The sequence below is a fragment of the Microtus pennsylvanicus genome, chromosome 9, assembly GCF_037038515.1.
Source record: "Microtus pennsylvanicus isolate mMicPen1 chromosome 9, mMicPen1.hap1, whole genome shotgun sequence".
Lineage (NCBI taxonomy): Eukaryota > Metazoa > Chordata > Mammalia > Rodentia > Cricetidae > Microtus > Microtus pennsylvanicus.
In genome coordinates, this window is record NC_134587.1 from 66,486,084 (window position 1) to 66,609,340 (window position 123,257).

At 40.6% G+C, this 123,257-nt stretch overlaps 3 protein-coding genes and 1 non-coding gene across 6 annotated transcripts in view; 1 reads left to right on the top strand and 3 right to left on the bottom strand.

The window, feature by feature from the left end:
- The window catches only part of Ap3m2 (adaptor related protein complex 3 subunit mu 2), a 16,794-nt gene extending 14,631 nt beyond the window's left edge, over positions 1-2,163 (bottom strand). The window contains exons 1-2 of one of the 3 annotated variants that reach the window (XM_075986329.1): positions 2,020-2,163; positions 137-480 (exon numbers count right to left, since the gene is read on the bottom strand). In XM_075986329.1, the coding sequence (XP_075842444.1) occupies positions 137-409 (273 nt within the window). In that variant the 5' untranslated portion in view covers positions 410-480; positions 2,020-2,163. Of the gene's footprint in view, positions 1-136; positions 481-1,261; positions 1,306-1,920 lie in introns of those variants that run through there. The other 2 variants (XM_075986330.1, XM_075986331.1) reach the window with 2 other exon arrangements.
- A 13,904-nt stretch (positions 2,164-16,067) lies between these two features.
- On the bottom strand, positions 16,068-16,171 carry LOC142858096 (U6 spliceosomal RNA). The gene has a single exon (XR_012911975.1). It is a non-coding gene; the product is annotated as a U6 spliceosomal RNA (small nuclear RNA).
- A 14,485-nt stretch (positions 16,172-30,656) lies between these two features.
- LOC142857018 (uncharacterized) lies at positions 30,657-41,570 on the bottom strand. Its single transcript, XM_075984635.1, has 3 exons — positions 41,553-41,570; positions 40,453-41,115; positions 30,657-30,808 (listed from the first exon to the last, which is right to left on the bottom strand). Exons 1-3 carry the CDS (start codon positions 41,568-41,570, stop codon positions 30,788-30,790), a joined length of 702 nt encoding a protein of 233 aa, XP_075840750.1. The 3' UTR covers positions 30,657-30,787.
- On the top strand, positions 40,424-117,772 carry Kat6a (lysine acetyltransferase 6A). The gene is made up of 17 exons (XM_075986332.1): positions 40,424-40,537; positions 42,930-43,844; positions 78,035-78,143; positions 83,535-83,650; positions 84,161-84,242; positions 86,966-87,101; positions 88,547-88,863; positions 90,968-91,086; positions 95,924-96,039; positions 100,528-100,669; positions 102,288-102,449; positions 103,399-103,492; positions 105,530-105,761; positions 106,442-106,655; positions 109,680-110,279; positions 112,479-112,791; positions 114,995-117,772. The coding sequence occupies exons 2-17, from the start codon at positions 43,245-43,247 to the stop codon at positions 117,643-117,645; spliced, it is 6,003 nt and encodes a 2,000-aa protein (XP_075842447.1). The 5' UTR covers positions 40,424-40,537; positions 42,930-43,244; the 3' UTR covers positions 117,646-117,772.
- The last annotated feature ends 5,485 nt before the right edge of the window (positions 117,773-123,257 follow it).

Below are 123,257 nucleotides of genomic sequence, written 5' to 3' on the forward strand. Positions count from 1 at the left end.
CTTAGCCTGGGCTATATATATAGCTCAGGCCAGCCTGGGCTATTATAGAATGAGAGCCTGTCAAAGGGGCTGGGGTGGAGAGGGGCTTTTTTATGGTTTATAGTTTATACACATAAACCTTCCCACATTTACAAACCTGAAACGTGTCCACTACTCGGTGAAGGAATTCAATGACAAACAGAGGCGGGACCTCTGTCTGAATCACAGCCACAAAGAAGATCTTGTGTCGGTAGACACTCAAGAGGTAGTGGTGAGGCGTGGGGATAACCGGAGGAACGTTTTCGGCCTCCGTGGCCCTCTCCTGGGCCTCAAAAAAGTAATCACAAACAGAGCGACTGACCACACTTTTCCAGTGTTTCTCCAGGAAAATGTCTCCGGAGGAGTTGATCAAGAAAAGACTGTGAATCATGGTGAAGCTTGCTGGTGGGAGAGGAACACTTTTTCCGCCCACAAACCTCTGGATCGGGCCGATTTTCAACTCTGAAAAAGAAAGAAGAGGCTCAATTCAGTTTCACTGGACTAAGAACGTTCTTACTTTCCATTGGTCCAAGACTTTACCCTTTCTTCCAGACCAGGCTCAAGTCCTCTCACAGGCTTGTCCAACCTTCTGACATCGCAATACGATGCGGTCACCCACAAAGCATATTCTCAAGAACTATACAACTGAGTTATAAAACGCAACGGGAAAATAAATCTCCTAATGTTTGAAGTAAGTTTACACGCTGGTGTCAGAATTGTGCTCACACAACATTCGTAGCTGTTCTGGGCCACATGTGGCCTGCAGACCATGGACAGGACACACCTGCCACTATATGAGCCCAAAGAGCCCTTCCCTTGAGCTCCTAACTATCTATCAGCCATCTTTCTTTTCCGTTGTATATTCTCAGTTATCTTTAGACTGCCTGAATCATCCACTAAATACACAAATTTCAGGCTTGGTAGCTCAGCAGGTGAGGCTGGCTACCAAACCCAACAACACAAATTCAGTTCCCTGAGACCTGCAAGGTAACAAAGAGAACTGGCTACATGCTCCCCACACGGACACACACAAATACACGTAATTTCTTTTTAAATACCACTTTACCCAGCATAGTAGTACAATACACGCCTGTAATATCAATGCTTTGGGGCTGAGTCAGGAGGATCCCACGTTTGAGGCCAGCCCAGGGTCATTACGTAACAAGAGCTTACATAGCAAGATCCTGTCTCAAAACAAATAAGAAAAAAAAAAAAGAAACTAAACAAATATGGCAGCCACTACCTAATTGGGCACTGAGGATGTCAAACGTGACTTGTGGAACCGGCATGCACTGTAAGAAACACAAGGGATTGTGAGGGTTTGGGTGAGAAAAAGAAAGATACAATTTTAAATATCTTACCATTAATCTAATACTGGCAATATGCTTGAGTCAAATAAAATATATCACATTTTAACTTATTGTTACCCTATCATGGTTCCTATGAGAAACGGCATACATGACATGCATTCTATTTCTACTGAGCAGAGTTGGACCCTGGAATCTTTACCACTGTGACCTTTACTCATTTACTCTAACCCTAGTCTCGGAATTATTTGTGCCCAAAGCACTTCGTTGGGTGACTTTAAAAAAAAAATCTCTGGAGACACCCCAGTTTGTCTACAGGCTCCAGGATGAGGCATCTGCGCTGCACCCCAGGGGTGGCCTTGAGGCGAAGGGACTGACAGCTAGCACAAGTGGTACCATTGCTAAAGCTTGTTTTCCCAGTGCCCCAGGGAGGGCACGGACCGCAGGTGTGCAGGCTGCCAAGGCAGGGAGCGGAGAGGTGGCAGCCAGGCAGCCTAGCATCCTGCACGCCTGGGGTATTGGAGGCCCTGTGGGCCTAGGGGCTCCAGCCTGAAAACTGTCCAGAAGCAAGGACCCTGGTCCCAGGACTGCGCACCTGTGTTGCCATGCCAACAGTGTCTGCAGCCCGAGACTCCTCCCGTACCTCTCCCCGGCGACGCCCAACCCGACCCTTCCCACCGGCTCTCAGCCCTACCAGCTTGGACCAGGTCTCAGGCTCCGCTCGGGCTCCCGCAGCGCAGTTGCGCGGTGCTCTGCCTCTTGCGCGAAGGCCCCGCCTCTTCTTCGCCGCTCGCCCGCTGATTGGCCAGCCGCTCCCCGGCCCCCGCTCCTGAGCTCTGATTGATCGCTGGTGGCTTGCTAGGTTCTAGCATCCGATTGGCCTTCGTTGAAGGTCCGGCAACCTTCAATTGGTTTAGCCCTATGGTTCCAAGCCCTGATTGGAAGATGAAGACGGTCGGCCATCCAGTCACAAGGGGCCTCCAGGAAGCTAGAAAGTGACTGGAAGGGTAGAATGATTCCCGGGTTACGATTTACCTAATTTAATGCGTCATAGACAACCAATCAGGACTACCCTCCATTACACAGGTGCACTTAAAAAGCGTCTGCGGCCGGGCGTAGTACAGATCTTTAATCCCAGCACTCAGGAGGCAAGCAGGTGTTATCTGAGAGTTCGAGGCCAGGCTGGGCTACACCGGGAGTTCCAAGCCAGCCAGAAAGGGGGGGGGGGGGAGGGGGGAATAGGGAAGGGAAGGGACGAGGAGAGACAGAAACCTACCCTTCTCCTTTCAGAATCTCAGTTCCCTGATCGACAAAGGTGTTTTACAGGTCTTTGAAATGACATTAAAGTGTTCCTGGGTGTGAAGCAGAAGCCAGAGGAAAGATGTACCTTCAGTCATACTAAAATAAGGCTTTCGGTAAGATAAGGTGTGAAAAGGGCAAGCTGTGGGGATGTCAGTGCCAATCCAGACACGACTCCAGAAGGTCTCTGGCAGTGGTAAACAAACAAAAACAACAACAAAACAAAAAAACAGACAAAAAAAATACAGAGGCCCCTTCTCGAACAAGGTTGTTTGTTGACCCCTGCAAAGGCTTCCACGCACAAATGCAAACACGTACTTCACACGTGCAAAAAAGATTTCCCCTTTTTATTTTGTTTTCTTTTTGAGATAGTTTCTGGGTAGCTGGCTAGCCTTGAACTTAAAACTGCTTCTCTCTGCCTCCCGAGTCCTGGGATTATAGGCTTGGTCTATAAAGCTTGCTGTACCCACCCTGCGGGGCTGGGAGGAGGGGGAGGGGGATTGTAAAAGCAAATTAAAAAATAATAATTTCAAAGCTAAAACATAAAAAGAGCAATTTGTGACATTGCCTCATAACTCCCGTCTGAAATTAGAGAAGAAATATTCATCAAATGAAAATTTTTCCTGAGGAAAGAAAAGAGCTTGGACAAAAAACAAAAGTTTTCAAGTAACATACTATTTTCTAAGTAGTTATTTAGATAAAGATGGCCCTCAGAAGGGAAACCCAAACCTCTGCTTTGCAAACTCTGCAGTGTGCCAGACCCGGCTGCTTCCTGTTCATCAAATGTGGTTTGTTTTTTATTTGCCAGTGAAGAGCAGAAAAGCTTCCCTCTGTCAGTCACCCGCCGGACTTCTTGTCTGTGTTTGGCTCACTCCGTATTCCCTGAGTGTTTCAGATGGCCCTTTTTATCATTTGACAGTGGTTTTCAAATTTCATTAACAATCGACGCAATGCGTTGTGATGCAGCTGCCTCACTCTTCTTCAGCGTCTTCCTGTGTGAAATACAACGTGAGCAATCTATGACCACTCCCGCGGACCTGAAAAGTGACTGCTTACAACTCATTGTATGTAGCGCTAGATTCCTCTGCACAAGCACCCCAGCCTATTTTTCTCGGCACACTGTTCTTTCTGCCTTCTCTCTCTTGATCTTTTGCTCCAAGGCTGTACTTTTTTTTTTTTAATTTCTAGGCAGATCTTGTAAATCCCATTGGTCCCCGTTTTAGAATTCCTCAGACAGCTTATAGATGCGTGGATCTAAAAGGACCCCCAGACTTCCAAATTCACACGGCAATCAAAGATTGTTTTCTGGCTCCTTAAAGTTTTAATTTAAAAAAAAAAAAGGTTCCCAATAGAAAAAGAGAACGTAAATTTTGAGGAACTCATCAAAGTTAATAGAAAATATTTGAAAGTACATAATCATTTAAAATGAGAAGCATCTGGGTAAAAAAAAAAACCAAAAAAACAGAAAACACGTCCTGATTGTTTACATAACCATCCTGTCTTTTTCAGCCAAGAAAGCTCTAGCTGCTGAAATGTTGAGCGCCACTAGAATAGTGACAATAGCCAGACCCCTATTACTTTTGCGCAGCGGCGGACTGGGCAGTGAGCTCTTCGCCACGGAAGGTGGCGCTGCGGGGCCTGAGGGAACGGACTTTTCTGGACCCAACCTGGACGGTTGAAAAGAAACTTGGGATTTCCACAGTGAATTCCCGGGGGTGACTCCTCTCCAGTCCACCACAAAGGCGGGAAATAAAGCGGGCCCCCGGGGACAAAGCGGCGCCTCCACCCACGCAGCTGCGGGGCGCCGGGCGGAGGGGAGGAGGGAGGAGGCTGGCGGAGGTCGGTTGCCATGGCGACGAACCAGCATCTGAAGCCGCTGAAAGGACTCTTTGTTTTGAAGCCAGCTGACGGGTGGTGCGGTTTCTAAGGTACTTCTCAACGCCTCGGTCCAGGGGAGGCGAGTCGAGCCGGAGTCACCTGGGATGCGCTGCGGGGACAAGCGGCTCCCACGGGCTGGCCCTCCGATGGCGCCGGACACCTGCTTCCCGTCCGCTCTGCTAGCCGCGGTTCCGCAGATTCTTGCTAAGGACTGGGCTAGCGGGCTCAGGAAAGCCACACAGAATCACGTCGCTGGAAGAAAAAGAGAAAGGGACCACCGTAGAGAGACTAGAAGTTGCGGAAGCTAGTTTCTCTACCGTAAGAGCCGGTTCCTGGGGACGAACTGAAGATGTGTATGGTATGGGGTGGTGTGTGCGAGCGCACGCGTGTGTTTGCATTTCAGGAAGTGGTTGCTTAGGCAGCTGTGAGACAAGCGGCTGGAGCAGGGGAAACGAAAACTCTCAGCTTTCAGTTTTGCCTGGTGTACTAAGCATTATCTGTAGAAGCAAAAGCAAAAGTTTAAACAGGAAACTTAAAGCTGCACCCAATACTCTCTGTCTAATGGGATTTGGAACACTTGAGGGCATCTGAACCTTTATTTACTACTTCAATATGTCTTGAAAATGTGCAGGCATAAACTAATACTATTAGCCCTCAGACCGGTAAAGGTGGTAGTCAAAGGCAAACCATACAGCAAAACCTGTCTTCTCGTCTTATAGGATGTGGAAGGAGCCCTCAATGAATTGAGGGAGCAGATTGCATAATCCAGAGACTGTAGCCTTCTTTCACCCTCTAGAGACAGTTTGTAAGCAGGGAAGGGTTGTCTCAAAGGTTTGGGTCCCCGGTCTCTTGGTTTGAGGCTTGTGGCCAAACCTATTGGGGGGTGGAGGAGCCACCGCTTTCGCTGTTTTCACTACAGTGGGAAGCAAAAACAGAGATAGGACAGGGTCTTCCTTCCAACAACACCCTTTTCAAAAACACACTCCGATGTTTTGCTTTCTTCCAGTAGGTTCCTCTTCCTGGTTCAGTCACCTTCCAACACATCATGAACTGGGAATCAAACCTTCAATACATAGGTTTTTTTGGGGGGGGAGGGGTTCTCAGATCTTTACTATAGCACCTCTATTTATTGTAATATCAAAGTAACCACAGGGACTTTAAATTAAGCAGATACAATTTTTTCCTCCTTACAAAATGGTGTGTTATCAGTAAAATACTTAACTTTTAAAGAATTTAAGAGAGAAGGAACACGAGGTTGGGTGAGTGAGGTGGTGAGGATCTGGGAGGAATTGTGAGATCCGGTCAAATAAAAAAATAAACGTAAAAATCTATCTTACTGTGTGTGTGTGCATGCACACACCTCCACAACACACGTGGAGGCCAGAGGACAGCTCTCAGGAGTCAGTTCACCCCTGCCGCCTTCTGGGATCTGGGAGGGAAACTCATGTCCTCGGGTCTGCACACGGGCACCTCCACCCATGGACCACCTCGCCAGCCCGAATAATGAACTTTTGAATGCCAGTGTCACGGATGATCTTTCTACTCAGACAAAAATAGTTTCTTAGGGTGACAAAGGTGACCAACAGGAGACAAAAGAGGTAAGCAAGGGGAGGGTGGAAGGAATAGGCTCAACATACAAATATATACATGTACAAAAGCTTCAAAAGAAGTTAAAGAATTTAAAAATAATATCCTTAGCAATTAATGCATAGTGATTTTGAGTTTCATCTACTGAACACTTGTGTCCCTCGTGGAGAACTATGTTAAGAATTTGATGAACATTATTTTATCTATGAAACTTTTCTTATTTTACAAGGGAAGAGACAGCTATATTCTCTAATGACCCTAGTTTCAGACAGCTAAGGCAGCGACCGTGTGGGTTTGAAATCATGTCTGAAAACCCAAACTGTCAGCCCTCAGACATCACATACCATAGCCGGAACTGGCTTATGAACGTGACTGCCCCTGTTTTCCTTACATTTAAAAGAATTGGGGCGAGAGTGATGGCTTAGTATTAAGAGCACTTTTCATTCTTACATAGGACCCGGTTATGATACCCGGTACCCACATGGTGACACACAACCAACCACCTTTATCTCCAGTTCTCGGGGATTGGATGCCCTCTTCTGACCCCTGTGTGCTCCTGCATGATCATAATACACCTAGGCATGCACACACACACACACACACACACACAGAGAGAGAGAGAGAGAGAGAGAGAGAGAGAGAGAGAGAGAGAAACACAGACACAGACACACACATTTTAAAGAAAGGAATTTTATTAGTGTGTTAGCCTTTACAACGCTTTACTGCCCTGGAAAGCAGAGAAAGTCTTGCAAACTTGGAGAGAACATGCACTATCCAGGCTGATAGTTGCCTGTATACCTGGAGTAAGGAAAATTGACCTTGAGAGGAAGTGCACCCCCGTTACCACCTTCTCTCAGTCTGGGTCCCTTTCCCAGGACAGAGCAGAAGCTGTTGCTCCCTTGTTGCCCAGCTGTTCTAAGTTTCTGCTGTAGCTATCATCCAAGTAAGAGTCAAAAGCTGTTGGTGTACTTAGGCAGCAAGCCAGATGACTTTGAAACTTTGTTTCTTTAAGCTGGGAAGAAGTCTCTTGGAAGCTCCTCCACCCAGCTAATAGCTGGCTTGTGTTGACTTGTTTGAAAGCATTCATGGAATTGGCCATAGTACAGAACTCTTAGGAAGCACAGAGAATTCTTCTGTGCAATTATGGTGGAACATTAACTCCATTCAATGCCACTCATAAGCTTAGGAAAATGTAACTTCTAGCTGATGAAACTGAGATCCTGATTATAGAGTTCAGGTGGGTAGTATGTGGGAACCTACATTTCTTTCACAGTTTTCGTATGTTTGAATTTTTTTCTAATCATGTTGGGAAAAAGACAGATTCTGATCCGAAGCCTCTCTTTTCTCCAATTTTATGAGAAAAAAAAGATTGAAATTTAGAGAATTGTTAGACTTTTTTGTTTAAAAACACATATAATTAAGATCACAAGAACACTATGGATGATAAAAATACAAGATGAGATTTCAGAAACTAATAATTTCAGTGGTCTTTTCTTGGGGCTTGAGACACTTGGTGGGAAGTATTTGAACACTTTCTAATAAAACAGTTCCCAGCATCATTACAGGTTATCAGTGAATGACTAAACGCTGATTGACCGTGGGAGGAGAGAGTGGAATGTTGCCCTCCTCCACTCCGTTTTCAATGCACACCCCTTCCTTATTCCTGTGCATTAAATTGCCGTCTCCGCACACGGTCGTCTGGCGGGAGGTCCTGAAGAGCTGACCACATAGATCAGTGCCTATGCAGCCCCGTGCATTCCTTAATCGTGACAAGAATGCTTTCCTCTCTGCCGTGGCTGCCAGTTCCTCACTGATTTCAATTCTGCCCACATTTCAGCACACATATAAATAGAAGATAGGATGTGACTAAGGAACATTTTGTATTAGCTGATTTTCCTGAATGGCTATTCTTAGCTTAGTAATAATTTTCATAGTAATATATTGATATAGCACCCCTAACCCTAGCTCCATACTTCACCAAACTCTCATGTTAAGGGTACACAGAGCTAAGTATTTATTCACTAAACTGGAGAAAAAGAAAAGTAGAAGAGGAGGAGATGAAACTAACAAGAGCTGAAATTAATGCAAATGAATATGAGTCATATAACCACAGTTATACAAAAGATTTGAAAATAAAACTTTTCTTTATAGGATTCTATGGAAATTAATTGAAATATCTTTTTCCAAGCATAAATTACACTTAGTGTCTCAAGAAAAAGAAAATCAGAATGGTCCATTATAACAGAAGAAATGGCAAATATAGTTAGACATCATCTATTAAAATATGGTAAAATAAACACTTGGGAGGTAAAATCAGGCAAATTTCTGTGAGTTTGAGGTCAGCCTGGTCTACAGAGCTAGTTATAGGACAGACAGGGCTGTTACAAAGAGAAACCTTGTCTCAGAAAAAAAAAGGAAGAAAGAAAGAAAGAAAGAAAAAAAGAGAAAAAGAAAAATATGGTAAAATATTACTAATGAGAACAAGATAATGTGAAAAAATAATAAGGAATAAGAAATTTTCAGAGGTTAAGCCTAGGAAGTCTGCAGATACAGGGTGGGGGTAAAAAAATTAAAAACAAACAGCAACAGCAATAGCAATCAAAATCCATTTAGAACACAGAAGACCAATGCAGAGTCTGTCTTACTACCAGGAATACAATTGGTAAGGAAAAAAAGGGTGGAAGGAATCTATAGTGAAGAGAAAGCAACCAACATCTAAATTGAAGAAATCCCTGAGTGTTCAGGTCAAGGAATGAAAACAAACCCATAGAGAAGAAAGTGTCTAAAACCGTCATAGGTTTTTGTTTGTTTGCCTGTTTTTGTTTTTGTGGGGGTGGTTGGGTTTTTTCTTTTTTTTTTTATTGTTGATGTCTTGAGACAGTGTCACACTGTGTAACTTTGGATGGCCTGGAACTTGTGATGCTAACCAGGTTTGGCTTCAAACTCAGAGAGATCCAACCACCTCTGCCTCTCAAAGGCTGGAATTAAAGGTGTGTGTCCCCATGCCCACCCTGACTGGCCTAGAACTCACTGCATAGATCAGGCTGGCCTTGAACTGACAGAGATCTGCCTGCCTCCACATTCCCTGAGTCTGGTGATCCACATGGGTTTTTGAAAGAGAGAGAGAGAGAGAGAGAGAGAGAGAGAGAGAGAGAGAGAGAGAGAAGAGAAAGGAAGAATTGACTGATACCTTGTTGTTTGACCTAATGGGAAACAGTAAAGAGAAGCCACACAGTCCTATTGGAAGGGAGAAGAAGAACGTGGGCACAAAGACAACTGAGCAAACAACAGAATTGATAGGGAACAGGAAAAACATAATATAGTACCAGGAGAAATGTCACCATCAAGCTACGCCACTCTTCATGAGCACATGTTAGCTATAATGTTTTAGTTCAACATGGGAACTTTTCTCAGCCTACTAATGAATCTCTAGAACCTGAAATAATGCTGGGGAAATGGTGTTCTCCACTAAATACTCAGTGAACAGTCAGACGGATACAGAAGAGCACTTAGCCTCCACCATGACATACAGAGACAGGGAGGAAGGATTGGGATGACTAAGAGTGTTCAGCCTTTGCTATATGTCATTGAAAACCCACCAAGTTAGGGAAGAAAGGATAAGACAAGATAGGATAAAAGGACTGGGGTTGTAGTTCAGTGGTAGACCAGTTGTCTAGCATGTACAAGAACCTGGTTCCATCACCAATATTACACACACACACTCAACAATATAAAAGCATAATTCCAGGATAGATTACTAAAATGATACAAGTGGTTGATTGCCCGGGTTGTGGTAATGTAGAGAATCAAGTTTTGCTTATTTCTGTGAAACAAAAGGAGTGGGCCTGGAGCTTGCTTCTCTCCATCTCTACACCTTCAAATCAAATGGCTGGCTGAGCCAGCCTGAGTTTGCTCAGTAGACCCAGTGGCTTCCGGTGATCCCATAAACTCAGCTGTGGAACGGCCGTTTTCTCCCCCCAGGAAGTTCCTGCTCCTCCACAATTGACGCATTTCCCATCTCTCTCCTCTTCCTCTCCTCTATAAACATGGACATGCCCAAGGCAGCTCTTCTTGTGGAACTGCTGTGTCCGGGTGAAGCGTGCTTCCAGGTGGGAAAACCCAGCTGAAGGAAGTCTACATGTGAGAGCTGACATAGACAAGAAGGCAGACACGCATGGTGTGATTTATTATGCCGAGGGTTCTATTTAATTATGCTGAGGTTCACACTCTGAATTCCTAACTTTAGTCCTAAGCCTATCTTCCCAAGGCTGCCCACCTGTGCGATGTATCTTAGCCAGAGATGGGGTCCAGTCTATCATGATAGTCTCTGGTTCAAGAGTGGGGATCTTCAGGGAGACTCTCCAGTTGCAGGGCAGAACAAGGTGGCATCTCTCCAGATGTGCAGAGCAGATCATTGCTCTTGGGCTCTGCTTAGAGACTGTCCAGTGGGTGTCACAAAGTTCTAGGACTGTGTCTGTTGTCTTGAGGGAGTGATGCCACTGGGTTCTGGTTAGCAGGTGCAGCCTTGGGTGTAGTGGGGACCCTGAGTTATTTTTTGTATGTCTAAAAGACATTTTTTACTATGTTCCTAATATCTCTCTGCTAGACAGTGCACGGATGAGCACAATCTTAAATGCTGTGCATCTATGTCATGAATGACACCACAGTGCAGGGTTTTTATTGTTACTTGCTTGCTTGCCGTTTTGTTTTGTTCTTAAGACAGGGTCTCCCTAAGCACCCCAGTCTTGCCTCGCTCACTCTGTGTGTATCAAGCTTGCTTTGAACTTGAGACCCTCCCATGTCAGCGTCCCAAGTGGTAGGGGTTACAGGCATGTGCCGCGGTGCCTCACTATTGTGCTGGTTTACTTTTTAGTGCCATGCACTGTTTGGCTTCTATGGAAAACGAATCCAGTGTGGTAGGGCACACCAGTCTTTCCAGTTCTAGAAGATTGAAGAGGTCAGCCGGGACTGCACAGTGACAGAGACCTTGTTTTAAAAGTCCCAAACAAATCAAAGTTGCTAGGGGTGTGGCTTAGTGATGCATTAGTGACTTCTCTTGTTGCTGCTACAAAACACCCAGCAAACACAGTGTAGGGAAGAAAGGACTTACTGTGAGGTGGGAAAGTTAGAGAGGCAGGAGCCTGAGGCAGCTGGTCACATGACACCCACTCTGAAACAGTGTTCCTTCATGGCCCCTTCTTCAATTCTTGCCTAAACACTAAAACTGCTATGAGTAAAGAGAAGTCTCTGCAACCTTAGATTAGGAGTCTTCCACATGACACTGTTACAATTATGTTTCGATTGATAAAGACCAGGACCAAAAGCAGTTTAGAAGGAGAGGGCCACCTGGAGGCAGGAACTGACCCAGAGGCCAAAGATGCCGAGAGAAACAGGGAGGGACTCATGTCCCCATCTTCCCTCCAAGGGCAGGGTCCCTATTGCTTAACTTCCTTCCACTATGCTTCACTGTGGTAAAGTTCCACCATCTCCAAACAGCACCAAACTAGGGATCAAACCTCCAACACGGGAGCCTCTGGGGAACGTGTGAGATCCAAACAACAGCATGAGCCAGTCAAACAAAAAACCACTTAATGTAGAAAGTCCTTCTGTATATGTGTTGCTTTTATTGGTTAATGAAAAAAGAAGCTGTTTCGGCCAGTGGCTTAGCAGAATAGAGCCAGGCTGGGAAAACTAAACTAAATGCTGGGAGAAAGAAGACCGGGTCAAGGAGAAGTCATGTAGCCCCACCAGAGACAGACACTGGACGGAACCTTGCCGGTAAGCCACCAACACGTGACAATACACAGATTAATGGAGATGGGTTAAATTAAGATGTAGGCAATAAGAGCTAGAGATAATAGGCCAAGCAGTGATTTAATTACCACAGTTTCTGTGTGGTTATTTCGGGTCTGGGAAGCTGGAAATAGACAAGCAGCTTTTTCTACTACAACCACCAACCTCTCTGAGCACGTGTTGACACCTTTGACTTAGGACATCAGAGGCAACTCCTAAGTGTGAATGAACTTTCTGGACTACTAGCCCTAACCATCCCAGACAGGAGTAATTATGGCTGTGTTTCTATCTTTCAACATTTCCTACCCTACTATGAGTGACCTACATGGGTCAATATAAGTTGTTTAACTTCCTGAAGATTTTGTTAAAAAAAAAATACTTGGACCTTGTGAACTTATTTTCTACTTTTTTGTTGGTGGTAGTGTTGTTTTTGTAGTTTCAAGACAGGCTGGCCTCAAACTTGCATCAACTCTCCTGCCTCAGGATTGCAAGTGCTAGGATATTGGTGTGCCACCACACAAAACCTTTATTTTCCATTTCTTTCTAGAATTCTTGTTGGTGGTTGCAGAAGTCCTCCTAAGGCAGAAGGACTTAATCCTGCAAGATAAAAGAGATTCCTTCCCTCTCTCTTCCCTCCTCCCTTCCTTTCTCCTCTTCCTTCTCCTTGCCATCACCATAGCCCCAAATATCCCATGGTCTCTTTAGATGACCCTGCCCTGTGTAGAAGTTTCAGATCTCCCCATTCAGGTTCAGAAGCAAACCCTGGCCATTCTCTGCAACACCCAGATGAGTGGGTTCTGTAGCTTTCACAAGCTGAGGTCATACAGTCAAGTCTACAGTTACCGGAAGGGCACCTTACATACAGGCCACCTTTTGTTTACAGGTGGCCTGCTTCTCCCCTTAGCTCAGCTGTGCTCAACTCTGGGTCGAAGCCCCTTTGGGGGTGGAAAGACCCTTTCAAAAAGGTTCCCTAAGACCACTGGGAAGCATAGATATTGATTTTATGATTTATATCCGTAGCAAAATTAGAGTTATGAAGTAGCAATGAAATAATTTTATGATTAGGGATTAAAGGGTTGCAGCTTTAGGAAAGTTGAGAACCACTGCCTTAGTGGGCCAGACCTGTTTTGGATGGCTTTGTTTTGCCCATCCACGGTTTTTCTTTGGACTGGTCGGAGAGTGGTAGCAAAGGAGAGCTGTTGAGAGCTGCTAGCTCCCGTTGCTGGAAGGCTGGAAAAGACAGTCGCTAGCTCTAAGGGGCAGTGGGGGAGCTGCTCTTCCCCTGCTGTTAAACATCTCTTCCAGGAGAATGAAGGACCCCTCAGTCCACTGGTAACCGTCCCAGGACCGTGTTCCTTTTCGGTTAGCATCTCTAATGACTCAGTAATTCCTTTTGTTTTGGAAAACCCTCACTCAAGATTTGTGGGCTAACATCATGGTTTTAAGATTTTTTTTCCAAGTTCAAGAACATCTTATTGATTTTGTACATGAACAGCAACCTGACCGGCTATAATATTGTTCACAATTTAAAGTTAGAATTTTACAAGATGACATGGTGTCATATAGCCTTTCATTTTTTTTAATTCTTTCCTGAATATTTAAAGGATTGTTTTCTTTTCCTTTACACTCAAGAACTTGTTTGAGAAATTTGTTTCAGAGGAATATTTTTAGAACCCATCTGGTACTCCAAGTTGTATTTAATTCTACAGATTTAGGGTTTATGTTTCAGGTTTAGATTTGGATTTGTAAGTACGTAAGGTATTTTTGTTAGATAGGGACTGATGGAGGTCGCGCGGAACCGAGATGGAGACAGGCATCTCCAGGCGCAGAAACGTTCCTGAACGAGAACAGTGGAAGGGTCTCCCTGAAGTGTGCACATGCGCAGAGTCGGGGTGGTGGGCTTTTGTAGGATGGAGAAAGGGGAACTTCGGGGATGGAAAATTCCACCTGCAGGTCAGTCCCCTGCAGTCTGGAAACTCCAGCAGGGTTGGTTTGTGGATCTCTTTATCAGAGGCTTCCGCAGGTATTAGCGGTTATGTCAGCGGTCCTGTCCAGAGCTTCTCCGTCCACCCGAGGCTTTTAGGTCAATAACCCTTCATTCCAGACACCAGGGACAGATAAAAGAGAAGGGGACAATGAATTCTTTTGTTGGCTACTTCCTGTGGAAGGGGGATGATAGAGAGGAGTTTGAGACTTTGTCCACAGGATCTAAGGGGACACAGGTCGGGCTGGAGGAGAGTTTAACTTGAACAGCTTCAGTGGAATCTGTGGTTGTTGTCACGTGCTCTCGGTCTCTAGGACATAGAGGAACTTTGGAAAAGTCATCATGCTGGAAACAGGTGCTTTAGAGACTGAGTGAGACCGAGAGATTGCGCAGGAAGGTGAAGGGAGGGGAACGGCGCAGTCGTTATATAAAGGTGTAGCTTGTGAGGAATACGGATCCACAGTGACTGGCTCCACCAAAGGAAGCTACCAGAAGTAACAGGGTCTGCAGCGCATTGCAGGAAGGGAAGGGGCGAAAACAGAGGGCTAATGTAAGGAATTGTGTCTGGTCTGGGTTGAATGGGCTGAAAAGTTCCTTGCAGTCGGAGGCTCCGCCACAGCCCCCAAAAGGTTTCCTTGTGGATGAATCAGGACCTCATCGAGCTGTTCTAGAGTGAGGGCCACTGGCAGAGCGTATGTGGATCATTTAAGGGGTGGAGGGGTCCAATAAGAAAAACATGTAAAAGACCGGGTAAAAACGTTAAGTATAAGGATCATAGGGAAGAAATCAGCAAGCAAAGAGAGGAGCCAGAGTGGGAGGGAACCAAAAGTGTCCACAGGAAGAGGATTATTGCTGATTTCTTTTTGGTCTGGTTTTTGTGTCGTAAGGCTCCATCTCAAACCAGTTTGGATGTGTTTGTGCAAGAGCAGGATGCTTTTAGGGGCTTAGGGGTGCAGATCTCTCCTTACTGCTTCAAGCTGACAAACGGGGTGACGTGGAAAAGGCAGGAGGTAAAGTGCCCAGGAGAAGGGTCCGTCTAAGGGGCCACAATAAAACCTAACAGATGGCTGCGATCCAGAGCATGAGATAACCATTTAGTGATGGTACGGCATTTTTGAGGTTGTGCTATGTGAACAAGTGCTAGCGTGTAACACTGTGGCGAACATAAAGAGACAAAGTTAGTGAGGACACTTTTTTTAATTATTAATGATGACGTAAGATTTGTTAAGGAGGGTGAAATGCCATTGTCCAACCGACTGGACCATGTACCAGAACTCAGCAGAAGGATAACCAGGCGTTTGCTGCAGCAGACTCCAGCATAAGGAGCAAGAACTAGGAAGCTCTGTGAGAGAAATCAGCTAAAGCAAAGGAGAAGTGGAATCCTACCGGGTCATTTTGTACGCTTGTCTAGCAAAGCTCCAGGGACACCACTTGGATATCCTGAATAACGTCCTAAACCTGTTGAGTCTGGTGACAGAGTATCTGGCAGCCCCTTTAATCAGGGAACATGGATGGCTACGGTATGAAAAATTACATTTGTGGGATGTATTCTTCCAAAAAGACAGTGCTCTGCTGTGGGTAAGTGCAGCTTTTAGACATGACCTTAGTATTTAAGAATATATTAAATATTAAGGACTACTTAAGCTTGTTTTTCTCAGATGTGGATAAACACGGTAGTGGTGAAGTAGACAAGGAAGGTCTTATCCTGTATTTGCTCATTTATTTTTGCTCATTTATCTGTTCTTAAAAATGCCATAGCGGCCAAAATATCTTTAAAATCTTTAAAATGTTTCTTCTTATATATACATCAATTTACAAACAAAGCCCATTTAAAGGCACGCATATGAGTTATTTTTATTTAAAGGTAAGGCAATTGTCCAATAAAAATGTATCCTGGAGTAGGAGCAATCATTTACACCCTCAAGCTATAGAGACCATGTTGTAGAACGGAAATGTATAATTATGTATGTATTGTGCTTAGATGCAGATCTAAATTTTTTTAAATTTAAATACTCACATTAATTGTTCCAGAGAAAGATTCAGGACCATCAATCATTATCACAAGCATCATCATCACCACCACCATCATCCTTTTCACTCACTGGCCAACTTTATTCAGAGCCCCAGACAATTTATACTCAGAGGGTTAAGAAAGGTCACATGAGTAAAATTCTAATGAGTTCACGCTGTATATAATACAAGAAAATATGGAAAGTTTTACATATTTGCATGTCATTCTTTCACAGGAACCATCCTAATCTTCTCTGGATTGTTCCAATTTTAAAAGTCAATTTGGTGCTAAGTATATGATGTAAAATAAATAAACAAACTATGATCACACATGGACAGAGTGTGCGTGTGTGTGTGTATAATCACACTCAAAATATATCTTAATAAACCAAGATCTTGAACATTATTGTATATTAGGATTATGTCTTTATGGTTTTCATTGTGAATGGGAAACCTGGAAGGAAACTTATTGTCAAACAGATATGTGTGAAACAACCCTTCATGGGTGCCAGGCACATACGTGATAGACATATATACATATAGACAAAACTCTCTCCACATAAAAGAAATAAATCCTAAAAAACACACAAAACTATTGATGTGTCTTATTTATCCATAACTGTTAGATATTTAAGATACCATATATATGTTTTCTATGTTTTAGATAGTCTCCAGAGATTTCATTTAAAATTACTTTATGAAATAATTTTCCAAGTGCTATAACAATAATAATAATAAAAGTGAATCTAAACTGTCAAGTTTTGAGGGAAATACAAAACATTTAAGAGATATATTTTTCATTAAGTTTTTAAAAATACTTTATCTAAAGGACTTTGTATGATACCACAAAGATTTTTTTCCAAAATGGAAATGAGTAAAAATATAGTTAAAAGATTAAAATGTGTTATAGAAAGATTGCAAAAATAAAACTTAAAGAAAATAAGTATGGCTATAACTAAGTTGAGTCTAATATAAAGGTTATAAATTTTGTTTTATTTTTCTTTCTCTTGTTGTTTATTCAATCGGTTTATTAGCCATAGAAAACATCCTGTTTTATTTTTATCCTTTTATTATTTAACTTTTAAATTATTTGTGTCTTCTACATCATGTATCTCAATCCCATTCATTTCCCATCCCTTGGTATCTGCCTTCTACTCTTGCAACCTCCCCCACACCAATCAAATAAAATAATATTTAGGAGAAAAAAGAAAAGCAAACTTGTCAGGGAAGTTGTGGTGTGGCACAGTGAGTCATGCAGTAAGCCCTTTTATCCATATATCTTCACTTGCAAGTGTTCACTGCAATGAATCTGGTCCAAGGCCTCTGGTTTCTGCTACACTATGAGTGCTGGGTCTTCAGTGAGACTCCTCTTGTGTATTCTGCTGTTGCCCTGTGTCATGGAGATTCTGCAGCTTTGGGTCTGCAGGACTTGCCCCTTCATGTGCTCCAGCAGATCATAGACGGGATAGATGTTGGGGTGGGCCAACTCATAGCCTTGGTTCTGGACCTGGATCATTGCAGGGCTGATCAGCCTGCCAGTTCTCCCCTATCCTCACCACCAGAGCAAGCTCTCCAGCATTGCCCTGGCTCCTTTGACCCTTGTAGCTATGAGCAAGGGGCGGGGTCGACTCTCCCACCACCACACCATCAGGGCCAGCTCCACTGTACTGCTCAGGTAAGGTGTAGGTGCAGTTGGTGAACAACAGGGACAGTTCTGATCTTGTGACCTCAGGGCCAGCTCTTCTATCTTAGGGGTGTGTGTGTGTGTGTGTGTGTGTGTGTGTGTGTGTGTGTGTAGGGCGGGGGGGGGGATAGAGAGTTAATTGTATTTGGGACATTCTTCCTAAATTACATAGTGAGGGTGTGACCTTGTTGGAGGAAGTGTGTCAGTGGGGGTGGGCTTTGAGGTTGCACCATCTCCACTCTGCCTGCTCTCTTCCTCCTACTCACAGATTAAGATGTGAGCTCTCAATTATTCCTGCTGCCAAACCTTCCCTCTGTCATCATCTCCTCTAATCCTCAGAAGCCAGAAACCAAAGTAAATGTTTTTTTTTTTTAAATAAGTTGCCTTGGTCATAGTGTTTTGCCACAATAGAGAAGTAACTAAAACATATAGCTACATATAATGTCCTTCCTGTTTCCTTTCTGTAAATGGGTTTTGAGATAGGGCTTCTCTGTGTAACAGTTCTGGCTGTCCTGAAACTTGATTCATAGACCCAGGTTGGCCTCGAACTCACAGAGGTCCTCCTGCCTCTGCCTCCCAAGTGCTGGGATTAAAGGAATGCGCCACCACCACCCAGCAACACCTCCTTCTTTAGGTCGGGAAAATTTTCTTCTATAAATTTGCTGAAAGTGTTTTCTGTGCTTTGATCTGGATTTCTCCCCCTTCTTTTATTCTTATTATTTATAGGTTTGTCCTTTTCGTAGTGTTCCAGATTTACTGGATTTTTTACACCTGGATTTTTGTGTTTTTTCTTTTCTTTTTTTTATATTTATGTTTTCTTTGATTGAGATATCCATTTCTTCTACCTTGTATTCAATGCCTGAGATTTCTCTCTCATGTTTTATAATTTGTTGGCAAGGTTTACCTCTGAGATTTTTGCTTGACCTCCTAAAATTTTTATTTCCAGTTTTATTTCAGTTTAGGGTGTCTTTAGTAATTCCATGTCTACTTTCATGTCTTGACTTATTTCATTATTTCATTCCACTCTTTCTGTTTTCTCAGGCTTCATTAGGGAATCCATTCACATCCCCTCGATGGTTCTTGAACATAGTCAGCATTGCTATTTAGGGGTCCTTGTCTTGTTCTTGAGGTAATTTACTTTTCTTGGGATCTACAATAGTAGGGTTACTGAATTTTATGCCTGGACTTTTAAAAAAATTTAATTTTAATCTGCCTGGTGAAGGCATAGCGTCTTGGTTGTTCATGTTTGTGTGTTTATGCTGGTGTCTAGGCACCTGGAATTATGATGATTGAGGAGACTCTAGGTGTGGCTATCTGATCTTGTCTTTGCTGGGGGCGAGTTCCATTCCTTGGTTTCAGTGGCCCTCTCTGGATTTCAGAGAAGTGTGGTGGCTGTGGGTTCCCCGTTAGAGGGTGCTTCTGCAGGTCAGTGGGTGGCAGCGAGGAATAGAGATTGGCTAGGAGAAAATGCTAAGAGGAGTTGTGGGAACGAGTTAGAGGCTCCTGTCCTTGCCAAGAGACAGAGTCCCCAGGGGATTGAGGGTGTGGTGGGAGAAGGGGAAGGGGTTCTTGCTAGTGGGTTGCAGTAGGAAAAAGACTACATCTGGGGAGACAGGGAGGAAAGAGCTAGGGGGATCCTGGGTCTGAATCAAGCGTTAGGGTTTCCAGTGAACGGAGTTGAGGTGGGAGGAGGGACACCAGCAAAGAGACTGCTCAAGGCCCGAGGATGAGAATTCAGAGATCTTAGCACAGGAAGCTTAGGGGAAATCACTACCTGAGTTCCAGCCAGGTGTGGCCTCCCTGTGTCCCAGGTAGCTGGACCAAAAGGGAGGGGTTGGAGGGTCGCAATGGAAGAGCTAACTGGGTCCCCACTAAGAGGTGGTGCCTCCAGGGAAAGCAGCGGGGTCTTCAGTCTTAAGCAAACATAACAAAATTCCACCTAAAAATAACAAACAAACAAATAAAAACAAAAAAAGTGAAAAGAAATGCTTAAAATCAGGGGGAATAATTGTATTTATGACATGTATCAATACCTGAAATGTTAAGAAAGAAACAAAAAGGAATCCAGAAGGAAAATAGGCAAAAGAGTAAAACAAGATCTTCACATAAGAGAGAACTCAGATGGCCAATAACTAGATGTGGGGGGAGTAACACTGGGAGCTGGAGATAACCCAGGAGTTGAGAGGGCTTACTACAGCCAGTTGGTGGCACACAACTTAATCCCAGCACTTGGGAGGCAGAGGCAGATGGATGTCTGAGTTCAAGGCCAGCCTGGTCTATGAGCTAGTTCTAAGACAGCCAGGGCTACAGATAGTTTCCAGTGCCCATATAGTGGCTGAAAAACACTTATAACTCTAGTTCCAGGGGATCCAACATCTCCTGGCTTCTGCAAGCTCTTAAACACACATAATATACGATGAAATCATGCAGGCAAACACACATACATTGTAGTAATAAGGAGCGGCGGGGCTGCGTCCCCAAACCCCAGCCACCTGGCTAGCTTATGCCCGAAATAACAACACACAAACTGTATTCATTTAATCACTGCTTAGCCCATTTCTAATCATCTGTGTAGCGCCCCTAGGTGCGCTTACCGGGAAGATTCTAGCCTATGTCCATCCTGGGTCGGAGCTTCATTGTGTGCATCTTCCTGGGAGCTGGGAGCATGGCGTCTCTCTGAGGCATCTGCTCCTGAGAGGAGAGCTGTGGAGTCTGAGCTCACTTCCTCTTCCTCCCAGCATTTTGTTCTGTTTACTCCTCCCACCTATCTTCTAACCAATGAAATGGGCCGAGGCAGTTCCTTTATTAGCCAATGACCTTCCTCCATCAATACATTAATTAACAAAGTTAAGTTTTTTAAATGAAGTAACCTTACAACTTATTGTGAATATGTAAATAAATACAGCAAATACTAACAATACTAAAGAGGTAGCACAGAGTACTTACTATATAACATAGGCAGTTTTAAATGCTGTTACTATATGAACTGCAGGTTCATAAAATGATCCTCTGTGACAGTGATTCTCAACACTCCTAATGCTGCGACCCTTTAATACAGTTCCTCATGGTGTGGTGACCCCCCCCCATAATAAAATTATTTTCGTTGCTACTCCATAGCTGTAATTTTGCTGCTGTTATGGATGGTAATGTAAATATCTGATATGCAGATGGTCTTAGGTGGCCCCTGTGAAAGGGTCATTTGACCCCCCCCAAAAGGGTTAAGACTCAGGTTCAGAACTGTTGCTCTAGGATAGTGATAAGGCAAGACAAGAGCACTATTCACTGATAGACACCAAACTGTACCCCGAAGTGAAGTTGGTAATATAAGAGTGAAAATGTGGTATATGAGCCTTTGGACTGACTTGTGGGAAGAAGGTGGAAGAGTTTTGAACGATGGGTTAGAAAACCCTTGAATGCCGTGAGCAGAGTTTCATAGGCCATTGTGATAGGAGCTTAGAAATCAAAAATACTGAGAGACATGTGGACTCTGGAGCGTCTGGCTTCTGAGGTTTCCGGTAGGAACAAACACATTAACAGGAATTGTGATAAGGGCTATTCATCTGAATTTGGCCAGGAATTTGGCCTTATCTGTCCACATCTTGAGAACCTTGGTGAAGCTGAATTTAAAGATGGTGGACTAATTCACTTGGCAGAGGAAATTTCAAGGCAGGCTGGTACTCAGGCAGCTATAGTTGATAAACAGAGCTGGACTGTAGAGACCTCCTGCGCTGTACTGGGAGATGGGCAAAGATGGAGAATGTAAGGTTGAGGGTCTCATAGAAGTTACCTGATGTGTGGGCTAGTTTTATGTCAACTTGACCCAAGATAAAGCCATCTGAGAGGAAGGAACCTCAGTGAAGAAAATGTCTTCATAAGATCAGGCTGTAGGCAAACCTGTAGGGCATTTTCCTGTGATTGATGGAGGAGGTGCCATCCCTAGGCTAGTGGTCCTGAATTCTCTAAGAAAGCAGGCTGAGCAAGCCATGAGGAGCAAGCCAGTAAGTAGCACCCTCTGTGGTCTCTACATCAATGCCTGCCTCCAGGTTCCTGCCCTGTTTGAGTTCCTTTGATGATGAACTATGCTTTGAAACCCTTTCCTCCTCAACTTGCTTTGGTCATGGTGTTTTGTCACAGCAATAGAAACCCCAGCTAAGAAGCCTGATGTCAGGCAATGTGGGGAACAGCCAGAGTCCCAGTAGAGGCTCTTTGAGGGGCTATTTATTGAAGTGGTGAACTTGAAGCCTCAGCTACAATGGCAATCCCAGAACCATGGGAGCAGGCCTGAGGAGAGCTGAAAGAACAGAAGAGAGTTATCCCAGGAGGGAGTCTGTGTGTGCTGAGGGCGGCAGAGCTGGAAGAGTCAGGAGACCCAAGCCTTGTGGAGTGAGTCGATTACATTATAAATTCCAGATCCTGGACATGAAGCTGAAAGAGTTGGATTTCCTTGTTCTGATGTGATTGTTTCCCCTCTATGGCCCAAATCTTCCATTTAAGAATATAAATGTTTACTCTGAAATATTATATGTTGGAAGTATATAACTTTTTTTTTAAAAAAAGACTGATTTTTATTTTATATGCATGGGTGTTTTGCCTGCATGTATGTCTGTGTGCCTTGTGCATTTTAGTGCCTGAAGAGGCCACCAGAACCCCTAGAGCTGTAGTTACAAACAGTTGCTAACTACCATGTGGGTGCTGGGAGCTGAATTCAGGTCCTCTGTAAGAGTAACGAGTGCTCCAAACTCTTGAGCCCTGTATAACTTGCTGTGGTTTTGGTTTGTTTGTTTATAGGAGCTCATAGTTGAGAAAGTTTGTATTGTTGCTGCCAGCATGGCCCTTTGAAGTTGGGCTGTATTTTATGTTTGAGATTCACATAAGTCTTTGAGGACAAAAGATAGACGGTAATAGTTTAAAAGTGATGTGTTTTGATCTCAAGTTGGCAAAGGATAGATTTGTAATGGTGTTGTTAATTGTCAACCTGACAAATCTGGAGTTACCTGGGTCTGAGGAGTTGGGCCTCTGAGCATGTCTGATATTTCTTTGTTATCTCAGCTGTGGAAGGAAGATCTGCTCAGGGTGAGCTGCACCATTCTAGACTGTATTATACAACATGGAGGAAAAGTATCTTGAGTAGGGCATGGTGGGTCCATGCCTTTGATCCCAGCACTCAGGAGGCAGAGGTAGGACGAATTCTGTGAATTCCAATCCAGCCTGGTCTATGTAGTAAGTTCTAGGACAGTTAGGCCTACGTAGAGGCACTCTGTCTTAAAAATAAATAAATTAAATAACTATAAAGATATATAAATAACAAATGAAATAAATAAATAAAATACATCTAAACAAGGGCATTCTTTGCTCTCTGAAACTGATTATGGATATAGTGCGACCAGGTCTTTCAGACTCCTATTACTGAGATTTCTCTGTTGTTATGAACTGTAACCTAGCATTGGGAGTCAAAACAAACTCTTTCTTCACTAAGTGTCTTTTGTCAGGGTGTAGGAGCCCAGCTGCTTAGCCCTGAAATAATCACACAGAAACTGTATTAATTAAATCACTGCTTGGCCCATTCGCTCTAGCTTCTTATTGGCTAACTCTTACATCTTAATTTAACCCATTTCAAGTAATCTGTGCATCACCACGAGGTCAAGGCCTACCAGCAAAGTTTCAGCATGTCTGTCTCCAGTGGCTTCATGGCTTCTCTCCCTCCGCCTTCTTTCCTCCCAGCATTCAGTCCAGTTTTCCCTGCCTACCTAAGTTCTGCCCTATCAACAGGCCAAGGCAATTTCTTTATTCTTTAACCAATAAAAGCAACACATAGACAGAAGGACCTCCCACATTACTAGGATGGGCGCTGCATGAGGCCTCCTGCTATCATCAGGTGTGGGGAAAGGCAAAGTGCAATAATACACACCTGAAAATGCTATCATCAAGCTCATCAGTTCGTCATGCTAAGAAAATTATTTTTCAAACGCAAATCAAAAGGCACTTGAGTCCTATAGATCCGTCCATCCTGGTCCGTTTCAAAGTTAAAGGACAGTTCCGTGTCCTTTACCGTAATAGTTTTCAAATGAGCTTGTTCTTTACAAGTGAAGCCTTCTGGTTTATGAGTATGGTCACATTGGTTTTACAGATCAGTGGGAATAAAAGCTATCAACATTGTATTTTCTATTCCCACAGAAGGTAAATCTTTCCATTTTCTTTAATTTTTCACTAATTTCTCTTTGTTTTATTTTCACGTTTTATAGTGTTCAGTGAACACATCATGGAAACCTTTTGTCAGAATTCCCCTAACTATTGATGTAATTGTAAATATTACTATCGTACACAGTTTGTGTCTCCAGATGTTTGTCCTTAGTATATAGAAATATCCTTGATTAAAAAATACTTATGGTGAACAAACATTAAAAAACATAAAATTTATCATTTTCATCATTTTGTTACCAGTCCAGGGTCTGAACCAGGGGTTCCTAGGTCCTTGGCCTCTTGTGCGAAGGACTGAAACAAGTACTCACACTGATTTGCAAAAGTTGCAGGGTAGCTTGATTCAAATCAGCTCTTTCTGATAGGTTGATGCAGACCAGAAATGCACTGCCTAGACGGACAGTGAGCCACTGAGCGAAGAACTCAAGGGCCTCACTTATTATATATTGGCTTACTTTTGTAGGCTTCAAGAGACTAAAGCGTTTGATTCCCAGGGGCAGAGTCTGGGTGCTTCTCCATTTGATGCACAGCTTTGCTCACTACAAATGTCTCTCCCCATGAAGCATCCGGCTTTAACCATGTGATAAGCAATTACACACAGGCATAAGGTAAGGTGGTAAGTAGGAATTGTTCCTATGGAAACACAGTTTTGTTTTATCGGGTATGAGCCTAAAACCAGTCCAACCTGGATTGCCCCATTGTCTGTAGTCTCCAAATATACTGGATTACATATGTGTGTGTGTGTGTGTGTGTGTGTGTGTGTGTGTGTGTGTGTGTGTGTGTTTTGGTTGCTAAAGGGAGGAGTGAGGTGTGCATGCAGCTCAATGCAGGTGGGGTCCTAGGTTGCTAACAGGCTTCTGGGTGCTTTGTTTGGCAAAGTGTATTTGTTTGGCGTGAGTATCCCAAATTCATTTGAGACCCAGGTTGCTAAACTAGTTTCTGTACTTGCCTGCTCCAGCTTTAGGTACATAATTCAGTCCTTTGAAATCCACTAATAATGTCATATAGCCAACACTGTCGTCTTGCAAAGCCAGATTTCTATAACTATTAAACAACTTTTCATTTCTTCCTCCTCTCCCCCTGCTGCTGGTGACTACTGTTCTACCTTCTGTTTCAGAGCCAGACAGAACTACGTAGCTCACACCATTGAAACCGGACAGCGTCTGTATGATTTTGTCGCACTTGACATCACACAATGTCTTCCTAGCTCATCAAACTGTTATATGTATCAGGTTGGCAATTTTTTGTCCTTACTTTCTTTGGGAACATAGTCTCACTACATAGCCCAAGAGGCTTCAAATCCAAGGTCTTCTTGCCTCAAGATCTCAAACATTAAGATTACTTATGGTTGTATCCCGCCATATCTGGTAAGAGGAATGCTCTTAACTATAAATTTTAATTACTTTGATAGCATAAGATTCTGGGCATGGTGGTAGGGAGTATCACTGTTGTGATATTTTGTTTGTGTTCTGACAAATAAAGCTTGCCTGGAGATCAGAGGGTGGATCCAGCCACTAGTTAACAATAGAGGTCTGGAGGTCTGTACAGAGAGGAAACAGGAAGTGACAACATGGATGCAGACAGGAATTGATAAGGCAGGGTGGAGACAGGATCTCAGCTCTGTTGGTCTGAGGATTTGAAGAGGTTAGAAGTCTCTGGTGGCTGTTGCTCTGCTTCTCAGATCCTTCAGCTTTTACCCCGCTATCTGACCCTGTGTTTTTATCGAGAAGACTAATTAGGATCGGGCCTCAGACCACAGAATTCATGACCTGACTGGATGACAGAGCAAGTTCAAGCCCAGCCTGGGTAACTTAGCAAGACTCTGTATCAAAATAAAAAGTTAAAGAGGAGCTGAGAATATGGATTAGTGCTTGAGTATTTGCCTAGTTTGTATCAGACCCTGGGGTCAATTCTCATTACTGCAAAAAAAAAAAATAAACAATAACAACAAAAAACAAATAACCCATTCCTTCCTGAGGCTATATTATGTCCTTCAAGATAGTTTTTCTTGACAAATTTTAGTTACATATTGGCATGAAGTTATTCATTATTCTTACTCTCATTCTCTTTCTTCATCTCCCTTTTCCATTTCTTCCCTCAGTCTCGTGTGGTCCCAGCTGGTCTTGGGTTTACTATGTAGTCAAAGACACCTTGACCTTCAGATTTCCCTGCTCCCACCACGCTGGGGTTCCCTGTGTGTGCCTCAGCCAGCTTATGCACAGCCTTCTGAACGCTAGGCAAACGCTCTATCAGCTCAACTACAGCCCTGGCCCTTTTTACCTGCCTTGCTTTCCTTATTGATTGGTGCCCCCCACTCTGTTGTCAGGGTTGGCCTGGAACTTGTGGGTTCAGATGGTTTTCCTGCCCCAGGCTCCAGAGTGCCTGGGAAGTGCGAGTGTGCCACTGCATTCAGCTTTATTTAATATGCATGGGCTTTACAGCTCCCTTTCATTCTTTGTACTGATAATTATTTTATTTTTGTTTTCCTGGTCAATCTTCTTAGAACTTTATCGATTTTATTAATAATTTCATAGTCCTTAGTTTCATTGAATTTTCCGTTTTTCTGCTTTCCATCTAATCGATGGCTGTTGTATATAACTTCCTCTCTTCAGCTTACCATGGAAATTATATTTCCTTTTTAAATATTTTAAGTGAATTCTTAATTTATTTCAAACACTTATTTTTCTTCTCTGGGATAGAGGGGGATACTGGAATTCTACCACAAAGCTACACCCTCAGCCATGACTCGGTTTCAGTACAATCCTTTAATGCTCTCAAGTTTTCTTTGATACACAGTTTTAGCTATATTCTACAAACTTGTGTGTTCCCTTTCTTTGTCATTCAATAAGTTATTTCTCTTGTAACTTTTTTGACTTTGTGTGCTGTTTGATTTGTGAAAATTTGATGATCATTCCAGATGATTTCTAGAAATTATCTTTTCAAAATGAAGTTAGATATATTGTATCTCATAAGAGATTTCAATAATTTAAGAGGTTGAGATCGTATTAAATATTTAATATATACAATATAATCCATGTTGTTGAATTTTTGTGCATTGGCAGGTAACACAGCATTTGCTTTGATTAGGTATAATGTCCTATAATAATTATATCATATTTTTGACGATGCTATTCGAGTATTCTATATCATTACTTGTGCTAGCTTTTCTTTCCTTTCTTTCTTTCTTTCTTTCTTTTTTTTTTTTTTTTTTTGGCCGATTTTACATGAGATAGAATTATCTGGGAAGAGGAAACTCAATTGGGAAAATGCCATCAGATTACCTGCAGGCATTTCCTTGATCAATGATTGATGTAGGGGTGGGGTTAGCCCACTGTGGGTGGTGCCATCCTTTGGCTGGTGGTCCTGGCAAGTATCATAAAGAGCAGAGCATAGGGAACAAGCGGGTAGGCAGCATTTGTCCATGGTCTCTTCTTCAGTTCCTGCCTCCAGGTTTCTGCTTGAGTTTCCAAGTCGATTATGGACCCTGATGTGGAAGTGTATAAGTCAAGTAAACCCTTTCCTCCCCTGGTTGGCTTTTGTTAGTTTTTTTTTTAATCACAGCAATAGAAAGCAAACTGAAATATTACTTATTTTGTTTCTATTTTTAATCATCAGTCATTTTCATAAACACTTGTGATTATTTGGTCTACTTGATGAACTGACTCTTTCATTATTATGAAAAATCTTTTTTTTAATCCCTGGTACTATTTGGAATTCTTTAATATTTTGTATTTGATAATAATAGATCCAGTCCATCATTCTTGTAGCTGGTGTTTACCTGGCATATCTTTTTCATTCATTTACTCAATCCATATATTTTTATCTAGAATCTATTCCTTGTAGATAAGAAGTATTTGGTTCATACTCATAGCCAGCCCAACAATCTCTTCCTCTTAACTGTATATTTGGATCATTTATGTTTAATATTTTCATCAATATGGTTAAGTTTAAATATTTATCTCATTATAATTTTCTATTTTTCTCATGTATTGTTCTCTTTATTTCTTCTTTTGCTGTTTTAGGGATTCAATTTTATTTTCTATTGGCCTATTTCACTTTATTTCAATTTTATTTATTTTTTATTGTTGTTCTGGAGTTTCAAATATGCACTTTTAGCTCACTATAGCCTCTTTTTAAATAATATTATCCACTAAATATATGGTATGCGAAACACATGACAGCAATTCCCTTCCCTATTAGAAATTCACCCATTTTACCTCTAGGTAAGTTTGTTCCTTTGTATATACACTTAGAGAACGTTTGTTTTCACTGGTTGGGGTCAGTCAGTCAGTCAGTCAGTTGAATGGTAATGCACACATTGGGCCCCAGCTAAGGCAGACTAGTTACTACCAAGAAAGGCTTACATTTTCACCTGGTCAGCCCTAAGAAACAATAACACTATGGATACTTTTCATGTCTGTCTATTTTTCATCTTTAGAACTACCTTCAATGGTGTTGAACCATAATCCTGTGGATATATGAGACAAGTAAACTACACAGAAAGGCAAAGTCAGCGTCAGAATCCAGATTTTCCTGTAAGCCAGTGCTTTAAATACGTACTTTTTTTTTTGATGTGTTCTTTTTCCTAAACATGTTTAAAATGATGAGCACATGACATTTCAAAATGGATCTTAACAATGTCTTAAAAATTAACTGTTGGCAGAAGGCTGCTTGTTGGTTCCTGGCTGCCCAGCTAGCTTAGACCTGAAATAATCACACATAAACTGTATTAATTAAATCACTAATTGGCCCATTAGTTCTAGCTTCTTATTGGCTAACTCTTATATTAATTTAACCCATTCCTATTAATCTGTATATCGCCATGTGGCTGTGGCTTACTGGGTAAAGTTCCCAGCATCTGTCTCCCGTGGCTCCATGGCTTATCTCTGACTCTGCCCTTTTTTCTCCCAGCATTCTGTTTAGTTTTCCCCATCTAGCTCTGTTCCCCTATAGCTCTGCTATAGGTCCAAAGCAGTTCCTTTATTTATCAGTGGTGATCACGGCACACAGAGGGGACTCCCACATCAACTAACTCATCCGGTTTTAAAAATGGAAGAATGCCCAGTATAAAGGAACTAAAATTATATAATCACAGTAGTCAAAAATAGCTAGTTAATACTTTGATGTATTCCTTCGTTAAGTAAATTGTCTCTTTTTAAAGATCTTTTTTTATGCATATGAAGTGTTTTGCCCACATGCTGTCTGGTGCCATGTACTGCCTGGTGCTCATGGAGGCCAGAAGAGGACATCCCAGGAACTGGAGTTACAGACAGTTGTGAGCTGCCATGGGGATCCTGGGAACTGAAACTGTGTCCTCTGCAAGAGCAGCCACTGAGCCACTGAGCCACCGAGCCATGTCTCTGGCCCTCATTTCTTGTTTCTACAGCTTAAGCTCATAACACATACGTTTTAAAGTATGGTTGACAAAAGTTTGACTGAATGGCCAAAGAAGTGACAAGTATTTGCCATTCCAGTTATCTACGGCTTTCGAGAGGCATGAGACACACAGGAATACACGTTGGAGGAAAGCACAAAGTAAGAGATTAAAATGCCGGTTTTATATAGTTGAGTCTATGCCGCACAGAATAATAGAGTAACTGTAAAGTCTTATGTCACTTAAATTATACTCACAACAATAAACACACACCGTGTTGGGTAAGGGAGGCTGTTGACAGAAAACTGTTTTAAAAGACGTAGAAAGTTGTTTATTTGGAGCCAAATATGAGTGACCATGGGGCCTGCAAATGGATTCAAGTTTCCCTCAAAGACATGTTTTACTATGGAGGAGGCTACATGCATTTTTATAGTCAAATTCATTGACGTGGTGGGAATACTGGCTAGCCTAAATGATTTGATGAAGTCTCTTTTATGGGTTTTGGATATCCTAGCGTTTCGTTTCAGAGGTGGTGGGGAGTAGAGGCCTGCTAAGCTTAGTGCGAACTGAAAAGGTTATCTGATAGAATTAGATCAGATACAAGATTTAAGGTAAGTGACCATTAAAGGGCGTAAGATAGCTAAAGGTAATTTTGCCCGGTGTCATCCCATCTCTTCACGATCACCAGAGACTAGGTAGCCAAGGTCTGGTAGTCTGCAGGATCTTTAAGAAAGATAAAGAAGAAACCATAGGAGAAAAATGGGGCCATCAGTGAGTGGGGAGGGGAGGAGCAATAGAGAAAGGAATAGCAGGGTACAGTGGTGTGAAAAGGGCGAGGGAGGCCTTTAATTAAGGAGGAAGACAGAGATTAATACACAAGAGTGCTATGTCCAGCATGGCTCCAGGGACAAACATGACCAGCATGGTGAGGGAATGAAGGAAAGATAGATAAGTGACAGAAAGAAAAGCCAGGGAGCTGGGCGGTAGTGGCGCACGCCTTTAATCCCAGCACTCGGGAGGCAGAGGCAGGCGGATCTCTGTGAGTTCGAGACCAGCCTGGTCTACAAGAGCTAGTTCCAGGATAGGCTCCAAAACCACAGAGAAACCCTGTCTTGAAAAAACCAACCCCCCCCCCAAAAAAAAACAAAAAAAGCCAGGGTTGGGGCTGGAGAGATGGCTCAGGGGTTAAGAGCACTGGGTACTCTTCCAGAGAGCTTGAACTCAATTCCTAGCACCTAAATGGCAACGCATAACTGTCTGTAACTTCAGGGGACTGGATACTCATGGCAAATAAATAAAAATAAATTAAAAAAAAAGTGAGGGACAAGTGGTCTGGGTTCTTGGTTGGGGAAACATCAGTGTTTATATACAGGGTTTAATAGAGAGTTGGGATTATTACATACAGATAAACAGGGGGCAGAGTTTATGGTGTACATCTAGAGCAAGGACACGTTTAGCTAATCTTGGTAGGAGCAGCCTCCGTAGAGGAGCAATCTTCAGGCCATAGCATCAGTGGGAAGAAAGCTATGGCGGACATTCTCTTCGCACAGTGTCAACATCCATACCAGAGGAAGCTTTGCCATTGTCTCTCAGTCTGAGGCTGTGATTTCCTTGACATGGCCGTGTCACTGTCAATAGAACGCTTAGGTCTTCACTCACGTAGGGGGTCCTGCTCCCTACAGAAGACGGAGGAGGGCAAATTAGCAGTAAGGATGGCTGAAAAGTCACAAGGAATCACATTCTTTTCTGCTTATAATTAAGTATAACACCTGTGTGTATGTGTATATATATATACACTATATAATGCATATATGTATATTATCATATATATATATTATACATAAATATAGTTTAAGTAAAAATTTCCAATCTGGGCTGACAATGCTTCCCCCAAGAGCCATAAACTATCTAATACCAGGTATGAGAAGCCCCTTGGCGCCCAGACGTGTGGCTAACTAAACCCACTTAAAAAACCTGAGAAGGCTTAAAAATAAGGAAGAGAGCGTTTAACACAGATTTTTGCTGTTTGTTGGTGGCGTGCTGTAGAGAGATTTCCTGATTCAGCGACAGCAGCAGAAAAAAAGCTGCGTTATTTTAAAGCGCGGCTTCCCGGGGCTTTGCCGCCAGTGCAAACTCTGGCTTTATGTTTGTGTTCCCGCTTGGGATCGGAAGGAGAGTGCTCTGAGACGGTGCGATGACTCAGAGCTTCCCGCCTGCTCCTGGGCAGAAGGCAGAATCAGGCTTAGGCAGGCGGAAGAGCATGGCGGATTCCTGCCGCCATACAGAGACGTGTTTTTAGACTGCGCAGTGCTCTGCCTGTCAGATTTGGATGTTACTTGGATGAAAAGAATTTCTGTGCTGCACGCTCAGTCTCAGAATTAAAGTGCTGAGTGCCGCTCCTACCTGGTAGCCCCAAGAGGCTTCCTGACTCAGCTTTAGCTGCAAAACCCTGCGGCTCATTAAGAGGTCCTGCCACAAAACACTTAAACAGTGTTGATGAAAAGCTGAACACATGCTTTTCGGTTTTCAGCCGTAGCAGGAAAAAAGCTGTGCCGTTTAAAAATGCCGGCTTTCTGGGCCATCCTGCCAGGGCAAACTCTGACTGTTTGAGGCAGGAGGGCCGGCTACCGAGAGAGGACTTGAGTGTTGTCTGTTGTAGCTTGCTGGCTGGCAGGGACCTTGAATGCCATAGAGGTGTGGCTATAAACATGGCTGCAGCCTGTATATCCGCCATGAGGCTGGAAAGCTAAGGATCCAGCCGGCAAAGCCACACCTTTAGTCCTACTGATATTGCTCAGTAATTTAAAGGCTCTTGTGGTCAGAAAAAGAGAGATATACAGTAAAGAGGGATTCAAAGACAAAGAAAATTTCTAAATGGTTTACTGTGTGTTAAAAATATATGCAAGCTAAAAGTTAAAGTTCTTAGAGTAAAAAAAAAAGGAAGAGAGTTGTTGTGTGTCCTAGTACACACCTTTAATCCCAACACTTGGGAGGCAGAGGGAGATAGACCTCTGTGACTTCAAGGTGTGGTAGCACATGCCTTTAATCCCAGTGCCTAGAAGGCAGAGAGGAACAGATCTCTGTGAGTTCAAGGTGTAGTAGCAAACACCTTTAATCCCAATGCCTGGGAGGCAGAGACAGGCGGATCTCTGAGAGTTCAAAGACAGCCTGGTCCACAGATGTACGCTCAAAAAGCAAAAAGTTAACTTAGGAATGTCTCAGCTTAGATTCTTAAGCGCCTAATGATTTAAAGGCGCAAATCAAAAGTGCTCCTGGATAGTAAAAAATTGCAGATTCACAATAGGACAGATTCAGACCACTGAATGAGTCACACTGTTGGATGAATGTACGTAGGCTTGGGAGAGAGAAGAAAAAGAATATAGAGAATAAAGTTAATGGTTAAAAAAAAAAAAGTAAAAGTAAAGTCTTTAAAGAGACAGAATAAAGTAAAGTGATAGAGTAAAACTAAGCCGCGTAAAAATGAAAAATTCACAAAGAGTCTGGATTATGTACATTGTGTTTTCTTTAAAATTTTTGACTGTGAAGGAGCTAAGTACAGAGAGACATTTCATTATATGGGCTGCCAAGTGGAACCAGAACGGATATCATGAGGGTATGATTTCAGAATTTGGGTCTAAGGATATGATGCTTTGGAGAGAGTCTTCTTTTGTTTTCACAGAGGATGAGACCCTGTTCATTTCTTCTATTCCGATTTGGTATGATGGACCACGTCCTCCTGAAGGGTTGCTGTGAACATCTTCAGAAAATTGCCTTGCTCAACTGCCAACTGAGATAAACCTGGCACACAGGTTGTACCATGAAAGACCTAATTAACGACGCCCCCATTCAGCAGGAAGCAGTTTGGAGAGAAAAAACTGCGCCCATGTTCCCAAAATATTATTTATAAATGTTCTTTTACATTTAAAGGGGGAAATGATATAGGTATGAATAATTTGCATTGATAGAGATTTAAGGTCAATTTTGTTATATGTATAAATGTTTCTGATGTAACTTTTACTTGATAACTGTTTTGTTATATGTAATTTTACTATGTTAAAGTTAAAGCCTTTCTTTTTTGTTTAAACAGAAAAAGGGGAAGTGATGGGGGAGTGTCATATATCAATCTGTTGATTTCCTTGGTTAAGCAATAAAGAAACTGCTAGGCCCATTGGATAGGCCCACCCTTAGGTGGGTGGAGTAAACAGAACAGAATGCCGGGAGGAAGAGGAAGTGAGGTCAGACTCGACAGCTCTCCTCTCCAGAGCAGACGCCTTCAGAGAGACGCCATGCTGCCTGCTCCAGGGAAGACGCACACCATGCCCCAGCTCCGACCCAGGATGGACTTAGGCTAGAATCTTCCCGGTAAGCGCACCTAGGGGCGCTACACAGATGATTAGAAATGGGCCAGAGCAGTGTTTAAAAGAATACAGTATCTGTGTAATTATTTGGGGCATAAGCTAGCCGAGCCAGGCAGGCGGCTGGGGTGTTTGGGGACGCAACCCTGCTGCCGCCCTCCTTATTACTACAGCCCCTTTTGAGTTGTTGGTCGCGGCCGTCCAAGTGGTCCCTAAAACATACAGACAATTGTTGTTGCCCTTGCCTACTTCCTAGAAGGTGAAGATAAATCTCTATTGTTATAGACACCATGCACTTAGGACAAAAGACCCATAGGATGGGGGCAGATTCTGACCTGAAAGTCCCAAGGACTAGCTTTCAGGGTACCAGAAGGCACCATGTAAGCTTCCAAGGGAGGAACACAATAGTCCTACTGAGCTGTTATGCCTATGGACTACAAAAACGACTGGCATAGCATTTTATACATAAAAGTGCAATAAGTGCCTTTCATCCTTTGTAGTAACCAAAAGCATTTTATTTTAATTTACTAGGCTCCCAATTATTTTATAAGAAGTTTTTTAAAAAATGGGAGCGGGGATCAGAAATTAGTGTTTTTTTTTTGTTTGTTTAACAGTTTTGGGATTTTTTCCCCCTTGTTTTTATTGCGCTATACATTTTTCTCTGCTTTCCTTACCAAACCAACAGCTTTTAAAAACCTACTCTACAAGGTACTGGAAACCTGCCAACCATCAAGGGTTAGTGATTTCATGGATCTTAGAGGAGAACTACAAGGGCTCATCTGTTTGAATACTTGGTCCCCAGTTGCTAGAGCTGTGTGGAAAGGATTAGAGGGTGTGGCCTTTCTGGAGGAGGTGTGGCCCTGTTGGAGGAGGTCCATCCTGGAAGTGGGCTTTGAGATGTCAAAGCAGAACGGGTGGAAAGATTTTCGGAGCTAGGACAGGAAGTTTGCTGTGAGATTGTGTCACCTAGAAATGTCTGAGAAGCTCCACTCATGACATCTCATCATGCTGCTTTAGTGTGACCTTAACAAGGCTGACACCAACAGACAAGGTAACATGGAAGGGAACTATCTCCCAGGGTCCTCACTCTAGACAAAGCACTAGGCAACCAAGGAATGCTGCCAGTGGGAGAAAGAGCCTTCCCAGGGAAGAGCTCCCAAATTAGTTATCTAATTAATTTTTATGTGTATGTATTTCTGTTTGTGTAAATGTATGCCATGCGTGTCCAATGCCTCCAGAGTCCAGAAGTGGACGTTGGATCCCCTGGAACTGGAGCTACAAGGCAGTCATCAACCACATGACAAAGACAAGGAATTGAACTGAAGTCCTTTGAAAGAATCACAAACGCTCTAAACTGCTTAGCCATCCTTCTAGCTTCCATAATTGAAATATTTTAATTAACGCAGAAAAAAGGCAAGATAGAACAAAAGATACAAAATGGATTAACCAGAATAAAACAAAACATAAATATGATAAATATAAGTCTAAATTTTAGCAGTTATTATATTACATGTAAATGTACCAAAATATTTCCAGTGAAAACATGATAAAGTTGGTCTCTTTGACTTTTGAACTGACCTGCAATGCATAAAACATGATTACCAAGGATAGCTGAAAAGCAGAGATCTCTAGAGCATATTAAGGTGTGGATAAGAACTGGAGAGAAGCTGTGTCTACAGAGACTGAGTCATGCGAATGTAGCGCCTTGGGGAGAATGGAATGTTGCTGGTCCAAAGGCTAATCACCTTTTCTTGAGCTAGCTTTAGCCGGGAACAGCCATTCCTGGCCTGCTAGCTTCCTGTGACTGGTAGATAAGAACCTTCTGAAATCTTAGTGTAGCAGACTACTACCAAGCCCAGAGCTAAGAATGTCTCCAGATAGCATCTGACACCTACCGAAAAGCTTCTCCCACCTTGCTGTAACCACTTGGCTAAAGAACCCACCACTGTATTTGAAACTTGCCTTGATTTAGGACTCTCTTTGTTATGTAAAACTCTAAAATGTCATGAAATTGCTTCCACGTTGGAACACGGAATTTCAGGTAACCTAAACCCGTGTTCCCAAGCTGTGGTCATTTCGAACAGCTCCAGAATAAAGCAACCCTCATTCCCTCTAAGATGAGAACGGTGGGCTTTTTATTGACTATTATGGAGTCACAACAAGTGTTCGCTGGATGAGCCAGGCACCTGCATCGCTCCCTCCCGTTTTGGTTGATGGTTTGTCTATTCTGAGATGATTGATTAAGGACCTAATTTGATAACTACCTATTTGGTCTGCTTTCAAGAATTTCATTTAAGGTCTCTTATCTTGTTTGCTTTGAAAGCATTTTAAGACATTTTGTTCTGTTTTGTTTGTTTCCTTTCTGGTTTCAAGAGGCATTTTTTTTTTAAATTTGAAGGCATTTTTGTTTTTGTTTTATCATCATTTGGCCTCTGTTTCCTGACACTCCTCAAATGTCTAATTCTGTTTCTGCCCTGATGTTTCTCCGGTGACACTGTCAGACTTGTAGCTTAAGCATTTTATGAGTGCCTGATCTGATCATAAAGACACCAAGGAGGCACTTGTCCCTTCCTATCCAAGTGTCAGGGAAACACCCCACAACATGCAATAGAGACAAACCATATTCTTAGGTCAGACAGAATTTTATTGGAAGACACATAAAAGGGACTTATTGGCCACCAATGTCTGGAACACACATTTGTGTATATAGGCAAGATAATCCTCAGGTTCGGTGGGAGAAGATGGTGATTTTAGGGTCGAAGTTGAGAAAGCAAGCCCCAAAAGTAGCACATAAAACCAACCCAAACACACATTCCCTAGGTAGCACAGACAAGCAAATTTTCTTTTGACTTAAAGGGTATCAGAGGCGGTTTATTCTGGAGCCATTCTGAGTGACTGTGGCCCAGGAACACAGATGTAGGTTACCCCAGATTTCATGTTCCAACATGGAAGGAATTTCACAAAGTTTTACATAGTTTTATAGAACAATGAAAGTCATAAGTCAAGGCAAGTTTAAAATACATTGGTGGGTAAATCACAGAGGCAGGTATAGCAAGATGGGGAAAAGTGTTCTATAGGCCTAATATGCTACCTGGTGACATTCTTGGCTTTTAAGTTAATAAATTACAGGTTTTATCTATTATTCACCTTTGACACAGAGGAAGGCAAGGAATAGCTGTTGCGGGGCTAACGCTAGCCCAGATTAGGTAATTAGTTCCTAGACTTGCAGCATTGCAAGCTCTTCATCTCATCTGCAGCCAGGCTCTGCGGACACAGCTTCTGTCCAGGATCCTCATGCAGAGTTATCCCTGTGGACCAAGGACCACATTTTGTGCACGTGGGAACCATGTTATTTGTTAACTATTATAAGGTCATAGCCTAGCTCACTCCTGGGATCTGATGTAGATGAGGCTGAGGAGTGGGCTGGATAGCTCTTTTCAGATGAATAGCCATTAAGAAAGAAACTCCTGATCATATCACAACTATTAGCCATTATGACACATATATGAATTGTTTTTCTTGCGCCCTCTTTATCTGACATAACATTTACATGTGACATATATAGCAGCATTATCAGACCAAAACTTAAGTAATTCAGTAATTGTGGCCTAATGGTGTGAAGGTAACAGATCAAGGTCACATGTCTAAAATAACAAAACTTTGCCTAATTTAAAATCTAGATTGACTGTATGTTGCCCCAGTATTTACAGTTATTTCAATTCTATGAGCTATCTCACTTGTATTTAAATGCTTAGAAACAGAACTTTGAAAGGAGCTACTATAGTATTGCCTCCCCACTTAACTAATAAAATACAAACACTCTTTAATTCATTTTTAAATCCTGGCTAATTGTCCTTGTATCCAAAATTAAACATCAGAACTTAAGGTAACTGCATCAAGAATGCTGTTATTAGAGATTGATGTCTTTTGTATAACTTGGATAAAAATGGTTTTAACACAAGTCTTTGGGTCTCTCTAGCTAGAGTAAGCGGAGTTCAAGTTTAATTGAAAAAATAATTTTTTCATTTTATCCAAATATAGATAATATGTGTGCACACACACACATATGTGTATAGTGAAAACTCCTGAATCTTTTAAACACCAGTTTTGAATAAGGTAGGGGCTTAGGGTCGACAAAGTCATAACAAAAAGGCATGATCAAATGAAAGCATGTAATATCTTCACTGGGAACTTTATGAAAACCAAGTTAGTATTATTTTATCACTTAGAAATGTTTCAGGTAAAAAATATTCAAAATCATAGAGAATTTTAAGATCTAATTACAAAAGCCTTTTCTTTCTTTTAGTCATTGCTTTAACTATAAAAAAAATTCTATTTGGAGAGTTATACCTATCTTGAATATTCCTACCTAATTAGTGATTGTGAAACTTGCTTTAATGAACAAGTATTTAAATGTTTATACAACTTAGTCTATTAGATAACATATAAGACAAATATCATAAAGGGTTTTAGTTGTGATAACATTAAAACCACAGTCTTCATCTAAGGATAAGGAAAACCAGATAACTTCATCAACTAAAAGGAAGAAAGCCGTACATCAAAGACTCCCTTCCGATGGAAAGATCAGCACTGTATCCAGGCACTGAGGTCACCCCTGTGAAGCTCAAAAAAACGTCAGATGATACTCATCTTCAACACCACTGACCACTGAGTACAGAGTAACTATTGTCTCTTACTTTTTGGTTCTTAAATACTTCAGTAGTTAGATTTTTCAAACTGTCTATGATATTAATATTCCACCTGGTAAATTTCTAAGTGATAAAAATACTAATCTTGGTTTTAATGAAGTTAAAAATGAAGAAATTATGTCCCGGGCCATAGAATGGATCCAGAATAAGCTTAAACCCTTTAAGATGAGAGCTGTGGGGTTTTTTTTGGTTGACAGAGGAAATAACCTTCAACTGCCTGAATTGTCTCAAAAAAAAAAAATCAACAAACAAAACAAAAATCTCTAACAAAACCTAAGAGTTACGCTAAAATAAATCCTGTTGTTTTTTTGCAAGGGAAGAAGACACCTGCAGTCTTCTTCCCTTGCAAAAATCGATTTCTCTTTGCTGCAAAACTTGCAAAGATCTTCGAGTATGCCATTTAGCAACATGTATCTAAAAAAGTCATATGTGTGTCCATTCTTGGAGGCCAGAGGATGCTACTAGGTGTTTTGCTCCATCATCCTCCCCCATATTCCCTTAAAACAGGGTACCCACTGAATCCTCAGCTTAGTGGTTATCCTTCTGTCTCCAAATTTGTCTTCTAATAATACTGTAATGTAACCCAGGACTTGGCAATAAGCGATTAACGGCGACTCAAAAAACCTCTCCACAACTGGTTATGTTATCAATGTCAGCATAGGGCACTGCAGGCCCTTCATTTGAGTTTTCCAGGCTATTACTAATATGGAAAGGCTTTAACTGTCTACAATGCTTAATCGTCTGGCCAGGAGTTAAGAATGGAGAAGGGCTACATAGATATGAAAGCAGAGAATGAGGTTTTGAAGCGAGACATGAGGTGAGGTGTAAACGTATCTCTCAGCAGCTCACAAATGTTTATTCACCAAAAGTGAGTCCTAACCTATGTACATCATGTATGACTCCGAGGATGCCAAAAACATTGTGGAAGAACATTTGTCTTGGAATGCATTAAAATGATTAGGACTACACCTTAGTGTAAAGTGAAAAGTAAATACCACGTTAGTTAGGAAAAGAAAGCAAACACCAAAGAAAGAGCAGCAACTAACAGGTGTTTTTTTCTTTGTCTTTTTCTTAACGCAAAGCTGTGATAAAAGGAGACCCGGGGGAGGAATCTAGGAAGGGGACACAAAGCAGATTAAAGTTGGGTAGCAGCAATTCACTTCTTAAACTGTTGTACATTTAATGTCTTTCCAGCGAAGGGGTGTGTGTGAGAGAGACACAATCTCTTAAAAAGTTTTTAGTGGATCAAGACAAGACAAAGAAACAGGTAGCCAAGAGACAGCAGAGCTGGCCTGGCCAAGTGTCACTTTGAGGTTCAGTCATCAGTGTGGACAAGCAGAATCTGCACAGGGCACGAAAGGACGAGAAAGACCCAGGTTCCAAACGCAAGTGTGTGTCACAATAGCTATGTGACCTTGTCCGAGTCCTAGAAATTGAGCTCGGTATGTGCTGTTTCTTATAGAGATGTTTCCAAGGAGGTCTAGCAGGGGACAGGAGTGTGCCTGGGTGGGCATCTTGTTGGTTGACAGGCTGTCCAACTTCATGCCCTCTCCCCTTGCCGGCCAGACTATATTCTTTGAACCACGGGGACTATAAGTTTGAGTGCAGAGGGGGCCGAAAGGTGAGGGCAAAAGAAGGAACTTGTGCCCCTATGCCACCCGCGTCTGCCCGCGCAGCACCGGGGCTCCGGGAGCCACCGTGGAGGCCCCGCACCACTGAGACGGACGCGGTGCAAACCCGGGCGAGAGCAAGTGCCCGGGATTGGAAACAAACGCCGCGCGCGCGGGGTCCTCCGAGCCGCCGAGCTACCGGTTTCGGCGACGCGCCGAAGCCGCCCCACCCAAGCGCCGGGCCCCAAGTTTCCCGGGCTATGTCATCCGGGTGCACCTTCCGCTTCTGGCCTCGCCATCCGCCAGACCTCAGCACCGGGTGGAAGGAGGAGGGACGCCCCCAGCTGTTGGCCTCCAGCCCGGCCAACTCCCGCTCCCAGTCTGGCTTCGGCCTTTTGTACCCGCCCCACGTGACCCGCCCAGCGGCTCTTCCCCCTCCCCGGCCGCCCCGCCCTCCGGCCCCGGCCGGCGACAAGCCCGCTCTTCCAGCTACCGGCCTGCCCTCCTCCCGTGCCCCTCGGCTCCTCCCCTCCCTCCCGCGCAGGCTGTTCCAGCTTCCTCCCCAGGCAGCCGTTCCCTCGCGACGCTCCCCTCCCCCCGCGGCTGTTCCGCCGCCTGGCCTCCCCTCCCCCCAGTCGGAGCTCACTGTCTCCAAGATGGCGGCCGTGTCAGTTTGGGGCATCTCCGCGGTCCGGCCCGGGCCCCCGGGATCCCGGCTGTCTTCCCCCCAGGTAAGTGGCCGAGGGGCCTCCCCCGGTCGCTCCCAGCTGCCGAGCCCGAGGCTAAGCTGCCCCGGAGTCTCGTCGGGCGCCTCGCAGGGTCGGCGGGCTGCTGCAGGCCCCGCCGCGGCCTGCGCCGCCTCCCGCTGCTCTGCGCCAGGCCTCGGGCTGGCGCCGCGGCCGCCCCCTCGCGTCCGACTCCGCGGCCCAGCCCGCGCCACCCGCCCGCCCGGTCCGCGCCTCCGCTTCGCCGTCCCTCGCTCCGCCGGCGGTCCACTCCGGGAGCCGGCGCTCACGGGCGGCCGGCGGCCAGGCCGCGGAGCCTGGGGCTGCTGTGCGGGCTCGCCCGCTCTCCCTCGGGGGCGCGCCCGCCGTCCGCCCGCCGCTCCCGGCGCCGGGCGCGCACTCCGGGCTGTGCCGAGCGCGCGGAGACCCGAGCGGGCTGGAGCCGAGCGGGGTGACAGCCTGGTGGGTGCTGTGGTGCGGAGCAGGCGGCACGTGTGGTGTTGTGTCTGTCGGACTGTCAGCCCCGAGCCGGGACGGGTGGCGGCGGGCTTGCCTGTCAAGAGCTCTGCGACTTTGGGCCGGACCTGCCCGACCTGTCAGGCTTCGTCACAGCCGGTGTCCCATCGCTGCTCTTCGGAGCCGGCCCCTTGGAGCTTAGCGCTTGGAGCTGGGGGACAGAGCTCACGGTGCTCTTAACTCCACGTGATTTCATTGTTAACTTACTCTTTGGGCTCTGTTTCCATAGAATGGGAACGGCGGAGCAGTCCGTTGGCAAACTACTCTGCTCGGCCGCTTCAAGTTTTTAAAGTTCTCTGGGCTTTAGATCGAGGGCGCGAAGATGGGTTTTGGGGTGGGAGATGGAGCGGGAAGGGCTTTTGGAGCCGGCTGGTCTCGCTTCCTAGCAGCTAGTGGACTTTCTGAGAGTTAGGGTTCAGATTCTTAGCGCGTTGGTTTCGCAGACCTGGAGATTTTTGAAACTTCCGGCCGGAAGGACAATGAGTGACTGTCATTCATTCTTTACCTGAAAGCCTAACCACATAGGACGTTCCCACCTTCTTAGATCCCAATTCTCATTATTTTAAAGTTAATGTCTATAAAAAAACTTTGCTGGAGTAGCAATCCTATTTATTCTCTAAAGACCTTCTCCAAAGTGAAGCTTCTTTTCCCCCAGGGGACTTCTTTTAGCTAGCTAATTTTGAAATAAACTTTGGCCCCAGGTACTAATGTTTTTGTTTTTGTTTTTTTTTTTTTTGCACCCTTCGCTTTCTTACCAGAGTTATAGTACTGTTTCTTCCCCAACATGTATCAATTTTCCTTTTGCTTTTAATGTCACTATTAAGAATACTTGCTGGAGGACCTTCCCCCCACACCCCCTTAGCTGTATTTAGATTGTACATGCTCTCCAGAATAAGAGAAGTTCAAAGTTAAACTTGGTTTTGGAGGGAAAAGTTTAGAATTCACATTATTTTAGTCATTAAGAAATGTGTATTTGCCGGATTCTTGACCCAGAAAAGTAGTCTGTTTGCTTTTGTTTTCCTGACTGTTCACTCTGAGATAGTAATTCCCAGTTCACGTCTTTATCAGGTTCACTTCTCTATAAACACACAGACAGGCAATATTTACTTTCCATATTATACATTTCATGTGTAGTGTTTGCATCTGATTCCAGTGATTCCAGGCCTTATTTTAGTTTATCTGTACATTGTTTATAAATAAGCATGTTGTCAGTTGTTACTCCCTTCAGTATACGGGTGTTAGTAAAAGTTTGAAGAAAGTTGGATTATTTTAAAATTCTTTAAGCACTTTCACACCAAGATATTTTCACTGTTTTTGTTTATGTTAATAACCTTATTGTGATACGTGAAACATGCTGCTTTTCTTTAGTATATGGACTAGCCAAATTGTCCTCAGTGCTTTTCTGCATATCCTTTTTTTTCTGCATATCTTATTGGCTATTTTTTTCTTCACTGGAATTTTGAAAGATGATTCACTCTTGCTTTCATTGCAGGATTCTTTCTACTAACCCAGACACTTGTTGAAGTACTGAATAGTTTGTTGGGGGAAAATTATGGAGGAAGAGTTGCACCCATAGACTGGTGAGCACAGATTGCGGAGGACAAGCTAGCACTCCTCTGGTTAGTTATAGCTTAAGGTCACTCCTGGAACATCTCATTTTATTTCTTCATTTTACCTTAACTACTCATATCTTTTTTTTTCTTTTGTGTTTATTCTAGTGGTTTCCAGTGCTTGTTTTGGAATTTTGATAGTATGATATTTAAATTCCGAAGGGTGCTTGATAAACACGTTGCTTTAAGAAAAGCCTAGGATGTTTCAGTTGGTGACTTATTTCTAGAGTGGGCCTTGATGGAAAACTGACATTATTTTAATTGCTTTTCAGGCTTAAGATGCTCATTTTCTGCTTGGAGCTGTGAATGAGATGTTCGGAGTCCGAGAGTATGAGTGGAGTACGGACCAGTGTGTGGTGCTATTGAGGAGTTCCAAGACACTTCAGAAACAACACGTTGTTTTGATTTTTAAGGTAAAATTAGGTTGCAGTTCTGTTTTGTGAAAGGAGGGAAGACTCAGGCCGGAAATCTTGTATGCTATGGTTTACTGGTTCCCACCCTCCGAGAATCTTGTTTTCCACTGTGTAAGACTTACTCAGCATCAGGATAAAGGGTAGCGACTCTATGGATATACGGAATCCCTCACCATGGTAAAACTCGCTAACCCGTTGTACACGGAGTGGATTTTGGAGGCCATCAAAAAAGTAAAGAAGCAGAAACAGCGACCTTCAGAAGAAAGGATTTGCAATGCCGTGTCTTCATCCCATGGCTTGGATCGTAAAACTGTTCTAGAGCAGTTGGAGTTGAGTGTTAAAGATGGGACAATTTTAAAAGTCTCAAACAAAGGTCTCAATTCCTATAAAGATCCTGATAATCCTGGGCGAATAGCACTTCCTAAACCTCGAAACCATGGAAAATTGGATAATAAACAAAGTGTGGATTGGAATAAGTTACTCAAACGGGCATTTGAGGGCTTGGCAGAGTCTGGAGGCTCAACTTTGAAAAGTATTGAACGCTTTTTGAAAAGCCAGAAGGATGTGTCTGCTGCCTGTGGAGGCAGTGCTGCCTCAGGCTTTCACCAGCAGTTAAGATTGGCCATCAAGCGAGCCGTTGGCCATGGCAGACTCCTTAAAGATGGACCTCTCTACCGACTCAACACTAAGACAGCCAGTGCTGATGGGAAAGAGGGCTGTGAGTCGCTCTCTTGTTTACCTCCAGTGTCACTGCTTCCACATGAGAAAGATAAGGTAAGAAACATTGGCATCGGTGTTGATGGTGCAGTTTAGAATAGGATTCACGGTCACATTTCTAGGGTCAAGACTTGGGGAGCTTTTGTGAGTTCCCACTGTGAAAGCTTAGTAGATGCTAATTGTTGTAGTACTTTAAAGTCTTTGAAGTCTAAGACTCAGAGTATAGAATGTTGACTTAATTATAAGAACTAACTTAGCTTAGCATGAAAACTTTTGATTGAAGGTTCTTCTAGTACCTTACAGTTGCAACTTGATAAAATTAGAAATACCGGAGATTTGGCTTTGAAATGAGTGGTTCACTCCAAGGAGTTTTTCCTTTCTTTTTTCATTTTGTTTGAGGCTGTCGTTAGACAGGAATGAGACAGATTCTTAAGATCCATCGCTAGCAAATCAGTCACTCTCAACTCTGTGTTTTGTATAGCTTCCTATCATATGTTACATTTTGTTTTGTTTTGTTTTTTTTGAGAAAGTGGGTCTTGCTGTAAAGCCCAGGCTGGCCTCAAACCTTGTCTCTGCCTTCCAAGAAGTGCTAAAATTACAGGTGTGTGCCACCACACCCAGTGTGGCTTTAATATATGATGAAATCCTAAATGTTATTTGTAACAGCTATAGTTATATGTGACAGGAATACAGTATTCTGTATTATAAAAAGTTCGGGAGTGTTTTGTACATACACACGTACCTTCCTCTGTTGTGTGCTATTCTGTCATCTTATGCACTTGAAGGTGTATCTTAATAGTAGTACAGCTTGGCCCTAATGGAGAATATTTGGGCACAGGAAGAATTTTGTCTGTGACTATTCCTTTACATTGATACTGTCTTATGTCAGTATAAGGCACTCTGCATTATTTGTAGAGTGAACTGTTAATGTGTTGTACACCTTAGTGTATATAGCATGCAAGCTATTTCTGGGAGAAGGTTTTTATTGTTTAATTTTTGAAATGGTAATATAATTACAACATTTCTCCCTTTCCTTTACTCTCCCAAATCTCCTTCCAATATATGACCTCTTTTTTACTAATGGTTATTACATACATATACGTACATACACATTTTTCACATATACACTGCATGTGTACATACATATATTCCTAATTATAACCTGTTCAGTCTTTACATGTTACTTGTATGTATATTTTCATGACTGTTTGGCACTGGACAACCAATTGGTGTGATTTTTTTTCCTGGGGAAAGCCACCTCTCTGATTCCTAGTTTTCCTCAGTTGCCTGTAGTTCTTTGTGTAGATTTGAGACCTTGTGGGCTTTTCTGTCTAGTTTGGCATGCTCATTGGTGTCATCCTTGTTCAGTTTTGTAGATGTACTCATTGGGACTGGAGTCCACAACTACCCTTTGATTGGCTGTGGCTTTCTGGAGTAGTCTATGGTTGTTGCAAAGAGAAGTTTTCTTGATGAGGGGTGAAGACTACACTTACCTGTAGTATAAGGATGTTAATAAATTTGTTTTTAGGGATTTAGTAAATTAGTGATTGTAGTTTCTTCTCCAGTAACCATGACTTCACTAGTATTCAGTGGTTAGCCAGGTTTCCAGTACCAGGCATGGCCTCCCTCTTGTTGAGTCCAGTTAGAGAACTGTTGTTGGTTACTGTCAAGATGTGAGGGTCACTATTGCATCCTTAACGTCATGCCATGTTGGTCCTTGATGTGGTTCATAGGCATCGTAGCTGGGTAAGGTTGTTGGCGACTTCTGGTACTATGAAAGCTAGGCCTCAGAGAGGGGAATTCAGGTCAATTCCAGTTCAGGGGTCTCTGGGCCCTGAGTCTGAAGGGCTGGTGTCTTCAGCAATAGAGACTTATTTTCCACTTTTAGAAGGCGACAGCAGTGGATTACAGGGTCTCTTGGACAGCCCTGACCAGCAACTCAAAAGAGGCTTTTCATGTCTAGTATTGGGTTTTTATTTGGAGATGTTTGGCTTTTCGAGGGGGCACCATCAGTCCAGAAAAGAAACGTTCATTAAAACTGTGTGTTTATGCACATTTATACACAGAATTACATGTATTACAATTTTTGTTTTTTTGTATGTAAACAGTTAATAGTATGATTCGTTACCCACCTGTATTCTCCTTCCTCCACTGTTCCTAGAGAGCCTATCTGCTTTCCAGTTTCCCCAGGGGATCACTTGTGTCCTGCTGTTTCTCTTTACCTCCTCCCACTTCTGCATTTTCCGTAAGAAGCCCCCCCCCCCATCACCACATTGTACATTCATTGTGTGTGTGCCCAGAGAGGCCAGGACGTCTGATCCTTAGAATTGGAGTAAGATGGTTGTGGGCTGCATGAAGTGGGTGCTGTGAACTGAATTTGGCCGTGGAAGAGTAACAAGCGCCCCAATCTCTGAGCCATTCTCCATTGTAGTTATCAGCATCCCATTAAATAACAAATTTTTGTTTAAGTAACAATCAGCATTTTTCTTTTGTTTTCTTGTGAGGGAAGATGTTGACATCGTCTTTCTAGGTAGCCCAAATTGGGCTCAGCCTTGTAGAAATCCTCCTGCCTCATCTCCTAGTACTGAGGTTAGAGGCATGTACTGCTATGTTTGGCAGTGGTATATTTTATTGGTGAATTATTTTTTATAATATTATTTTTTGCAGTTATAATTGTACCAATTCCCTTTCTTCCCTCAAACCCCTCCCATGCACCTCCTTAGTCTCTCAAATTTATAACCTTTCCTTTAGTTGTTGCATGTAGTTACACATATACATATAAATATATATATTTTTCTAAATACAACCTTCTCAGTCTATGTAATGTTACTGTATGTGTATGGTCTCAGGCTTGGTACTGGAGAACCAGCTATGGGACTCTTCCCTGTAGAAGACCCATTCACTCTCTGGCATTCTTCTGTTGCCTGCAGTTCTTTGTTTAGACTTGGGGCACTTCAAGCTTCCCTCTTCTGTGTTAGCATGTCCATTGGTATTTTAGTAGTTCAGGTCTTGTTTAGGCAGCCTTGTTAATGAAACTTCATGGGTGTAGACTCTGTGACATTTCTCGGAGATAGAATCTCACAGCAGAATTCCTGTTCCCTTGGTTCTTAAAAATCTTTTCTTCTACTCTTCTGAAATGATCCCTCAGCTTTGTGTTGTACAAATATTGGTTGGGACTGGCTTTTACCAACTGCGTTTTGATCAATTGTGGGTTTTTTGTAATGGTTTCTGTTGCAAAGAAAGTTTCTTTGATGAGGAGTGGGAACTACACTTAACCTGTGGGTATGAGGATACGAATTTGGACTTTAGTTAGAGATTATGCTGGTTTAGTAAAGTGATAATTGTAAATTTCTCTCCAAGATCTACGACTTCACTAACCTTGGGTAGTTGGCTAGGTTTCCAGTACCAGGCATTATTTCCCTCTTGTTGAGCAGGTCTTAAATCCAACGGGGATGAGGGTGGGGTGGGGTGGGGTTGGAGAGATGGCTCAGTGGTTAAGAGCACTGGCCGTTCTTCCAGAGGACCTGGGTTCAATTCCCAGCACCCACATGGCAACTTACAACTGTCGGTAACTCCAGTTCCAGGGGATCTTATATGACACCTTTGCACCAATGCACATAAAATAAATTAAAAAAAAATCCAACTAGAGGAACTATTAGTTACTGACAAGGTGTGTATGCCATGACTGCATCCTTAGGTTATTGTGCCATGCTGGCCATTGTGGGTCACAGATGTTATAGTGGACAGGACTGTTGGTTGCGTCCCTTCCTTAGAAGTTTGCCCGATGCCTTCTAGTAAGATGAAGGCTAGCCCTTGGAAGGAGGCTACAGTTCAGGTCCAGCACAGGGCCTCTGGGTCCAGTGTCTGAATTGTGTGGTTTCTTCAGCAAGTGGGACTTATCTTCCTCCCCTTGGGGGCAACCAAGGACAACAGCAATGAGTTAGATATTTTGGGAGTCTCTTGGACAGCCCTGACCACCAACTCAAATCTCATGTCTGATGTTAGAGTTTTTGTCTATAGCTTATGGTGGTATTGTCAGCCCAGATTGGAGGATTTCATTTAAACTATATATGCATGTGTGTACGCATACTTAGATGCTATTATATGTAATTTTAACTAGATAGATAATAATATGCTTACAACTTTTTTGGACAATCCTTACTATGATTTCACCCCTTCCCTCTTTCCTCTGTATTTACTTCCCTCCCTCATTAATTAGGATCTCCCCTTCGCTGTTTTCTCCATCAGGTGACTTGCACCCTGCTGTTCCCCTCCTTATTCCTCTTCCGTGTCCCATGGTCCCTCTGCATTCACTCTAGGTTATTTACTTAGGTCTGAAGACTTAGGACTAGGAACCACAAATAGAACATGTGACATTTGTCTTCCTAGGTCTCAGTTACTGCCCTCAATAGGATCTTTTCTAGTTTTATCCATTTAGCGAGAGTCCAATACAGTACATTTTAATTTAAAAAGATTTATTTTATTATTTATTTGTGTGCTTGTGTGTGTGCATGTACTCTAGAAGACCCTTGCTTGAATTCTCTCCCCTCTCTCTACTTTTGTCTGTCTGTATGCATGCAGGAGTCTCATAGGAACTATAAGAATGAGCTGTCACTGAGCTACATATAACATTTTAATTTTAAAAGACCAGGCTTACATAAAGTGTCAGTTGTGTATGTTCTTTAAAAAGCAGCCAGTTGATAATACAGTACAGGACAAATACAGATTCTAGGATTCTGGGACTTGACTTTTGGAAAGAACCCTGAGGACCCTCGTACAGTGTTTTGCAGCTGAACTGAAGGCTTTTCGTAAGGCCTTGCATTAAGGACATTTCATTTAGTAGAAACCTACTGGTTTGCTTTGATTAGAAATATCTGTTCATTGCTTCATAGCTCTAATGTGTAGTGCTACTAACTGAAATTAATATATTTGGAAGTAGATGTTTAGGAAGATTGTGTTTCTTTTGGGTAGAATTCCATGTGCACTGACTGATCAGTAGAGTGTACTTTGCATTTTGAGCTGTTCTCAGCTGCTTTTATGATATCTATGAAATTAGAATTGATGAGATTTGTTCTATATTTTTAAATGATTTTCATTTCATACGCTATTTTCAATAGTGTATTTCCTGAATGACTTTCCCCAAAGATGTGAAGAGCCCGCTTTCAGAATTATAAAACAGTGAACTCAAAGGTGAGAAATGATTCCTCCTCTGAATGGATTATAAATCTCCTCCTTTCATTGTATTTTAACTACTTTCCTTTCTCTTTTTCAAACTATCAAGTCAGTTTCTGTGCAGAATGGGTTGGCTTGCTGTTATGGAACCTCTGTATTCTAAATACAGACATATACACATCCCCAGAGTGTATCTGACAGTGATGGAGAAAGGAAGGTGTGGCCAGAAGTGATCCCACCTTTAGTTGTCAGTTAATTCAGATAGGTATTGAGTACCTGCTGTAGGCCGCACTTCTGGAATGCTATGTGTCTGTTGATTTGGGTAGCTGTGGGGTACTATAATATATATAGTTTAGGTTCCATGTTACTGGTCTTTTTATTTATTTTTTGTCTTATGTTGTGTGGGTGTTTTGCCTGCATGTATTTTTGTGTGCTGTGTGAATGCAGTTCCCACAGAGGCCAGAAGAGGGTGTCAGATCTCCTGGAATTGGGATTACAGATGGTTTGTAGTATAGATTCTAGGAGTCTTGTGGAAGATCAGCCTGCATTCTTGACCACTGCACCATCTTTCCAGCCGTGGTGTGACTAGTTTTTTTGTGATGATAGTCCAAATAATTAAAATGTTTTTCTGTAGAGTATTTTTGAGCATAATTTACTGAAACATTTTGTTGGAAAAGGGAGAGTTTTAATTAAGCTTGAGTGTATTACTCAGCTAAGTAAGTCACCTGGATCAGAAAGATTAAGTGATAGATCTCCTGCTTCCTACAATTTCTTGTTTCTCAATACAATGATTAACTAGGGTAGCCCATATTATCTAATTTTATTGCCATTTGTGTTCTGAATTTTCAGAGTTAGGTCTTTGACTGTGGTTTTGATTTTTTTTTTGAAGATTTTATTTCTGTGTGTGTGTGTGTGTGTGTGTGTGTGTGTGTGTGTGTGTGACGCATGAACATATGTAGAGAGTTGCTCACAGGGGCTAGAGATGTCAGATTTCACTGTGAGCAGCCCTGTGTGGTTGCCAGGGATTGAACCCAGACCTTCTAGAAGAACAGGAAGTACTCTAAACTGCTGAGCCATCTCTCTAGCTCCCAGCTTAGGTTTTTATGGTAGAGATACTGACTAAAACAGCTATGCTAATAAACAAACAAAATGGGATATGTTTTAAAGTTACTGAGAATGAAGAGTCACAACGTTTTAGTGGTTTGGAAACAGCCTTTATATAGTAAAATTGTTTAATATTTTATCTAGTTATAATAGTGATGATAGTAAGAATAATTTGTAATTGGTAATTAGCCTATTGTGATACTTTATTAAGAATGCAATGAATACTTGTCCTATTTAGTAGAGCTATTGTTTGTTTTAAATAAAGAAAACAAAAAAACCTTGTAAATGCAAAAAATAGTGCAAAAGAGATGAGGGTGTGGTGACATAGATGATACAGATTTTGCAGGACTGGATTTGACTCATTGGTAGAGCACTTAACTAGTATATACAAGGCCCTGTGTTTGATTCCCCAGAACGGCCCAAAATAGTAATTTTTGTCATATTACCAAATTGAAACTGGATTTGTTTCAATTTTTAAAAATAATGTGGTATTTATACATGTGGTATAATTTTGTGTCATACTCTCTCTCTCTCTCTCTCTCTCTATATATATATATATATATATATATATATTGTGGTGACTGTTAACAAGTCAGGGGTAGATCAGTTGTAAAGACACTTAGGGATTGGCCTTTTCTGTAGATGTACTCATTTTATTTATATATTTGTGTGTCTATCTGTCTGGGGGGCACATGTATCACAGCACATGTGTGGAGGATCTTGAGACCCAGGTTAGCTTGGGTTACATAGCAAGAGCCTATCTAAAAAAAAAAAAAGTATCATCTTTAGCACTGTTTTTTTATTGTTAAATACCCAGGACAAGCTTGAAAAATTTGTAATATTGCTAATAAACCATACAGGGAAAGCAGCAGACAGCAAATTGGGGAGTGGAAAAAAATGTTTGTGTAAGAGTTTACTGTCTGTAAAAGAAGACAGCTCATGCCTGTGCCTTTCCTTGTTTGCATAGTGGGTAGATTCTGTATATATAGGATATTATAGGACCTAGATGGGGGCAGTTGTCCTAGAGAGTTGTTGGTTTGCAATTCTTTTAATTTAGTAGAGTATAGATTCTGGATTTTCTTAGTCTTTGACTACAGTGAAGCATATAACTCCAGAGTGTTCTATAATTTATAATAAACAGAACTCAGAATATAATATATTGCTGCTTTGAGTGTGGTGCTGTATATTAGTATTTCCAAGTCTATTATTTAGGGACCCTTTAAGTGTCTGATTAATGGTGTTTACATTATCTTTCAACGTTTTCTTGTTTACTCTTTTATTTTCTTGAGACAAGATCTCACTGTGGCTCAGGATGGCTTTGAACTTTTGATAATCCTCAAGGCTTAGCTTCTTGAGAGCTAGAATTACCTAGATGAGAATCTTTGTTTTTGTTTTCTTTTGGGGGGGTTGGTTTTTTTTGTTTTGTTTTTTTTTTTTTTTTTTTTTTTTTTGTAATTTTGAGACAAGTCTCTCAATGTAGCCCTGACTGTTCTGGAACTTACTTTGTAGACCAGGCTGCCAGGCTGGCCTTGAACCTACCTCTACCTCCCAAGTATTGGGGTCAAAGACTTGTACCACCACATCTATCAAAATCCCTGTTTTTTCCAAAGCAGTAGGTCTTGACATTAATTGTCTTTAGAAAAACCTGAGGAACTTTAAAAAATAATCAGGAAAACAAGTTAGACCCCAGCAGAGGTGGCAGAGCCCAGGTTTTAGTGGGAGTGTCTTGGTGTGTATCTAGGATGCAGTGGAAGAAAAGTACCAAGTACCAAGATAATGCTTAGAGCCAGTATCTGGAGTAGGAACTGCTTAAGGGTTGCAGGGGATAAAAAAGTAAGTTTAATTTAGTAACTGAAATTTAGATAAGTGAGATAACTACACTCCCTGAAAATGTTTGGACGCAGGACTGTGTACTTCTGGAAACCTAAATTCTTTATTTTTGACTACCGTTTTCCTAATTGTCCCCTTTCTTTTTATTTCTACTATACTCGCTGTTTAAGTCACCTTCATGATTCTGATTGGAGGGTACTGCATTTTGTGTGTGTGTGTGTGTGTGTGTGTGTGTGTGTGTGTGTGTGTGCGAGCAGTAAGGCCAAGTTCAAGTTGTAGGAGAAGTTTGGTTCTCTGCTTGTGCTACATAGGTCCCAGGTTGTCATACTTGGCTGCAAGTACTCGTTGAGCCATTTCCTGGCCTTTAAATGCTGTTCTCCTAATTTCAAGTTTATGAATCGTCCTCTATTAATTAGTCCCTGTAATCTTGCATCCTTATCTTAAAAAGTTAAAGCAAACATTTTCCTTTCCTGCTCTTCTACAGGACTGATTGATTCATCCAACCATGTGGTAGGGTTCTACTCACTGATTTGTAGCCCAGGATTTGTCTCTATGTAATCTGTTTGAATTACAGTAATTCAGTATTTCCTTCAGACTCGGCTTTTTCATCCTAACACATACTCCCATATTCTCTCTTATAGATAGAACTGAATCTGTTCATCTATGTAAGCTCATTCCCCTGGAACCAGAGTTACAGACCATTATGAGTCACCATGTTGGTGCTTGAAATCAATCTCTGGTGATCTGGAAGAATGCCAGTGCTCTTAACTGCTAAGCCATTTACTTCTCCAGCCCCCTGCCTTGTTACTTTTATCTTTAAGCTTCTTCTAAAAAAATCTACATGTTTATTTCAGATCTGCTGCAGTCTGGCTTTTACCCCTACAATATTCGTATAAATTCTTCTTCTTTTTTCTTCTTCCTGTTTTAGACATGGGGTCTTGTTGTATAGCCTAGGCTAACTTTGGTCTTGATTCTGTCTCTTAAGTATTGGGTTTATAGGTGAGTGGTGCCACACCTGGCTTTAAATTGTTCTTGTTTGAAGTTTTCAGGTTTATTTTACTTGACCTCCAAACAGCCTCTTGTACTTACTGACTGTTCTTTTCTCCCTCTGTCTCTGGGATAATTCTTTCTTAAGCATTTTTTTCCCCTCCTCCTGTCGTTTTGGTAATGACTAAAGAAAGTTTCCTGGCATTTTATCTTGTGCATGTATCTTACTTGTTATTATCCTTATGGTCTGTCTATCACTTCCACTTTCCTGAGCTATCTCTGGACCTCGCTGAACTGATGATGAATTTCCTATCTTAATTTCAGACCTCTCTTCTGGATTCTGGGCTTGTATAACTCACCGGGTAGCTTTTATCTGTGTTATTTCTCACTGGCAGTGATCCCTATAGGATTTGTTAATTTTAATGTGCTCTCCTAATTTGTTACTGTAGTAAGAGCCATTTCTGTTGACTAACTCTTAAAATGGGAACTTCCATTTTATTTTTCACACCTCATTTGTTGCCTTTAGAGTTCTAAGCCGTTCCCACTCTTCTCATACCTTTGAATAGCTCTATTAATTAACCTCATCTCCATTCTAGCCTACTGTTCTTCAACAATTTTCTTATGCCTGACCTTAGTTTCCTCATTGGTTTTCTTGCCTTTAATATCATCCTCTTTTTCCAGTCAACACAGTTGCCCAGAATGACTTCATCTGAAGAGATTAAGAACATAGGCTTAAATTTCAGACCATTTGGGTTAGCATTCCACACTGGTACTACTTGCTTTATGACCTTTAATGTTTTGTACCACATATTTTTCTATGGAGATTAACAGGGTGTTTATTTCATAAAGAAGCTATAAGGATTTGTGTTAACATACGTCAGTGTTATGTGACTTTGTGTAGTGATAGAAGTACTGTGGCGCTATCCAGAATTAGCTAATGAGTTCTTAAAACATGGCTACTTGAGGAACTGGATTAATTTTATCTATCTGTAATTCAGTTGAAATAGCCACACAAATAATTACTGTTCTTGACAGTACAGAACATGTAAAATCCTAGGAATAGTAAAAAGATGCTCTGTTTGCTAGTATTATCACATTTTAAAATTAAATTGACTCCTCTGCTTAAACACTTTCCGTGCCATAACATATATGACTTATGACCCTACCTCTTGAGCTGCTCTGTGTCCTACTGCCACTTTATCCATGTCTGTGCTGGGAACAGAACCTGAGTCCTCTGGAAGATCAGTCGACCCATGCTTTGAACTTTTAAAGGAGCTTTTCTATAGGGACCTATGCTTTATTCGATCATGCTTAGGGAACTTCCAAACCAATTAGGATACAGTTACTTATTTTTACAAAAGCATGCGGGGTGGGAGGAGGATTTGTTTTATTGGGAAACTGATTAACAGGGGGGGAACACAGCAGTGAGGCAAATGTGAACACTTTGTTCTCATTAGATAAGAATAGACCACAAGAAAAGGCATCATTTAAATAAAAGGCAGCAGGCATTTCCACCAAACTGTCTTTTTAGTAGCTCCACGCCTTTGTCACTCTTTGCTGTCATCTTGGGCTTCCTGTGGTCCTACCTTGCATTGTAAGAGAGAGGGTGAGAGGATTGGGCTGTGTAACAAATAAATTACATACACAGATAAAACTGCCAAAGAACACTTTTTTTTAAAGGTAAGAGGTAACAAATGCTGGTAGATAAAGAGAATTTTAGTGTATTGTTGGTAGAAATGTAAAATAGGATAGTCATTATGGAAAATAATATAGAGGCACCTCAAAAAATTAAAAGTATAATTGTCACATGACCCAATAATCTTTTTTCTGGGCATATGACCAAAATAAATGAAGATACTCGCTTCTAAAGATATTGGTGTATATCTTCATTAAAGCATAACACTTGATAGCCAACACAGTGAAATAATGTATGTGTCTATTGATGGGTCAGTGGGTAAACTAAAATACACTGCTTTCATTATTCTACCTTAAAAAAATCATGCGATGGCCACAATATGTATATTACATTAAGTAACAAGGCCAGGCAGTAAATAAAATATGTGTGTATGTGTGCGTGCGTGTGTGCATGCTCATGGATGATCTGAAAAACAGCAATGGAAGGAATTGAATACCCAGATAGAGATAGTACAGTGTTTGTGCTGCAGTGCTATGGAAACAAAATGTAAGCCAAAGATGAAAATCACAGTTAGTCTAATACACAGGTCTGAGGATCTGACATAATTAGGAGGACTGCAGCTAATAGTGACATCTATTAACGCCTGTGTGTTTTCTTGAGAAGGTGTACATTTAAGGTACTGGTTGCCACAGCAGATAGAAAGGAAGTCAAGAAATGGTGGGTGTACAATTTGCTTCTGTCATTTTATATTCTTACATACATAACACATGGTTATATATCAAAGCAATCATTTTTGTATGTATATATGTCAAAATATATGGTATAGCTTAAATCAATGTAATAAAAATAGAGAAAAACCTTAAGTGTTAGGACATTTAGCACAGATAAGTAAAGACAGATTAAATAATAAATCCATTTTATTGCCAAGCAAAAGAAATGTTTTATATGGTTGGTTTGTGGTCACCATTGAGTCAGGTATCATATGGAAACAAATAAATGACAGTATATTGGCTAATGTGCTAGGCAAGAGCCTGCTATAAATTTCTTGTTAAATCTGTGCTTTGGGGTGTTGGGAACTTTTTATATGTAATTTTTCAGTAGAAACTTTCTTTTATTCTCTTTGCATGCTACGTAATTCATTGACTTTGTCATTTGTTGTAGATTAAAATCAGTTGTAAAATTTTTATGTTTGTTTTGTTTGAGACAAGGTTTAACCTCTAATTGTGTAGCTAAAGCGACCTCAATGCTTAATCTGTATCCCAGGTGTTGGAATTAGAGCTGTGTGCCACAATGAATTCTCAGTTCTTAACTTTCAAAGAAGACTGATACAAATAGTTTGTGTCTGCTGCCATCAGCCAAGTAGAACAAACCTAGAGAAGGAAAAGAGAGGTGACATCTTTTCCCATGGAAGTGGTGCTGTCATTTTTGTTAAGTGTTTCAGATTATAAAGAATTTTCCTTTCTCTTATTTATACTCAACTCAGTACTTTCCAGCCATATGACACTACCTCTAGAAAGACTTACAAAGCCCATGAAAATGACAAGCATTGAAAAAAATCTTGAGTGTTCTCTTTGCATTTGTTACATGTCTGTTAAACCATTTATGAAATTGCAGCTGCTGTTAATCCTTGTCTACAACTCTGTTAAGATGTTCAGAAAATGTTTTTCACACTGTCATTGCCAGGTTTAAATTTCAAATGATATAAATTAAGTTGGTGGGATAAATTGCTTGCTGCACAAGCATGGGACCTGAGTGCAGACTCCAAGCACAATGTTTTAAAAAACCAGACTTCATTTTGTAACATTTTGTAAATTCCAGCTTTGGGGATGGAGCTCATTGGCTAGGCTGGCCTGTCAAATCTAGGTTCAGTGAAAGACTGTCTCAAAAATAAATAAATACATCAAAATGTAGAAAGCAACTGTGGAAGACACCCAATAGTGGCTTCTGGTATCCATATACACATACACACCCATATCTACATAAACATATACATATATACCACACACATGCACATTCATACCCATATGTACATGAACACAAACATACATATAACATATATGCAAAACAAAACAAAATTATCCTGAACTGCAGAAAGGAGGGGTCAGAGTCATTATTAGTAGATGGTGAAGAAAGGGTGACCAAGCTACTGGGGGAGCTCGGGCAGTCCTGCTGTGCAGGTAAAATCTCCATAGGGGTCATCTCAAGGAAACCGTCTTGCTGCTTATACTTTACTAGGTAGATTTCTGTCGGATGTAAATGCCTTTTCATTTTCAGTGCCTGCAGTTTCTCAAACTAACAAAATAACGAACTCAAAATAGGCCAAAGAAGTCTATTTTGGGTGGCACATTCTGGCCTCCTACAGTCATATTTTTGGGTGGTATATCCTGAGCCCCAGCAGACTCTGCTGCATTAGTGAAGGGGAAGGTGACATTGAGTATCGATGAGCAAAACACCAAGTCATTACTCCATCAGGTTAGTCAAGCCTCCCCTATCTCCTCATTTTCTTGGTTCAGGCCTTCATCTTTTCTTTTTTGGGTTACATAATTATCTCTCAAAATAGGTTCTTTTCATTCAGTAAGTTGTGACAAAAACCACACATAGGACTATTGTGAGTACAGGGAATTGAGCCTTCAGAAAAGACCTTTGTCCTAAGAGAGCTTCCATTATCTTGCTGACTCCTATGTTTTTATCTCAGTGTGCTCTCTGAAGTATTTTATCCTCCACTTGTAGTACTTAAGTCCAATACCTTGGCCTTTTGGTATACTGTAGTTACAAGCAGGCGCCACACCCTATTAACTTCTTCCTTGCTCTTTTGGATCTCCCACCCCAGTACAAATGTAAACATCCACTATAGTCAGTTGTCATTTCTGTATTACAGGTTCTATGTATGCAGATTCAGTCAGCTGCAGATTAAAATAAGAACTGCACTAAATGTGTAGACTTCTTGTCTTTCCTTTAAACAATACAGTATAGCTATTTTATATAGCGTTTGCATTGCATTAGGTACTACAGGTAATTTAGAGATGATTTAAAATGTATTTGGGAGGATGTACATAGGTTATGTGAATGCTGTGTCATAGTATATGAGACTTTTGAGCCTCTCTTAGATTTTGGTATTTTTAGAGGTGGGGACTGGAAACAATTTCTTGTGGATATTAAGGGACTGCTTCACTTCATTTATCCTCATTCACTTAGCATCTTAGTGAGGTATTTTTATTTTTGTATTTATGTGCATTTTTAATGCTCTGGGTGATACAAGTATTGTGATTTGCAAAATGTAAAGTTCTTTTTAATACTCACAGGGAGAAACTCTGCTAAACCTTGTCTTAGACACACTTCTTAGTGCTTCCATAATAGACGGACACTGTGTTACAGTGATCTTCATAACAGGCCTTCATAACTGAGTATATCACTTATGTCATAGGTTATGTTAAGACCTAGAAAGCTATGTTAACTTATTTTTTTAAAACGTGTATGTAACAGGAGGGGCTGCTTGTTGGGGTTTCTGTCTTGCCCGGTTCCCACAGTCATTAGGTCCCAAAGAATCACACAGAAGGTCTACATAAGATTATAAACTAATTGGCCCATTAGCTCAGGCTTCTTATTAGTTCTTTTTATAGCTACTCTCTTAACCAACTGTCAGAAATTTAGGACAGAGACAAAGAGAATCTGGTGCCAATAATGGTTGGACCCATAGTGGTGCTGCACAAATGGCTTTTAAGCCTGACTAGAATGACTATTAAGTTAGTGATGCTTAGGCTTGTTACATACTTTGTCAGGCAAACCCAGTACTACCCCACCCTCAAAGATGAAAGGAAGCACCAGGTCAGCAGATGTAAGTCTACTCACACTCTGGTTCTTTGGAGGAGTTGTACATACAGAGAAAAGTTTGGAGCTGGTAAAAGACTTGTGTTGGAGGTAGCCAGGCAGAAAAGTCTTGGACTTCCTTAAAACCTTGAGGGTAAGCCAAGATTTCTGAATGTGTGCCAAAATTAGTAACTAATTGTACCCTTGGGTACAAACATCGTCCCCCCCCCCATAGAAAACTAGTATTTTGATAGCTCACTCAGCAAGTACTTAGACTAAATGATCTTCTGACCTATTAATTGTTCATTAAGTTTTTGGATTGGTGTTGAAGGATATTCCCAGATAAGTTTGCATACTCCTTCTAGTTATCTTTTCTTTTTTTTTAAATTATTTATTTATTATGTATACAATATTCTGTCTGTGTGAATGCCTGCAGGCCAGAAGAGGGCACCAGACCCCATTACAGATGGTTGTGAGCCACCATGTGGTTGCTGGGAATTGAACTCAGGACCTTTGGAAGAGCAGGCAATGCTCTTAACCTCTGAGCCATCTCTCCAGCCCTAATTATCTTTCATAAAGATTGGAAAGGTAGTGTTTTGAGTTTTTTGTTTGTTTGTTTTTTGGAAAGATAGTGTTTTAATATTTGTGTTGAAGTCTCGTGAAAAGCAGAGTTGGATTTTTAAGTTTATTTTCACTTAATAGACTTCAGAATTTTTGGAAATTGAAAATCATAAGCAAGTCACATTGTAGAACTTTGTCCTCTATTTTTAGGTTTTAGTTTGGAAGTTGTAAGAATAATGTAATTGAGACAATAACTTTAAAGATAAGGTTGTCACTCCAGAATTGTTTTTGTTGCTGCTGTTAGACAAGTAAGTTCTTTTTCTGTAATGAGATACTGCATACATGGAATTTTAATTTAACTGATTATGGAATGTAGTTAATTCAAATCTTTTGATTTGACAAAGGATGCTAATGTTTGTAGCAAAACAGAAAACACCAAGTAGGATATTAAAAAAGCACACAGGTCCACATGTTTTAGTCATCTTAAGCTTTTCTCTTTGCCCGTAAGTTACTTCCTTCATGAGACACTATTGGAAAGCACTTTCCATCCGGAGTACAGTTACTCTGAAATGTTCTAAAATATCAGTGCTAAAAATGATACTGATAATTTTATTCTTATATAAAGTAATAGCCAGTTCTTACTATATCTCAATTCTTATATCTCATTTCTTTATTTCATTTAAATCAAATAGATCTTACTACTCTTAACCTTTCTTTTTCAGTTTTGTGGGTAAATATTTACAGTGCTTTCATTGATGTATCTTTAGTAATTGATAACTAAACCAGACAGCTTTATATTAGAGACCCTGGAGTAATAATTCAGTAGCTAACAGCGCTTGTTCTTTTGCAGAGAACTAGGGTTTGTTTCCCAGGACCCAGATGATGGCTTACAACCACCCATGACTCTAGTTACAGGGGATCAAATGCCTTTTTCTGACCTCTTCAGGTACCAGGAATGCATGAGTTGCATATCCATACATACAGGCAAAACATTTATACACATAAAATCAAAAAAAAACTATTTTAAAAATGAATGATGAAATGTGATCTGAGACACTTGGTTTAAAAGCTAACCTTGCACAGGGTACTGTGCATTCAGAGTTTTGTATACTGTAGTTTCTGTTCAAAGCCACTTGCAAGCTAAAACTTTATAGATACCATGTGTTCATTTTTTATATTTCTTTATTCAAATTGAAAATTGCAGTCTTAAGATATCTTTCATTGGTGTAGAGTTGTGCCAATATAATTGTAATTAGCCACTTAATTTTATTTTTCTGCCTGCTTGCCTACCTGTCTTATCTATATTAATTATCTATCCATTCATCCCCCCACCCCCCTACCCACCAATCCATCCATTCAAGACTGGGTTTCTCTGTGTAGCCCTGACTGTCCTGGAACTCACTCTATGTATCAAACTTTCCCCAAACCAGAGATTTGCCTGCCTGTGCCTTCTGAGTACTGGGATTAAAGGTGTGTGATACCACCACCTGATTACACTTAGTTTTAAATTAATTAAAAACAACTTAATGACAGTACCACTAACCCACATTGGCTAGTGACTACTCTCTTAGATAGCTCAGACACAGATCATTTTCTTTCCTCTAGAAGTTCTTAGAATAGTCTAGACAGTGAAAGAGAGACTGTTAGCAGGTGGAGCATTTCTCTTAGGTATGTGGTGTGTGTTCATGTATGTATGTGTGTTCCTGTGGAAGCTGGAATTTGACATCAGGAATCTTCTTAAATCACTTTCTACCCTGTCCATTGAGGCAGCTTGTTGCAGTCAAATCTAGAGCTTGCTAATATGCTAGTCTGGCTAGCCAGCTTGCTTTAAGGATTCTGTTTTTGCTATAATTACTAGCCAGCCTCCATGCTCACCCTGTCTTTACATGAGTCATAGAAATCCATACTCCACTTTTAACACTTGAATGGCAAGCACCTTAACATTGAGTCACACTTCTAGCCCTAGGTTTCAGGATTTTTGGAATTAAAAATGTTGTTTTCAGATTATCCTAATGAGATCGTTGTGATTTGGTGTCTGTGCAGCAAGTTTGTGTGTTTATACTCTCACCTTATCTTTTATTCATCATATTAGGCTGTAGTATTTGGGTCTATGTAGAATAGAATTTACAAATGCATATTCTATGTAAAGAATTAATTCTAAATATATTGTTTCTTGTCATGAAACAAGATAATGAGAGATTGACTTAATGGAATTTAAATTGATTGGCATTATGATGTTAACAATTGAAATTGTAATGAACCTACTTGGTTTGGGAAAATTTTTATTGTTTCAGGCTAACTCAACTTTAATTCTCCATCTCTAGATGCTATGGATTGAAAGTGTTTAGAGCCTGAACTCAGTCCACATGCTTGGAAAGTACCCACTCTAGACTGGCCACTGGCTTTCACTATTGCCAATTCGTTGTGATTGCTCTTTCTAATTACCCATTATGGCTACCTTTGACTAGATTTATGGATGACTTGGGAGTAGGGAACCCTGATGTATATTCAGAATACTCAGAGACCTGAAGAATAATCATACCAAATATACCATTTTGCAGATTAACAGCCCTGACATCTCTGTAGTTGGAGAATTAGGATTAGAGAATTTATTTTCTGTCAGGGTATCTACCACCGTTAGCTATTGATTTATTGATATGAAAGAGGACCCAAATTAATCTGGGTTGAGGCTACTATGAACATAAGAACTGTGCTGTTGTAAAATAAAAGTTACTTATAAATAAATCCTTATCTCAACACTATCTCCTGTTTGTTTTTCATGGTCTATTCTTGGGGGTATTTATGTATTTTTTTTTTAAACAAATTACTTACTTTGGGATCTGGAGAAAGGACTCCACAGTTAACAGTACTGGCTGCTCTTTCAGAAGACCTGGGTTTGATTCCTAGCACCTACATTACAACTCTCAGTTATCCATAACTTCAGTTCTAGGAAATTCAGTGTCATCTTGTATCATTATCTACACACAGTAGATGTGCAAGAGGTGCACATATATGCAGGAAAAACACTCACATCCATTAAAAATGATTTATTTTATTAATTATGTGTGTGTGTGTGTGTGTATGTGTGCGTCTGAGTGTGGGTTAGTGTATGTGAGTGCAATGCTCATGAAGCCAGAGAGGACATTAGATCCCTTGGAGCTGGAGTTACAGGTACTTGTGAGCCGCCCCTGGGTACCAAATTGTCCTCTGGGAAAGCAGTACATAGTCCTTAAGTGCTGAGCCATCTCTCCTGCCCCAGATGTTGTAGTAGTTTTAGAAATGACAGCATTATGATCTTAAAGTGTTCGGGGGTTTTAGACTAGACAAAATTGACTAGCTCAAAAAAGGGGTGAGGTAATAATTGAGTTGGTAGAGGGCTTTCCGAGAAGGCCCAAAACTTGGGTTTGCTACCGTGTGAGCTGAGTATGATGGTACATTCCTGTAATTTCAGTACTGAGGAGGTGAAAGGCAGAGGATCAGAAGTCCAAGGGCACCCTTGGCTACACAGTGACTTTGGGGAGATGCATGAGACCCTTTCTCAATAAAATAAAATTAACTGGTTTCTTAAAATACTGCAAGTGTGACTTTGTATTGTGTTTGGGGAATAGCTAAGACGTATGGTGGTAGAGTGTTCATTTATAGAAACTAATAAAACTCAGTGAGCTCCAAATTCAGAGCTCTTAATTTTATAGCCTAGATTACGGTTTTGCTTTCAATATAACTATTATGCGCACACACGTTTGTACATAGGCTACAGATGCGCAGCAGAGTGCTAAAACAGGAGTCTTTCTTAGGTAGAGACAAGACTATGTTACTAAATATCTGGGCTGTTTATTAAAAGTCAGTGTTGGTTCCCCAATGAAAAATTGAAAGTGGTGGATGTACATTAGGTATTTTTATAATTGTTATTTGATAGAATACTCTTCTCAGAAACATTACTGATTTATTTCTGTGGCCTGTGCTTTAGATGGGCTGGCAGATCAGGTCAGATTTTTTTTGCAGAAATTATTCTCTATCAGGCTAGAACCCTCATCTCTTTCTCCCAAGGACTGAGAACAGTTTTAGTAGGGACTCTTTATTTGGGAGGCAAGACTTTAATTATGGGTTGTTTTTTCCCCCAGTGACAGTTCCCTTTTCTGCAATTGTGCCTTCAATGGAGCCATGCATCTGTGTACACATAGACTTGCAGAATTGGAGTCTGTGCAGCATGTTATCTTTGTAGACATCTTTGTGCCATACCAATGTGCACATAGGGGTTCCTGGAAGATAACTTTTCTATTCTTGCTCCTCCTTTCAACTTTTAGATCTGGTGATTTTACATAGATAAACTTCTGGTTAGAAAAACAGCAGAAGAAATTTAGTATCTGCCAAAATATTGGCAGTGTGAAACCAAGCTGGCTGCTTCAGCCTCCTTCCCTGATCTCTGTAGGTGTACAGCCTCATTTGTCAGGCTTTCCTTACTGAGCATTACATCACTGTGCACTCCATCTTTACAGCACCCTGGCTTTTCTTTTGAAAGCCACTGTCATCACGTTTTAACTTGTTAACCCCTTAAGGCTTTGTGTTGTGCATGAAGAAGGAAGAACATATTTAAGTCTGAAAGAAGAATCTTAATTTGATACTATGTTGATATACAGTATGCTTGTGTGTGTGGAAAAGATAAGGTACTGATAATTAACTCAAATTGTTTTGAAAAATTTTTTTTGGAAGAAAGCTATTTTCTCAAAGAATTTTGAAGACAGCTTAGGAAACTACTGATGTTTAAAATGCAAATATTTACTGTGGTTGAATTCATAAGAACCAAAATTTGAAAATAACTTTTATTTATTGATGTTTCTCATTTAGACTATAGATAAATGAACTGTTGTCTGTTCTTATTAGAGAATGTTACTAACAACAAAAAGGAACAAACTGTGATATACAGCAATTACCATGAGTAAATGTCAGATGTGCTGTGCTGTGGGAAAGGGGCCAAAGGCTACTATGTAATTCTGTTTATATATAGAAGTGCTTTGATTTCTGTTGTATTTCTGGAAGTAGTGAGTGTAAGTCCTCTACCATGGAGCCACACCCCAGTCCAGAAGTACAGAACTGTAACTGCTGGTTCGCATCAGGCATAGCCTTATGCAGAGCTGAAACTGCTTCATTTGTTCATTGTTACTGCATTAAGGAAGACAGTTGTGATTCTTATTTTCAAGATTGCTAATAAAGTTGAGTATCCAGAATATTAGACCTCCAGTGATTTTAAAGAAAAAGCAAAACAAAGGTTGTTGCGTTTGTTTTGTTTTGCTTTTTAAAGAAAAACAAAACCCCAACTTGTTATTCTTTCCTGAAGCTTAATGACAAGGTTAAACTCTTAGTCTTTAAAAAGCTTTATAATTGATGGAGCTAGAGATGACTCAGTGGTTAAGAACATTTGCTGCTCTTGCAGAGGACTTGGATTTTGTTCTCAGTAATACCATGGCAGCTCATAACCTTCTGTAACTCCAGTTGGAGAAGCACACATGTGGTGCACTTGCATACACAGAGGCAAAACACTCACATACATAATAATACATATTTGAAGCTTCGTAGTTCTTTAGAAAATAACGTGAGATTCTCCCCACGACCCAGTACCAGTCCTTTGTGTTTGCAGTAGTTTGGGACAGCCGTATCTTGAATAGGTTCAGTGGGGCACCTTGAGTTGTTCCTTAAAATGGTCCATGCTATACTATCACACACTTAGTGTGTCTGCACTATTCTTTCAGTTGCAGTATATGAGCTAAGAACAGAGAGTTGGCTTTATTACAGCTTTGTTTCTCAGCATCTACCTCAGAATCCTTATAAGTACAATGGCTTAATGGTGTGTGGTGGAGGTAACATTAAAGATGAGACTAGTATGATATGAGTTCATTAAGTTTATAGTCTGCTAAGACAGCCATATCCAAATCCCATAGATGAGGTGGCTCAAACAGCTGATATTTGTTTTACCATGGTTCTGCATGCTAGAAATTCAGATGAGGGCCCGATGAAGTTTGTTTCTGTTAAGACTTCTTGCCTTGCAGATTGATGTCTTCTTGCTATGACTTCTCATGGCATTTTTCTATGCTTATATTCTTGTAGTGTTTCTTCCTTTTCGTTTTTCGAGACAGGGTATCTGTTTCTCTGTAGCTTTGGAGCCTGTCCTGGAACTCGCTCTGTAGACCAGGTTGGCCTTGAACTCGTAGAGATCCACCTGCTTTTGTTTCCAGAGTGCTGGGATTAAAGGCATACACCACTACTTCCTGGTGTGTTTCTTTCTCCTAAGACATGTCAGTCCTGGTAGATCAGGACTCTGTCCTTTGACCTCATTTAGCTTTAATTGCTTTTTTAAAGATTTTGTTTCCAAATACAGAAAGATACTGTGAGTTAGGACTTCAACATATGCATTTTGAAGGAAAGGCAGTTTGGTTCGCTGACTTCCTGCAAATAGATGAGTATGCTGCTTTAGTTGCGTATGCAGCTTGCAGAACAGGTTCATTTGGGCTCACAGTCCATCATGGCAAGGCAGTTGTATCAGCAGGAACTAGAGGCAGGTGATAACATTGCATCCTCAGCCAGAAAGCCCCAGGAGTGAATGCTGGTGTTCAGCTAACTTTTTCCTTTTTATACAGTTTAGATCCTAGACTGTAGGAATGGTGTTGCTCATGGTCACATGGGTCTTCCATGCTCAGGTAAACCTTTGTGGATACATCCTCATAGACACACCCAAAGGCATGTTTTCTATGTTCATTCTGAATCCAGTTAAATTGATGCTAAAGACTAACTAGGTATGCCAAGTTATTAAGATATCTTACAGTATACCAGTCCAGACCTAGCCAGAGAAATGCAAGTCAACACTAGACATTTCATTGGAGAGAGTAGTATAGAGAGTTGATAAAGCAGATAGATCTGAAATGAAAAGAAAAGGAACACTGAAATAACACAGAGAAGGTGTTAATTTACTGAAGCAGTTATTACCTCTTTGGATGAGGGAACCAAGAGAGAAGTTTGAGTTTTTCAGTGGTTGGAGAAGCAGCTACACGGAGCTATCTCAACTTTGTGAAGAGGACCCACTGCCTGGTTGCTTCCAAAGGCTTGGACAAAGGACCCCACAATGCTGGGGCTCCTTATGACAGTGATTCTCAACCTTCCTAATGCTGCAACCTTTTAATACATACAGTTCCTCAATGCTGTGGTGCCTCCAACTGTAAAATTATTTTCATTGCTACTTTATAACTAATTTTGCTACTGTTACGAATTGTGATGCAAATATCTGTGTTTTCTGATGGTCTTAGGTGACAGCACTGCCTTATCTCAGTTTTCAAGATTACTTTAAAGGTTAAGTGTGTCGGTTATCATACCCCTTTATACTAAAGAGATGTCTTGTCCAGAATAATGCTAGAACTGGGAGCACCCAGTGTGTCTCTAAGCAATACTCCAACTGATTCTCAAGGGAAGGACACAAGGGACTGCCAAGGAAGGGATAAAATAATTTGGAGAAAGAACAGAAGGTATTACCTTGGGCCAGGTGTGGTGATTCAAGCCTGTCTCAGCACTCAGGAAGCAGAGGCAAGAAGGTGATTGCAAGTCCAAGGCCAGCCAGGCTTACAATTTAAGTTCCAGATATCAAGACTGAAATCAACAGAACCCTTTGTAAATAGGTGAGTAGATTAGGAGTGGAGGAAGGTGGAATGCTAGGGAGGTTGGTACTTGGAGAAGGGATTGGATGCTAGCATGTAGCAGTTAACCATTGGAATGTTAGGTTGAGCCTTGTGAGTAATTGGGTAAAACATTTCAGGATTAATCTGACAGCAGTGTGTAGAAAACAGTTAGGACATAAAGCCAGGGGTGTCAGTACATATAAGAGATTGCATGTTAAACCTCAAGAGTCAGGTATATAAAAGAAACTGAAGTAGAAATGAGAACAAAGGAATCATCATTTGGAAAACCTGTTTGGATGACTGAGGAAGATGGGGTGTCACTGACAGAAAACAGCTCTCAGATAATCCCTAAACATTCGGAAGATAAGCCTCCACAGCTTCCTAGGATTCAGTTTAAATTCAGAAGCCCAGCAAGATGGCTCTGCAGGCAAGGGTGCTTGCTGCCAACCCTGACAGTCTGAGTTCAGCCTCAAAGAGGGAGAACCAGCTCCCAAAGGCTGTTGTTCTCTGTTTGTGTCCAAGGGTGGCATGTGTACACACACAGTAAATAAATGTAATAAAAATGTTTAAAGAAATTAAATTTGACAAGCATTTCTATTATTGTTTGTCACCCAACTAAGTAATAAAAAGTCATTTAGTTTACTGTTAGATGATTACTTAATCTAAATTTATAAATTGACATATATAGTAAAAATGAAAGCTGAAATTGATCTTTACTAATCTAATTGACTTTCTTTTGCCACCAATCTTACCATTGTATCTGAATGTTGATGCTCTTGAATAAATTAGTGATAAAATTAATTCAATTTAGTTACACCTAATTACAGTTCCCCAGATTATAGAATCTAGTGGAGAGGGTTTGCATACATAACTGAATGACCTCTTTGGAAATAAACACTGTTCTCTGACACTGTAATCTAATTTCAAGAAAGTCTCATTTTAGTACATTTAGTTCATTTAATACTCAAGGTGATGATGGTGTGATTGGAAGAATTAAAGAGTGTGACATAAACTGTCAAAAGGGATTTGGAAGGAGCTGAAGCTGTGGAAGGTGATTATAGGGAGGAAGTGGACTGCTCAGTAAAACGGAGATTGAAGACTTAACCTGGCTGCAGGGGAACATGGTGCTTCGGTGTCAAGTTTTTACCACCATCACCACCACCTCTCATTGTTTTAGAAAGACTTATTTTATTTATGTGCTTGTTTGTGTTTGGATGCTGTGTGGGTGGGTGCCCATAGAGGCCAGAGGAGAGCGTTTGGTCTCTTAGAACTGGAGTTATAGGGCAGGGATTATAAACTGCCTTGTTTGGGTGTTAGGAACCAAACTCAGGTCCTCAGGACGAGCAATAAGCTCTCTTAACCACTGAGCCATGTCTCCAGCCCCCTAGTACTCAACTTGAACATCTTTTTCATTTCCTTCATGATGGCATTCCTGAGAATAGTCCAGACCTAGTCTTTATCTTTTAGGTATTTATTATATATATATAACAGGATGCTTTGGCAATAGATATTTTCAGTGTTTTGCATCTGCTAAAAATTAAGTTCTGTGAATTATATATCTTTGATAGAGAATTAATTTGTAGTTATATTTACCTGATTGTTGGAGAAGAAATGGTCAGGACAAAGTCCTGAAAATCACTGGGAGACTCAAAGAGGTAGGATCTAGGTTGTCACTTTAAGAAGAGATTTGAGAGAAGTTTATGGTGGTTCATGCAGAGTAATCTTACTAGATAAGAGAAATGGTGTCAGAAATAGATCTTTGATAACGAGCATTACTTGATGCACGATTTTTGATCCTTAGACTTGACTTGCCATGAAGTTGTTAAGGTGAGTTATTTTTTATGTAACTGGATAAGAAAATTCAGCCTTTATGTAGGTATAATAAGTATGAAATAGTGAAATTTTAATTTCAGTAAAATTTTAATTATTAATAGTTGGTTTAAATTGTTTTGATTTTTGTGGAGCACTTCAGTGGCTTTTCTAAATCCAGTCAGCAGTACACATATAAGATAGCATAGGGAACGAGTGTCACAGCAGTAGGTAAAAATACGGGGGTCAAAGTGAGGGCAATTTGTAGTGTACTCAAATCATGTGCTTCGTAAGAACATGATAAACCAGCTGTGGTTCTTTGTTGCTGTGCTAAAATATACATGGAATAAGATTTTGTGGTTTAGCCATCTTTATGTACACTACATAAATACATTAGTTCATTCAGAATGTCGTGGAACCATAATTATCATTGTTCATTTCTAAGACTTTTTATCATCTCAGACCTTTTACCCATTAACCAATAACCTCTGTCCCAGACCCAGGATCTGCATTCTACTTCTCATTTCTTGAATTTGCTGGTCTTAGGTACCTAATAAAAAAAATGAAGTTCAAAGTGGCTTTTTATGATATACCGTTTGGTTTAAAAATGAGTTTTAGTAATTTAGTCCAACATTGTTTGCATGTCTTATAGATATTTTGTTTCAGGTCTGGAAGAATGGTGCATTCATTATTATCTTAGGGTTTTTATTGCTGTGAAGAGACACCATGGCCACAGCAACTCTTATAAAGGAAAACATTTCATTTGGGTGCAGCGTACAGTTTCAGAGGCGAGAAACATGGTAGGCATGCAGGCAGGCAGACATGATGCTGGAGAAGGAGCTGAGAATTCTACATCTTGATTTGCAGGCAACAGGAAGTGAACTGTTACACTATGCCTAGCTTAGGCCACAAAGCCCACCCCACAGTGACACACTACCTCCAACAAGGCCACACCTCCGAATAGTGCCACCCCTATGGCTTTATGAGGAACAATTACATTCAAACCACCACAATCATCTATTGTCTCATGTTAGTGTTACTAGTCTTTGTCAGTATCATTGTTATATGAATTAGGTACTTCTTGAATGTCTTTTTGTCTTGAGACAGGCTCTTCCTGAATACCTGTTCATATATTTTCTTTATTCTAATTTTCACTAGGCTTTAAAAAGACTGTATCTCATGATAAATTTGGAGGTCTCAAAAATGCCCCTTATGTAAGATATATTTCATGCTATAAATTTCAAATAACCGAAGTCACTGGATTAGTTTTCTTATTGTGTGTTTTTCAAAGATGGTTTCAAAAGTTCATGTGTTTGTTTCAATGCTGCCATCTGGTGACTATTGGGAATATCTCAGCATGGTGCTTAAAGGGGCAGTGCATCTTTATAAAAAGTGGCTCAACATCTTATATTGGTGCAACCCCATAATGTCATATAACTGAATGTGGGGCTTTAAAAAATGCAGTAACAGTGGACGGTCTCGAATGTGCAACAGACAAAAATTAAATGAAAATCAAATGTGTAATAAACCAAATGTTTGTGGTATTGCTCACCTGTATCACATTGTACAATTTCCCTGTGTCCTTGGTTCTGAACCTACAACATGAGCACTGTGCACTGCCTCAACAGCATCACTGAACATTACCCAGAATGCCTCAGCTCACATTTGAAAAACAGTTATGAACTCCAGTGTTTTTACCATTCAGTTAAAACGTTTTCTACTGGTACAGAGACATAGTGGTTTATTTGTGGAAAACAATCACCATAATTAGTGTGTACCTGTTGTCATTCTTCTTTATGTGAGTGTCAAAACTGTATCTTTGGATTGTGTTGTGTCAGAGTGGTTGTTTTTTAAGATTACTATTTGAGTTGCTGACAAAGTTCATAAAAAGTTAAATGAATTTTGAGTTTGGTTTAAGACAGAATTTCTCTAATTTATAAATGGCCCTAATCATACTTCTGACATTTTGTACTTTAACTATTTAGGTTAAAAAAAAAGCACTTGCACAATTGTAGTATTGGTTGATTTTGAACAGCGTTGAAGAGGCACTGTGCCTTGCACTTTCAGACATCCATCCAAGATTTAATTCTTTATGTAAAAAAATAAATAAACCTATCCATTTTACTATACAAATTTACTTTCATCTTTAATAAATGGTAAAATACCAAAGAACTATTTTAAATTTCATTACGATTTACTATTACTAAATATAATTTGTATATCTATTTTTTTATGTCTATATAACTGGGCTTGTATAAAAATTTTTTTGGGCCAAAAGAGGTCACAGTGAAAGGAAGCTCTGACATAAACAGCAGACATAAAGTACAACTGGAGTACTCCCAGAGTCCAGTGCTTCAGAGAGCGCACCAGAGGTGAGTGGTAATGAGGAAGCCTCACCTGGTTGTCCAGGCTATGACATCATTGTGAGAGGACTCTGTAAACACCCACGCATCAGTATACTGTGTTTCATTTTTCTTTCCATATGAAGTACTATTTTTATTGTTTTTGTTCTGCCAGGTATTCTATAGTATATGTATGCAGTGTTTATTATTTGTTGTGCACTGTTGTCAGCATTTGTAATGTATTGTTTTAAACAGATAAAAACCAAAACCTCTATAGAGTTTATAGTAGTTGACAGATGTCAGTTAGGTAACCATACACATATTAATTAATGAAAAGAATTAAGGAAATAAGTAAAGCAAGGAAGGCCCTTGTGATTATTATGGTGGGTGGATTGCTTTGACGTGTTTACTAGGGTGTTAGAGAAAGCCTTACTGACAAGACTCTAGTAGAGATCAGAGAGATTTAGACCAACAGTCTGTATAGAAGAGAGCAGATCAGAGGCCCTGCTTAGGTTTTCCTGACTTGTGAGGAAAACGGAAGCAGAGGTGATGGAGGGGCATTTTGGAGGTTAGGGCAGTAGGTGGTGAGGTCAGATGTGTGTAGTGGGTAGGATTTGGAGTTAGGCTGCTGCAGGTCACACAGTGTCTTGTGGTTCACTTGGCATTTTAATCTGCAACGGAGACTTGTTCTAGATGGTTTGAGGCAACTAAATCACATGTTTCACTTAACTCTTAACGGGTTCACTCTGGCTGCTGTGTTTAATGGAGTGTAAATTTAGCTGCAGGAATCAGTTTACTTTTACATAAATCATGGGAACAGTAAGGTACAAGGATTATGCTTGGACAGGTCTATGAACAGTCATTATATAGCATATTGTCTGGTTTCTTGTAGACCTTTATGAATTACCAGTACTGTTCAGTTTTTCTCAGTGATGATACAAGAGAATCGAAGTCTTGGTTGTAGAGTCTTACTTGGAAAGCTTAAAATATTCTTCTGTTTGTGTTCTTTTAAAAAAATATTTTTTACTTGATCTGAAGCAATAGGTCAGTATATCACACTACTTTCTTTTGTTTATGTCGTTTTGTACATACACATGTACTTTTCCTCCTATTTTGCATGTTGAATTTTGTTTTTTCAAATTAAAAACATTTTAAGTTAACATACACAATAATTAGTTTCAAAACATACATTTTTCTTTTCTTTTTGTAGGTGTATAGGTTCCCCCCACCCCCACGTATGTCTATGTAAGATATTCGTGCCTGATCTCCACAGAGGCCGAAAGAGGGCACCAAATCCTCTGGGACTAGAGTTGCAGACAGTTGTGAGCTAGGAATTGAACCTGGGTTTAGAACAGCCAGTGTTTTTAACCTGAGCCATCTCTCTAGTCCCACACACATTGTTACTAACTTTTCTTCCATCCCCTTCCCTTCCCTTCCTCTTCCTGATCCCTCGAGTCCTCTAGTCTCTCTCGTCTTCTGCTGCTTTCATGTTGCCTATATTCACCCACCCTCTCATGAACCCAGGACAGGTTTAGACATGTATCATTGCCTTAAAGGAACAAGTAACAAGGCAGCCAGTTTGTAATGTCCCACACACTGCTTGAATGAATAGATTTGAATGACCTCAGTAAATTTGACTTGTGGTAAACAAAGCCCAGTTTGTACTGGGTGATTTCACTTTATGTACTGTCCTCCAGTTTAATCCATGTTGCAAATGACAAAATTACATTAATTTTGGTATTGAGTGAAAAATCATTGAAGACATATTTTGAAACAGATTATTGTATAGATCTATTGTGTATCTGTCTGTCTGTCTAGCTGTATGTATAGATAGGTTCTTGCTCTGTACCTCAGGTTGGCCTCCAGTTCTTGATTTTTCTGCCTCAGGGGTTAGAGTAAAAGCAGTTATTGCCATACCTGGCCAATGATGTTGCCCTTTGTTGTAGCAGAGAGGTGGAGGCTATTCTGCAAGGACTCCACCGTTCTTTCCTCTGTTTTCTTTATTGATGCATGCTTTTCTGATGTTGTCTTGATTAGAAATATGTGTCCATTCTCCATTTTTAAAAGAAGTATTTATTGTGTATGTGTGTCTTTGTGTGAACCTGTGTATGAGTATGTGTAGAGGTCAGAAAAGGACATCAGAGCTGTAATTAACAGGTGTTTGCAGAATACCTGGCTTATTTTATGGGTGCTTGAATCCAAATTCTGGTTGTTGTAATTGTAAAGTAAGCTCTCTTAACTACTGAGCCATCTCCCCAACTCCTCCGTTCTCCATTTTGATAGGCAATGTTTTTGTTAGGTTCTTTTTGGCTTCAGCTAGTTTTACCTCTGAAATTCTTCTATCATTGCTTTTCTTGTGTTGTAGAATGTTCTATCTAGCCGATTCAAGACACACTTTTGGCAGTTGACTTCCCTCTCTTCCTCCCTTCTTTCCTTTTTCCCGAAGCTGAGGACTGAACCCAGGGAAGTGTTCTACCACTGAAGTAAAAATCTAGCCCCAATTTTATTTCTTATTTTCCAGAAATAAGTAAAACTATAAGAAATAGCATGTTTAGCTTTCCCCATTTTTACTATTCCTGCCCCAAGGCACATATATCTCTGCACTACTCTACATTGTTAAAACCAGTCTTTACCTGCACTTTAAAAGTTTCCCTAAACCTTTGCTAGGAATGAAATCGTTCTGTACCGTTGTTTGTTACTGTTAGCTGTTACTAGATATATGTTGTGTACTTGGAGTACTATGGCTGGAAATTCAGCTTATTTAGAATTAATAAGCACAAGTAAGAGTAGCTATAGGCCTTGTTCTGTAGTGTGTTCCTACTTGTTTCTCTACCTGTTCGCTTGCATATTTGACTGTTCTATCCTCTCTTCCACTTTATAAAATGGGTTTACCTTTCATGCCATATATTGAAGCCACATTTATTTTCGATTTCTTGTCTGCTTTCTGTTCCCTTTATAACAGTGTTCATTTCTTACTGTAGTTCTTACAGTGTCCACACAAGCACTGTATTCTGTGTAATAAGGTATCCAAGTGCAGAATACAATCAATATTTTATTTTTCAATCACAGTTCTATACTACTATGTCAGGATGGCTGTCCTTGGGAAGAAAGGAAGAAGTAGCATATTGGGAAGATTGCTGAGGTCTAATGTTCATGTGACCTGGGTGCTGGTTCTATGGGTATTGATTACATAATAATTTAGGGAGTACACTTACAGTCTGTACTTGCATGTTTTAATTAGAAAGTTAACGTTTAAATTTAAAGAAATGAATAAACATTGATAGAAATGTGATTATTTGAAAGAAATATCAGTGGTGATTTGGCTATTAATGTTCAGAATTTAGTAGAGACAGTGGTCTAGAGAAGAATTTTAATGACATCAACAAGCAGATGATAACTGAAAGCACCCAGTCAGATCGAGTGGATTGAAAAGAATAGAGAATGAGGAATAGGAAAATGGATGTCAAAGATGAGGAACACCAATGTTTATAGGTGTTGGAAGGACAGCAAGGAGACCAGACTGAAACTTTTGCAAAGACAACCTCACTACACATAGACAGTGCTTGTTGGTGACACTGTAAGAACTACTTAAATATCATACTTACTATGTGTGATATTCAAAAAAGTTGTTTATAAAAACTTGGCCATGCTTTTGTCTCGGTGACTTTTCTGTCACAGTGAATTGACACTATGATCAAGGCAGTTATCAAAGCAAGCATTTAGTGTAGCTTCACAAGGTGAGTCTCTTCATAGCAGCAGGCAGTCAGGTTCAGGCATGGTGTTGGAGCTGGTGAGAGTATACATGTTGAGACAACAGTCACAAGGAAGAGAAATGCGAGCTTTCTTACAGTTTCAGAGATACTCCATAATCATCATGGTGGGAAGTGTGGCAGCAGGCAGTGTACTGTTGAAGTAGCTGAAGGCTCTACATCTTGATCCAAAGGCAGCAGGGTGAGGTGAGTGATGGGTAGGAAGAGAGAGACACTGGGACTACTGTGGGCTTTTAAAATCTCAAAGCCCACTCCCAGTGACACGCCTCATCCACAAGGCCACAACTCCTAATCCTTCCCAACAGTTCACCAGCTAGGAACCAAGCATTTAAATATATGAGTCTATGGCAGCCATTCTCATTCAAACCACCACCATCTGTCTGTATTTGTTAGGGTTCTCTAGAGTCACAGAACTTATGGAATGAAAATCAATATACACACGCACCCCCCTCCCTCTCTCTCTCTCATACACACACACACACACACACACACACACACGTACACACATACAAACACATTTCTCTCTCTCTATTCTTTATATATATATATATAGAAAGAGTGTGTGTGTGTGTGTGTTCCCATATATGTGGGAATTATTGGAATGACTTACAGGCTACAATCCAATAATGAATAATGGCTAGTTGTGGATTAAAAGTCCAAGAATCTTGCAATGAAAGAATAAATAAAAAAGAAAGGCAAAGTGAGTACCTTTTTGGTAGACCTTGCCAAAGTATGCCACTAAACAAATACCACACACAACAGAGTTAGTGCAAAAGGTTTATTGGGGAAGATTGGAAGAGTGAAAGGCCATGCCCGAGTGGAGACTTGAGAGAGGCAGACTGACAAGAGGAAGAGAAACAAGAGAGAAAAGAAGAGGTAAGAGAGGAAAGAAAAGACCAAGAGGAGCAAGAGATAAGAGAGATTAGAGACCAGAGAGCAAGCCTTGCTTTGACCGGCACTTTTAAAGGGTGCAAATGTCTGGGTGGTGGTGGTGCACTCCTTTAATCCCAGCATTTGGAAGGTAGAAGCAGGCGGATCTCTGTGAGTTCGAGGCCAGCCTGGTCTACAGGAGCTAGTTTCAGGACAGGCTCCAAAGCTACAGAGAAACCCTGTCTTGAAAAACCAAAAGAAAAAAGGTGCAAATGTCACATAGCTGACAGTGGAAAGGCACCTGGCTTCAGTAGTTGCTCAGTTCCATGAGGCTGGGTGTTTATTGCTGGTCTTCTGTCTATGCTGGAATCCCAAAGAAGTAGGCTCCAGTGCCAGTGAAGGAGTGGATGTGCTGACAAGATGAGGGCAAGCCTCGCTTCTAACAGAAGGTGTGGTCCATATTTAAGGTGTGTCTTCTGGCTCAAGATGTAGATCAAAACCGTGTTGTCTTCTTGCCTCACGATCTGCATCACAAGCATGCCCTCCATTTCTGAATTGTAGTTCATTCCAGATATAGTCAAGTTGACAACCAAGAATAGCCATCACACCATCCCTCTCTGCTTAAAATCTTGCAGTGGGACATTAGAGGCCATACCATAAACCCCATATTTATGACCTACAGTCTGCCTGTGTTCTAGGCCTTTACAGTTTACTTCTTAAAATTTTCACTCCTATATGAAGTCTGCCCTACTTTTAGTTCTTGTTCCCTATTCCTTTTTAAGGAAAAGCCGTGGTAGCCTTCTCCACCCCATAGTATTAATTACGGCAACTTCTAGCTGTTCACCTCTCATTTGATCTTTCCACTCTACACTGTTATTAGCACAGTTATGTTGGTTATTTTAAAATGATTTTTAAATGTGTCAATATTATACCCAACTTTTCCATATCTGTTTTTCTTTTAAGATTTTACTAGCCACTAAAACATTAATTTTTTGGTCTTAGCTGTTATTCCTGGGAAAAACCATCAATTCCGTGTAACCTAGAGTGACCTTAAACTTCTTACCTTTGCCTTCCTGTGTTAGTTTTACAGGTGTGTGCTGCCTCACCTGTATGTGGTGCTAGGGATCAGTGCCAGGTTTTCATGCGTGCTAGGCAAGTACTCTACCAACTGAGCTACATAGCCAGCTTCATCTGGCTCACTAACTTCTTATTGCTCTTTTTTTTAATTACTTTATTTTATTTTTGCCTGAAGAATAAAATCCAAGTCTTGAGAGATAGCTTAGTGGGTAAAGTGCTTCCTAGGCAAGCATAAGTACCCAAGTTTGGATCTCCAGCATCTACATAAAGGTTCCTGCAGTGAGGTGGGCAGTGGAGACAGAATACCCTGAAGTTCGTGGGCTAAACTACCCTGGTGAATGCAGGAGCAAGCAACAGGAACCCTTTCTCAAAGGGGAGAAGGCAAGGACCAAAAATAACTGAAGTTTTCTTCCGACCTGCACATGCATGCAATGGCACACACCTGCACTCACGCACACGGACACACACAGTGATTGGGGAAGAGTCTCATTCCTTTCTTCAACTGTAAATTACGCTTAGCCTTTTAAGGATATAGTTTATGTATAAAAGTTGAAAATACTCTTTGGACTGGAGAGGGACGGGGAGAGGAGTGGGGAGAGGGGGAGAAGGGTGGGAGGAGCGGGAGGGAAATGGGAGGCTGGGAGGAGGCGGAAACTTGTTTTTTTTTCCTTTTCTCAAAAAAAAAAAAGTTGAAAATAATGGATTGGAGAGATGGCTTAGTGTTTTAGAACGTACAGCTCTTGCAGAGGACCCAGGTTCAAATCTTAGGAACTACATGGGGGTTCATAACCATCTGTAACTCCAGTTCTGGAGGATCTGACAGCTTCTTCTGGTCTCTAGGTACCAGGCATGTACAAATGCACATATATACCTCCTACCAGCAAAGTACTCATATACATTAAAAAAAATCTTTAAAACTAAACATAAGTGGAAAATATTTAATGTATACATTTTCTTGATTTTAAAAGATCAATTTCTTCAGTTTTACAAAGTGATTTAGCCCTTTTCTGTTTTGTTTTGTTTCTTTCTGGTTTTCCTCCCTTACACAGAAGCATTGCACTTAAAACTGGCTTTAGCATTGTGTACATCAGAGTCCTTCCTATTGATAATAACTGTATTGCCTTCTCTCCATTTCAAGTATGGGGTAGAGGGAAGCACTTTGAAGGTGAAATAGACACTTTGCTTCTTATGTGTTTGTCACTTGACCAGCTTACTAAGTACTCATTAACAGGAGTGGAGGAAGTGTTAAATGTACCCTATCTTGTCTCCCAAATCACAGTGGGAATTTCTCTCTTAGGCCAGTACTACATAGAGTAGTAGTGTTTATTTCTTGTTTCTTATAGTACTTAACTGTGTTCTGTCTTATATTATGCTTTTGTATATGTCTTTCCAGATCACATGTATCCCAGATAATGATCCGATCCTAGATATAATTAGTTTTGTGCTTACACCTTGGCTAAAAGCAAGCTTTATGAAAACTTACTAAGTAGGAATTTTAGGAAGAGTGATATAATTGTCCCAAAGTTATGTAAACTCAGAATAGAATGTAAAACTAATTTTAATTTTATGTTACTTCTAAAAAATGTACTAGTAGTGGAATCATTTCTGTTTTTCTCTGCAGCCAGTTGCTGAACCAATACCCATCTGTAGTTTCTGTCTTGGTACAAAAGAACAAAACCGGGAAAAGAAGCCTGAGGAACTCATCTCCTGCGCAGACTGTGGCAATAGTGGTATGTGGCTTCCTGTTTGCCTTCTAACACATCTGCAAGACAAGGAGAAGGTTGCCTAAATGAGTTGGTATTTTTTTATCTTTGCCAAAAGCGTGCTTTAACTTAATTCTGGTTTTCAGTAACTGAGTTGAGCTTTTACACTACAGAGGAATTTGAATGGCTGAAATGTTTAGTTAATTTTAGTATTTCAGGTGTTTTTAGTAAATGTTCTGTGAACTTATATTTTTCTGATCTTTATATTTCATATTAAGTGCCTGTTTAAATCCCGCAGTCAGTTTAAAGTGTTTTGTTTGTTTGTTTGTTTGTTTAAATAAACACACTTCAGGCTGATGCACAAGCTTGAGGACCCAATCTAATCCCTAGAGCCAGTGTAACATTTAGCCAACATTTAGCTAGTGTGCATTTGTAATCTCAGTACTGTGGGATGGGGACAGGGCGATCCCTGGGGCTTGCTAGCTGGACAACCTAGCCGATTTAGTGACCTCAGGTCAGTAAGAGACCCTGTCTCAAAACATGTGAATGACTCCTCAGGAGCTGCAGCTGAATGCAGGTGTGCACACACATGCAACCTCACTACTTTTTTTTTCTTTATTTGTCTCAGACTTCATGCATAGACCAGAAAGAGAGGTTTGTTTTTCTAGATTGTTACATCTTTGTGACATTGGAGATTATTGTACCTATGAAATCCTGAGCCTATAGAAAGATTTTTTTCTGAGTCTTCTAATATCCTCATTCCAGAGATATTCTTACTCTACGTTGTATATTTAGGGGTCCACAAGATGTTGCAGGACAACTTTAATAAAGCAGCATTGTCTTTATCATTGTTTGCATTTTCAGTGTTTTTAACAGTAACAGTCAGGATTTGGACCAGAATACAGAAGTTGTGGTAGGTACTTAAAGAAGTTAATGTTGGAATTAAGTATTTATGAAATCATTGGAAGTGCTGATAAGTTAGGCTTTGGAGCCTAAGACTCCTGCAGAAGTGACTACCAGGCTGTAAAGCTGTCCTGTATTTCTCTGGTAGGGAGAACTGGAAATAGGAAGGCTCTATTAAAAGTTGTGAGTTCTTGGTCCTGAGATGCCGATTTGGCTGTCATTATTATCTACAGGACACCAGAACACTGTTTTCTTCATGACTCTGCTTATTGTTAGGAAATAATGCTAGAGAAGGAAGACTACTGTTGTCTCATTTTTACCTCAAAGATCCCCTGAGCATGCCCAGATGGCAGAGTGCATTTTACTCCTAGAGTCTAAGTGGGAAGGTGCCTGTAAGTATAAGTTTCTGCTTTGGAGTGCACTGGAACCCAGGGCTTTACACATGGCGGACAAGTGCTCTACCAAGTGAGCTACATCCCAGCTCAAGCTTTTGAGTTTTTATTTATAGAAGCATTAGAAGAAGATGGGAATAAATCTTGAGTGCTGAAAGACCATACATAGTACAATATTATAAGCAAAAGTGAACTCTGGGTAGGTTTTATAGTAAAACACAAAAGCTATAAAAAAACAGTGGTTAGGTAAAAATATAGCAGCATGTTGTATAATGCAGTGATTTCCTATTTTAGTAATGGAGCTCTTCTCAGAAATTAATTTTATGAGCTATGAAAGAGAATATAAAGCTAATTGTTTTTCCAGTACTAACTCTTTCATGTTTTTTTTTTTTTTTACTTTTGATAGTGGGTAAATTCATAAAAGTGTATTTGGTAGTGAAAGTGTAAAATCCAGTATGAAGTTCCATAGCTTCCAGTCCAGTGACTTTTAACTATATATACTCACTGAGACATGTAGACTTTGGATCTGTCTGTCTTTGTGTGTGTGTGTGTTTACTTGCAAGTTTTTTTAAATCTATAAAAATAATAATAGCAGTTGTTTATTGCTACAGAAATAAATTAAACTAAGACTTTGCAGCTTATCAATGATAGACATTTTAATTTTATACTGTTTCTGTGCCTTGGGAATTTGGAAGTGGCTTATCTAGGCACTGTGACTTGATATCTTATGAGGATATACTTAGGATTTTAATTGGTATTTCAGACACCTAAAGCTTCTATGATGGCTCATTTATCTGGCCCTCAAATTAAGGCTGTTGCCTGGTGAAAAGAATCCTCAGTTTTTTGCCATGTGGACCTGTAGATGATGCTGTGTGAATATCCACAACATGGCAGCTGGCTTTCTCTGAGCACATCCACAAAAAACAAGGAAGAATCTTGAGTATCTTCTGTAACGGCCGTGTAGAAGCCATGCTGTCATTTCAGCAATATTGTATTGGTTATACAGATCAACCCTACTTCATTGTGAGAACACATCTACTTAGGGGGGAAAGGCATTTTGGAAACTGGCTATAACAGTGATTAAGGAAGGAAGCATGAGCATAGTCACATCTGTAAATTGATATTTTCTAAAATATTTTAAAACATGTTATTTTTCTGTAGGCACAGGGGCTGCACTTTAATCTCTTGCTGTTTTAACCAACAAATATGGTTTTGCAGTTACTGGCTTGCTTCTCTGCCAGTGGCCCAACTACTCAGGCCTTGGCCTGGTGGGAATTCTGTTCCCGCAGGCACCGGCCATGTTGCTGCCACCAAGTAGAGTTTTTATTAAATCTCTGTCGTTCTGTTTATCAGTAAGATTCGGGAGACAAAGGCTAGAGTGAAAACCTGCTAGCTCAGAGAGGTTGAGTAGCAACTAGTTGGCCTTCTCTCTTTGCCACCATCTATGAAAGAGAGTGTACTCACTCCTGCAGAACCCATGCTACTCTAAGTCCCTCCCTGGTACTTCTTATGCATCTCTTTGTCGTCTTACAGATACCCTGTGATTCTCTATGATTATTTTCTGTCAACTAGTTGATAATTCCGCCTCCTGACCCAATGTTTATTTTATTTAATTAATGCAGACACAAACCTGGGGGTCGCAGTGTGATCAAATATCCCACAACAATACATAAATAACCCTTAATAAAAAGATCAAGAATACTTTGGGGAAAATAATTACATTATGTATGGGAAAGATTCAAAGCTATATGAGTTGAAGAAATACTTTTCTAAGCATGAACTCTAAAGAGTCTGTGAACAAGCACCTTACATAAACGAAAGCAATTGCTGAACATATAAAAAGAGCTTTACCTATAGAATGACAAGAATGCATGCCAAATGTAAGTTTTAGAGTTTAAAACAATATGTATTGGAAGCTCAGTGCATACGCGAGTGAAGTCCAATGAAGTGTTCATACTTGGTTACTGGCACTGGACATTACAGCATGACTTGGAAATGTTTACCTGTACATTTAAACCAGTACAACTGAAAATGTCATTGCATTCACCAGTCTTCCTTCTGGGAGGTTCCCCCACCCTCATAGTGTTAATTTAAAGTGAGAAACCTGTAGCCATGATGTCTAGGGTTAAGGTTTCTATTGCTGGGATCAAGCACCATGCAGAAAGAGGGAAAGAGGGCTTACATCACAGTCCATTATTGCAACAAGTCAGTGCAGAAACGCAAGTAGAGGCCGTGGGGAACAGTGCTTACTGGCTGGCTCAGCCTGCCTTTTTAAAGCACCTAGAGACCACCTGCCCAGGGTGATGCTCTTACCACATTAATTATTAATCAAGATAGCACCCGACACACTTGCCCTGCAGACAAGTCTTATTGAAGCATTTTCTCACTTTGGAATCTCTCTTCCAAGATATGTATAGGTTTGTGTCCGGGTGAAAAATCAACCAGTAAGTATTTAACAATAGGGAAATGGTCATGGGGGTGATCAGTTATCAAATAAGTATTGTATAATGTGTTTAAAGAATAAAAACATGAAGTTTACTAGAATTAAATAATGAAAAGCAAAACAAACTACACATTCTGCGTTCTATAGCTGTGACTTTCAGCTAGTTTTAGAAGGAAAGTAAAACATGAAAATGGCTATTATTAGAGATCATGTATGTAGGCCACACTTCCTCTCTTGCTTTTCTTCAGTGTCCATGTTTTGATGACAAGCTTACTACCTCATCGATTCTTTAGAAATGGGGAAAAGAGGAAAGATTACTGTTAAAGCACTGGAACTAAAGCATTGATCTAATTATTTCTTGGTCAATAAAAACTCAGGAGTCAGATATTGGGGTAAAACCCTGATTGTTTGGAGAAGCAGTGGAGAAGTGACCAGTGACATACTCTTTTTCTCTATCCTTCCTTGATCCCAAAGGGCCTAGAATCTAAGCTCCACCCTACTACTTCCTGTGTCTGTATGGCCTGGGTCCTCCAAAACCTCGGTCCTCCAAAACCTCTATGGCTAATTTCAGTCAGCTAGTAGCTAGTCCTGCCCTCTGATTTGAGATAAAGCCTCGAGAGTGTCAAGAGTGCAACCAAAATATCCCACAACATGAACAAATGTAGCTGAGTCTGAAAACTGGAGAATCAACGTGATACTGATTTGTGGGAGTAGACTCCATCCCTTCCTTTCCACTGCTGCTCCCTCCAGCTGCTGTTGTCGCTCATCCTAGGAGAAATGCTACTTTTCTTTTAGTTGTAGCTTAAATCATAAGTATGTAATTGTTTAAGGTTTGGTCTTTTTATCCTATATTTTTAAATTATGAAGCTAAACTGTTCCCATTAAACAGTGAGATCATAGCCAGTGAAATGGCTCAGTGGGTGGGGAATTTATCACCAAGCAGACAGCCTGAGTTTGATGCAGGAGAGAACCGACTCCTGTAAACTGCCCTTTGACTTTTGTTCATGCCTGTGTGTACTCACATATGTACTCACACACAGTGAGTAAATAAATAATAATAATACCAACAATAATTGTATTTGGAATGGCAAGATGGCTTAGCAAGTAAAGTCACTCTCTGAAAGCTGGTAACCCATCAGAACCCATGTAAAGGTGGAAGGAGGGAACTAACTCCAAAAGTGCCCTCCAACTTCTATATTCCAACTCTGACACACATGTATCCACCCTCAAATAATTTAAAACACTTTTAAAATGAGACATAAAAATGGGTATAAATGTGAGCCAAAATCGTTCTTTAAAATATTTACAGCTCTATTTGCTAGAGTGTTACCAAAATGTGTATAAATAGGTTTTTGTGTGTTTTTTCAGAGGTGGCCTGGGCATATTTGTATTTATATAATTACTAGCATGTGTACAAGCATACTACTTTGATGCAGGCTCAGTACAAGTTTGGATATGATTTTTATGCTTACAATGTGGGCAGATGTGCTAAATCCTGTTTGGTTTTAGGAAAACTGACTTGGAGTGCCAAGTCTTGATGACACATTGTATGGCAAGCTTCCAGGAGTATCTTTCTTTATCTGATATAGTTAAGATAATTGCCATTTTTTTAACATTTATATAGTATAATTACAAAATAATTTTTGATTTTTCATCACTGAAGTTTTTTTCTTTTATTAGGTCATCCATCCTGTTTAAAGTTTTCCACAGAACTGACAGTGAGAGTGAAGGCCTTAAGGTGGCAGTGCATCGAGTGTAAAACGTGCAGCTCTTGTCGTGATCAAGGCAAAAATGCAGTGAGTGTCTTGTCTCTGCTCTGGCTATTCCATTCAGTAGCTCTTTCCAGGTAGAGATCATTTGTTTGGAATACTGTTGTCGTGAATGTAGGCTGGTCCGAGGTGATTTGTAAAGCAGCTTGACCATGTATTTGCAGAGATATAAACTGTTTTGAAGAAAACTCCCAATTCTTTTGAGCACTATAGAGGTATTGATTTATGAATTATTTATTGTTTCTTTTCCTAAATACAAGTCATCCTTTTGATTTTTATTAAGACAGATTGGGGTTAGCTCTTATCTGTCTATGAATGTACTAAAAAATACTGAACCTGTAGTTCTTCACCAAGATTGAATGTAGCGAAACTTTTTGCTAACTCAGACTGTTTCCTGAGTTAATACTAATTAAGGAAAGTTTTAATATGGTAATATTTGAAGCTTCCCAGGCTTAACAAGTCCTGAAATTTTTCTGTCTCCTAAGGTTAAGCAAAACTATCTTTTCCTTTTTCTTTTCTTTTTTTTTTTTTTTAAAGGATAACATGCTCTTTTGTGACTCATGTGACCGAGGTTTTCACATGGAGTGTTGTGATCCGCCACTCACACGGATGCCAAAAGGTGAGAATCCTTTCTGAAAAATCATATAACGTCCCTGAGAAAAAGGGTATTAGTGAAAGCACATTTTATCTGCTGTTAAGATGAAGAAAATAACGGATTTTTATTTTGAGATTGTATAGACAGCTGACATCTTAAAGGTAGAATATACTTTCTGTTATACTTATTAACATTTTTAAAATTTATTTCCACTTATTTTCAACATTGCAGTGTCTATGCAGGATGAAATAGTTTATGTTTAAGTACTTGCTGTCTTTAGCTAGAAGCTAAAGTACTTAGCTCGTTTGGTATCTTGAGATCTCTCCTTTAAAGGAGAAAATGAAATTGTATTAGAATGTATTGGCTGTAACTCTGCTCAGTGCTTTTCAGGGCCCTAGACTTAGATATGATTTATTTAAACCAAATAAGTACCCAAATCATAAGGTATGGCTTAATGCTATTAGATTCTTTTGACACTTGTTCCTTAAGAGATACTGACTGGGATATAACTGCTCTTTGGTTAGATTTCCATAAAGAACCATTTGATCATATGTTTACAATTTTAAAAGAGAATGTAAAGCTTTGTCTAGTGGCATAGAACTATAATCCCAACTTTCCTGGGCATCCTGAGAGACAGGGATCATTCAAGGTTTGCCTGAACAAAGTGAATTCAAGGCCAGTCTAGGTAACTTTTTGTGACCCCATTTTCTGTTTTAGAAAGAAGAAAGGTCCAGAGAAGTAACTCAGTAGGTTGTAGTGACAAGAGACTATTTCAGTTTAGTTGGTACCCCGTTTTCCCTACTACATGCCCATAGATTCTTATTTGAACTCCTGATTTTGATTTGTAATTTCCTACGTTTGACACTTGTAGGATATTTGGTAATGTCTGCTTAGAGGTGAAAAGGGACTCAACCACAGTTTACAGCCACTGATAGTTCTTCCTTCAGCTACCCTTGGGCCATCCTATTGTCACTGTTTGAAACACCCTAAGTATTTTACACACACACACACACACACACACACACACACACACACACACACACACACACACACCCGCTAAGACAGGGTTTCTCTGTATAGTCCTGGCCATCCTATTGTCACTGTTTGAAACACCCTAAGTATTTTACACACACACACACACACACACACACACACACACACACCCGCTAAGACAGGGTTTCTCTGTATAGTCCTGGCTGTCCTGGAACTCAACTGTGTAGACCAGGCTGACCTCTAACTCAGAGGTCTGCCTGCCTCTGCCTCCTGAGTGCTGGGATCAAAGCTGTGTGCCACCACTGCCTGGCATGAATAACTCTCTTTACCTCTCCTTTGCATCTGTTTGAATTTGAGATATGAGGCCACCTGAGACTCTTTCAAGATAAGGAGATTTTCTTAGGAATTCTTTCCTGTGCATTTAGCTTCTACAAAGGGAGTTTTATAGCAGCTTATGGCAGGAAAGATTTTATTTTGAATTTATTTAGACTTAGAGAAAGCTGGAAAAATAGTAGAGCATAGTTATCTTCTTATTAGCTCGCCTAATGTTATCATTTTACAAAAAATCATAAGACTCAAAATCCAGAAAGTCAAGATGTGATAACTAGAGATCTCATTTGAATTCTCTAGATCCATGTAGGATCTCCCACTTAGTGTCATACCTCTTCGATTGTCTTCAGCCTGTGATAATTATTCAAACTGTCTTTCCTGACCTTAACTTACTTGGAGAGTACTAGTCCGTTATTTCAGCACATTTATGATTAGATCAAGTTTATAAGTTTGACAATAAGATGACGTGCTGCTCTTCCTAGTGTATCACAACATGTAGGTAGTAGTGATATATACTTTATTTCTGATCACTTAGTTAAAGTCATAAACCCGCCAGGTTTTCCCTTTTGCCTATTACCTAGCAACTCAATCTTTCTTGCCTATGTAGTTGTTAATGTGGTATCTGCATAATGGTGACTGTCTAGTCCACATTCTTTCTAAACTGACTAATCGAAATTCTGACTTAAGTAACTGTTACCACCTTCTGAACATTCATTTATTAAATTGCTTAAATCATTAGCAACACATGAGCTTTTTATTCTGTGGATGATTTTTTCATTGTTTTAATTATTTGGCCATTGGGAACACCTTCAAGTTGACTGCCAAGTCCTTTTGAGGTTCCCCTCTGACTATTTTCTGGCATTATAATATAATCTTCCAAACTGTTGGTTTTCCCCTTCCTTGTCCTGTAATCAATCTAAGAAACTGTCTCTTTATTGTCTAAGAAACTGGCTCTTTATTGTAGGATTATAATTAGGTACTAATATCTGTGTCCTACTTACAAAGCAGAATTTTATTCTTTCCTTTCCCTTGTTTTTGCTTGTTTGTTTGTTTGTTTTGACACAGTGTCTCTGTTAGGTATCTAGCTATTCTAAAACTCAGTAAGCAGACTAGGTGGCCTCGAGCTCACAGAGATCTACCTGCTTCTGCTGGAATTAAAGGCATGTGCAACCGCACCCAGCTAGAGCAGAAATTTTTGACTGAGAATCAGGGACCCTGTCCATTTGCAAGCTTCGAGGGTGTGTATGAATTTCTTGTAGCTGTTTATAGATGCTGATATGTTTATGTTTTCCTGTCTATTTTTCTTTCCCTGAAGCGTTTCATTAGATTTTCACATTAGTCCTTAACCTTATGGAGTTGGAATAGCTGAAATCTCTCAGTATATTTGTAGCTACATTTTTGTATAGAATTTTATTCTTTTACAGGCATGTGGATATGTCAAATATGTCGACCTAGGAAAAAAGGGCGAAAACTTCTACAAAAGAAGGCGGCGCAGATAAAACGGCGCTATGCTAATCCAATAGGACGTCCAAAAAACAGGTTAAAGAAACAAAACACGGTGTAAGTTGTACTCTTATGGCAAGGTGAGGGGAGAAAAGGATAGGGCCTTCTCCATAGTATAGGAGTCACTTGCTTTCTCTGTGAAAAAGAGTCCTGTTGTTATAACTGGTACTTTTATATACATGCTCACTTTTACTGGCTCTTAATAAAGTGCCAGGCAGGACTACCTAAGTGCCTTTTTTTCAGTCATTCAGTTCTTCCAGTGACCTAGTGAAATGTAGGTGCCATCGTTAACTTTATTTTTCAGAAGTGGAAGCTAAGGCATATAGATATTAATTTACATGAAGTTACACATTAAGTGTTGAACTGGGGTTAAAACCTAAGTCTGGCACCAGACTGATGCTTAACTTTCCCTATGCTGCTCCTTGTGTAAAAGCAGCAGAGAAAAGCCTGCAGTCATGTGACTCTTACTGATGCAGCCTCAGTTGTTTATCTGTAGACACCAGCAGGTCACTGGGTCAGATCTTACTGAGATGACAACCAAGTCCCATTTGTGTTCTCCTGAGATAAAGGAATATGTTTTCATCTGTTATCAAAAAATCAAAAATTGTAGCCTGGGAAACAAGGGTATTTCTGGAAGTGTTGAGACAAGTTTCAGTAGCTTTCTCTGTTTCAGAAAAACCTTTATAGTAATTTACCTTTGGTCATATAAAAAATGTTTTCAAATCTGTAAACCTTTTTAGTCTCAAATTTATGTACCTTTTCTACACTTAGTACTATCTTGAAGGTGATATAACAGAAATGAATGAGCATTAGCAGCCTGACATAGAATCAGTATCGATGGTTTTCATCTTAAATCAGGCTCTAATTTGCCTTTAAACATGGTATTTTGATTTCTGATCTCTAGAGAGTAAGCATGTCTTTGTTTTTAGAGGTGAAATTATAACTCTTTGGCACAGTGATCACCGTGTTAGAGGATGTTATAACCTAGAAAGGTAGTTGTTCACTGATGTAACTCATTTGCCAGAGGAAGACAGTGAGGTTAAAGATGTGGTTTGTCCTAGATATATGACAGTAACAAAATTGGACAGACATGTATTCTAACTCCTACTCTAGGGTTCTTCCCACTATAGCTAGGCTTCCTGGAAATGGATGGTTCTAAGACAATATTACTGATTATAGTTTATGAATTTTCTTATTCTCTTCTTCCTCCTTCTCTCCTTCCCTCCTTTCCTCCCCTCTCTCTTCCTCCCTCCCCTTTCATTCCTTTCTTTTTGACAGGTTCTCAGTGCACAGTTCCAGCTGTCCTGGAGTCTGCTATATAGACCAGGCTTGCCTAAAGTCACTACAGAGATCTATGTGCCTCTGCCTCCTTAGTGCTAGTTTAATATAAATATATACTTAAAAATAAATCTATACGTTATAATTTATATTTTATATTAGATATAAAGCTTATAATGATTTTTTTTAATAGTTACATTTTTTTTTCCTGTTTGATTCTTTAGATCAAAAGGTCCCTTTAGCAAAGTGCGAACTGGTCCTGGAAGGGGTCGGAAACGTAAAATCCCTCTCTCCAGTCAATCAGCGTCGTCATCAGAAGAAGGATATTTAGAGCGAATAGATGGCTTGGACTTCTGCAGAGATAGCAATGTCCCCTTGAAGTTCAACAAGAAAACCAAAGGGCTCATTGATGGCCTTACCAAATTCTTCACCCCTTCTCCTGATGGGCGGAAAGCCCGTGGGGAGGTGGTAGACTACTCTGAGCAGTACAGAATCAGGAAAAAGGGCAACAGAAAATCAAGCACTTCAGATTGGCCCACAGGTAAAAGTTTGAACCAAGCTTAGAAACAAAAATATTCTGAAAATGTATTATTTGCGTTAACGCTAGTCATATAGAATAGTTTACATTTCGTTGTAAAACTTATGGACAAGCCCGGTTGCCTGGATCTGTAATCGTAGCACTGGAGAGTCTGAGGCAAGAGGACCCATATTCAAGACCAGCCTGGGATACATAGTGAGACTCTGTGTCAACACAAAAATCGGGTATATATGAATGTATTAAAGGTACATACTTACATAATGCTGTGGCAGGAATTTGAGCCAGGGGTGAAGTTCATAGTGTAACACTTGAAGCACCATGGCTTTTGCTTTGTTCCTGGGAGGAAATTAGAAAAGACATTTGTAGTTAAACTGCTGCTTGTTTAACTATAGAGGAAAGACCAAAATATATGCAGGATGATATATGTGATTTTCTACTTTAAATCTTGGGGGAAATACATGGGTAAGTTTTCATGTGTTAAGCGGGAAGGGAAGGAGGTTCCTATGTAGTTCCAGCCTGACTTCCAGCTTCAAGTCAGAGGAATGTGATTAGCTCTCCTGATTCTGAAAGCTGTAAGTAAATACCCTCTGTAGTGAGACTTGAGTTTAGAGAAAGTAGCCATGACATCTCCTTTCAAAGAGTTGAAAGGGCTTTGAGAAAATCTGAAAAATAAAAATCAGCTGGATCATGAGGATCAAAGTCCTGGGGTCTTATTGCAGAAGAGGATGCTTTTTGTTTGTTATTGTTTTGTTTGTTTATTTATTTTTAAGTTTTAAGGGCTCACCTACTCCAGGAGAATTTCTTAATTTTTGTTTTCTCAAATGTTCCATGAACAAATAGTTGTATTTCTGCTTCTTCTTTCCTGCGTATGTGAAGAGAAAAGGTCCAGGAGAGAAGGCCCTCATCCGTCTCTGGTCCTTCCTTTTCTGGCTTAGTGACTTTTCACCAGAGTGACATAAGTTACTGTTTACATTCAGGATGCACCATGCTAGTTTAAGATGATATTTAGTTTGAGCATGTTTGTCCGAGATGCATAGCCCGTTTAGGTTATATTTAAAAACAAAACAAAACAACAACAGCAAAAAGACTCCTAAAATTTGTGCTGGAAATGGATTTTTAGAAGAACCTCCTGGAAACTTAGAAATTGAAGCTCTTCTAGCAAGTGTATAAAAATATATAGAGAAACAATAAGCTTTAATTTTTTCTGCATTTGCTTTAATGGACTCTGATTTTATTTATGCATTGTAAATATTAAGGAACAATTTGTGCATCATTTTATACAGTGTCACAGAATGTAATACTAGGTCTATGCCTGCATCCATCCGTGTTGTGCACTAGGGGGCATTAAAACTACATGGTTACATTAGATTGTACTGTCTTTTCAGTTTGAGAATGTTTTCATCCTTGAGTTTTTGTCTTTTTTCTTCTTGTACTAAATGAATAACAGAGCCAGTATATACAGTCAATTTGAAAAGAACTGTCACTGATTGGTCTTTTCAGCCATACTCACAGAGGAGGTCACCAGCAGTGTCATCTTCAAATGCAAAGGATAATGATCTGCATAATCCCCATACTCCCTTCACTAATTATTTTGCCCAGTTGAGGAAGAGCCATCATTTAGTGGATGATTATCATAATTTTTCATACTTACCCAGAGGATTATCATCTGTGGTCCTCAGGTTTGTGGAGTTTGTGCTTTAACAGGGCACCCAGAATGTGAAGGGAGTTAGTGTTTCCTGGTATCAGTCAAGGTAGCTCTTTTAAGACTGGTGATTATTGACACATTAAATTCCTGCTAAACGTGTCAATAGTTACCCTGTTTCGAAATGAAATTTCTATTCTTATACCCTTTTCTTGTTCTGTCTATTGAAATTAATCTTTTAATGAATTTAAATTTGGTTATGTCATATTTTTTGGAAAATTTAAGGCAATTTGGGATTTTCATCAGAAGGACAGATTATTAATACTTGAGTAATGTTTCTGTGAGTTAGTTTAATGCTGTCCTTTTCTTGGGTAGTACATAAGTAATATTAAGTTCTTCAGATTGACAGCTCATGCTGTACTGAAGACAGTGCAAATAACATGTGAGTCCTTTCTTTCTGTGTAGACAATCAGGATGGCTGGGATAGCAAACAAGAAAATGAGGAGCGGCTTTTTGGGAGCCAGGAAATCATGACGGAGAGAGATATGGAATTATTTCGTGACATCCAGGAACAAGCGCTGCAGGTAAAGTTGTACATTGAGGCTGAGCAGTCAGGGACCTGCAGAGCAAGGAAGCAGGACTGATGGTATGGTGGGAAAAACTACAGGAGCAGCTTACTGAGACAGGATGTGGTTATTTATGCAGGTGTGTAGCCTTCCTCGTTACAGAATTCCTTTCAAACTGCAACTACTTATATTTTACCAAAACTTACCTTGCTTTGATTACCAATATTAAGGGAGCATATTATGTATATTTTCTTAAGTAGAATTGGTTATTTTACTATAGTAAATACTATTTACTATAGTATTTATTATACTAAAATTGGTTATTTTACTATTTTTCCTACATGTAAGTCTGTGTCTCAAATTCATGTTCCCTGAAACTGGAGTTACAGACTCCAAGTGAGCCCCTTGTGGTGCTGGGAATCAAATCCAAGTCCCCTGCAAAAGCCATTGCTCTTAGCTGCTGAGCTAACTCTCTAGCCCTTGGAGGAAAGGTTTATTTGGACTCGCTTCAGAGATTTTAATTCATGGTCTTTTGGTTTGTACTGGTAGCTATGTGAGTAAAACTCTTGAGGTTAAGAGATAGTAGTGCATCATGGTAAAAGCAGGTGACATGTAGGTCAAGAAGAGAGAGAGAATGGCAGAAACAGGGTCCTAGTAACCCTGTAAAGATTTGTCCAGTAACTCAATTTCCTTCTGTTAAGCCTCGTATACCGAGGATTCTTTGATCTTCCAGTAGTGTTTAAATTGGCAGCCATGTCTTTTAACTGTGACTTTGGGGAGACATTTGAGATCTAAACCATAGCAGTCATACTGTGTGCACATTTGCTTAGACAAACAGGTAGCAAGCATTCTTGCCTGTGCTCCACATTAGATCCATTAGTAGAGTCAGAATTGTGTCCAGGATATGACTGCTGCTGATTGCTTCACAACCACCAGATTTGGCTTGGGTATTACCATAGCCCCCAGACTGACCCTCTGGCCTCCACTTTTCCTTTGTCTCCTGGCTTCAGTCTCTGGTCTGCTCTTTACATAGGGTAATTAGTTTGTGACTTAAGTTGGATTGTGCCACTTCTCTGCTCAGACAACCTCCAGTGCCTTTTAACCCTACTTAGAACTTAAAAAAACCCAAACCTGTATCCTTATCTTGTATGTTTAGGTGGTCTTGTGCCTGCTTGCTTCTGACTGCCTGCTCTCCACGCTTTCTTGTTTTACCCAATCCCAGGCACTGTCTTTCCCTCAGATGACATCAAATATGGTCTTATGGTCTTCCCATAGTACTTGATATTCCTTGTCCGGATTGCTCTTTCTGATATCCACATGTTACCAGAGAGGCCATTTCCAGCTGAAACTAAGGGTAGCACTGTGAGCACACCACTTGTGTTACGGACTCACCATTTTCTGCTTGTTTTTCCTATTTTCTTATCATCTCTTGAATTGATTTCATTTGATACAATGTAGCCCTGGCTGTCCCAGAGCTTACTGTGTAGACCAGGCTGGTCTTGAGTTCAAAGCCTGTCTCAGCCTTCTAAGTGCTGGGATAAAAAAGACTTGTGCTGCCACACCCAGCTTGAATTTATTTCTAGGATTTAAGTGCCTTGAGAGCAGACACATTGTCTTTTTTTACTACTGTAAACTGATTGATTAGACTGAAGTCAAGGCTTTGTTTAACGGATGAACATTTGTATGTAAGTTTCTGTGGGGAGAGATGTGGGGATGAGAATAGGAGTAATGGGCATATGAGGGAAAAATGATCAGAGAGAGTCCAAAGGGGCTGCTGAGCCTCCCAGGACATTACTACCGTAGTGATATGGCACGTAGTGTGTGTGCTTTTCCTGAGGTAGGGTAATAGGCAAGCTTTTACAAAATAACAGGCCAGTAGATGTGTGTGCACACATGGAAAGGGATTTAGTAGGTTATCTCACACAGTAGGGGTAGGATAGTCCAACAGTGGTCATGTGCAGGCTGGTAGCTGTTTAGTCCTTGAACGTGGATGCTTCAGCAGTTTGTCTGGTATTAAAGGTTTAGAAGATTCCTAATTGCCTCATATTCAGTCCAAATTGGAAAACTGAAGAGCCTAGAGTCTGCTTTCGGGGGAGGACTGTAGCAGCCACCATCTAGATGAGCCTCATGTTTAGGAAGGAGCAAAGGCAGGCAGACAGACAGCATTGCTTTATTTCTCTAGCTTCTTTATATTTAGACCACCTATTCGGAAGTCCTGCCCAATATGAATGTGAGGGGTCTCCCTCCTTCAGTTAAACTCTGGAAATGCCCAGTGGGCACACCCAGAGGTATATGTTTTCTAGGTGATTTCAAATTTTGCTAACTTGCTCATTAAGATTCACCATCACACCCAGCACTTTTTCTGTTTTATTTTATGCAGTGCACACTAGGCAAAAGTGAAAATGAACTCTGAAGACTGGCAGGGACTCCAAGAAAGGGATACCCTGCAGCCATTCATTAAGCTTGTATCTTGCATTGAGAACATAACCAACTAGATATTGTATGTTTAAATCATTAGCAATTGAAGTAGGAATGTATAGAAATTCTGATGTAATGATCTTTCTCCATGAGATTGATTCATTTAGAATATGTATCTGACTTTGTACTAAACAGGAACTTTCGGTTTGTGTTGTGAACTTTCATTTGTGACACAAATGGCAAGTAATCATAAATACAAAATAAAAATGCGAAGTGATAGTAGGAAGAAAGGAAGAATGCTATGAGAGATTTTATTTTAATAGGGCGCTTCCTGATCTAGAGTGCTGGTGGCTGTGTTTAGAAGATATGTAGAAAAGGAAGATGTTTTGAAAGTAGTGATCTAAAGTGGTTAAGAGTGCTTGCCTAGAATGCACAATGTCCCAGGGTTTGGTCCCTTGCATCACATAAAATGCTACATACCTATGATCCCAGAACTTAGGAGGTGAAAGCAGAAGGATCAGAAATTTTTATGATCTTGTAGTAATACAGTAATTGATCAGGAACAGTGCAAGTGAATGAATGAATACATGTATAGATGCTTCCTCTTCATGTAGAGCCTTGTTGACTTTAAACCTGAGTGAGTGGAAAATCCTTCCTCTGCAGGCTACACAGGGGAATTGAGGGTGGTGGAGTACATAAGTGCACGAGCGCATGTGCCAGAGCGTTGCACAGCGCAGAGGTGAAGGTGTCTGTAGGCAGAGGGATTGTGGCTCTTAGCTGTGGTAATGTGTAAACAGTTATACTGGAACTGGATCTCCACATTTTCATCGGGTATCCGACTAGAGGAGCACCGGGCGACTGACGGGAGGAGTCTCCCATGGCTGGCTGCATCACAGCAGGTGCATGGGTTAGCCTTTATACTTCCTGTTTAATTCAGACCTCAGTAAGGTAGATTTGGGTTTTGGTTATTCTGTTTTCCTGTACTACTTCTGTTGTTGTGAACTGCAGAGGTAGAAGAAAAGATCCTACTTTAGAAATTAGAGTACTTAGAACTAGAATGCAGTTTAAAGAACAGCCTTTTAAAATCCATTTATTAAATTGTCTTTTAATCTTTTTGGTTTGTTTCTGTATTGTTGTACGGTTGGAGGAACCTTGGTACTCACTGGTGATACAGTGCATTTTATCCAGCTAGTTGAAGATAATCATCTTTGTTTGAATGTGTCTCAGGAAGAGCTTGGTCTCACTTGGCTGTATTCCAGCGTGAAACCTGAGCTAAGTGCCTTGCCCTCTGAGGAAAGGGAATGATTAGGAAAGAGGAAGGAGGGAATTATCAAATCAGATGTGCTGAAGCACTTTCTTACTAATGAATTTCAATCAAACCAGAGAATAGAAGTGTTCACATTTGTAGTTTTGTTATATATGATCTCTGGGCTCCAAAAGGGGACTTTTAATCTCAATGTTGAAGGATAATTTTGATTTTTTTTGATGAAGAGATATTAATACTTATATCTGGTCACCCTGAATTGTAGTTCCCTCATTTTCACCTGAGTTGATGTTTGTAAAATGTTCATGATGAACTCATACATACATATATATATGTGTGTGTGTGTATATATATATACATATATATATATGAATTTGTTGTTAGATTGTATGCAGAGTTAATCAGATTGCCTTTGAATTTAATGTTTTAAATCTGACCTTGTAGGTCAAGTTTTAACCTACAGCTTGTATCTGAACCTCTGGTGTAGAAGACCAAGTCATTGAGGCTACAAACACCACTCCTTTCTCGACAGTGCACTTTAGGTTTTTACAGGAGTGAGGGGAGCTTCGAGACTGCATTTGTAGACAGGAGGACAAGATTGGCCTGTGTAAAACACGTGTGATGTTGTTTATTCTAACTGTGTACAGCTGCTAGTGAAGACACTCTCACATGTGGTACAATAGAAGACCTTTTTGGTACTTGCTTTGTCATATTCCTTTTATACTGTTCTTAACTATTTACTTTCCCAAGTTAAAAATTCCTTCTTTTCCGTGTGTGCTTATATGATCAGTGTAGGTCATTTGTTTTGTTGCTTGCTTGGGGAGTAGTCAATATCTTGCCCAGCAGTTTCATTTAATAATTAAATCATTAATGGAGTAGGCTTATTTGAGGAAATACGTGTCCAGTGTCACTAGACAGAGAAGTCAGTGACACAGCGCATGGTTTCAGGAGATTTGCTAACATTGCATTCATTCGAGCCTGCTGTTTAAAGATATAGCTTACTTCAAGACTTGTTACTATTTAAAGATATAGCTTACTTCTTGACTTATTGAACTCTGTGGGTCCTGAAAAGACAGCGTGTAGATCAGGCATTAATATTATTATTATTTTGTTGTTATTAGATCGATGTATTTAATTTAGCTAACTTGTACAGTATTTTTCTTGATTGCACAGAAAGTCGGAGTAACTGGGCCCCCTGACCCACAAGTCCGCTGTCCCTCTGTCATTGAGTTTGGGAAGTATGAAATTCACACCTGGTATTCCTCTCCATATCCTCAAGAATATTCAAGGTATGTTTTGAGAGCCCTTTGCTGTTTTTTTTTTTTAAATCCCTTAAGAATTTAGACCTAGAAAATATCCAGTGGTGGTTCATACAGTTCATTATTTTACATTTGAAAGGCTTTCAAATGTCTGTAATAGCAGTGCTTTAACAGCTGCTTTTTTCTAGCTAACTTTAGATGTCCCTGACTGATTCCTGTCCAAAGTTATTGTTTAAAACTGTAACCATACTAAATTGACTGACTAATATACTGTGATATTATCTTTCAAGTAGTATCATGAATAGCAACAGTTAAGGTGAATTTATTAAGAAAAGATTAAATTATATGATCTGTGTATGTGTGTGAGGGGGGGCTGTACATTTAAAAGGAAGGCAAGAAATTCATCAACTCCTATAGTACCCTGTTACTCAGTCATTTATTCCTTTGGAGTTTTGAATAGTTATAATCATGTATGATCAAAAAGAAATAAGCTAAACATTTATTTTCTTCATGATGTTTTAAATAATGTCATTTTAAAAAGTAATTTACATTACATTTGTATGTGTGCCCTAGCATAAATGTAGTAATCAGTGAACAAACCATGGGAGCCAGTTCTCTCCTTCCACCATGGGAGTCCTAGGGATTAAACTCAAGATTATTTTACCTGCTGAGCCATCTCATTGGTCCCTGTTACCATCATTTTAGAACAAGTTCTTTACAAGCTTTCTGTATCACAAGTATTAATATGTCAGCTGTCCAGAGATTGCAATGCAGTTAAGTTGAAACCACATGCACCACGACTCTTCTACTCAAGGGAGGAGTTGGTGTAGAGAGCCAGCTTTTGTACTTGGAGAAGATGATGAGACTACAACTATGGATTTTTGTCTTGTAAGGCAGAAGGATTCATTAAATTAATGTTGTGTATTCTGATAGGATTGTTATTAGAACCATTCGTGAGGGGCCTGGTTCAGTGAAGGAGTAAATATTGTCAGCAGAAAATAACCAAAAAGTATAAAGAGAATCATAATAGCAGACAGAAAGAAACAAGATAGGAACTATGTAGTCAGCTTCTTTGAGCAAAATTTTAGACATTTCTATATATTTCCTTATTCATTGTAATTCCTTTAGTTCTCCATGAGAGTTATCCAGCAGTGTAATAGTGTCTTTAGTAATTTCAGATTTTTTTCTGTCCTTGTTTTCATTCTTACAGATACATATTTAAAAGCTAAATTTTTCTACTCAATTGAATTCAATGGGTTTACTTGTAAGTTCTTTTTAATTGAGTTAAGTAAAATGCTTAGAGATCTTACTTTTTTTCTTTTTACTGTGTTTGTGGTATATGTGCTTTGGTATATGCATGATCACGTGTGAGTGGGCGCACATGTTTCTGTGTGTGCAAGCATGGCGCGAGGGTCAAGGTTGATACAGGAAATCTTCCTGTATGATTCTTCTCCTTACTTACTCTTTTGAGGCAGGACCTCTCAAAAGAACCCAGTTCACTTATACAGGTAGTTTCACTAGCTATCTTGCTCAGAAATCCTCCGTCTCTGGCTGAAGTAGCAGATGGGCAGCCAGCCCCAGCAGGTGTCCCTTTGGGTTCTGGATTTGCAGATCTGCAGAAAGCACTTTCATTTTTGGGCCCTCTCCACAGCCCAGAGATCATATCTTTTTCAAATGATAAGCCTCTATCCTGAGTTTTGGTGGTCTCTACTTACGGAATTTCTGTTTTATACTGGCACTTCTAGATTAATTTCTTAATAAATACCTTTAAAACATAGTCCCATAATATGCAGAAATTTTGCAGCAAACAAGAAAGAAAGGATTCTGGAAGAAAAATCTTAGCAGGGGATAGGATTGTGCTTTAGGATGTGCTGCAAAAGATCCAAGTATTTATATATTCCTGTGAATTACATGATCTTTCCCTGGTTCACACAAACAGGTAAACCAAAGTAAAAGAACATCAGTGAAGCAATACTATATAATAGGGATGGGGCCCAGGGAAGAACCTGACACCTGGGCAGCCTCCACTTGAGCTACTCAGAGATTAGTACTTCATGGTACTCTTTGCTGTGAGGTCATCTTGAAGTCTTAATGAGCTGATTCCCACGTAAGAAAATAGTGTAAGAAATTCCGTTTGCCTGTCTTTCAAGGAAGGAAATTCTCTTCCTGTCTTGATTTGAGGCATAGAATTTGAGATTACTGCTTGAACCAGATTTGCATAATTTCAGTTATTGAAGAAGAAACCAAACACAGTTTAGTGCCTTGGCTATTAAATGATGAAGTAAAATGGGAGAAAAGAAAGTAAAAATTACTGCTATAAATTATAGCACGGATAACTGTCATCTATTGAGCTTGATAACCAACTAAGCATCTTTGGTCTGACTCTGGGGGTTGAAGATTTCTATCCTTTGCAGATGTTGTCCAGCAAGCATATTCGGGCAATATAGTTTGTAGGTGGCTGAGATTAAATGTGAGCCCACTCTGAATCACATAGCCATAAACTGACTACTGAGTCATACTCCATATGGCATGTGTGACTTGGCTTATACCTTTATCTTTAATTTTAAAAATACTTGATTTTGTATCTCTGGCTATTTTTTTACATCTTGCTAATTTATGATACTTCTGCTCGGCCCCTTGTATACTTTATGAATGGGCCAAAGTGTTTAACTACTACCAGACTTCTTTTAAAACACAAATTACTACTATAGTTGCAAGGCTAGTCAGTGAATATAAATTAACAACTGAGATGAAAATACCTGAAAGAATAATTTTAAGCCTTAATTTTTCTTGCTGAGTAGTAATACTTTTACAATCACCAGGCAGTGGTGGTGCACACCTTTAATCCCAGCACTCGGGAGGCAGAGGCAGGTGGATCTCTATGAGTTTGAGGCCAGCCTGGTCTACAAGAGCTAGTTCCAGGATAGGCACCAAAGCTACAGAGATACCCTGTCTCAAAACAAAACAAAACAAAACAAAAAACTTTTACAGCCTTTTTTAAAATTTAGGAGTGTGTGTGTACACGTATATACGTACGTATGTATGTACCTTTGTACATATGTGGGCCATGGCACTGGAGATGACTTTTTTGGTCTCTGATTCCACTTTGTTGAGTTAGGGTCTTGTTTCTGCTACTGGCTCTGTACTTCAGGCTAGCCAACCCAAAAGTTCCTGGGCAATTCTCCCGTCTTGCCATAGGAATGCTGGGATTACCAATGCTACCACATCCTGATTTTGTGATTTTTTTTTGTGTCTTTGTTTTTTGTTTGCTTTGTTTCGTTTGAGACAGGTTCTCACTGTGTAGCCTTGTCTGGTCTAGAACTCTGAGGCAGAGAGATTAGTCTGCCTCTGCCTTCCAAGTGCTGGGATTAAAGGTGTGCTACCTTTTGTCCTTTTGTTTTTATTTCTAAAGCTAGGAACATAACCCAGAGCTGCTAAATATCCAGTGGCCCTCCAGCAACATCCCCAGGGTGATTTTTTTATTTTCTTTCCCTCCTCCCTCCCTCCCTCCCTCCCTCCCTCCCCCTCCTTCCTCTCCCTCCCCTCTCCTCCCTTCCTTCCTTTTCTTCCTTCCATCTTAAATAGACAGGGTTTCACTATATAGCCCTTGCTGGCCTTGAACTCACAGAGATCTGCCTACCTCTGCCTCTGGAATGCTTGGATTAAATACATATGCCACCATGCCCTGTCCAGAATAATAATATGCTTTTGTCTAATAAGGTTTCGTACACTATTGTTTTTGTTGTTGTTTAAACTACGTAAGGCAAGAAACAGCTTTAGAGGCAGAAAGGACATGATGTATAATATGTCCCTAAACATATTCAGTGTTACAGTTTCATACTTAAAAGCATTTATAAAGTATGTTTTTACAGTATACACTTCATGTCCATTTGCCTAGCACTACATATACACTTACATGTTTCTTGCACAGGATCTGATACCTGGTAAGTATTCAAGAGCTTATTTCCTAAAATTTAAACATAAAGAAATAAATAAGGAAGGAATTATGAATCTATGTATTTATTCTGCTTATTAAAGATTCTCCAGGGAGTAGCAATGTGAGATTTTTTCAAGTCGGTTGATTGACTTCAGAGATAGAATTTTTAGTCTAATAGGAGAATTACTGAGCTAGGTATCTTGATTTCTCACTTTTGCCCTTCTGCTGCTATTTAGTTGGTGGCTCTATCTAAAGTTTGGGGCCCCTTTCTCCTATAGAAATAGTATTTTATTCTTACCACTCTTTTTTTTTTTAAGTTAATTCTTTTTATTTTGGGGGTGGCACACAGACATCAGAGGACAACTTTTGGAAGTCGTTTCTTTCCTTCTACCATGTTTGTCTGGGGAATGAAACTCAGATTGCCAGGCTTAGCAGCAGGTGCCTTTAACCACTGAACTATCTCACCAGCCCCTGTTCTTTCCACTCTTTAACATGGGTGGTAATGAGACAAAAGAAGTTAAGAGTCATGGAAATTTGAAGATCTATAAAATATAAAGCCCTATTTTAATTATCATTTGCAGGCTGCCTAAATTGTATCTTTGTGAGTTCTGTCTAAAATATATGAAAAGTAGAACTATTCTACAGCAGCACATGAAGAAATGTGGTTGGTTCCATCCTCCTGCCAATGAGATTTACCGAAAGAATAATATTTCTGTCTTTGAGGTAAGGTAGCTGTCTAGTACCTGTCTTCCTGACCATTTCAAAACCAGTCCTCTCTATGCTACACCTGTTGTTCATTCACTATTGTTTCAGTAATTCATGGATGTGAGGAGCAGAACCAGACCAGTCCAGATGGCACCAAGTCCACAAGCTTGACCTTAAAATAAATCACTCTTATTTCACTGACTCAAAATGTCAGTCATAGAATACCTTACTATATTATATATCACTAAAAGGGAGAAATACTGCTAATTAAAATTTCTACTATTCCATTTGACAAAATGCCAGCCGATTTTAACATTATACTAGGATGTGATAAAAATAGATCTTAGAATCCGTAAAATAGGGCATGGAGAAAGGATTTGTAAACCAGGGATATTGGCTTACGCTTATAATCTCAGAAGGCTGAGGTAGGAGGATTGCCATGAATTTGAGGCCAGCCTGGGCTACACAGTGAGTTCCAGGCCAGTCTGAGCTACAGTCTCAGGGACAAAAGCAAAACAAAACAACAGTTAATAAAAGTGTTTCTGTTATTCAAAAAGACTGTCTTCTGGAAGAGTGTTTAGTAGCTTTAGTAAATTGTAATAGGAGGATATGATGATGGCATGAGTTATACTCTTATCTGTGATTCTGTGTTATTATTAATAGTGGTCGTTAACTCCTTGGTCCACAGTTGTTTGCTTCGAGAGCCAAGTACTGAGTACTTGTATGTTGGGTCCTGTTAATTAATGTAGTGATAGATTTTCAGATAATCTGGATCTCCTCCATCTCCCTCACTTGATGAACGATTTAGTTCGTCAGTAGAGGGGAACACGTCACCTGGGTTTCAGAAGTGTATTATACAGTATTGTTTGAGAGTACTCAGCAGCAAAGTGCTTCTTGACCTTTCCATATACCAGGTATGTGATCTATAAGAAGCCACATCAATGTGACATCTAGAGTGCAGTTAGTGTGGCGGGATCTTAAGATAGGTAGTATGGGCTCCATCAGCATTTTCATACAAGAGCAAGCTTCAGCTCAAGAGTACAGGGATATTGGGATGGACAGAGTGTGTGCTCCTGATCTCGGCCACCTTGAGTCTCCTTTGCCAGGTGCTCACCTAAGACCCTGCCTGGCACTTCTGAGTGGCAGTAATTAGCACTCCCCTTGTAGTTCTGTCTGGGGCTGTGCCAGATTGTGGTAGTCAGACAGTACTGTATCAGGCTGCTGCCACGTTGTCAGTCTCATATTTTACCTAATAAGTAAATTTTAGAGGAGATTACATTTAGAGTGTTGGTTAAACTAAATACTTTTGAAAATGAAACTTGTTGTCTGAAGTATCCCTGAAGTTAATTTTTTGTTGTTGTTTTAGAAAAGCAAAAATGCCATTTCAAATTGAGGTTCTTACCTCCCTCTTTATCTATTCATGTTTTGTTGAGGTTTAGGATCTTAAGTGTTTGTTCTTCTTTGAACAGCAGGTATTATCATACTGTCATTTCTGATACTTTAGACTGTGTGTTCTGATCAGTCAGGCTAGACTAAGGGTACCGAGTGATGCTTGTTGCTGATATGTGTAACTCCAAAACCAAAGAACATTTTACTGACCACCTTCTTATTTTGTTTGTTTTTTTTTTGCCTTTAGGTTGATGGGAATGTGAGTACCATTTATTGTCAAAATCTGTGTCTCTTGGCAAAGTTGTTTCTTGACCACAAAACTCTGTATTATGACGTGGAGCCATTTCTTTTCTATGTTCTGACACAAAATGATGTCAAGGGCTGCCACCTTGTTGGCTACTTTTCTAAAGTAAGTATGCGATTTTAAAATGTTTGGATTCGTGAAGAAATCTGGGACAGTCTTTACTGCTTCTCAGGAAGGAACAACAGAATGTAAAACCTTGGGGTGGGGGACCTTTTAGCTTTTTCAGAAAGGAAATAGAAGGAACATTCGGAAACTTACTAACTGCTAGAAGATGTCTAGTACCGTTCAGCAGACTATTCTCCTAGGAAAAAGAACCGCTGGTATACTCAAGAGGAAGAGCTTTATTAGCATGACCTCTAGTCCCATGGTGCTGAGAGATAGAACTTGTGAAGTAAACACCCTCATTACCTCTCAGAGTTCGTTAGCAACAGAAATACTCTAACTGGATTTTTAGGCACTGTATGACAGATACATTCAGAAGCTAGTCCCTGTTTTAAGTGTACTAAACAGATTGCTGGGATGTCTTAGTTTGTAAGAGTTCTTTGGAGCTACCTTCTTACTTAAATAATATTGGAAATACATCAGCTATTTTGTGAAAGTGTATTTGTGCCCCACATTTAGGGATATTTTATGTACAATTAAGTAATACAGTCTATGGTATCCTGCTCCTTGTAGCAGTGCAGGGATTACCTGGAATGTTATACTAGTATGGAGCAGCTGACCTGGTGCTGTCAACATCGTGCTCCCAATTACTGGGCGCTCAGATTCCTTTCCTGACCTTGGGTATCAACACTCTTTGGTTTTAGTGGATGTTAGTATTGGGTGGCATCATTGTGTTTTATGTTACTACCTTTCTGGGATGGTTGCTTTGCATCTGTAATAGTGATGAACATTGCCTTCCCTTCTCCCAGTGGCATTTTGTTCATGTGCATTGCTATTCCCAAAGGAATGTGACTGGTTTTGACTGGTAGTGTTTGTTTATTAATGATTAAGCACTACTATTCAGCTTTACCTTTCTATTGTTCTAAAACTTGGCTTCTGTTTTATCCACCAGGAAAAGCACTGCCAACAGAAATACAATGTCTCTTGTATAATGATTCTTCCCCAATACCAACGTAAGGGCTACGGCAGGTTTCTCATCGATTTCAGTAAGGATTATATTAACATATTTTCTCATTTCTTCCAGTGGAGATTTTAGATGTATATATTTAAAAATTTGTAGGTTTCTTGTGTTTCTTTGTTTCCTTCTCTCTTTCTTAACTATTTATTATGTCCCATAATATGCACGTGGAACTCAGAGAACAGCTTGCAGGAGTTAGGTTTTCCCTTCCACTTGTGTGTCCTGGAGACTGAACTTGGGCAGCAACACCTTTACCTGCTGAGCCATCTCGCCAGTTATTGTCATATTGTGTGGGGGCTTCTTAAAAAGCCACAGTCCTTTTTATTTTGACTTAGTATAAAATAATTTTTAATGACTAATATCAGATACAGTTTTGTGGGGGCCAGTGAAATGGCTTAGTGAGTAAAGGCACATGCCGCCGCCAAACCAAATGACTTGAGCTTGATCCCTGTAACTCACATGCTGGAAGAAGAGAGCCACCCTCTGTGAGTTGCCCTCTGACCTCCACATGCATGTTATGTGTTATGGCACATGCACTGACTACACACACAGACACGTACATATATAAATGTAAGAAGATTTGTTTGATGCAGTTTTTATGAGATCAGTAAATGTCTATAATGTGCAGCTGTTGATTTCTGGTGGAACTTAGTTATATGCAGTAACACTAATTCACAGCAGTGTTGGAATGTTGCATAACTACTAAAACAAATGTTAATAAGGAAATACAGCACTGCCTAGTGTCATTATCCCAATATCTGAGTAAATCTATGTCTCTCTGTGTGTTTAGTTATGGTTCTACCTAATGTTTAAAAAGTACATAGCACAGCTTTAAATGCCCTAAAAAAATGAACATTACGGGAAATAATTTAATCTGAGTTCAAAAGTAAAAGCTAACAGTCCTAAAGAGGTGATGGTGAAATGTACATTCTTTTTCAATGATAATTTTTAGAAAATATTAAAAAGAGCCTATGTAGATATGATGAATCAGACTAAAGATATTTTGTTTAGTTTGTTTTTTGAGTCAGGGTCCTACTTTGAGTCCCTGACTGGCATGGAACATACAAAGACCTACCTGCCTCTGGCTCCTGAATACTAGAATTAAAGACATGTACTACCATGCCTGGCCAGACTTACGGTTTTGATTCTGGTCCTGAGAAACTGATTCTTATCTGAACCATTTACTTGTCTTTTGACCATACTGACTAATTTGTGTGTGTGTGGAGTAGGCATGGGCGTTGCATACATACATGTAATCACACCTGGCTGCACAAGAAAGACCTTATCTCAAAATAAATAAATAAGGTTAGGGAAATATATTAGCTAATACTTTGAGGCATGTAAACGAGTATGATTACAGTGCATTTTAACCTTTTCTAGTATAATATATTTTTCTAGATTGCCATTCTTAGACTGGTTTTAAATATTCCATAATGACAAAAGCTACTTCTTTTCTACTATTTCTGTTTACAATGATTTTTCTCTGAAAACTTTGCCCCTTCTCTTTATTCCAGTTCTTGAAAGTTACGCACTAAACTAGAGGAAAGAGTAATACCATAGCATGCTCCCAGTGGCACACTCATGCTTCCCAAGGTGAGGGGAAGTGATAAATGACCAATAGTACCTTCACTGAAGGAGCCACAATCTTAACAGAATTTCACAAACCTTTGTGTCCTTCTCAGATCACAGATGGTAGTCGCCCTCTAGTGGTGAAAATAAAGCAAAGTTTGGGCTTTTTTTCCTGTCTCCCCTAGTTATACATGGAAATTACAAAGCATTGTTGCTTTAATCTTACTAATGCAGCTTGTGATAGAAAGCTTTATTTTGTTTTTAGCAGTTTTAATATTTTAACGAGCTGACATATTGACCATAAACAACATTATCTAATGTTCAATATAACCATCTCTGCAAATTGTTTTAAAGTAGCTTTACACATTTATTCTCTATTTTTGGAAGGAATTTGCCTTTGAAATTAACATTGATGGGTTGGTATTTGGGTTGGTCATATAAAGGGACATTGTCATTTCTAAGGTCTCTGACATGTTTGTAATTCTGGGTTCTCCAGGTTATTTGTTATCAAAGCGTGAAGGCCAAGCAGGGTCCCCTGAGAAACCACTGTCAGATCTAGGTCGTCTTTCCTACATGGCTTACTGGAAAAGTGTAATATTGGAGTGCCTTTATCACCAAAATGATAAACAAATCAGCATTAAGAAACTAAGCAAGTTGACTGGAGTCTGTCCTCAAGACATTACTTCCACACTCCACCACCTGCGAATGCTGGACTTCCGCAGTGACCAGTGAGTATCACACCCCTTATATACCTTTGAATGTGATTAGGCTGACAGAGCATCTGACTGGTTAAGGGGAAAGGTGATGATGTAGGTTTGGGATCAGGTGGCCGGATGCCTGATGCAATTCACTCAAATAGAATATGTATTGTTGAATCACCACTTTCTGTGCTGTTTGGGTCTGATGAACACACATAAACATTTTTAGTGTATAAAGTTGGCACTTAAGCCACTCAATTGTTTATCTTCTAGTATTGGGAGCTTACTCTCTTCCAATGTGAAATAATGTCATTAAGTAAAATATGTTCATTTTACTTCACTAACTGCCCAAGTAAATGTCACTAAGTGAAATACAGAATTTACTTTTGCCTAAAATTGTCAGGAAAGATCACAAGGAAAAAAAAACATTCGAGCTGAACAAATGGAAACTAGGAAAAGGTGTCAGGTGAACAGGGAAAAGTGTGTGTTGTCTGAGTTAGTGTGTCAGCCAGTGTGACTCAGCCTGCAGTATGCGGTGTGCCTCACTTGCCTCTCTTCCTTAACTCCATGCTGACACAGTTAAACGGTTCATCTTTCTAAACAGCGCTTTTTGAAGCTATAGTCTCTAGGGTCTTTGGTGTGTTGTGCCTCGCTGTTCGTTATCTATCATAGTACATTGTTGATTGCTATAAACTTTTCTCTGGTTGTAGATTTGTGATTATCCGCCGGGAAAAACTTATCCAGGATCACATGGCAAAGCTTCAGTTGAATCTTCGGCCTGTAGATGTAGATCCAGAATGCTTACGCTGGACTCCGGTCATAGTCTCCAACTCCGTTGTCTCAGAGGATGAAGAAGAGGAGGCTGATGAAGGAGACAAAGAAGAGTCCCAAGACCAAGAAAGAGAATTAGAGACCCCTATAAGGGTATGATCTGGTTTGTTATAGCATTTATGAATATTTGTAGTATATATTATGATGTCTTTCCAAGAAATGCCCTTCCTAGAGGACCAGGGAGATAGATGCTTACTTGTTACTATAGTCAAATTAGGGGCCTGGAACCCATTTTAAGAAGCTGGGCACAGTGGTGCATACTTTTAAGTCCAGTGCTGGGGAGGTGGGGAATGGGAGTCCCTCAAGCTAACTGGCCAGCTTTGGTGGGTCTCAGGTCTCATAAAATAAGGTAGAGGAGCTGGAGGGATGGCTCCGTGATTTAGAGCACTTGCTGCTTTTGCAGAGGACCCAGGTTCATGATATGCATGGCAGCTCACAGCCATCTGTAATTGCAATGTTGGGGCTCCAACACCCTCTTCTAGCCCCCTCAGATACTGCAAGCATGTCATGCACAGGCATGCACTCATACACTTAAAAATAAATATTCTTTTAAAAAAATTAGAAAATGGCATTCCTTAGGGAAGATAGCCAAGGTTGTCCTCTCATCTCCATATGCACATCACAGTGTCAGACTTCTCCATACATACACACATGCAAATATGTACACAGATATTTATACTAGCATTTTAGTGTTTTATTTTAATAGTTGAAATTTCAGGAATATTTACTTTTATTTACATTTTTATTTTATTTTGTTTTTAAGGCTTAGACCACTAGGAATCAATTAGGTTTCTGCCAGTGTATTAGTTATGACTAATCTTTAGTGGCAAGCCAGTAAGAATTACATTTTAAGCTATATATGTAGTAACTGAGGAATCTGATTGAGCCTGAATATGACAGTTGTTAAAAGGAAGTAAAACACATTTTTCTTAAAATAGAACATTAAGAAATAATATAGAAATAATAATTCTATTATTATAATAGAACATTATTTATAAGCATGCATATGTTTTTGGTAGAACTTTCGGAATGCATAGATGTCTTCAGAACATTAGTGGTGGGCTGTACTGTGTTCTACAGTCTTCAGTGTTCTTCAGGTGATACAGAACTTGTTTGGGTTTTCCTTTAACATTCTTTTTTGTGCTTTCATCCTTTATGTCTCCCTTTGGTAAGTGAGAGAGAGAGAAAACTCATCTATTGAATTATGTTTTAATTTAAATTAAATATTCCAGAAAAGAAATTTCAAAATTCCATATTTCTCAGATGTCTGCTCTTGCTCATGCTCTTATAGCCCAGTGGTTCTCAACCTTTGGGTCATGACCCCCGGGATATTGAAAGACCCTGTCACAGGGGTCGCCTAAGACCATCAGAAACCACAGATACTCACATTACAATTCATAACAGTAGCAAAATTACAGTTATGAAGTAACAATGAAAATAATTTTATGGTTGAGGGTTACCCCAACATGAGGAACTGTATTAAAGGGTTGCAACATTAGGAAGATTGGGGACCAGTGATCTAGCCTGTTCTTCCTTATCAGTTTTTATTTTGAGAAAATGTAATCTCATCTTCTATCCAGACAACGGACACTGACTTTGATATCAAAGGTGACATTTCATAGTGGTTTTGAGTACAAGACCTGGAGTCAGCTGCTTTGAATTTATTCCTCACTTAAGTTACCTCACCGTTAGACAGAGGGGCATCATAATACTTCACTGTGTTATTGTGAGAATTAAACTGAGTAGTGCATGTAAATACGTTTCTAAAAGTGCCACCAAGGAGAAAACATTCATGGGAGCTATTAAATATTAATAATTTTCTTTCTAAAGTTCTGTTTTCTTTTAAATTTTTTAAACTATCTTTTTTTTTTTCATTTTACATGCCAATCCCAGTTCCCACTCTCTCCCCTCCTCCTGTTCCCTCCACCTTTCCTCCTCCCCAGAGAGGGTAAGGCTTTCCATGGGAAGTCACCAAAGTCTAGCACATAGCTTTGTGGCAGGACCAGTGCCCTCCCCACTATATCTAGACTGAGCAAGTTATTCCTCTAAAGAGAATGGGTTCCAAAAGCCAGTACAAGCAGTAGGGATAAATCCTGGTCTCACTGCCAGTGGCCCCACAGTCAGCCCCAGCCATGCAACTGCCACACACATTCAAAGGGCCTAGTTTGGTCCTATGCAGGTTCCCCTGCTGTTAGGCCAGCATCAGTGGGCTCCCATTAGCTCAGGTCAACTGTCTCTGTGGGTGTTCTCATTATGGTCTTGACCCCTTTGTTCATATTCTTGCTCCTCCCTCTCTTCGACTGCACTTTGGGAGCTCAACCCAGTGTTCTGCTATGAATCTCTTTACCTGCTTCCATCAGTTGCTGAATGAAGGTTCTGTGGTGGCATTTAAGATAGTCATCAATCTGATTACAGGGCAAGGCTAGTTCAGATACCCTCTCCACAATTGCTTAGGGTCTTAGCTGGGGTCATCCTTGTGTGGATTCCTGGGAAATTCCCTAGTGCCAGGTTTCCTGCTAGCCCCCTAATGACTCCCTCTATCAAAATATCTTTCTTTGCTCTCCCTCTCTGTCTTTCCCTCATCTGGACCATCTCATTCCCTCAAGCTCTCTTCCCTCTCCCCTTCTCTCCTTCTCTTCCTCTCTCACCCTCCCTTCTCTCCCCCACCCCCACGCTCCCAGTTTTCTCAGGAGATCTTTAGTCTATTTCTCTTTCCCAGGAGCATCTATGTATGTTTCTCTTAGGGTTCTCCTTGCTACCTAGCTTCTCTGGGGTCATGTACTTTCTCTGGGGTCATGGACTATAGGCTCGTTATCCTTTGCTTTTTTCTAATATCCACTTATGAGTGAGTACATACCGTGCTCATCTTTTGGGGTCTGGTTACCACACTCAGTAGGGTTTTTTCCCAGTTCTATCCATTTGCATGCAAATTTCAAGTTGTCATCGTTTTTTACTGCTGAGTAGTACTCCACAGTGTAAAGGTACCACATTTTCTTTATCCAGTCTTTGTTGGTTGAGAGGCATCTAGGCTGTTTTAAGTTCTGTTTTCTTATCTTAATCAAACAGACTGAAAAATTAACCAGCATTGTTTTTGTTTGTTTCGTTTTCCTTAATTAGGTGGGAAAGTCTGTGTCTCGGGAGAACAAAGATCAAGATTCTTCCTCTTTAATAGAAAGTGAAAAGAAACCAGAAGTTAAGGAACTGACCAGTTCTTCACGGTTGAGCAGACAGGCCCTTCCCCGGGACAGTCTTCCTGCCAACAGCCAGCCACTTCGGAGGGGCCGCTGTGGGAGGAAGAACAGGAAGACCCAGGAACGTTTTGGTGATAAAGATTCCAAGGTGCTTGTGGATGAGGCATTATCAACTCCTCAGGAACAATATGGAGAATGTGAGGAAAAATCAGAAACTTCCCAAGAACAATACACTGAAATTGAAGAACAGTCAGCAACGTCTCAGGTGCAACCAGCTGGGAAAGCTGACATCCCCAAGGGAAGATTGAGTGAGAGTGTTGAGCTGTGGCGAGGCCAGCTGAAGAAAAGCCCCGAGAGCCTGAAGTGCAGAGTGCCAGAAGGGAACGATAGATTGCCGTGCTGCTATAGTGACGGGGACAGGGCTGTCTTTAGAGGCTTCAGCGAGAGTAGTGAGGAGGAGGAAGAACCAGAAAGTCCTCGCTCAAACTCGCCACCAATCCTCACAAAGCCCACACTGAAAAGAAAGGTGATGCGTCTCTGTGTCTTGTCCTCCTGTAGCTATGACTTATTATGTAGGTCTGTTTGTCCTGCAGTTCTGAAATAGAGCACACCCCGGGTCATGTGTGTTAGTTTATAAACTTGAAACTTCAGACTCATGAACGCGTGGAAAGTGAAATTCCTGGGGGGGGGGGGGGGAGGATACGGACTAGTCATAATCTCAGACTGTGGTGTGTTCCTCCACATTGCCCACCCAGTCAGAAGCAGGCTGACATGTTCTAACCATGAGAGTCAGCTTTCCCCTAAAGCCATGAAATTGTTCCTTTCTGTAGCAGGGCTGTTTAAAGGAAGAACGTTTTAAGGATGTTTTCAAATTTGCACCATTATTGCAAGGACACTACGCAGGGTTCCCATATGTCCCAAACACTTGTCACAGTTTGTCATCTACAACACTTGGGTTAGTTAGTAGACCTTCTTTGTTCAGACTTCTAGTTTATCTAAATGGCCTTTTTCTGGTCAGAATCCCAACCAGCATTCCATGTTACAGTTAGTGTTCTCTTTGAGTTCTTCTGGGTTGTTTCTCAGACTTTGTTTGAGATGGCCTTGAAGGTTGTGAGGTTCAGTATTTCATACATTATCCTGCACCAGTTAGAATGAGGCAGTGTATTGAGAGGAAGGCAAAGAAACACTGTTGTCACATGGTAGAGTAGATAGTATAGAGTATCGTATGTGTGATGAACTAGGTAAATACCCATTTGTTGTTGATGCTAAACTAACCCTGTTGGGTTTCTCTGCTGTCGTTCCCCCCCCCCCCTTACAGTAGTGGAGGAAAGGAAAGCACCATGCAAATCACACTTAAGATATGTGTAGCTACTTCTTCTAGGAGCAGTGTCTGCATAGGTTGGTTGTGTATCCATTCTGCTGTCTCTATCAGTAAGGGCCTTTGTAACGCTATTTTAAACTTGTGTCTTAACTCATCCCACCCAGCACTGGCTGTTCAGAGGTTTTTTAGTTTTGTTCCTGTTTATATTCCTAGTGTCACCATCATTAGGAGTTTGTTTTGTTTTAAGCCTTCTCTGACACTGCAAGATATTTTAAAATTATCTTGAATATTTCTTGCCTCAGCTGTAGAGTCACCTTCTCTAAGAAGCAGAGCCATTTTTAATGTAATTGAAAATTCCCAGTATATTTTGAAGTAGAGAAAAACTAAACTGATTATCCTTACTGTTGATTGCATGATCATAAAGAGTATATATCTTTGCCATCCTAGGGTTTATTTTTCCTATTTATGTGGTAAAATAAATATGCTATTTTCTTTTGTAAAAAACCATGAATATTGTAACAGCAGTGAAATTGTATGCAAAGCACTGAGATATTCTCAAAATTCACTTAAAGGAGACTCAATATATGGTTCTGCAGCAGTGCTTAGACGAATGACCTTGAGCAAGTACTAACCTTTCTAGTGATTCAGTCATCCTTGGGTTGTCGGCTGTTAGGTCAGGCCAGTGTAAAGATGTACCATGCTCCATATGCTGCTGTTGCTTTCCACCAGGTGAACACGTTCCAGCTCTGCATTTCTGTGCTCTCTAACTGGTTTCCTCACATGTCATGCTTATTTATTGATCAGTAGACTGACTGCATGGTGGTGTGTGAGGTACAATGTTTCTATTCCTTTTGCTCTTGAAAAAAAGTTAAGGGAGTGATATCTGAGTTACTTCAGTGTTGAAGCAGGTGACTCCTTAGAGTGTACAATTTAACTGAACTAAAAATAATGCACTAACAACATCCACTCTTTGGACACACTTGCTTTTTACATCTTAAAATTGCATTTAATATCTGAAATCCTTTTGTGTACGTGTGTGTACACGAATGCATTGAATGTGTATGATGTGAGTATGTGGGCTTGTGCCATAGCAGGTATGTAGAGGTCAGGACAACCCTGAGGATTTAGGTCTCCCACACACCCCTGCTTTACCTTGGGATCCAAGGATTGAGCTCAAGTTGTCAGGTTGCCCAGGTTGCCCAGCAAGCATCTTTGCCTACTGAGCAATCTTACTGACCCATATCTCTATGATTAATACTTCATTATATCTTTACCAAAATATCTTTCAGCAAGCTGCATCTTCATTTTAAATATGCTAGTTTTGCAAAATTTTAAAATTTTTGGTTATAGCAGAAGAAAGTGTTTATTACTACAAATAAAATATTTGCTTTCTTTACTAAATAGAAACCAATTCTTCACCGAAGAAGAAGAGTCCGCAAGCGGAAGCACCACAATAGCAGTGTAGTCACAGAAACTATTTCTGAGACCACTGAGGTGTTAGATGAACCATTTGAAGATTCTGACTCTGAGAGACCAATGCCGAGACTGGAGCCTACATTTGAGATTGATGAAGAAGAGGAGGACGAGGATGAAAATGAGCTCTTCCCCAGAGGGTACTTTCATCGCTTGTCCTCACAGGATGTCCTTAGGTGTCAGTCCTCCTCAAAGAGGCCAGCAAAAGATGAGGAGGAAGAAGAGGAGTCAGATGATGTGGATGGTATGTTTATAGAACTGTTTCTTACAGTGACTTCTTGTGTCTTTAAATAGCAGGAACAGCTACAAACCCTTCTACAAAGGGTTGAAAATGAGTGTGACTCGCTAAGGCAGGAAGGGAAGGTTAGGGACCTCTGCAAGTTGTGTGTAATATATCCATATCCATTTTTGCATTTAGTTTCTGTAATCTGGACCTGCTCTTAGCATTGCAGGATATCTTATCGGAAGTTCTTCTTTTTGCCCAGTATTGCCTAGGATTTTACCTGAGTCTTCAGTCAAAGGGTGGTGGAGTAGCTGACTACTAGGCTGTGTGGTCTCTGGTGTTTGTCTGTTTGCTCACTGCTGCATGCTGAGTGTTTAAGACAGGTGCTCAGTTACCTCTGCTGAAAGGGTGAATGCTGAGGAGGCACACTTAGTATCAACAGGAACTTCCTCCCCTGTCGGGAACCTTCCTGAATCAAGTCTTTAACGTATCTTAGTCAGTAGTCATTTCTTTTTTGCTGTTTTGACACTTGCTATGCAGCAGTCTGGCCTGCCTCAGCCTGTTCTCTTCTGGGGTTGCAGGTGCACAACCCAGCAACCAACTATGCATCTCTCATAATTGGCAACAATAACAGAACAGGCTAAGGTATATGATCTTGCTAAACTACCAATCATTTACTTTTAAAATAGATTTATTTTACTTCACATCCAGAGATACAGCTGCTGAGGCTCCCATGGTGTGAGGTAGGAAGAATCTAGACCTTGGCATCCTAGCCTAGGTGTGGTGAAGCATTGTGCCGCCTTACGCCTGCATTGTGTTTGTGTGAATGGCCTCAATATTTTCACAGCTGAATTTGAATAAAATCCAGTTGTTCAATGTTGCTTTGTACTCTTTTACTTTATCTTTTGCCTTATTTAGTAGAATCTTTTATTTTATTCTCTTAAAATCTTGGCTTGAAATCTAGTAGATAGAACTTGGATTTTCTGACAAGAGATTGAACTTGGTGGTGATGGGCCCTGAATTCAGTCCCTAGAACCAAAACAAATTCTTGTGGTGTGTGTTATGTATGTATGTGTACATGTGTGTCTGTGTATGTATGTGTGTATGTGTACTTGTGTGTGTATGTATATATGTATGTGTATGTTTGCATGTACATGCATGTGAGTGTGCATATGATGGGAAGAACTATGAGTATTTGTAACACAGTCTAGATATGAAGCCCACGCTGACCTCATATTTGTGACTTAGCTTAGCTTCCCAAGTGTTGAAATTCACACCATACTTGACACATTTATCTTATTTTAAGGCTTATTATATGATATGTGCTTTTAATATAGTAATCATTAAAGTCTTTGTTTTGTTATAAATCATGATCCAGTGTTTTATTCTTGTTATATATTGATATATATCTAGGAAACTCACCTTTTTTTGGCGTGAACTGGCACTTGGTGCTTTGTCTTTGTCACCGTGTGTCACAACAGTGTCCCACATGTCAGCTCCCATGACCTTGACAGTTTTCTCTCCTACAACTATTGCTTTTGTTGACTCCCCAGTTGTACCACAAACGTACCTTTGACACTCCCTCAGTGTTCATAGCCTTTAAAAACTAATAGTAATTGAGAATGTATTTAATGCCACTGAACTCTACTTTAAAATGATTAACGTTTTATCTCGCATATATTTTGCCACGATTTAGGAAAAAGTAATGCCAATGCTGAATTTATTCCCTCTAACTGTTATTGGCACTTTGACTTTTCCTTATTTGCTTAGCACTACATGCCAGTCTTTGTTTAAGACTAAATGCCTTGCGATTGTTCCCATATAAACCTGTTGACAGTTGTTTACAGGGGATGGCTCAATTGTGGTATGCAGGAATTGGCTTATCATCCCACTTCAAGTAACAATTTGTGGAAATTAAAACAAACAAATAAATAAACCAAAGAGATTACAGAAAAGGAAACAGAAGAAGCTGATTTGTAACTTAAGAGTTGACACATTCTTGCTGCTTGTTTCGGGCATCTTCATAGAGTTTGACCTCAAACTACTTTTACCTAGTAGGTGGCAGAATCATGTTGCCCAGGATGGTGTCATTGTTTGATAGTTTATTGTGTGCCCTTTCATATCATTAATTAGCTTTATCCCTTAGATTCTTCTGTTTACATGTTGGTCTCAGAGGAATACTGATCTTGTAACCTGTCTTTACTTTCTTATCTCTTCTATACAGACACTCCTATCCTAAAGCCAGTATCTCTCTTGCGAAAATGTGATGTAAGCAGTGCTTCACTTGAGCCAGATACCTCTACACCTATGAAAAAGAAAAAGGGATGGCCCAAAGGCAAGAGCCGAAAACCTATCCACTGGAAGAAAAGACCTGGACGAAAACCAGGATTTAAACTGAATCAGGAAATCATAGCTGTTTCTACACAAGAATGCATAATTGAGCCCATAGTTCCCATCAAACCTGGACGTAAACCCAGAATGCAAGAGAATGAAGAAATCGTTGAGGTAAAGGAGGACTTGCCCTTGTTGGAAGAAAGGAAGGAGGAGCTGCATACAGAAGCAGACGAGGAGGCTGAGGAGGAAGAGGACACAACTAGCAGTGACATTAGAGCCATGTCCCCATTGGACAGTAGCAACAGTCCTGAGGCAGAACCCAAAGAACCCGAGGCAGATGAGGAAGATGAGAAGCCCTTGGAAGAGCAGAGGCAATCTGAGGAAGAGCCTCCAGAGCTGGAAGAACAGGAGCCAGAGGAAGACGATGAAGTGACTGCAGAGGCAAACCAGAATGAGGACCATGATGCTGACGACGAGGATGATGGCCATCCAGATTCCCTGAAGACAAAAGAGCCAGAGGAGCAGGCAGCTGGAGGAGACCCCAAGGAGGAGCCTGGCATCCAGGAGTCTTTTTTAGATGCAAACATGCAGGACAGTAGGGAGAACATAAAGGATAAGGATGAAACTGAGCCGGATTCTGAAGAGGAACAGCCTTCCCATGAGGCATCTGTGGTGTCAGAGACCATGCCGGGGTCTGAGGAGGACCACGAGGAAGACTCAAACACTAAAGAAGAACTAATTGAGCTAAAAGAAGAGGAAGAGATTCCACACAGTGAACTGGACTTGGAAACTGTACAGGCGGTGCAGTCTTTGACTCAAGAAGAAAGCAGTGAGCATGAAGGAGCCTATCAGGACTGTGAGGAAACTCTTGCAGCCTGCCAGACTCTGCAGAGTTACACCCACACTGATGAGGACCCTCAGATGTCAATGGTTGAAGACTGTCATGCTTCCGAGCATAATAGCCCAATATCTTCCATTCCATCTCATCCTAGTCAATCAGTTCGCTCAGTCAGCAGCCCCAGCGTGCCTGCCCTGGAGAGTGGCTATACACAGATCAGCCCAGAGCAAGGATCGCTGTCCGCACCCTCTATGCAGAACATGGAGACCAGCCCCATGATGGATGTGCCTTCCGTATCAGACCACTCTCAGCAGGTGGTGGACAGTGGCTTCAGTGACCTGGGCAGCATCGAGAGTACCACAGAGAACTATGAGAACCCAAGCAGCTATGATTCCACCATGGGCAGCAGCATCTGTGGGAATAACTCCTCTCAGAGTAGCTGCTCCTATGGTGGTTTGTCGTCTTCAAGCAGCCTCACCCAGAACAGTTGTGTTGTTACTCAGCAAATGGCAAACATGGGCAACAGCTGCAGCATGCTGCAACAAAGCAGTGTCCAGCCTGCTGCCAACTGTAATATCAAGTCACCTCAGACTTGTGTGGTGGAAAGGCCTCCCAGTAACCAGCAGCCACCGCCGCCGCCACCACCACCACCACCACCACCACAGCAGCAGCAGCAACAGCAACAACAACAGCAACCGGCACCACAGCCTCCCCCACCACAGCCACAACAGCAACAGCAGCCCCCACCCCCACAGCCCCAGCCCCCGCCCCCACCCCAGCAGCAGCCTCCTCTGTCGCAGTGCAGTATGAACAACAGCTTCACTGCGGCTCCAATGATTATGGAGATACCAGAGTCTGGAAGCACTGGGAACATCAGCATCTATGAGAGGATTCCAGGGGATTTTGGTGCTGGCAGCTACTCTCAGCCATCAGCCACCTTCAGTCTAGCCAAGCTGCAGCAGCTGACTAACACCATTATGGACCCTCATGCCATGCCTTACAGCCATTCTCCTGCTGTGACTTCCTATGCAACCAGTGTTTCTCTGTCTAATACTGGACTGGCTCAGCTAGCTCCATCTCATCCCTTAGCTGGGACCCCTCAAGCACAAGCCACCATGACTCCACCCCCAAACTTGGCATCTACTACTATGAACCTCACATCACCTCTGCTACAGTGCAACATGTCTGCCACCAACATTGGCATTCCTCACACTCAGAGGTTGCAAGGGCAGATGCCAGTCAAGGGGCACATTTCTATCCGCTCCAAGTCTGCACCTTTACCCTCTGCAACTGCACACCAACAACAACTATATGGCCGCAGCCCGTCAGCAGTTGCCATGCAGGCTGGCCCTCGAGCATTGGCTGTTCAGCGTGGCATGAACATGGGGGTTAATTTAATGCCCACTCCAGCCTATAATGTCAATTCCATGAATATGAACACCTTGAATGCCATGAACAGCTATCGAATGACACAACCCATGATGAATAGCAGTTACCATAGTAACCCTGCCTACATGAACCAGACAGCACAGTATCCTATGCAGATGCAGATGGGAATGATGGGGAGCCAGGCCTATACCCAGCAGCCTATGCAGCCAAACCCTCATGGAAACATGATGTACACTGGCCCCTCCCATCACAGCTATATGAATGCTGCTGGCGTGCCCAAGCAGTCACTTAATGGACCTTACATGAGAAGATGAGCGAGATGAACTTGCAGTTAAAAGCTTAAATATATATAAATAAAGGAACTTTTTATACTGACAAACCAGAGAAAAAAACGGACCTTTTTTCCAGTTAAAATATTACTGTAGAATTAGAGGAATTTTTCTTTGGTTTATTATTATTATTACTGTTTTGTTTTTAGAAAACCTGATCTCTTTTTTGGGGGTTCAATGTTGTTCTGGGTTTTTGTTTTCTTCAGTCTTGAACATTTTACAGTAGAACTCATTTAAAAATGGATTTGGGTGGGGAAACATGCACAAAATCTTTTCATAATTAAAAGGAGCCTTACTTTCTTTATACACCACATGAACAGAATTTATGTAAACGTGAAACTTATTTTATTTTAAAATGTATGTTTCCCCTCACTGTCTGCAGCTCCCAATGTTGTCCTTTTTAAATGTTATATATACATCTCAAGGGTCAGCCAGACCCTTTCCTCCAAACCCAACCTTTCATTGCCCACTTCATTCCAGCAGGAGGCACTTAGGGGAGTAGGGATGGGGACATGGAGAGCATCCCAAGCTCCTGAAACATAATGCTATTATTATTATTAATAATAAAGTGAGGCAGGAAATGCTTCTCCTGTAAAATTCCCTCCCCTCCCTGTACAAACACACACCTCTGGAAACCTTTCCCCAAGAGTGTTTCTAGGTAGATTTCATTGAAATACCTGTTTTTCTTGAATCAAGTGTAATATAATTCTTTTTTTTTAATATTCCCACTCAGCACTCAGAGACACAAAAATACTGTAAGTCTCACTTAACAGCAGAATCTCAGAGGAAAGCTGTTTGCAGTCCTGCTCCAGCCTTTGGAGGATACAGATGGTCAGTTACCAGTCAGAAAGAGGGATGCACCTCTTGGTTTTTACCACCTGGTGAATCAGCCATAACATGCACACTCCACTCACCTCTTGTGTAGTATGTACTTGGAAATGTGGACTGAGGTCTTGTGCTTACACCTTTGACTCTGGGAACCCTCAGAGCAAGCCCTGTGATTTGCCTGGCACATTTTATCCATACAGTTTTCATGAATGACTGGAGTATCAGTGATTTAGAAACCACCTGGTACAGAATGAGTCCAAAGGGAGACGATGGTGACTTCTATAGCTGCGTAAATGATGCATTACCTCTCCTTCTGTTGGCTCTGAGGTCCTGAGCTCATCCCATGGACCAGTGTGCACTAGCCGCTCTCCTGCGAGTGATGAGCAAGGAGAGCCTCACCACCAGCATCGTAGGGCACAGCTGGGCGGCCGGGCTCAGGACACTCGCTCGCGTGTTTAACTAGTTCGCCCACTCTCTTCTCACTTGCTCCAGGGATAGGTTAAAAATTTATATATATAATTATAATTATATATATACATTATATATTCCATCATTAGAAGATGGAAACTATTATACCACTTGGTATGTGCAGTCAAATATCCAAAGGGAGGACATAATGCTTAAAGAAATAACTGTAAGCATAAATTCTCTCCTTTATTTGTACATTTTATATAGATAAATTTTTAAAGTACTAATTAGGCATTACATTTTTTTCAAATGCACAGGTTTGTTGGGCTTTTTTATATACCTTAATTGGCTTTCTCAATTAAGCGTGTTAGATAGAAAAGCAGAACTCCACCCTGTCCCGCTATCGACTCTGAGCATGTGCAAGGCTGCGTAGGACCCAGTTCTCTGTATATACTGTTCCAGTTCCCAGTCATCTCTGTAGAATGTGCACTGTGCTGCCCTCTCCCACATCTTCAGCTATGTCATTGCTTCCTGAATGGGATGGGGCAGGGATGGGGGGAGGGGAGGGAGGTCTGTTGGGGAGGAGGGTGGGTAAGGCAGAAGGAGAAGCTGTTGAAATGAGGGCCGTGAATTCAGTTTCTATTGGTTTGCAGTTGTGGTTTTTTTTTCCTTTCTTTCTAAATTCAATCAGGCAGCTCCCTTTTCCACAAGCCTCTTTGTGACTGTAGAACTATTGTAGAAAATATGTTCTTTTCTATATTATAAAAGAAAATTATCCAACATGGTAATATTGGTACCTGTCATTTTTTCACTTCTGTTTTAAAAAAAATGTATTTTTAGCAAGATAACTTGGGTAATCTTCTAAAAAAAGAAATTTAAAAACTCACTTGTTAGTGACTTTGATGCCTTTTAAAATAAGAGCTTTTCATTTCATTCCATCTTTAAAATTTTTTATCTTTGTTGTAGAATATTAAAAACTATTTTAAGAAAGATAAAAATCCTCTTTAAAGAGATCTCTAGAGAGTGTGAATAGAGCTCCAGATGCCTCTAAAAGCCGCATGTACAAACTAAGTCTATCCTGTCTGTTTACATTTGCTTTCCTGTTTGTAACCTCTTTGTACTTTGTTCCTGGTGACTCGTGAGTGAGGGGAGGGACGCCTAGACGCCTTTGTATTTCTCATGTCATGCGCTCCTGGCCAGGTAGCCTCCCTTCCTCTCCTTGTATGTAATATCTTTCCCCCTTTCTAGCAAGGACTTTCAAAAGAACTCTGTACATTTTAACATAAAAAAATAAATTATGTTGAGCCATTTTGGATGTCTGTCTTACATGTGGAGTTTTTCTTCAAACGTTTCAGACTCTCCGAGATTCTTGTTCCACGTGGAGACCTGTGCGTGCTAACCTCTTCCACGCTCATGTCTTTTGCTTTGAGATTCTAGTGTCTATTTATGTAAGTGTTTAAGTACCAACAAAGCCACGGGGCAGGGTTGTTTTTAGGCAGGGTCCCCACTATGTAGGCCTGGCTGGCCTAGAGCTTGCTATAGACCAGGGTGGCCTTGAACAGTTCTGCCTGTTCTCCCTCAAGAGTGCTGGGAGCAAAGGGGTGTTGGGTTTTTATTTTCCCCTTTTTTAAAAGAAAATATAGTAACTTGACTTTGAATTTTCTGATAAATCCATTTGAAAACCTAGAGGGGTCATAATTTATCCACACATGAAAGGCACAATTGTAATAATTACCTATGCATTTTGTGTAATTTAATTTTATAATTATTACTTTCTACTTATGATTTATTGTTTATCATAAAAAAATCATCTTAGGAACAGCCAGATACTAATTCAGTCTCTCTTTCAGTTTAAAGTGAGTTATCTCGAAGACCAGATCCCTCCCTTCCAGTACACGGCTGCTGATTAGTTTTCATACAAGTATATATTCACATTAAACACACGCCCCTACTTTTTCCTCACCGCACCTTCCTTGTTGCTGTAGACAGTGTCTACTTTTACGTCATGTATGCATGCATCATTTTCAGTGCATAAAACCTGGAGACCACAAAATATACTCGAAACTTTAAAAAAATATATGTATTTTCTCATTTTACATACCAATCCCCGTTCCCGTTCCCTCCCCTCCTCCTGCTGTCCTCATCTTCCACTCATCCGCTCCCATCCACTCAGAGGGTAAGGCTTCCTGTGGGGAGTCAACAAAGTCTGGCACATCACTTTGAGGCAGGACCAAACACCTCCGTTCCCCCCCCCACACACACACAAACATCTAGGCTGAGCAAGGTATCCCTCCAAAGAGAATGGGCTCCAAAAAGCCAGTTCAAGCACTAGGGGCTTTTAAAGGAAAGAATTCTATATTCTGTCCTGGGTTGTGATCTGGAAGGAGCCGCCCTTCTGCTGTGTGTTTTCAGAGTTCCTGTATTTTCTTTTATCACTTAGAATTTCGTATATACAATAGTCCAGAAAATGGGACTTAGCTCTGGGAAATTGGCCTTACTCTCCCATGCTAGCAGGATGAGATAGCAGTGGGTTTAAGTGGCACCATGCTTCATATAGCCTGTACATCAGTTAACAATTAGGGACATATACATGGATCATAGCGGACGCTTGCTCTAGGGATCGTGCTGTTGAAATTAAACAGGACGGTTCTGTCATCTGCAGACTTCCTGCCTTCACTGGATCACAGACTGTCACCACTCTGCCCCGTTCTTTGTGGTGTCAAAACATGTTGGTCATCTTTGCTACTACAGAGTACTGGCTTTCAGTTAATTCAGCATAAAGTAATTTCTGGTTTGCAAAGGAGGTAATGAAACCAGAAGGTGCAAACATTCTTGACATCTCTATCTTGCATTTAGATACATTTTAAACTAGACCTGTTTATAGCCTTGTCATAAATGGTCTCTGCATCGAGAGGTGCTCACGAAGGTAGATGTGGAAAGAAAGTGATGATAAACTGGCTTAATATTATTGAGGGTTCTGGCCTGCAAACTGTCTGCTCGCTGTCACATGTCCAGTCATTAGAGTGTCAAGAATCCTTTGGAGTAAGTACCTCAGTAGGTTTCCACTTTCTTTGTAGCTTAGTGACAACTGTCTGCATCAAATCCCAAAGTTTTGTGAGGCTGACAATATAACTCATTAAATGAAAATTATTTTAGATATTCCCTAAGTACAGTTTGGTCAAGTTATTTCTTTTTTTCATATTCCTTCTAATCTTTTCATTGGTGATGATTATTTGGAGTAGTATGTAGAAAACAAAAGTGCCCTTGGCAGAACAAAACATGGGACTCAAAGGGGGCAAAGCAGGGGTCTTCAGGGAACCCTAAAACAGGGCTGTCCACAAAACACTTGAGAGTAATGCTCTTCGTGTTGACAAATCCAATTAAAAGCAGACATTCTCCAGAGCAAACCTACCCTTCCATCAATACCTTTCTGTTGAGGGTCAGGCTTATGTAAGGTGGTGTGGTTATATAACGTAGCACAGACCAGGAGATGGTTGTTCATGGTTCCTTTTTCCAGAGTGGCAGCTACAAATTGGGGCTTAATGAAAATTCCTCACTGGCTTAATAAGGAGTCTAAATAGTAGTACATATTACATAAAACTCTGGAAAGGTGTCAGCTTGATTTTATGCCTTAGAGATAGGAGAAGCCCAGGGGTATGGCAGGCTTCCATCAGGGATACTTTCGATTATAGAAAGCCATAACGGATTGTTTCTCTGTGGCCAGCATGAATGCACATTCTGAGTAAATATATATTCTTGTCATTTCAATGAAAAACACTATGCTGAATAGACATTCGCAATGGTACATGTATACCATATTCTCTGGGACAGTGTTCACTGCAGCCGGCCATCTTGAATTGTATGTATACATCTGCCCGTTCTTACAATGCGCACAGCAGCTGGCTGCAGTGCTGGGACACATAACTGGAATATCTATTAATATGCATTAAAAAATTGACAGCTGATTAATGTTAGAAGACAAGCCATTCACAACACCGTTGACATTTAGATTGGCCTTCAGGAGCTTTTTTTTTTCTCTTCGAGACAGGGTTTCCCTGTAGCTTTGGAGCCTGTCCTGGAACTAGCTCTTGTAGACCAGGCTGGCCTCGAACTCACAGAGATCCGCCTGCCTCTGCCTCCCAAATGCTGAGATTAAAGGCGTGCGCCACCACCACCCGGCCTTCAGGAGCTTTTTAAGCAGTCTGAGGCAGTGCGTAAACAAGTCCTAATTGTTCAAGTGATCTGTTACTAGAGTAAAAGCCAGGCCACGTGTACCCTTGTTGACCAGGGAGGAAGAGACATACTCCTGCCAGGTGGGCAAGAGGACCCTAGGTAAAAAGAAACAATCCTGGCAATGTCTT

Coding starts and splice junctions, on each gene's coding strand:
- LOC142857018 (XM_075984635.1), bottom strand. Junction 30,809..40,452: donor CGGCCGCCATCTTGGAGACA/GTGAGCTCCGAC, acceptor CGTCTTCTGTAG/GGAGCAGGACCCCCTACGTG.
- Kat6a (XM_075986332.1), top strand. CDS start 43,245: ATGGTAAAACTCGCTAACCCGTTGTACACGGAGTGGATTTTGGAGGCC. Junction 88,864..90,967: donor CACTTCAGATTGGCCCACAG/GTAAAAGTTTGA, acceptor CTTTCTGTGTAG/ACAATCAGGATGGCTGGGAT. Junction 96,040..100,527: donor TATCCTCAAGAATATTCAAG/GTATGTTTTGAG, acceptor TATCATTTGCAG/GCTGCCTAAATTGTATCTTT.